We start from the raw sequence: 144,179 nt of genomic DNA, 5'->3' as shown, positions 1-144,179 counted from the left end.
AATCCAGAAAGGCATTTCTGGGTCATACCAGGACTGCTCCGTGGGAAGACGATGCCTCTGGCCCATCCCAGAGTCACAGTGCTTGGCCGGGAACACACCAGGCCTTTTCCAGTTTACGTGAGAATGTACTCACTTCCTTCCCCACCCAACCAATGTATTGTTTTCTATGTGTCAGTCACGGTGTTGGGTCTTTCACGTGGATAAGTTAATCCTCACAAGGACTCTATGGGTTATTCACCCATTAAAGATGATAAAACAGGTCCAAAGAGGTTAAGACATTTGTCTATATACAACGGGAAAGTGGCTGGGTTGAGGTATTCAGCTAAGCAGCCTAGTTCCACACACCATCCATCCTCCTAAATTGAACAGGTCTGGGATTGGGAAGCAAGGCAGCTCAATGGGACTTCTTTCTTCTGGAAGACATTCCATCCCGCACTGTCACTGCATTTCCATCCTGTGATCTAGCTGGAGTCTTTCCCTTCTTTGCACATTTATTCAAAGAACTAAAATAAAAGCTAAGTAGGAAGTCCAGCAGGATGCAGGGGAGCTGGAGCAGTTGCATGCAGAGCTGGATGAGCCTGCCTGCCTGCCTGCCATGAAGTTTGCCCTTTGCCTTGCACACCAAGCTGACCTCAGGGAACACAGGCAGCCCCTTGCCACGGCCAACCAGGGCAAGGGTCAGCGGCGACACAAGCTCAGACCACCTCATGTTGGTTTATTGGTTTTGTTGGCTATGTTGGTTTTGGCAGGATCTGACCTGTTTTATCCTGTATGTAACATTTGTCCACATCTCCAAGTCAAAAAAGGGAGGAAGCAGAAATGAAGGATCGGCAGAAAAGACAACAGAAATTAGGATTCGGTGCAGACTCTTTAGGACAGACCCAGAGGCTATATATTGATTCTATATAAATTAGTAAATTTATAGATAAGCAAATTATATTATAAAGTAATAACATCATGGGACTTCTTTTCCTACAAAATTCAAGGCACAGAACATTGAGTTTGGATGAGACATACCTGGATTCCCATCCCGCTTCTGCCACTTGTTTGAGCAAGTTACTTAGCCTCTAAGTCTTAGTTTCTCAGATTTTAATTGTGGACAATAATATCTGCTTGAAGGAGTGAGCTGTGAGGATGGGAAATAATGTATGCAGGGGAGGCTCTCAATAAATGGTAGCTAATATTGTGGTAACTACTCTAGAACTCATTTCCCAAATTAATGGAGTGTCTGAAGATGAACCAAATCTTATGAAAGGTGTAGTCTGGTCATCCTGATTTCGAAAATAACAATACAGAGTTTTAATGGGTATATTCTTGCTTCTGTGAGCTCAAAACGCCCTACAAGTAAATAGGAATTTTGCGTCAGTTATTTCATTTGCTCCTCATAGTAGTCCTGTGATGGAAGATAGGTGTTATTTTCTTCATTTTACAAATGGCTATGATAAGGATTAGTGAGATTAAATGGTTTACCCTCAGCCTCACATACCTGTCTTCTGAATTGAAATTCAGAACTTATGCCAGCCGACCACTCTAAAATTTATGTGTTCATCTTTGAAATGCTCAGTGAAAATATATGCTCTCTCCTCTTTCATAATCACTTATTAGGAAATTGTATCCCCGAGATGAAAAGAAAGTTTATTCAGATAATACAGAAAATCAGCAAGAGGAGTAGGATTTTTTTAAAAGGAGACTTTAGTGCACAGCAAGGATGGCCCAAGGAGCTCATGGGAAGGCTTGGGCTCTGCTACTTGGGCAAGTTACTTAACCTTATTAGTTTCCCAAGTTCAGAACTGAGAATAAGAGTCTCGACTTCATGGTGTTGCATGGTGATTAAAATAGATTATAGATGTGTGCCTGGCAAACAGATGCTCTCTAGGCGTGGGTTTCCTCTCCCTCATGTGTTACATTGACAAATGTCTACCTGATGAAATCTGCTAACTAAAGCCTGGAGTTGAGAAGCCTTCTCATGCCCACAAACCGGGTACAGTGGGTACTCGTTACGGGTGGCCAAGCATCTCAGCACTTCTCAGCCTCAGCTGTCCTGAAGCAGAACCGTTCCTGGAAGAGCTCTGAAAATACTTTGGCTTCTGAAAGTAGGTTGATTCCCTGCCTTTGCCGTGTAAGGATAATTGCCAGGAAGGGTGCTAATGAGATCCAAATGTTAGAGTGGTTTGTCTGCTCTGGATGACTCAGATGCTGATAACTAATAGATAGACGAGCACTCAGGTTCAAGCTTAATGTGAACACGTGCTTGCATAAGAACAAGACTGGGGCCATTAGCTCACAGCATGCAGGCTCCCGAGCTTCTGTGAAATGATCACAGCACTCACTTGCTGTTCCCCTCAGGGCAGCAATGAGTCCTGAGTCTCATTACCCGCTGTTGAAGCCTCATTCCTCTGGCCCTATTGGTAGTCTACCTGCACACGGGAGCAATTCTCAAAGGTGGGAGGGGAAAATCCATTTGACTCGAAGGAGGCAAGTCTTTCCTGTTAGTGTTTACTTCTTCTTGACAGACAAGCTGATTGAAGAGACGAAAAAGTTTTAGCTGTCTCTGTGTGTCTATGGGTGCGTGGCTATGTGTGCAAACTCACCGGCTAACAGTAAAAGAATATTGCTTTCATTATCATCTCCTTCTATATGACCATGATAGAGAGCACACCGGGAGGATCCACTTATGTGAGGATTATTAGCAAAGGCCAGGCTGTCCGTGACTCTCAACTTGGACTCATTTACTGCTAGGTCTGTGGGTTTGGCTGTAGCTTTTTGGCTTATAAAGTTTGAGTTCTTGCAATGCTCCACCTACCTGATCCTGAAGGAAAAATATCCAGTTGTTTGTGTTTGTGTTTGATTTTCATATGTTCCAATTCGATATTCATATCTTAGGTAAAAGTGGTAGACATATGATGGCTAAAGTCTGAACTGCCTTAAACCCAGGAAGGACACAGTGGGCCAAGAAGAACCGTGTTCCCTGGTACCTTCTTTGGATTTGGTCTACTTCCCCATCACAGGAGCCATAGCATCTGCCCTCCTTACCAGCCTGTGGCCCCTTTCACCTCCTGAGACCAGCCTAGGAGGTGTCCACAGCTCTGTCTTGATCCTGAGGGTCTCGGTCATGCCTAAACCCCTCTCTCTTATGCACTTTCGGGGGGAGGCTGCTAAATGTCTGAGCCACAGTGTGACTGTTGCTGCTGTGACAAATTCAAACGAACTTAGTGGCTCAAAACAACACAAATGTATTATTTTCCAATTCTGGAGATCAGAAGTCTCACAGAAGTCTCACTGGGCTAAAATCAAGGTTTGGCAAAGCTGCCTTCCTTCTGGAGGTGCTAGGGAAGAATCTGTTTCATGGCTTTTTCCAGCTTTTAGAGGCCACCCACATTCCTTGGCTCATGGTCCCCATCTTCCATCTTCAAAACCAGCAAGGTCTGGCTGAGTCTCTGGCCGTGCTGCCATCTCTCTGGTTCTCTCTCTCCTGCCCCCCTTTTCCATTTATAAAGATGCTTCTGATTACTTTGGGCCCACCTGGTTAGTCCAGGATAATCTTCCCATCTCATGGTCAGCTGATTAGCAACCTTAATTCCCCTTTGCCACATAACGTCACATATTGCCAGGACCTGGGGATTAGATTGTGGACGCCTTTGGGGGCATTTTTCTGCTGACCACACTCCATTCCCCTCTTTCCACAAGGCAGAGGATGCACAGGACCATTGCTAAAAGCAGGCCTGGTCAGGTGCTGGCCTTCCAGCAGCCTCCTGAACTGCCTCCTTCTGGCCATTGGTTAACGTTCATGATCCGGCTCCCTTGGCAGTCTTCCCAGGCGTGTGGTCTGAATCAACTTCCAGGGATCCCAGTGTCCTCTCCCTTCCAGATGACACAAGCTCTGTGTTCTCAGTCATCACCCTGTGACCAGTTCACCAGACTTCATCTTGGATGGGAATTTCACTTTGGGGAAACGTGGCTTGAAATATGCTTCCCAAGGCTAGAAATATGCTTCCAAGCAACATCTGATTGCTAAGAGCTGCTCCAGGTGGAGTGTCAGCCCTTGACTAGGCCTGGAGCTACTGGATCTCTGCAGAGGTTTGCGTTGAGCTTCCTCACCATTCCCTGGGATGGCATGTGGCTTAGGTCCAGCAATGGAAGCATTTAGTCCTCTGGCCGCAGCCCTGACCTAAAGATGGGCATATAACCCAAGCCATATGTAGTAGAGACAGTGATACTTGTTGAACATTCTAAATCCTCTCTCACATTCCTAGTCACCTTGCAAGTTAGGCAGGACCATGGGGCTAGTTCTGGCCAAAGAAAGGAAAAGGACATGATGTTGGTTACTTGTGGGCTGAAGCAGTGGAAAACTCATGTCTAATTCTCTAGTTCCTTCCCTTCTTATTGCTGCAGCAAAGGAAATCTTAAATCCCAGGTTGTGCAGCTACAAAATGGTGGAGTATCCATCATCCTGGGTCCCTGATGACCAATGACATACATGGGACATGTAATGTGAACAAGAAATAAACTTGGGTGTTGAGCCTCAGATTTGGGATTAATTATTACCACAGCATAACCAGCCTATGCTGACTAATACACAGCTGAATAAGAGGGCTTCCTGAGACTTCCCAGAGCTCTCAGGAAAGACTTTGCCTCTCACTTTCTCTGGCTCCACAAGCACATTTTGAGCTTGGAACTTCCTACAGCCATCTTGCTACATGAGCGAGAGCCTATCTGAAAAGGAAGGCAATCAGAAGCAAGCAGAGTCAAGAGATGAAGAAAAAAACTCCTGTCAACCTCTTTTGAATCCTTGAATACGTTTGAACACAAAAGTTGCTTGACCCTTTGAATCTCTCAGTGATGTGAGAAAGACATTCCCAATTTTGCCAAAGCTAATTTGAATTGTGTTTCTGTCCTTTGCAATGGCCAGAGTCCTTACAATCACGGCCCTTTCTTTTGACTGACTCATGTGGCAATCTAGAATTATCTTTTTTCTTCTCAGTGACCCTTCCCACAGGAAGCAAAACTCCAGCGTACCAGAGTGGGCCCTTCAACACAATTTGCTGCCCCAAGAGACTATAATTCTTCTATATTCTATCTGCGTGTCCCCTGTTAAAGTCTAATTACATTCTCCTTTTCCATTTCCTGAGAAGGAAGGGTGTGTTGACAGTCAGGAGCAGGGAGACAATATAATCATCAAATCACTAAAGGGAAAAACTCACCAGTGATCAAAAGATAAAGCAAAGGGAAAGTGAATATTGAGGATCTCAATATTACAGAGGAAACATACAGAGGAAAACAATACAGAGAAAATGGTGTTGCCCTTATTCTACAATAATACTCTCTCTAGGCATTGATTGCCTTCATGTGTTTCCTGACTGTTCATGTGGGCCTTTGGGAAAATATCCAAAAGTTTTGAGGTTTTACCCCAGTAGAAATGATGAATGTGCACAGACTCATGCACAGCCTCTCCTTTGTTCCTTGGATGAGCCAGGAGGGAAGCGTGAAGGAGACCACAGCTTGGAATGAGGTTACACTCTGTGGCCATGGAGTTGTACCAAGATGACAGGTCCACTGAGGGGTCAAACCAACAAAGCTGACCTCCATCCCATCCTTTCACCAGTGGTGCCAAATCCTCACCAGCTGCCTAGGCTGGGCTGGGCTGAGCTGCACTTTGATGTGACCTGAGCTGACCCCCTACTCCCCACAATCCTAACACATGATTCCTCAGAAAGCATCCTGAATTGACCAAATAGAACCTCCAAACTTAGAAATGGCCAGTGGCCTGGAGGCAGAAGACTCAGAATTTCTTCAACCTTAACCACAACTGTGAGTCAGTGGATAAAACTGAGTCTTCACCAAGGGTCCTTCTGGTACTTACTCGGGAATTCAGCAAAATGGATAGGATGGATGGCATTGCACTGAGCATAGGAAGTCAGCTTCCAGTTTTCAAAAACTCCATTGTTAACTGAGAGCGTTGATTTAGCAAGAGAACATATATGCACATTCTTGTGTGAAACATATTCCCGACCTGGAATTATCATTAGAAGATTGGAAATCTCGTGTTCTTAGTCATGATGGCCTCTGGAGGAGAGTCTACAGGAAATTTCCCCCTCCAACTGACCAAAGCCAGAGTACATTAACACATATTTCAAAAGGACTTATTTCTCCATTGGAATTATTACTACTTGGGGGTCATGTCTAAATAGTACTTGATGTGAATGAAAAGAAGTTGGCTGCAACTGACAGTATTCCCTTAAATTATACTTCTCATCACTCTTGATAATTATAATGTTAAAGATACAGCATTTTTATTATTGCCAGAGTGTGATGGCTCCTACGAACTTTTACTTAGAGAATTATAGAGTTTCATATATGAAGGGATTATCTAGCCTACATGCTCTGCAACATTCCCCAGGCACAGTCCTTCACCCCCGAATGTCACTGCTTCCAGAGGCAGTCTTGTAAATAACGCTGGAGCCCCGTCACATCAGCTCGGCCCACCTCTGATTTAAGCCGCGGCCCAAACCAGACTCGCTTTGAGCTGATTGGTGCCCCCGCATATTTCCACATCTGCTCATGACCTTCTCTCAGCCCACTTACTGCTTAAGTGCAGCCCAGAAGTAGAGTGGTCGCCCTCGGGGTGACCTTCAATCAATGGGGGAGGGGGTGGCCCTGGGTCCGTGCTGCAGCCTACCCTCCTTTAGGTGGATGATCCTGGGACTTTTTGCCAAGATTCTCAGAGGTCTTTGGATGATGCTCATTTATATTGGCTTCTCTTCCTTTCCAATCTCACTACCCCCACCTCCTTCTCTTTTTTGTGTGTGACCTGGAATCATCTCCCAAATAAATGGCCTGCATTCAAGCCCTTGCCTCAGGCTCTAATTTTGAGGGAACCCAAACTAAAATACAATTTATTCCATTGAAGTGGGTAAGAATATGGGCTTTAGAAATAACAACGCCTGTCACTAGCTATGTGACACTGGGTGAGTTTCTTAAATTCTGTGCCTTAGTTTTTATCATCTGTAAAATGGGGATCATAATATTACCGATATTCTAGGATTATTAGGAGTATTAAATATTTTTAAAGGACTTAACAGAGTGTCCATTCCATGTTAAGTATTCATGGAATGAATGAATGTATAAGCATTCTTTCCATATATAGGTTCCTGCATACGTAAAAGAACAGTCTTTGTTTAAGAGCTTTTCTAGGGTGAGGTGAAATCTGTCACCCTCTAAATTTCATCCTATAGACAAAAACGGCCAAAAGTTTCAGGTCACAGCAGCTCAGTGGGTTAGAAATGAGGAGAATGGGAAAGGAATTAAGTTTACTGGGGATTCCTAAATCACTTGGTAAATCATGTCTCTGGGTCTGGCTTTGTCCTAGGCACTAAAGCCATTAAAAACAAGAAAGTCTACAGTGATGAGGCAAATACTATAGATTATTTTAACAAGTCTATAAATGAATAGCAGTTAATTGTTACAAAAATACTAATGGAAATGCTACTTAGCAAATTATTTTTACCTTTTCTTTTTAGAAGCGGGGTCATAAATATCAGCATACAGTATCTAGCCTCCGACAACCTGAGTTTATTACTGTAAATGTTCTTCTGCTGATAACACCCACCCCCCCCCTTTGATACAGAGCCCAACATTATGTTTAGATTTACTTTGCAAGTATAGAAAATAAGTTTCAAGGAAACGATAAAAATCAGAGATTGAGAGGCCACAATGGGTGTTGCTGGGGTCAGAGTGGCAGATTGTGTGTGTGTGTGTGTGTGTGACAAGGAACACAGGGAAAAATACTAAACTGTAATTGCAGGCTCCCACCAGTCCTTTCCTCTACTCCTCCTTCACTCAGTTTCCAAGCTCTCTTTCCTCCAAGTATGGTCCAGGGGCCAGTAGCACCAAGGGAGCTCTGTAGACCAAAGGAATCTCAGGCCCCACCTAGTCTTACTGAATCAGAATTTGCCTTTCAGCAAGATCCCCAAGTGCCTCCTAGTACATTAAAGTTTGAGAAGCTCTGTCTAAGGAAGCCAGTTACCAGCTCCCAAGTTATTCTGATTGGGATGAATGCCCACATCTTCACACGTTCTGCCCCAGAAAGACTGAGGCAGAAATTGAGAATAGATCAGGTGGCTCTTTCATGTGGGAAGGAGGGAAAAGGACAGAATTGGCATATTAGAAGGCAGCAGGACAGAGAGGGAGAGGGGAGAGGAGGCTGGCAGGTGGGACTTCAGATGACGGTGTATACGGAGCATCTCTGAAAAGTTGTACCTGTGATGTGTGTTTCATCCCTTTTAAGCTTCCTCAAGAGACGTTCAGTAAAACCTCAATTTTTTTCCCTTAATTTTGAAAAAATAACAGAAAGCTTCAAGAGATAATATTGCCAAAATTTATGAACAATTTGTAAGTGTTAATAACTTTACCATGTTCATTGTAGATTTAAGAAAAGTGTCCCCAACAAAGTTGAAGTCCCCTTTGTCCTCCCTGGTCCCATTTCCCTCCCTTCTCCCTAGGATCAACCACTGTCATGATCTGGTGTCAATTCAGTCTATTTATGCACTTTTACTACATGCATATTTCTAAATAACCTAAACCATTGTTTTGTGGTTTTTAATTTATGTAATTGTACAAACTATAAATAATATTCTACTATATCAGCCGAGTAAGAACATTTTGGTCAAAAAATGATGAAAACTGATTTTCTGATGTGGCCCTAGAGCAAAGTAATCACCCATTCTAGTTGCCCAAGACTGAGTTTTCCCTGGTTAACTTAATTATTAATAGTACCCACTGTCACTCTCAAAGTGCCCCACTTTGGGTGATAAATTATGATATCCTGTCCTGAAGACAGTTCCAAAAAGGAAGAAGCAAATGTGTAAGCAGTGGCAGGATTTGGAGATTGAGGAGGACCCAACTTCCTAATGTGACTACTTTTAAGAACACGTTGATATAAATGACCAAGTTCTGATACGTTTGCTTTAAAACCAGACAGTAACAAATACACCACCCTCTACATTTTTCTTGGCTTTTTGCTAAAATCACGAGCATGCAGAAAGCAGGCGAATAGAGTTGTGATGTGACAATGATTGACAGCAAACCTCCTTCATCCCCTTTCACACACCATCAGGATGAATTTGTATGACTTTTCCTCCTGCAGATCGTCCTTGATGTTATTCACTGTAACTGGAATTTATCTCAATAATAACAATAGGAGAAGATGAAGGCATTCATGTAATATAATGGGTCCTGGGTCCTGCAATCCCACAGGAGTGGCCTTGGACACGTGATTTTCTTTTGGGGGCCAGGATAAAACCAGGAGTGGGCCGATTCATGACATTGTAATGAGGGAGTTGTGAGAACTTTTGCTCTAATGAGGGCAACTTATTCCTGTGCGTTGCCAACAACTTAATTCCATACATATTCTATCTTCCTTCTCATATTGGGGAAAGATATACTGGCATCACTTCATAAATGTGACCTTACTCATTATCATAATACGCTTTCCCAAAAGCTAGAGAGGGCAAAACTACCTCACTGGGACTTGTGACTATTGATGTAACATTATCACATTCTATTAGAAACATGAAGACATTATACTGACACTTCATACTATTTTGGGCTGAGGAATGTAAATAGACAATGTTTCAAATAGAAACTTTCTGATATCAAAAATAACTTTACAACAGGCCATATATCTGGGGGTTCTGGTAACAAAGGATTTCAGAGTGGAATCTCAAACCACAGTGATGAAACATGGAGTCAAAATAACAGAGTTTCAGCTATTTTTGGTATATTTTATCCCAAGGAGGTCAACGTAATGAAGACCTTTGGTCATCTTCCCAAGCTGGGCTGTCTTTGAGAAGGTAGTGTAGGCAGGCCTGGGTCAGAGAATGGGTGGGAAAATCAACAATTAATTGATGAGCAAATATTTATTGAGGGACTCTTGTGTGTAGGGCATAGCATAGTGGCTAAGTACATAAGGTATTGGGTCTACCGGCTCCACCACTTACTAACCTCCTTTACCTCTTTCTGTCCCAGTTCCCTAATTTAATGTGGGGCTAATAATAGAACCTGCCTCATATGTTTGCTATAAAAATTAGCAATTAATTTTAGACATTAATTAAGTTAATTAGACATTTATAAAGTAAGTGGCACAAAGCAAACACCCGAAAGTTATAGTAAGGGGAAATAACATATCTGCACATAAAAATACAACTGCCAATAGAAGGCAGCATATAATAAATATAGAATGGTAACTACAGCAAATTGAGAGAGGGAAGATCTCTGTGAATTAGAATGGAGGAATTCCTCCTGGAGGACGTAGGGTTTTACTGGAGTCTTGACACATATGTAGGAGAGGAGGTCATGGGGTGTATCTCTGCAAGACCAAGATACAAGTGTCCTGTATTCAGGGGAGAAGAGGATGCAATAAATAGGCCATTCTGGCTGGAGCAGGGGGTTCATGCAGGGGAGACATGGGAGGAAAAGTGGTAGAGGTGGTTCAGGGTTAGTTTAGAAGAAGCTTAGGTTTGGGCCAATAAAGGCTTTTATTGCCTTGGTGCAAGTGGTGCTGTTAGAAACATCATGGGACAGGGGCTGGCTTGCTGGCATGGAGGATGGGAATCCACTAACCTGAGGCTTTTGCAGTACAACAGTGGTCAAGTGTGAGGGTCTGAAGTAGGGTAAGGCAGCCGAAAAAGTAACTCTCCTGTGGATTCCGTCAGATATGAGGGGCCTCTGCTTAATTGGTGCTAACTGACCCCAAGGGCCTTCTGGTGCTCAGGGCAGGACAAAAGCCAATGTCCAGCCTGTGTTGCTAGAAAGAAGAGGTCTTAATGAAATGACTGGTGCTCGTACTTTCTTTTTTGTATTGGATGAGAATATCCTCAGAATGACAATTCTTATTCATCATAAAACAACAATTTGATACCTACTTGTGCTGGAGACTTTCAGAAAAAAACACAAAACCAGTTCTCTAAGATCCCTAAGGATCTCACAAGCAGGAAGGGAAAGGAGGTGTTTGGAGAGAATTTGTTCAGAAGTCCAACACATGGCCTCAGTGGCCTCTGGTTGTTCGATTAAGTACCAAGTGAGTAATGTAGATAAAGATGCTACAGAAGGTCAAGAGGTTCCCACAGGCTGCAGTAGTTATAGAAGGCTGATTTGATTATTTGTTTATAAATCAAGATATTTCTATTTTCACAGGGGAAAAAACAAGCTTGTAGTTGGTTAAAGTGGAGACCAAATGAGAAAAAATTAAAACTTGACAGTGTTATCCATCCTTTTGCTTTTATGCAAAATTCCATCTGGGTCAGAAACTTGAGCAAAAAGATTTAATAATAAGAGCTAATGTTTATTGAATACTTACTTTGTGTCAGGTACTATGCTACACCATTTATGTATTAGCTCATTAAATCCTTACTAACTTTATTAAATATAATACTGTTATTATCATGACTTTATAAATGGGGAAAGGGAGGCTTGGAAAGCCTCTTTCTTTCTCTAGTGATTGTTAGGCACTTAGTCTACCACCCATCCAAGGACTGAAAAACAACATCCCCTCAAGAGGGAGGAGATATATGTATACATATAGCTGATTCACTTTGTTCTACAGCAAAAACTAACACAACATTGTAAAGCAATTATACTCCAATAAGAAAGAAAGAAAGAAAGAAAAACAGCATCCCACCAGGATCAAAGTGGACTTGCAGGTGGACAAAAGCTAGCCTGAGCCTTTAGGCTTGACAAAATTATCCCAATTCCTAGGCCTTCAAGACATCAATTGACCACAGAGGTAATAATGAACTGGCTTTGTGGGACATTTATTGAGTCAAGAGCATTGATCATCTTATGATCCAACCTTGCCTGATACCAACTCTGTAAGACAGCCAGTGATGAAGAGACATGGGGCTTAACAAGAGCAGGATAACAATAGCCCATTCCCTTCTTAAAACTCATCCCCTTAATAACAAGAATCACAGGAAACAGCAACACTGCCTTCCATGATACTAGAAGCCAAATGAAACCCTGAAACATGAGATATGGAGATAAAATCAGATGGAAGTTTGGTAAATGACTTAGCAAAACAGTTCAAGGTCAAAACTCAGGGTCTATAAAGGAAGAACTAAATTTAGCCAATTTACCTGCAGGACTCTGGAAAGGCATCAAAATTGGAGACACCAAATATTGCAAAATATGGGAAGAGATTGGGTGGGGGAGACTGAAAAAGATGAAGGGGGTGATTAAAAGCTACATAAAAGTTATTTGGACTATGCTGCCACTTTTTCAGGAAACTATGGAAGGATATACTGACCATAACAGGGTATAAACTAATAAAGAGGAAGACGGGGGTTTTAGGAAACAGGAGATCCATGCAGGAAAGAGGTAAAGGGAATTCCCTGGATGATGATAAAGGGAAGTTCCCGAACCACAGCTGTGTGGCAAGAATACAGAACACCAGCCCAAAGGGGAAAAGGAGAAAAGAGGATGCTGGGAAAAATGCCTCCAGAGAGATGTCAAAACTTAGTCATCTGATGGGCTTGAAGATGAGAAAAATTGTATTAAAAGCCATGGTACATAGCTATAGGAAGATATGGAAAGATTTTTGCCATTGATTAAAAAAAAAAACCCCTAAGCAAATAAAAAATTAGGTAATAATTAACTACAGGAAAAACAAAAAGTTATACAACATAAGGAATGTAAATAGTGTATATTGCTTGGCTTAGAAGTGAACAGTAGTCAAAAATAAAACACTGAATATGGATTTAACCAAAAACTATAATTATAATTATATTGAAAATATAAAAGAGCTAAAATGCTCATCTGCCATAATAAGAATTAAATAGATTATAGCAAAATTATAAACCAAGAGATGTAAGTATATGAATATTATTTAGAACTACAGTGGTAGTTTTGGGTATACCCAAAGATACACCACAAAGTGTTCAAAGTAGATGCCTCTCAGGAATGGGACCGTGAGAGTTGCGTGTGTGTGTGTGTGTGTGTGTGTGTGTGTGTGTGTGTGTGTTTTAGGAATCTGGTGCTTTTAGTTTTGAAGACTCTAAACTTTTATTATAAACCTTCTTGAAGCAGAATACCATAATGTTAAATGTGTTGATTCTAGAGAAAAACTGTCAGAGTTCAAATTTTAATGCCACTACTTAGTAGCATCATGACCTTGGGAAAGTTACTGATGATACACCAACTTCAGTTTTAACATCAGTATAATGGGGATGACATAGTCATGGGGTGTGTTGAGAATTAAATGAGATAATCCTTGTAAAAGACCTAATATGGTGTCTGGCCTATCGGAAGTCTTCAATAAATCTCATCCATTATCATTTCATTTTAAAACTTATATTCATGTATTACTTTGATAAGAAAATAATAATACTTTTTTAAAAAGCAGGTAGGACAAACAAATCCCTATCAAGGGAAATTTTGAGAGGCTTTCTATCCACACCAACCAGGAACCACATCCTAGGTCCTCATTCCCCTAAAAGGAGAAAGAGAGAGAGAGAGAGGGAGAGAGAGAATATGATGCTTCCTGGTTAATGTATCTATTAAAAATAGGTGTTTTCTACAAATATTTTGTCATTAGCCTTCCTCTCTAAGTCTTCAAGGTGTAGAAATAGCCCCCCTCCTAGGTCTGTTTCTTAGAACATAGGAAAGAGAATAGTCTGGAGATTTCTCCTGATGAAATAGCTCAGGCCCTGGCTCAGCCCTGCTATTTCCTTGTGATGGGGGTGCCTAATTCATAGGCTTGGGACGGTGGGGATTCATGCAGCCCTGCCTCTCCACTTGCCTGGCAGGGGAAAATGACAAGTTAAGATGGGAGCTCCGGGTTGTTTTCCTGAGTGCTGCTACATCACAACAGCTAACTGGTACCTTTTCCAGCTCACTCTAGGTGCAATTGGCTGAAAATCAACAATAATAGCTGATAGGGCTGGAACTTGATTTTGTTTCTCCTGGAGAGGTCTGTCTGTAGGGCTCTTATTAGGAGTAAATAGTGTCTGCTGACTCACTCTACTCTGAAGCTTTTCAGACCAGTGCCCCCCTAAAGGCTGTTCTCCCTGGGGACCTATTGAACTGCAGGTATCTGGAGAAGAGCTTCTCTTACTCATTACCCCCTGCAAAGAGGTTCATTGACGTCCATGAAACCCATGAAAGCTCTTCCCAGCACTGACCACTGGAATGTAGTGACTTCTCACTTCTTCCTGCCTGGACTTGGACCTCATGGGCCCTCCCCACCTCCCTCCCCACCCCAGTCACTCCTCCCCCTTTGTGCACTTACCCTTGACCTAAATGGGTAAATTCTTCCTTGTCTATTCACCATCTCCGGTTTAGGTTAAGTGGCTATCTTGTCCATGTCTTAACTCATGAACACCCAAGGGTCAAGGAGTGCGTCTCTTTGCTGTTCTCTTGGTTCAGCATTTGATACAGCAGGTAAGGGCTTCCATAGCTGCTTTTGTAACTGAGGAAGAATTCTAAAGTTCAAAGCATGTTTAGAAGAGTAAGAGAAAGACCAGGATTTGGGATAAGAGAACAAGAAGACCAAGTTCAGGGATCAGGAGGCATTTTTGCAGCTCATCCCTTTGCAGTGTGAAGGGCATGTTGAGAGTACCTCGTTAGAGAAGGAGTCAGGCCAGAGCTGCTGCGCCCCTTGGGAGGATGAGGGAGGCCCAGCCACTTACTTGCTGGCCCTCAGTGAGTCACCCATGCCATGGTCCTCAGTATTCTCAGTGAAGATTGACAAGAATAAGAGTAAGTTACAGAGCGGTGAGATGAGGCTGAGGAATGCTTCTGAGAGCCCCCAAGAACTGAGGATTTAAACTTCAGTAGTATCATTTTTGGTAAGTCTGAGTGAGAGGGGAAAGAGGAGGTAATTGACTCAAAGGTCATTAGAAGTGGGGTGGCATTTACTGGTTCAGCCAGGGAAGCTGGAACACCAAACTGGAGGGAAGGTTAGAGGGAGTGTAAGTCAAACCTTCTCCTTTCAACCATGGAGAGCCAGAGGCAGGAGCACAGCATGAGGCATCATTGCTTGTCAAAGCAAACAGCAAACACTCCCATGTGACTCGTGGCCTTTAAAGGGAAGTGGAAGTAGCCTTCTGATCACTACTGTATTAGTTTCCCATTGCTGCTATAACAAATTATAAAAATACTAATGTATTATCTTGCAGATCTAGAGGTCAAAAGTCCAAAACATGCTGTAAAGGCTGCAATCAAGGTGGAGCTGCATTCCTTCAAGAAGCTCTGGGGAAGAATCCACTTCCTTGCCTTTTCCAGTCTCTAGAGACACCCTGCATCTTTGGCTTGTGGTCCCTATCGCTCATCAACTGAAACTCTGTTTTTGTCATCATATCTCCTCTCTGACGTGATCCTTCTTTCTCTCTCTTATAAGGACTATTGTGACTACATTGCCCTCTCCACCAAATAATCCAGGATAATCTTTCCATCTCAAGATTCTTAATTTAATCACATCTGTAAAATCCCTTTTACCGGGGAAGGTAACATATTCAGAGGTCTTCAGGATTAGGGAGTGGACATCTCTGGGAGCCGTTATTCAGCCTATCACAACTATGCAGTGAAGTTCATTCCCTTTGCTAAAGGCTATTTTTTCCCCAGTGGTAAAGCCATAACCCTCTACAGATACAAAATAAAATCAACACGTCAAAGATTTTATTTAACACACCAATTAATTAAGGAACTGGTAAAATGGCACAACTGTTTCAAAGGTTAATTAAAAACCCACATACATACATAGGCCATCGGGAATGCTGAAATGAATTTATAGATGGATATAAAATTGGTCCATATCTCTAGGACAAAACTTGAGTACATCTCCACATAATTTGCATTTCTATGAAAAAATGGTTTCTATTACTTTCTATCAATATTCTACAACTTACGGAGTTGTGGTTTCATTTGAAAGACAAAGATAACCCAAGGGGCTATCCTAGGCACCCAGTAACCTTTGTTGCCCATTTCAGCCTCTCACAATGTTTCCTGACACCTCTTACAATTGAAAAATTCCCTTTGATCATCAAAGAAACACTAGGCAACTCCAAAGTCTTGTAACAAACACAGTCAGGCATCAGCACTTCCAGCTTCCTGACTCTAGTTCTTCTAGAGTCTTTCCTCCCTTCTTAATGCCTCAAGTTCTCTCTGCCCTTATATCACTAGACCAGTGACCTCATTGATATACATTTACAATGATCGGGTGCTTAAGATGCATATACAGGCATACCCTGTTTTATTGCATTTAAGTTTTATTGCACTTTGCAAATATTGTATTTTTTACAAATTGAAGGTTTGTGGCAACGTTGCATTGAGCAAGTCTATCAGCACCATTTTTCCAACAGCATTTGCTCACTTCATGTGTCTGTGTAACATTTTGGTAATTCTCACAATAGTTCATACTTTTTCATTATTATTATATTTGTGATCCTTGATATTACTGCAAAAAGATTACAACTTGCTGAAGGCTCAGGTGATGGTTAGCATTTTTTAGCAATAAAGTTTTTTTGTTGTTGAGGTATAGTTGATTTTCAATGTTATATAAGTTTTAGGTATACAGTATAGTGATTTACAATTTTTAAAGGTTATATTCCGTTTATAGTTATTATAAAATATTGGCTATATTCCCTGTGTTGTCCTTGTAGCTTATTTATTTAATACATAGTAGATAGTACCTCTTGATTCCCTACCCCTATCTTGCTCCTCCCCCCCACTCTTTCCCCACTGAGCCACCAGTTTGTTCTCTATATCTGTGAGCCTGTTTCTCTTTTGTTATATTCACTAGTTTGTTTTATTTTTTTAGATTCCACATATACATGATATCATACAGTATTTGTTTTTCTCTGACTTATTTCACTTAGCATAATACCCTCCAAGTGTTGTTGCAAATGGCAAATTTTCATTCTTTTTTATGACTGAGTAGTATTCCATTGTGTGTGTGTGTGTGTGTGTGTGTGTGTGTGTGTGTGTGTGTATACACACACACCACATCTTCTTTATCCATTCATCTGGTGATGGATGCTTAGGTTGTTTCCAAATCTTGGCAATTGTAAATAATGCTGCTATGAACATTGGGGTGCAGGTATCTTTTCAAATTAGTGTTTTTTGGGTAAATACCCAGCAGTGAAATTGCTGGATCATACAGAAGTCCTATTTTTAGCTTTTTGAGAAACCTCCGTATTGTTTTCCACAGTGGCTGCACCAATTTACATTCCCATCAACAGTGTACAAGGGTTCCCTTTCCTCTGCATCCTCACCAACATTTGTTATTTCTGGTCTTTTTGATGATAGCCATTCTGACACGTGTGAGGTGATATCTCATTGTAGTTTAATTTGCATTTCTCTGATGATTAATGATGTTGGGCATCTTTTCATGTACTTGGCCATCTGTATGTCTTCTTTAGAAAAAATGTCTATTTAGTTCTTCTGCCCATGTTTTAATTGGGTTGTTTGTTTTTTTGATGTTGACAGGTATGAGCTGTTTATATATTTTGGATCTTAACCCCTTATCAATCATATCATTTATTTTCTCCCGTTCTGTAAGTTGTCTTTTTGTGCTTTTGATGGTTTCCTTTGAGCAATAAAGTGTTTTTAAATTAATGTATGTAAGCTGTTTTCTTAAACATGATGCTATTTTACACTTAATAGACTACAGTATCATGTAAACATAACCTTTACATGCACTGGAAAACCAAAAAATTCGTGTGACTCACTTTATTTCATTATTTGCTTTATTGTAGTGGTCTGGAACTGAACCCACAATATCTCGGAGGTCTGCCTGTGCTCCTCAGTGAGTATTACACAAACAGGAATCAAAGTATTTTTAACTGAATGCAATAAAGTCGAAAGTGTAGGCAGCAGTTTTCACCCTGGTGAGAGGAACCTGGGGAGGTTTATAAAAAATGCCGGGGCTGGGATACAACCTTAAACCATTTGAATTAGCATATCTGGGGGTGGGGCTCAAGCATTGATAGTCTAAAAAATCCCCTCAGTTGATTCTCATGTGAATTCTTATGTGAATCACTGATGTGGAGCTTTGCTACTCAAAGTGTGGTCTGGAGACCAGAACATAAGCAACACCTGGAGCTCAGTAGATGTGTGGAGTACCAAGACTTGCTAAATCAAATCCTGAAGATTAACACAATCTTAAGTGCTTTGTGTGTACATTAACATTTAAGGAGCAGTGGTGTGGAGCAGTGATTCTCAAATTTTGCCAAGCATCAGGATCACGCGGGTGGCTTGTTATAAATTGCTGAATTCCTGATTTGGTAGGTCTCAGTAGGGTCCAAGAATTTTACTTTCTTACAAGTTCCCAGGGAATCACACTTTGAGAACCACTTATATAGAACATTGGAGAGCGTAAGGAAATTCTAAGGAAGCACCATTTCTTTCAGGCAAACCGCACCATCCTACAGGCTTACCTATTCCACTGAGCTGATTGGTCCTCCAAGCAAATAAATAGACTCACATACCCTAAACTCTTCAGGGCAACCCTAAAAATAGTTACAAAGCCAGACAGGGGAATTATCTTGAGAGCAAGAATGTGCAGAATTCACCTTGGGCAGAATCAAATCACCTTTCCCTCTAAAGTCCCTCAGGAGCCCCTCACTCTTTGGAAAGCTTTCTTGGGAAGAGAAAGCCAATGTCTTCTTTCTCCTGAGGCTTGAGAGTGGGAATGAAGCCTGCTTATATGTGGAATTACCCTAGCCTTTAAAAAATTTCCCTCTGTTTCTCTCCCTCTTTCTCTCTCCCCTTTCTCCTCCCATCCACCTCTTTGTCTCTTTCTCCTCTCTTTTTCTTCTTTTGTCCATCAGAGAGATTCATCAGATGAATCAGGATGGCTTGCAATTAGCTGACACCTGTCACCCCGAGGCAATTTCCTTTAACAGTTCACTGATCCATACCCCCTCCCTGGGATAACAGCAGGGGAGATTCCAATTGACTTCATTTTATGGATGTGGCATCTGCAGCTAAGTTACCTACCCAAAGTTTCTTAGCAAGTTGGTGCTAAGATCTGGTCACTACCCACAAATACCCCTAGGGCTTTCCAACAAATAAGCCATACGTTCAGGCTTGCTTGCTCCTCTGTCCTCCTGGAAGAAGATGCTACTGAAGTGAGTGGAAGTGGGCAAGCCTGGAGTGTGACTCACAGGACGGGTGAGGAAGAATGGGTCTCTGCGTCCTCCCAGGCCAAGCCACAGCTGCACCTGGGGGTCATCCAGCAGCCTTGTGGAAGGGGGTGTGGTGAATGCTAAGGCCCAGGGAGAAGTGAGTGGGGAATCCCAGGGCCTGAGCACGTGAGGCTGTACTCAGCCCTAGGCCTGCTTTACCGAGAGCCTGGTAAGAGGCGGGAAGCCCAGATTTCACTGCCGTCGCTCTTGTGTGTTTCCTTCATCCCTTCCTGGTTTCTCGGACAGCTGACCTAGCGCCACCTTCTCAGAATGGTTAGGAGGATAAAGGCTTTTCTCAGCTGCACAGGAGAGATAACTGGACCTGGCTCTCCCTTTCTCCCCCCCACCCCCACCCTTTCATTGTGTCTACATCCATTCTCCCATATGCTGGCTGCTTCCCCAGATCCTCCCCTTACCGTGACCTCTATTTCCCCCCTTGGCCTGATCTGGCCTTTTTGTAATATTGTGTGGCCAGAACAACTTTTGATAGTGCTCCACTTCTGACTGAAGGAACCCACTTCCTCCATGGTGAGTCTTTACTACTCCATAGAGATGTCTTGTTTCTGTGATTGTTTCTTTCTGCTGGCTAACATTTATTGGGAGTTTTCTGCATGCCAGGCACTGAGCGAAGTTCTTTACGTAGTTTTTTTCCCTCATTTAATTCTCCCAACATCCTACGAAACAAATATTATTCTTGTACCCATTTTGTAGATGAAGAAACTGAGTCACAGAGAGGTTAAGTGAAAGTTTGTAGTATATGTGTTACGTGAAGGCCATAGCTGATTCCCATTGAGGAGATCCCAAGGGTAGGTTACTCCCAAACCCGTGATATAGTCAATTCCTAAACTGTGAGCTTCAGGTACAGGGATGGCAGAAGAAGAACTCTTCTGAATTATCTCTTAGCAAGGTGAGTAGGTTATGGGTGAGGCTGAGCAATGTGTGATGAAGGAGTGCAAGACATAGAGCTGCAGTCCTGACCATGGTTAACCCCAGGTGCCTCTCATTATCCTTTCACCCTTCATCTCTTAGCCTATAAAATGCAATGGTTGAGCTATATTACTTCCAAGAACATTTCCAACCATGAGAGCCTATAATTATACAAAAGCAATGTGTTTTAGAAAACAGAAGTCCCATGTGACCCTAGACATCTGCTCCCTATCTGTGTTTGTAAACACGGAGCCAAGCCTTCCTGTTGGACAAGTGGACCCATGGGGGATGTGATCTGGGGTAGCCCAGAGGCTTTGGCTGGACCTTCCCAGCCATGATGGGAGAACTCAACTGCAGGAAGGAAAATTTTAGCTGAAATGGTTTGCTCACACCCATATGCCCAAATTTCTGTTTTATTTTCCTGCAGACAGGGATTGCTTAAAACTCATATTTCCATGCTCCTTCTCTCTTTGTTGTGGTCTGTGTTGGGATAACATGTTCTACATCTGAAGCCTTGAGAGCTGCCCTCCAACCAGGGATTTCTAAATTGTGGGCCTGACTCAGTGGCCAAGTGCTATTTCCTACATCCTGACACCAGAGATCTTCTGGAAATGGAGGTGGTATTGGAAAGAAGCTATGATGGGGAGAATATGGAAGGAGAAGTCATGGAAGGGATGGGGGTTACTTCTCTACCCAAAACTTCACTTCAAATAGTTGGGAAGCTCTTGACTCTTGTGAGAATGACATGCCACTAATATAACTGTGAGCTGAGACCAAGCGTCTACAGTCAAGATCTTCCCATCATAACTTCAAAACCTTCTTTGGAGAGAAACAAAGATGGCCAGAGGAAGACTGAGGCCTAAAAAGGGAGGAGGAAAAGAAATTAAATCTGGAGAGACCATGTGCATTTCCTCATGTACCTCACCCAGCACAGGTAGCAAGGCTCCTGAGCTTGGGAAGCCCATGGCAGTAAGGTGACTATCTTTGATCCCAGTGAGAGGTTGGAGCTCTAAGCTGGTGTCAACTTGATTACAACTCAGGCTAGTAGTTCTGCTATGATGCATTACTCTGGGACAGGGAATGAAATGAGGACTCTCTTGTCACTTTCCTGAAACCCCACTGGTATAGCAGAGGGCTGAGGTAGGAAATATCCCACACTAGACATCGGACGATCAGGGTCCTTGGCCAGGCCCCAACATGTATCAGCAATGTGAGACTGGACACACTGCTCCATCTTGCTGAGCCTGTGCCCTCTCATCTGTGAAATGGAGATTGTTATACCTGTTCTTCCTTCTCTTATATAGGGTGGTTACGTGAATCAAATGAGAGTTAAATACTGAGAGAACGAATATATTAGTTTTAAAATTAGTGGCTTCCCAAAACAATAAACATTTATTATGTCACACAGTTGCAGTAGGGTCAGAAATTTGGGGGCAGTTCAGCAGAGTGGCTCAGGTTTGAGGATGCCCATGAAGTTGCAGTCAAAATAGCTGCCAGGACTGCGTCATCTGAAGGTGTGACTGGGGCTTGAGGCTCTGTTTCTCAGATGATACATTCACATGGCTGGCAAGTTGATGTTGACTTTTGGCAGGAGGCCTTTAGTTCTTTACCACGTGGACCTCTTGGTAGGACTGCTTGAGTGTTCTCATGACATCCAGCAGGCTTCCCTCAGCACAGGCGTTCTCTTGGTTATATAGGTCAGCTCTATTCAATGGGGAAGGGACTACATAGAAACACGAATACCAGGGGTCAAGACTCACTGGAGCCATCCTAGAAGCCATTTGATAAGCTGGATACTGCAGATGTCATCAGATGTATTGTTCCATCTGAGAATATTGCTGTAAGTTGGAACTACTTCTAGCTTAAGTGATGACCTTGGCTAAAATTCAGGCTTCCTCTCAGCCCAGCACCTCCTTCTGTTCTCTGAACTTTAGACTCCAAAATGCACTTTTTCTTCCCAAAGACCATTTGGGAGAGCAGGCTGGCTAGGGAGGTAGTGCAGATGATCGGAAAGAGAAGGCAAGGAAGTGTCATGGGTACATAAAAAGAGCAGTGAATAAGGGTGGGTTGAGAGGCTCAGAAAAGCTTCAGGAACACTGAGCCTTGTCTTGCTCAGCTCTCGTTGTGCCTGTTGCAGGACAGAAGAGTAACAGAGTCAACTTTAACCAATAGTTTCAAATTTCCACCCCAGCAGAACTTTCATCCATCCTGCCAACAAAAAGCAAATATAAGCTTGACTTCCTGTGCTGTTTCCTGCTCAGCCTCTGTAAGGGGGTTGGCCTGCACAGAAATGGTCAGAAAAGGGGCCAAAACAGAAAGCATTAGGTTCAGCTACCTCCCTTCTGCTCTGAGCATTGCATTTTTTTTTCACAACGATGAAATACAATCAAATCTTCACAGAATTGCTCAAAGGTTTTCTTTCTCTTTTGTGCGTCTTGATCTAGATTCTATGAAATTTAAAAAAGAATACTCCTCGTATTTCTAGGTATGCATTTTATACTTAATAAATTCAATTTTACATGTATTTATATAATACCAACAGTGTGCCCCAGAACTTTGCAAGATAATGGTGAGAGTGGGGAGGGGACACAGTGAAAAAAGAACTAATTTTAAAAACTCTGCCCTCAAGAATCTTATGGTCCTTTTGGAGTGACAAAGCATTAAAGAAAAAGAGCTGAAAGAAACTACAAAGCCACAGTGGCAGGCGCCATTGACTGGCTCACCCAGCAGCCATTTCAGTACCTTCTCCTTGCCCCCCTTGCACAGTAGATGGAGAAGTGAGGTACTTGCTTTCCTGGACTTGCTTTCCTGGAAGCTAGGAGTGGCCACATAGCCCAATCCTGGCCAAAGAGGCATAAGGTCTGCTGGAGGCATTTGGGAAAATTTTCTTTCCTTATAAAAGAGACAGGTGTGAGGAGAGGTCTCATTAGCACTGCCCCTTCATCTCCTTCTTGCCTTGAATGTGAATGTGATGGCTAGAGTAGGGCAGTTATCTTGTGACCATGAAGCAACAAACATGAGGCCAGAAAACCCATATGCAGAGCAAAGCATGAAGGGAAAATTGGTCATGGATGGCACTGTTGTCTTTCCAAACTTCCACCAACTCCCTACCTCCAGACTTCTAGTAATATTCATTAAAGCCACTTGTGGGTGGCTATTCTCTTGTTTTCAGATTCTTTCTAAGTGATATGAAAGAGAGAAGTCCAAATGAGAGTGTTAGAAAGTAAATGCACTGAAAGATCAGTGAGAGGTGAATTCAGTGAGAGCTGGGAGGTAAGAGAGGCCTGGTTGGAGGAATCAGGGTCACTGGGACATGCTTGGATAGATGGAATGTAGCAGATGAAAGGAAGAATGGCATTCTACAGGGGATGCACCAAGAATCTCCATTTGTGGTTGTCACTGAATCCGTATCTCTAAATTCAAGATTGTGTTGGTCCCTGTTCCCTAAGATGTGACAAGGCTAGGGACATCTTGTGTCATTGGAGGCAGTACAGTGTATGTGTCTAAGCAAGGGTTGTGGCATTAGGCAGACCTGAGTTTGAGCCCCAGCTCCACCTCAAATTAGCTGCATGACTCAGCACGTTACATAACTTTGTTAAACTTCGGCTTCCTCATCTGTACACTCAGAGCAGTAAAAATTAACCAAATAATGTATGTAAAGCACATAGATAGTACTCAGTACATAGTAAACACTCAATAACATGAGTGGTAGTTATTATTATCATCATTATTGTGATCAGATATTATTTTGTACATCTTTACAAGCCACCATAGGGATGCTTGCTTAACCCCCTAGAACCCAATTGTTCCATCTATCATATGGGAATGTCATTTCTCAAAGGTGTTTTAAGCGTTAATGAAGGTTCTTATGAAATCATATTTCTTTGAAGCAAATTTGCCTTGAGTATATAAATAGCATATTCATTTTATTATTTTTAAGCCTTTTAAATAGACTTTTAAGCTAAAATTCACCATGTGATTTTTTTCCCCAGCAGAAGATACAAGAACTATGTAAGGCAAGAAGATCAAAACTTTCAATAGTGACCTTTAGATTCTGTGATGGTTTCAGAGTTGCCATAGTCTGGAGTAAACTGGCTGAGACTAATAATGGACTTTAATAAAACTGAAACATCTACAAAAGATACCTGAAGTAACTGCTAAATCAAACTGCTGATATATTATTTCTTGACTTATTTTTAATTTTAAATGGAACATTAAGCAATTCAGAAGGATAAACTTCAGTTTTAAAGATTTTTCTCCAGCTTTATTGAGGCATAAGCGACACATTGTATAAATTTAAGGTGTACAACGAGATAGTTTGATGTATGTATAGCAAAACCATTACCACAATTAGGTCAGTTAACACACCCATTACCTCACACACTTACCTATTTTTTCCCCTTGTGGTAAGAACTTGTAAGATCTACTTTCTTAGTATACAATATGGTATCGTTAACTATAGTCACCGTGCTGTACATTATATCCCCAGAACTTACTCATCTTATAATTGGGAATTTGTACCCTTTGACCACCTTCACCCATTTCCCCCAACTGCTCATCCCTGGAAACTTCCAATCTGCTTTCCTTTTATATGAGTTTGGGTAGATTCCACATATAAGTGATATCAGATTATATAACTTTTTAATTGCTGATGGTTTCCTTCTGATCTATACTATACTTTTATTCAACAAATTATTGTTCATTCAGATGAATTACAATATTTACCATTAAAAGGAATACATCAATAAGCATCCTTACTCATATATAAATACACACTTGTTCAGTTATCCATTCCCTCCCCCAACTCTCAGGATTATTGGAACAATTTCAACTTTTACATCCATATTGTTCTTTTTCATCTTAATTTACCTTTACATTACATATGTTCCTTATTCAATAATTATTTTGTCATTTTCATTATTTTTCAGAGATGTGTTAACAACAATTTGAATAATAGTGTTTTTATTGCTGTCACTGTTGTCTACCATTTTTTAAAGACAATTTTCCATGTAGTGTTCTTTCTCTTGATTTTCTTTTCATTTGGCTAGAGGGTTTTTTGAGTAATTTTTTTTCAGAAAAGGTAAACAGTGGTCACTCTTGGGCATTATTTGTCTTGAATTTCTCCTGCCTTCAAACATGAACAATCATTTGGTGGTCATATGGCTATTATGTCACAATCCTTTCGCCTCAAACACTGTAGATATTCTTCCACTGTTTTCTGTCATTAAGTGGTAGAAGGAAAGTCATTATTAACCTTATTTTAAAAAATATTTTATTAGCATAGTCTGTCGTTTTTGTTTGGCTACTTGTAAAATTTTTTTTTTTTTTTTTCTTCTCGAGTCTTAAAAAGAACTACCAGCAGTTTGAGGCTCGTAATTATTTTATGCTACTCAGTGGGTCCTTTATATGTGTAGGCTCAATCCTTATTCAACTCAAAGAAATTTCCTTCTTTCTTTCATTAGTACTTCTCTGCCTGCCCTGCTCTCCTGAAATTCCTAGTACAGTTGACCCTTGAACAAGGTGGGGGTTAGGAGTGCCAACCCTTCATGCAGTGGAAAATCCTCATATAACCTATAGTCAGCCCTCTATATAGGTGATTCTTCTAGTATGCGTGATTCCACATCCTCGAATTCAACCAACCATGGTCTGTGTAGTACTGTAGTATTTACTATTGAAAAAAAAATCCACTTATAAGTGAACCCACACAGTTCAAACCCATGCTGTTCAAGGGTCAACTGTATAAATGTATTAGATCTCCTCAGTCTAGTCACTAGGTCTTCTCTCTTTTCACTTACCTTGATCATCTCTTTTCTCTCTTTCTCTGTATTTCTGAGAGGATACCTTGAATTATTCCTCTAATTCACTAGTATAAGTTTCTGTTGCATCCAATGTGTTTTCTACTGACAGCCCTCCATTTTATACTTTGCTAATAGTGTTTTTCATCTGATAGCAGTTAGACCTGATCTCAAATTATTTCCTTTTCACATAATGCAATGTTTTATCAAATTTCACTGAGAAAATAATTTGATTTTTTTGTTTTGTTTCCTATAGTCAATTTTTCTACATGGAAGATGTTTGCTCTAACCCTCCGGAAATATCCCCTTTGTTTTAATTACTAAAACTTTTCATGGGCCCAGAGATTGGCTGTGAAATTTCTGCAGCAGGAAGACTGGGTGGCTTATCACTGAGAACACATATGGATTCTGCCTGAAATTGTGGGGGATAGAGGGAGTTACCTACATGTTTTTGAACATTTTAAAGCTTTTAATTAAAAAAAATAATTATAAAAATTTTAATAATCTAAAAATTTCTATTTTTCTAGACTAGGGGATCATTGTTTTGTGACGAAATAAGGCAGAACTCCTGAATAAAAACAGTCATTGCTCCAATTTGTTTTCCATGTTATTGTAAACATATTGTATTGTAGCCCTAAAGTAGCCAGGACACAGTTCAGTCTACCTAACTGATATTGTTAGGAACCTGCTATGGGGATCCTTCTGCTTTTCTTAGCAACCATCCTTCCAAGCAGAAGCTGAACCTGAGGTCCACAGCCAATTGGTGTATGTAGGCACCTGATGCATCGCCCAAAGTACCCTTAAATTTAAGATCAGTCCCTTCCTACTGCGAGGGGTGTGCTGGAGCTGACACAGAAATCCACTGGCTATGTTTTCTGGTATTTTACAACTTGGTTGTTATACACAGCTATTATTAAAAAGTAAACGATACTAACTGAAAATCACACAAATTATAATTACAGGTATCATTACAAGTTAAATCATATAAACTTACCATCAGATATACATTCAAAACTCATCACTTCCTAATTGTTTTACAACATTTTGTTATCTGTGCTCTTGAGGGTATTGTTCACCTATTGTATCCATATGGTGGCAATGCTATGTATCAGTGTGCTCCTCTGTGTCACGTCCCAACTCCACATTCAGTGACATGAGGGAGAGCTGATGGTTGACCATTTTCTACCACACGCCTGCTGGTCCACCCTTACCTCTAGCATCAATTTCTCTGAACTGAGGGGAGAGGGAGGTGTGCTATGGAGTTCTGCTGAAGATTTACAGCTCCTTACTTCCCAGAGATGCCTATCCTTCTAATGCCTTTAATCATAGGCTGATCAGAACTTCCTTCCATCTTGTCCTGTGCTCACAAATGTTTGCAGAAATTTTTCAAAAGTTCTATGTGTTGATGAAAACTCCTTCTCTCAGGAAAAGTCCAGAAAACTTGGACTCGCAAAGATTCATGGGTGTTATTTTAGCTGAAATGTATCGTTGAAATTGAACTTTGAGAGATGAAGTTAAAAAGAAAATGAACAGTAAAAATGAACTGAACTAGTATATCCTGTGAGAGGATGATGAACAGGATGTAGTGCCACATGAAGTTGGGCTCCAGACCAGATCAAGCTGATGTGCAGGTAAGAGATGGAAGCGTCTGGTTCCCCACACCTTTGAGATCTGGCACTGCCAGAGATGTCATAAGGACTTCTTGAAAAGTTGCATTAGCATTCATCTTGCATTAACTTTTATTATCCATGTGCCAAAATGAACATTAAGTGGCAAGAGAGATTTACCACTGAGCTTCTGGCCTGGAACAGTCTAGCATATAAGTTGTGGTCTGCAATTTTGTTGGCCTTTCCTCTGAAGAACTTGCAGATCAGCTTTATCAGGCATGCTGAAGCGAGTGCAGCCCATGGAAGGCTAGGAAATGGACATGTTGCACCATGGCTTTAGAGCTAAGCCACAGAACCCCCTTTTGAGAACAATATTTAGCTTCTGCCACAGGGTGAATAAGAAAGTACTATACAGGGAATATCTATGAAACAGTTTTTTAACATCAAGAACATTGTGTAAGAGGCACTATCATTTACAAAGTCCACTCTGACAGATTCCTCTCAAGTATCAGGGCAAGGGAAATGTTTATCTCACAATGAACTAACAAGTTCCTCCTATTGGAGAGTTAGGACTATGAAACCATTGTGTGGTCCTTTTTTTGCCTGACTAATAGGAAGCTCCATTTTCCTTCAATTATTGGAAATTTCCTTAGACTTAATTTTATTTTCAATAACTTTTCCCTTCCCCTTGCCCTTCACTACTTGTTTTGTATCTATTTTATGCTGGTCCTTTTTTATTTTCCTCTTGTCATACTCGTAATTAATAAAATGTTATACAATATGTTTATCAGAATAAATGCCTAAATAGAACAGCCAACCATATGTGGATCAGTGACTTTAGTGTGTTAGGTTATGAGTAATCCAACGCTGTGTACCACTGATCCAGTATAAGTATAACGATGAAATATTTTCTGAAGTTGGTAAAGGTATAAATATTTTAGAAGTTAAGTAAATACATTTCGAGTGGTCTACCAAATGTTCAGTCCTATGCTAAAAACTACATGAAATCAAAAGTTATAGTTTCTTGAGAACCTAATCTTATTGGATAGGGAAATCTTTCCAACAACCATAATTACTGCTTCCATTTATTAGATGGCAGCCATGTTACAGGTGCATTCTGTATATTATCTTACTTAATCCTCACCCCCTCGACACCAATTCAGTGGGTCAGGTTTCCTATTAAATTGCTACCCAGGTGATTCTAACATGCAGCCTGGGCTGAGAATTCCTAATTCAGAATAAAAGGAATAGGTGCGACTGCAGGCAGTTCACGTCCAATGCCGAGGCAGAGCCAAGTGACACCCTGGCATCTGGCCATGCATGGGGAGGACAGCAGCCTGCCTGGAGCAGAGGGTGTGATGTCAGCTGTTGAAACCACCTGCAGCACAGGAACCACAGATGCAGACGTTCAATTCTGGAGAACTTGCAATGGAGGTAATGCCTATGACAGTACTTAAAAGAAAAAGTAAAAACAAACTACGTCTGAAAAGTGATTGTATTCAAGAGGTGCAGTGGCCTAGCCTTGACAGTAGTAGCTCTCATGAAGGCTGCGGAGGAGAGCTATCAGAGTAATGTTTCTTTTCCTCCAAATTCATCTGCTGAAGGCCTATCCCCCAGTGTGATGGTATTTGGAGGTGAGGCCTTTGGGAGGTAATTAAGGTTAGATGAAGTAACGAGTGTGGGACCCTCACGATGGGATTAATGACCTTCTAAGAAGACACACCTGAGTGCCTGCCCCGCCCACATGCACGCATGCGCTGCACGCAAGCACAGAGGGCACGTGAGCAGTCAGCTGCAGCCTATATGCCGAAAGAGGAAGCCTTAGAGTGAAGCCTGCGTTACCAGCGTCTTGCTCCTCGACTTCCCAGCCTCCAGAATGGTAAGAAATACGTTTCTGTTTTTCCTTGTCTATAAGCTACGGTGTTTTCGTGATGGTAGTCCAAGCTAAGACAGGGAGCAGCCAGGAGGAGGGTTGGTTTCTCTAAACTAGGTAACATTTTAAGATATCTCCTCTCTGAAGCTTTACCTAACTCGTTCTCCCTCTGGCCTCCTGAGGCTTACTGTTCATTCCTCTCTGCTATATCTCTTATCACGATAGATGGCGGTTGTTTAAGAGTTTGCCTTACCCAGAGGACCGAGGTCTTTGAAGGCAGCCACCTGTCTTCTTTATCATTGGACTGCCTGAGGGACGCGTAATATCGCGCACCTAATAGTTGCTTAATAAGGCTTCGTCGAATGAATCAATAAGCCATTATAGACATCTCATCCTCACTGGTCTGGGGGAAACAGAGCATTCCCTCTGTCAAGGAAACTATTTAAAGTCTCAGATCATGTGGCACAGGGCCTCTCTTAAGATGACAGTAAACTATGAATTAAAGTGACCAGCACGTTTTCTCCATTGTGGTGAAGTTATCCATATTTTTTGGTTTGTCAGGGCTTGGACTATAAATCACTGAGCTCTGAAATGAGAGCTCCATAAATAAATTGATTCCAGTAGGTTAGTCATAGAACGTATGGTGTATTTCCCAGTCAAAACCATAATTCTAATGTGCAGTCTTGGTGATGAATGGACCTATCCTGTAACTTTGCTCTTAATGTGATAAATGGTGGTGGTTGGAGGTTGACTGTCCTAGTCTTGTCTTACAGACCAAACCTTTACACATGTCAAGCCAGGTACAGCTTTAGAAGTTTTTATTTAAGAGAAAGTTAAACCTGAGGTCATGCTTCAGACAGCTGTGATTGAGTGCTACACAGAGCAGGGAATTTCTGAATTTCCTTCTGGAAAGTAAATGCAGATAAGCATGTTGGTGGTTCCTGGTTTATCCCCTGCCCCTCCCTTTTACTTTCTCCCAAAAGCATCTCAGCAGTTTTCTGTTGAGCTGATTTATGACATCAGTACCAAGCTGGAGGTAGAAAAACTGCTATCTTTTGAGAAGATTATCTGAAGCTTGGGTGGTTAACAATCAATTATATATCTATTTAAGATAGCACAACAGGATTCTTGCTATTTTTTCTAATTTTATTGAGATATAATTGACTTACAGCAGTGTATAAGTTTACAGTATACAGCATAATAATTTGACATATATATTGTGAAATAATTACCACAGTAAGTTAACATCCATCATCTCATATAGATACAAAAAGAAAAAGAAAAAAATGGTTTTTGTGATGACAGTGCTTAGGGTTTACTCTGTTAACAGCTTTCAAATATACCACACAGCGTTAGCTATAACCATCATGTTGTACATTACATCCCTCATCCTTACTTGCCCTATAACTGGAAGCTTGTACCATTGACCGCCTTTAATCCCCACCACCCCCTTTCTTGTAACCACAAATATGATCTCTTGTTCTATGAGTTTTGCTTTTTCTTTTGTTTTTTGTTTATTGTTTGTTTAGATTCCATATATACATGAGCTCATACAGGGTTTATCTCTCTCTGAATTATTTCACTTAGCATCATGCCCTCAAAGTCCATCCATGTTATGACAGATGGCAGGATTTCCTTCTTTTTTTATGGCTGAATAATATTCCAGTGTGTGTGTGTATGTGTGTACTGTGACAGTGGGGTTGCAGATATCTCTTTGACACAGTGTTTTTGTTTCCTCTGGATGTATTCCCAGAAGTACGACTGCTAGACCATATGGTAGTTCTATTTTGAATTTTTTGAAGAACTTCCATACTGCTCTCTGTAGTGGCTGCACCAGTTTTCATTCCCACCAACAATGCACCAGGCTTCCCTTTTCTCCTCATCCTCCCCAGCTTTTGTTATTTCTTACCTTTTTGATAATGGCCATTTTTTTCCTATAAATTTATTTATTTATTTCATTTTTGGCTGCATTGGGTCTTCGTTGCTGTGTGCGGGCTTTCTCTAGTTGCAGCGAGCGGGGGCTACTCCTCATTGTGGTGTGTGGGCTTCTCATTCTGGTTGCTTCTCTTGTTGTGGAGCATGGGCCATAGGCACACGGGCTTCAGTAGTTGTGGCATGTGGGCTCAGTAGTTGTGGCTCGTGGGCTCTAGAGCGCAGGCTCAGTAGTTGTGGCGCACCACAGCATGTGGGATCTTCCCAGACCAGGGCTCGAACCCATGCCCCCTGAATTGGCAGGTGGATTCTTAACCACTGCGCCACCAGGGAAGCTCAGTAATGGCCATTCTTTTTTCCCCCAGTTTTATCAAGATGTAACAGACATACCTCACTGTATAAGTTTAAAGTGTACAGCATAATGGCCTGACTTACATATAATGTGAAATGATTACTGCAATAAGTTTAGTTAGTATCCATCATCACATATAGATAAAATAAAAAGGAAATGAAAAAAAATTTTTTCCCAGGTGATGAGAACTCTTGGGATTTATGCTCTTAACTTTCATACATATCATACAGCAGTGTTAACTATAGTCATCATGTTGTACATTAATCATCTTTTTCATCTATTACTGGAAGTTTGTACATTTTGACCACCTTCCTCCAATTCTACCTACCCCTACCCTTCACCTCTGGTAACCACAAATATGATCTTTTTCTGTGAGTTTGTTTTTTTCTTTTTTTACTATTAGATTCCACATATAAGTGAGATCATACAGGATTTGTCTCTCTCTGTCTGACTTGCTTCACTTAGTATAATGCCCTCCAGGTCCATCCCTGTTGTCACAAATGCCAGGATTTCCTTTTTTTTTTTTTTTTTTTTTAATGGATGAAAATATTCCATTGTGTGTGTGTGTGTCTGTCTGTGTGTGCAACTTCTTTATCCATTCATCCATCAATGCCATCAATGGGCACAGGTGGTTTCTCTGTCTTGGCTATTGTGAATAATGCTGCTATGAAGTGTGGGTGCAGATATCTTTTTGAGTTCGTGTTTTCATTTAGTTTGGATATATTCCCAGAACTGGAATTGCTGGATCATGTGGTAGTTCTAGTTTTAATTTTTTGAGGATCCTACATCCTGTTTTCCATAGTGGCTGCACCAGTTTATAATCCCACCAACAGTGCATGTTCTTGACAGCATTTGTTCTCACTTTTCTTTTTGAGGATGGCTGTTCTAATAGGTACGAAGTGATATCTCATTTGTGTTTTTTAAATTTCCTGTGGAAGTATAGTTGATTTACAATGCTGTGTTAGTTTCAGGTATATAGCAAAATGATTCAATTATACATACATATATATCCATTTTTTTCAGATTCTTTTCCCTTAAGTTATTAAAAAATATTGAGTAGAGTTCCCTGTGCTACACAGTAGGTCCTTGTTGGTTATCTATTTTAAATATAGTAGTGTGTATGTGTTAATCTCAAACTCCTAATTTAGCCCCCCCCTCCTTTCCTCTTTCGTAGCAATAAGTTTGTTTTCTATGTCTGTGGGTCTATTTCTGTTTTGTAGATAAGTTCATTTGTATAATTTTTTTTAGATTCCACACATAAGCGATATCATATGATATTTGTCATTTCCTGTCTGGCTTACTTCACTTAGTATGGTAATCAGTAGGTCCATCCATGTTGCTGCAAATGGCATTATTTCATTCTTTTTAATGGCTGAAAATATTTCATAGTGTATATGTACCAAATCTTCTTTATCCATTCCTCTGTTGATGGACATCTAGGTTGCTTCCATGTTTTGGCTATTGTAAATAGTGCTGCAATGAACATTGGGGTGCATGTCCTTTCAAACCCTGGTTTTCTCCAGATATAGGCCCAGGAGTGGGATTGTTGGATCATATGGTAGCTCTATTTTTACTTGTTAAGGAAGCTCCATACTGTTCTTCACAATAGTTGTACCAATTTACATTCCCACCAACGTTGTAGGAGGGTTCTCTTTTCTCCACAGCCTCTGCAGCACTTATTGTTTGTAGATTTTTGATGATGGCCGTCCTGACTGGTGTGAGGTGATACCTCATTGTAGATTTGATTTGCATTTCTCTAATAATTAGTGATGTTGAGCATATTTTCATATGCTTTTTGGCCATCTGTATGTCTTCCTTGCAGAAATGTCTATATAGATCTTTTGCCCATATTTTGTTTGGGTTGTTTGTCTCTGACATTGAGCTGTATGAGCTGTTTGTATATTTTGGAGATTAATCCCTTGTTGGTCACTTCAAAACTATGGACTTTCAAAACTATGTTGAATAAAAGTGGCGAGAGTGGGGCTTCCCTGGTGGCGCAGTGGTTGAGAATCTGCCTGCCAATGCAGGGGACACGGGTTCGAGCCCTGGTCTGGGAGGATCCCACATGCCACGGAGCAACTGGGCCCGTGAGCCACAATTGCTGAGCCTGCACGTCTGGAGCCTGTGCTCCGCAACAAGGGAGGCCGCGATGGTGAGAGGCCCGCGCACCGCGATGAAGAGTGGTCCCCACTTGCCGCAACTAGAGAAAGCCCTCGCACAGAAACGAAGACTCAACACAGTCATAAATAAATAAATAAATAAATAAATAAATAAATAAATAAATAAAAGAACGTGAATTTCTTAAAAAAAAAAAAAAAAAAAAGTGGCGAGAGTGGACATCCTTGTCTTGTTCCTGAACTTAGAGGAAATGCTTTCAGCTTTTCACCGTTGAATATGATGTTAGCTGTAGGTTTGTCATATATGGTGTTTATTATGTTGAGTTATGTTCCCTCTATGCCCACTTTCTGGAGAGTTCTTATCATAAATGGGTGTTGAATTTTATCAAAGCTTTTTCTGCATCTATTGAGGTCATATGGTTTTTATTCTTCAATTTGTTAATATGATATATCACATTGATTGATTTGCATATATTGAAGAATCCTTGCATCCCTTGCTAATATTTTGTTGAGGATTTTTGAATCTATGTTCATCAGTGATATTGGCCTGTAATTTTCTTTTTTTGTGGTATCTTTGTCTGGTTTTGGTACCAGGGTGATGGTGGCCTCATAGAATGAGTGGGAGTGTTCCTTTCTCTGCAATGTTTTGGAATAGTTTCAGAAGGATAGGCGTTAACTCTTCTCTAAATGTTTGATAGAATTTGCTTAGGAAGCCATCTGGTCCTGGATTTTGTTTGTTGGGAATTTTTAAATCACAGTTTCAATTTCAGTACTTGTGATTGATCTGTTCATATTTTCTATTTCTTCCTGGTTCAGTCTTAGGAGATTGTACCTATCTAAGAATTTGTCCATTTCTTCTAGGTTGTCCATTTTATTGGCATATAGTTGCTTGTAGTAGTCTCTTATGATCCTTTGTATTTCTACAGTGTCAGTTGTAACTTCTCCTTTTTCATTTCTAATTTTATTGATTTGAGTCCTTTCCCTTTTTTTTCTTGATGTGTCTGACCAAAGGTTTATCAATTTTGCTTATCTTTTCAAAGAAACAGCTTTTAGTTTTATTGATCTTTTTTATTGTTTTCATCTCTGTTTCATTTATTTCTGCTCTGATCTTTATGATTTCTTTCCTTCTGCTCACTTTGGGTTTTGTTTGTTCTTCTTTCTCTGATTGCTTTAGGTGTAATATTAGGTTGTTGAGATTTTTCTTGTTTCCTGAGGTAAGATTGTATTGCTATAAACTTCCCTCTTAGAACTGCTTGTATTAATTTTCTGTCTGCATGGTCTGTTTATTGATGAAAGTGGGGTGTTAAAGTCCCCCACTATTATTGTGTTACTGTTAATTTCTCCTTTTATGGCTGTTAGTATTTGTCTTATGTATTGAGGTGCTCCTATGTTGGGTGCATATACATTTACAACTGTCATATCTTCTTCTTGGATTGATCTCTTGATCATTACGTAGTGTCCTTCTTTGTCGCTTCTAACAGTTTCTGTTTTAAAGTCTATTATGTCTGATGTAAGTATTGCTACTCCAGCTTTCTTTTGACTTCCATTTGCATGGAATGCCTTTTTCCATCCCCTCGCTTTCAGTCTGTATGTGTTTCTAGATCTGAAGTGGGTCTCTTGTAGACAGCATATATATGGGTATTGTTTTTGTATCCATTCAGCCCGTCTATGTCTTTTGGTTGGAGCATTTAGTCCAGTTATATTTATTGTAATTATCGATATGTATGTTCTGATTGCCATTTTGTTAATTGTTTTGGGTTTGTTTTTGTACATCTTTTTTCTCCCCTTCCTCTTTTGTTCTCTTGTGACTTGACGACTAAATTTAATGTTGGTGTTTGAATTCCTTCTTCTTTTTTGTGTGTGTATCTACTGTGGATTTTCTGTTTGCAGTTACCATGAGGTTTTGATATAGCAGTCTGTATATATACAAGATTGTTTTAAGTTGCTGGTTTTTAAATTTCAAATGCATTTCCAATATCCTGAATTTGTACTCTCTTCTCACAATTTCTCATTTTCATATTATATTTGTGTGTGGATGATTTCCTGTGTTTATTGTATGTTTGCCTTTACTGGTGAGCTTCTCCATTTGTAATTTTCTTGTTTCTAGTTGTGGCCTTTTCTTTTCCTAGAGAAGTTCCTTTAGCATTTGTTGCAAAGCTGGTCTGGTGGTGCTGAATTCTCTTAGCTTTTGCTTGTCTGTAAAGCTTTTGATTTCCCTGTCAAATCTGAATGAGAGACTTGCTGGGTAGAGTACTGTTGGTTGTAGCTTCTTCCCTTTCATCACTTTAAATATATTGTGCCACTGCCTTCTGGCTTGCAGAGTTTCTGCTGAGAAATCAGGTGATAACCTTATGGGAGTTCCCTTGTATGTTTTTGTTGCTTTTTCCTTGTTGCTTTTTAAAAAATAATTAATTAATTTTTATGGCTATGTTGGGTCTTCGTTGCTGCATGCAGGCTTTCTCTAGTTGTGGTGAGTTGGGGCTAGCTGCTCTTCATCGTGGTGAATGAGCTTCTCATTGCAGTGGCTTCTCTTGTTGTGGAGCATGGGCTCTAGGCATGAGGGCTTCAGTAATTGTGGCACGTGGGCTCTAGAGCGCAGGCTCAGTAGTTGTGGCATACGGGTTTAGTTGCTCTGTGGCATGTGGGATCTTCCCGGACCAGGGCTCAAACCTGTGTCCCCTGCACTGGCAGGTGGATTCTTAACCACTGCACCACCAGGGAAGTCCCTTCCTTGTTGCTTTTAATATCTTCTCTGTCTTTAATTTTTGTCAGTTTAACTACTGGGTGTCTAGGTGTGCTCCTCCTTGGGTTTGTCCTTCCTGGGACTCTTTGTGCTTCCTGGAGTTGGGTGACTGTTTTCTTTCCCATGTTAGGGAATTTTTCAGTTATTGTCTCTTCAAATATTTTCTCAGGTCCTTTCTCTTTCTCTTCTCCTTCTGGGACCCCTATAATGCAAATGGTGGTGTATTTAATGTTGTCCCAGAAGTCTCTTAGACTGTCCTCATTTATTTTTCATTCTTTTTTCTCTATTCTGTTCCTCGGCAGTGATTTCTAACATTCTGTCTTCCAACTCGCTTATCTATTCTTCTGTCTCAGTTAGTCTGCTATTGATTCCTTCTAGTTTGTTTTTCATTTCAGTTATTTATTGTTCATCTCTGTTTGTTTGCTCTTTAGATCTTCTAGCTCTTTGTTAAATATTTCTTGTTTCTTCTTGCTCTGTGCCTCCATTCTTTTTCTGAGCTCTTGGATCATCTTTATTCTCATTACTCTGAAATCTTTTTTGGGCAGATTGCCTATCTCCACTTCATTTAGTTGTTCTTCTGGGGTTTTATCTTGTTCCTTCATCTGAGGCATGTTCCTCTGCCATCTCATTTTGTCTAACTTTCTGTGATTGTGGTTTTCATTCTGCAAGTAGCTGCGTTGTAGTTCTTGCTTCTGCTGTCTACCCACTGATGGATGAGGCTGGTCTAAGGGCTTGTGCAGGCTTCCTGGTGGGAGGGACTGGTTTCTGCTTACTGGTGGGTGGAGCTGGGTCTTGTCCCTCTGGTGGGTAGCGCCATGCTCTGAGGTCTCCTTCTCCTGATGCCAGACCCCTATGCTGGGGAGCCTGATGTGGGGCTCAGAACTTTCACTCCTGTGGGAGAACGTCTGTGATATAATTATTTTCCAGTTTGTGGGTTGCCTACCCGGTGGGTATGGGATTTGATTTTATTGCAATTGCATCCCTCCTACCATCTCATTGTGGCTTCTTCTTTGTCTTTGGATGTAGGATATCTTTTTTAGTAGGTTCCAGTGTTTTTTGGTCAATGTTTGTTCAGCAATTAGTTGTGATTTTGGTGTTTTCATGCAAGGAGGTGAGCTTACATCTTTGTACTCTGCCATGTTGTCTCCCAATCCTGTTTTTATTATGTTAATTAGCATTCTTCTATCCACTCAAAGAACTCCCTTTATCATTTCTTGGAAGTCAGGTCTGGTGGTAATGAACTCCCTTAACTTTTGTCTGTTTGGGAAAGTCTTTATTCCTCCTTTGTTTCTGAAGGATGGCTTCACCAGGTGTAGAATTCTTGGTTGACAGTTATTTTCTTTCAGTGTGTTGGATATGTTATCCCATTTTCTCCTGGCCTGAAAAGTTTCTGTTGATAACACTGTTGATAGTCTTATGGGGATTCCCTTTTATGTAATTTCTCTCTTTTCTCTTGCTGCTCATAAAATTCTTTGTCTTTTGATAATTTAATTATAATGTGTCTCTGTGCAGTCCTGTGCAGGTTCAATGTATTCAGGGTCCTTTGGGCCTTTTGGATCTGGATATCTATTTCTGTTTTGGGAACTTTTCAGCCATTATTGCTTTAGTTTTACTTTGTCCCTTTCTCTTTCTCTTCTCCTTCTGGAATTCCCACAATATGAATATTGTTTCTTTTTATTGTGTCCCATAAGTCCTGTAGGCTTTCTTCTCTGTCTTTTTTTTTTTTTTTTTTTTGTCTTTTTGCTCCTCTGACTGGTTAATTTCAAACATCTTATCTCCTAGGTCACTGATTTTTTCTTCTGTGGGGTTGAGTTTATTTTTGAAGCTCTCTGTTGAATTCTCAGTTCAGTTATTTTATGTTTCAGCTCTAGGATGTCTGTTTTTTTTTTTTTTTTTTTTTATGGTTTCTGTTTCTTTATTGAACTTCATGTTTTGGTCATGCAGATGTCCTAATTTCATTTAGCTGTTTGGCTTTGTGTTCTTGTAGTTCACTAAACTTCTTTAAGAGGATTATTCTGAAATTTTTGACAGTTCATAGATTTCCATTTCTTTAGGGTTAGCTATTAGCACTTTATTAGTTTCCTTTGGTGGTATGATATTTACCTGATGTTTTTGTGATCCTTGATTCCTTAAATTGGTATCTGTGCATTTGAGTATGTGGTCTCCTCTTCCAGACTTTGCATGTTTACTTTGGCAGAGACAGTTCTTCACCAGTTAGTTCAGTTTGGGTTTCTGGACATGTCTCCTAGTAATGTCCTTGGGCAGGTTGAGCCTGCTATTAGGGTTTATTTTGGGGTGAGGCAGCTGTTCAAGCTGAGGTCAGGGGTGGGGGTGTATGCCACTAGCTGAGAACAGCTGGAAAGGACTGCTGGCTTGGTTCCTTGCCCATGTGAGGCTATAGGATGGGCTCCACAGTTGCCTTGATTCTCTGGTCAGGCTTACTAGATGGCAGGGACTGGGTAATATACTCAAGAGTAGGTGGGGCTATGAATTAGCTTCCCTGCCATGTTAGGACAGCAGGATGGGACCCAGAGCCTGCACAACTCATTGTTTGGGAACCTGAATCAGGCAACAGTGTGCACTGAATATTCTGGTCAGGTGAGGCCACCAGTTTTGCTCTGCAGACAGGGAAAGCATGGGCTATGCTCTGTTGAAGTTCCAGTGTAAGCAGGACTGTTGGATGGGCTGTGCAGCTTCCTGTGTGCTCTGGTTAGGTTCCCTGGTCAGGCAGGCTGAAGGCTGTATTCAGCAATGAGCGGGGCTATGAATTCATTTCCCTGCCTGGGCACAGTGAGAAAAACAGCTCCAAAACCACTAAGGCTCTTTGTGGTCCTGACTCAAGTAGACCCATGCCCCAAGTTCCCTGGCTGAACAGGGCCACTCGCTTTACTCTGGGGGCGATCAGCTCTGTCCACCTGCCTCTCAGCTCAAGTGTTGCTGGGTTACACAGCTTCCAGATGTTCTCACCAGCCCTTCCTGTCAGATGGGGATGGGAGCCATGTTCTGCAGCTGGTAGGGCTGTGACTCAGCTTTTCTGCCTGGGAGTGGTCAGACCAGGCTCCAGGACCAGCAAAAACTCCTCCACTGGGGACTTGAATCAGATAGACCTGTACCCTGCCAAGTACCCTAGTCAGACTGGGCCATCGACTTGGTTCTACAGATGAGCAAAGCCGCTGGTTGGGACTACTACTGAAGCACAGGGGGATGCTTTAGCCTCACTCCCTTGTTCTAGGATTCTCTTAGTTGTGTCTTGTCCATGAATTGTTGTTAATTGTTCCTCTTGTGAAGGGGACTGAAGTCAGGAATGACCTATGTCACCATTTGGGACATGTCACTTATCAATAATAGCCATTCTGTGGTGTTAGCTCATTTTGCATTTCCCTGATGATTAGTGATGTTGAGCATCTTTTTCATGTACCTGTTGGCCTTTTCAGTATCTTTAAAAAGAAAGCCTATTCAGGTCCTTTGCTCATTTTGGATTGTGTGTTTTTTGCTATTGAGTTTCATGAGTGTTTTATATATTTTGGGTATTAACCCTTTATCAAATATGTGGTTTGCAAATATTTTTTCCCCATTCTGTTCATTGTATTATCATTTTGTAGATTGTTTCTTTTGCTGTGCAGAAGCTGTTTAGTTCGATTCAGTCCCTCCTGTTTATTTTTGATTTTGTTGCTTGTGCTTCAGGTGTCATATCCAAAAAATCATAGCCAAGACCTATATAAGGAGCTTTTTCCCTATGTTTTCTTCTAGGAGTTTCATGGTTTCAGTTCTTACATTTAAGTTTTTACAGGATTCTTATTTTTAGATATATTTTTTTAAGGGACAAGTTCAGAAAAAAATCATTGAGTTGACACAGTATCAAGCAGTATCAAGTCTTTTTTAAATTAATTAATTAATTTTTGGCTGCGTTGGGTCTTTGTTCCTGCACACAGGCTTTCTCTAGTTGCAGCAAGCAGGGGCTACTCTTTGTTGCAGTGTGCGGACTTCTCTTTGCAGTGGTTTCTCTTGTTGCGGAGCACGGGCTCTAGGCATGCGGGCTTCAGTAGTTGTGGCACGCGGGCTCAGTAGCTGTGGCTCATAGGCTCTAGAGTGCAGGCTCAGTAGTTGTGGCGCACAGGCTTAGTTGCTCTGTGGCATGTGGGATCTTCCTGGACCAGGGCTCAAACCCGTGTCCCTTGCATTGGCAGGAGGATTCTTAACCACTGCACCACCAGGGAAGTCCCTAAAGTCTTAATGTACTATACTTACCTCACTCCCACCATGTCCCAGAGGATTTGGTAGGCCAAGTTCTCTGACTCCGTGCCTTGTGCTTTAGATAGGTGGACAAAGTGTCATTTCCAACGTACTCCACATTATCGAGAACTTGGCTTACCATTTTGATTCTCCTGAAGTGTACCTTTAAGACATCAGCAAGATAAGGGGACTCTAATTTGGCTAATGCTTCTTGGCCATTGTCACTGATAAAGGGCCGGTACTACAACTTCAGTGGTCTGTAGTCACAAGTCACATTGTGGGTTATCATTTTGGCCAAATTAGAAGTGGAGAACTGGGGGATTGAGTTGTTTCATTCAGTACACCAGACCACAGTATATGCTCTAGGAGTCCTGAAGACTTTCTGGACTCATAACCTTACTTCACAGGTACGGAGTTGGAGGTCTAGACAGGTAAACGGAGTTGGTCTAATTCCCATCGCTGGTTAAAGAAAGAGCTAAGACCCAGCTAGACCTTCCTAAGCTGTAAATGGGTCTATTATCTTTCCTGTATAGAATCTATACTGTGAGCACAAATTATATCATAAAGTAAAATACATATCACTCATTAATAGTAGTGGCTTTTAATTAAAATACTAGAAGTAATATTTCAACAATCTGGTGATATTAGTGATTCTCAAATTTTAGTATACATTTAAAATCGCCCAGAGAACTTGCTGCAACAGATGGTGTCACTCTGAGTTAGTAGATGGGGCCCTCGAGTAGGCCTTTATAACAGGTTTCCAAGTGGTCCTGATGGTAATGCTGTTAGCCTGGAGACTACACTTTGGGAACCTAGGTGGTCTAAAGCAAACCCATACCGTTTCCTGCTATTTGTTATGTGCCACTTGTATACTGTCCACCAATTGAGAGCCACGTGGTTAGATCCCCCAGCAGGAAGAGCAACTAGTGAACTTTTCTCTGACCTTCCTAGTGCCTTTTCCAGCACTTGCTTAGGGGTGGAGAGCTCTGGCTTGAGTCAAACGGCCTAGGTGCTCTATTCTGTGTTCTAATGGCTGCATGATCTTGGATAAGTCGCTTAGCCTCAGTGCTTCAGTTTCCCCATTTGTAGAACGGAGATATTGTCTTCTAACTCATAATTGTGGAAGGATTAAATCAGATAACACATACAAAGAGTTTAAATGAACAATAATCACTTGGTCTATCAATCAGAGACCAGTCAGGAAAAAAGAAATGACTCTAGATCTTAAAGAAAGACCTGAATAAAGAGGATTGGTTACTCAGGTGATGGAAGGACTCAGAAACCAAACTGGGGGTGGTGAGAGAAACCAGAGGTTTAGCAACAGCAGAAAGCTGCAACTACCCTTTGGCTTAGGATAAAAATGGGAGGAGGCACTGTTGCCAGAGGAACAGAGAGGGAGAGAGGAGCATAGTAGGGCTGCTCAGATTCCAAAGAGTCTTTCTGGCAGGAACTGGAGCCACAGGGGAGATTCACTACCTAGAAGCCAGAGGGCAAGAGACCCTGAGTATATAGTTCTCTGTGATACAGAACAGAGCAGGGGAAAAGCAGTAAATGAATCTCAAGAGTTACTGCTATACACGGTATATTAGTCATTGATGCCATGACTAATTACTTATGTGCCCCTCTCATCGCCATCACTAGACCATGCCTTCATGTCTAGGACCCTCACTGTGCTTAGGTGTTGAGTGCCATGTACATGCAAAGTGGCCTCATTATAAATTCATTCAGCAATCAAAACAAATGGGAAAGTTATTTTAGATTAAGAATGGTTTGCATATATGACTAGATGCTAGAGTGTGAAACCAGAATCTGTAGTGAATCTTTGTTCCCTGTCTAGAACCCCATGTCACACCTCTGCCTGCTGCACAGTGCCTCACAGTGTCCCTGCACTGTGCCTGTTTCAGACACGCAGCCTGTAGAACAGAGAGACAAAGCCAGATACATTCACTAACCATAGTTTGTAGAGAACAATTCTGAAGGTTTGGGGATGGATGGTGAAGGGGAGGGATTGAGGGACAGTGGATATCACATTTTCTTGGAGCAAGAACATGCCTTGCAATGACATCACCTAGAGCTACTTCTTTTCATCATTAAGGATATAGTGAAATGATGTAAATGACACTGAACCATCATTCATGTGTTCTTCTCACTTGACAAAAATGAGATAATGTAATGACAGTGAAAGGGGGTGGGTGGGAGACTACAGAAGGAGAAGCAACATTATTAACCAAAAGAGCAAGAGAACATATGTCTTCAGTGATCACTGAAATTTCAAACCATAACCTAAGTTTCAAAACAAACTTTATTCTGTTTGAAGACCTAATACAATGCATTAAAGCAACTTAAAACAACAAGACATAGCTCCATTGAATCTATAGCTTGAACAAATGTCAAGGAGGCACAGTCCCCCCGCCCCCCGCCCCAGGTGCCTTGTAAAGGCAAAATTACAACTGACCATGACATCCTCCCTCTCGTCAAAAGACCAACTTTATTTTAACAATGTCATAGAAACAGATTTGTAAAAACATCGAAGAGATTGTAGCTTTAAAAAATACACACATATAAATGTTTTTTTTGTTTGTTTTGCCTTTTTTTTTTTTTTCTTTTTTTAAATAGCAGCATCCTGGGCAGCTAATGCTATCTCATGGTGACAAGTTCAATGTTAAGTTGGTTAGTGTTTCCAATGAACCCAATTTTGTTCATAATACTAGTAATTTATACTAGTAATTTATATAACGAGATTTCTAAAAAATAAGAATTTGGCATTTCAGAACTTTGTCCCATGTGAGGCATTGTGCTATAAACTGCCCCTTTCTTAAATGACCCTGAACTCAAATTTCAGGGTCTGCTCTCCAACTGACTTGGATACCATGCATAGCAAAAGCACAGTTGTTAGAACCAGCAGAATTTTTCTCCCAAAAAGGAACATCAGTAGGACTTCCCAAACACGTTACTAGTTCATAACCAGCTATATGACAAAGCAATTGGTTCCCCACAGTGACAGCTCACATAAACACATTTTGACTTGACACACTGAAAACGAGGATTTCCAAGTTCAGCGAGTCACATAGACCAGCTACCCAAAAGGAGTAACTTTTAAACAACAGAAACAAGCCAAAGAATTATGAACTTCTTCTCACTTCACTTGCAAACACTTTTCACCTTTATAAGACAAAACAAAGCAACTTCAAAGGAAAAAAAAAACCCATACACACAAGAATTGTACTAGACATTGGCTTGTTGTGTACTTGAACTCAACGACTGTGGATCTGTTTTGGCTGAAAGGTGTACTGGAAACACAGTCCATGCACATATACATATATACACATACCAAGGGCCGTGAAGTCGTCCGTCAGATGTTGCAGACACAGGCTTTTTGCCTTTTTAACATGGTTATGATTTTTCCCTCATGTATTATATCAGATCCCAGTGCTCCCAATTCTAGAGCCCCATCACAGCCTCTCTGCAGCTTAGCTTCTGGCTTTTATCTTCAGGATGCTGCATTGGGTGGGGAAAATCAATGCATGGATGTAAGCACGTATCAGGAGGGGCTCTGCTGTATCCATCCCTAATCATAAGCCGCTCAGTGTGGTTAGGAGATGAATGATTGGACTCAGAGCCCTGCTGGTCAAACATCTACAAGGACAGATGTGATGGCATGCCACACGCTGTCAGAAGGGTACTGGGCACAGGCGAAGCCTCATAGGTAAGTTGTGACTCATGGTGACAGGAAACAATGAATCCTGCCTTTGCTGGTCAAAGAAAAACCTATTGCGTTTCTGCTCGTGAGATAAAGAAATAAGGCAAGTGCCTAAATACCATGCCATCTTGTGAAGTGTTGAAGCAAAAACATGAACAGAATGGTAGCTTTTTAATGCAATATTCCATCTCAGATCTTATATTTTAGAAATTAAAGTTCCTTAATAGCATACATGGATGTGCTACTAAAAAAACCACCAAACCTAGTTGATAAACTACTATTAACTAATGGTTGGGCTTCTGTATGACATGGAAGGATAGTTGTAAAGGAGACACTCAGAGAATAAAACCAGGGGAATCATCAATTGTCTGGAGATGCGAGGGAGATGGTCAGGTCAGTACAGTCAAGTTTGAGGGCTGACAGTCCGGCTGTAAGACTGACTATTGCTATTGACATGAGTAGCTTCATGTAAAAAGGAAAAAAAAAAAAAATACATTCTACAGTTGATTAAGTCAGCCACTAGACTGATTCTTTCAAAAGAATTTTAAAAGGAACATTAAAGAACAAAACAAAACCCCCTTACCCCCCCCAGTAGTTGAAGGAAAGAGAAATAAAGCTGTGGTGAATGTAATATTGAGCAAGGAAAACTGAAGTTGTTAAGTGTCCATTTTAATCTCCCCTTTATTCCTCCCACCACAGGTACAGTTCCCACTGAACCCAAAGTCTTTTGCATATGTAAATTGGGGAGAGAGATCTCTTGCTGTTGCCTTCAGTTGGAAAGAATACTCTAACAACTCCTTCCTTTTCCCCACAGTGAAGTGTAACACATACAATTATTTGGGTGAATGAATGAGGACTGTTACTATGATTCCTACAATGGCCATGACTTGAACAAACTCCCCACAATCAGGGCAGGAACGATTATGGCCATGTCTATTTGCTTTCTGATCTAAGTTGAATGGAAGGCTAGGAAAATAGCAGATATCCAGATAAAAATAACTTTTCAGATCATGCTTTTTCTACAATGGATGTTGGTTGGTTTTTAACGGGTAGTCTAATGTTAAAGAGAGACAGGTTTTTCTAAATGCAGCAATGATACTTTGAAATCAGTGTTTCCAACAAGGGTGAACACTGCTCCAGGACCCTGCCTGCCTGCCTTCCTTCCTAAGACCTAGCATTCCGGTAGGTTTGTAATTGTCATGAGGGTATAGTAAGTAAAGTAGCAGATCAAAGTGGGAAAAGACTTCACTTTGCAGTGATCCACTTCTCTGTAATCAATCACAAGAAAGAGAAAGTGCATGCCATCCTGCCACCCCTCCCCCCCCACCTGTACATCCCTTTGCTACATTCCCCTCCCTAGATTCAAGAAGTTCACAATTCTTTATGAAACAAACATTGCCAGGTACCGTATCGTAAGTCTTGAAACAACATTGTTGAACTCAGCCATACTTTGTCATATTCATATATCTTTCTCTTTTTTTATTGAATAAAGCAGCTTTGAAGCTTATCAGGCACTGCCCAACAAAACATTTAGTCCAAAAAAATCTGTTATGAACTTTTTAACCTTGGGCTAACAGCCAAGTACTCTGTACAAGAAAAACTGTAAAATATTTCATAGTTTTAAATCTGAAGCCATTTTTTTTTTCTTTAAACTGGCATCCTGTACATTTCTTCTTTTAAAAAAAAAGGTAACGAGTAACAAAATGAATATTAACAAAAAAAATCGGGACAGTATTTTCAAGCAACAAAAATTGGGGCAGGGGAAGCTTATTCTGAAGGTACGTTTAAAACAGGTAACAATGATGAAAATTAAGAATTGCATAGCACTGTGAATTTAGCCTTCAGCACAACAAAACAGAAGCTATTTGGTATTGATACAAATCCATCTATTTGATAGTTAGTCAGTCATTCAATATTATGTACATATTTTATATACTAAATGTCATTTTGAAGTCCTATTTTCCAAGCTCCATTTTTCTGTTGGTGGGTTTTCTTGGTTTGTAGAGTTTTAATGAAACAAACACTTTCTGGCACTTTGCTGCAACAGAATTTCCTCTGAACGTACACGAGCGGACGTTCCCCAAAGTGTCCCCTGTGAGCTGAAGTGCCTTTCTGCTACATATCGGTTCATTTCGTTAGAAAATGAAATAATCCACAGTGCGATGTGTCTGGGGCCACCGTGCACGGCACCACCCAGGCTGGACCGAGCGACCCCAGGCCAGGGCTCGTCAGCCCGTCCCCGCTCCGGTCTCCAAGGTCCCAACTCTTGAGCTGGTAAAGCTTCTGAAAGCACGAACAAGCACCATGGTTAAAGGCCTCTTTGTCCCTGCACGCAGAGATTTTTGCATTTCTTTTTCTCTTGGTGTCGTGTGTGGTTGTGACTTCTTTAAATTAATCCAAAAAACAAAACCAAAAAGAAAGAAAGAGGAAAGAAAGGAAGGCTAATTAAGCACTCCAGACGAGGAATGGTGGTGGTCGTCGCCCCGTGCGAGCCCGCCGCGTGTGTGTCTTCCCCTACTGCCGTGTGACCGAAAGCCCGAGTCACATCTGAAGACAGGCGGCTGGGTGTCCGCAGCTCAGTTCCCAGCTCAGGCTGCGGGGGAGCCCTGTGCTTGCTGGAGGCCTCGGGGAGCTGAAGGTGAGGAGCAGGCGGGAGGGCGGCCCTTCATCGCCGCTGCTGCGCGTACACCGGGTAGGCTAGTGTGACGTTGAGGGAGTCGTTGTGCTGCACGAGGGACGTGTGTTGGTAGTGGAGCACCAGTTCCTTCAGGGAGCTGTACAGGTTGTAGGGCTCGGCGAAGCCGTAGCCCGTGGCCGTCTTGTTGATGACGCAGTGCTTGACCTCACCGTCCACCCTGCACACGGAGAGAGAGCACAAGGGCCTGGGTGAGCTGGGCCAGGATGAGGCGCTTTTGGTAAAAGCATCGTGAAAATCCCCGATGCAGGCCAGCCTCCACATGGGGACTAGTCCTGGGGGAACCCTAGGCTCGTGGAGTTGTCCCTTGTCACTTACTGGCTGAGTAACTTCGGGAGGTAACCCAGCTTCACTGAGCCACTGGATTGTCATCTATAGCATGGATTAAAAGGGAGACAGTAGTAACCTATCTGTAAGAGGGGAGCTTTGGGAAATGAGGCGATGTATGGGAGGGGCTTGCTGGATGCCTAGAACGCGGTGAGCAGGTAACGGGTGGTGACTTCAGCCATTACCATGAGTGCTGCTGCCCAGAGTGGTACTGGTACCATTACAATTACAATAATAATAATCGTACAAGCCTGTTACAATTATTAACAGGATTCCTCCTTTCAGGCAGGCCTGGAATCGTCCACATACCTCTCCATCTACTCTCTATTCCCTTGTCCTCACTCCTTTCCTGTAGCAATATTTCTCTGCTTAAATGGACGGAGATGACGGGCTATAAAATACTTGGAGACCCTTTCTCTCCTAGAGGACATTCCGTCTCTGAAATAATGTCAGTGATCCAACCTCACTCTTCAAAGTACCCCCAAATTATTACATAAACAAAGGAAAATAGGCCATAGGATGGAAATGTCTTCTCTTGGGTGTACTTAGCTCAGGGACAGTGACCAGGGTCCTTTCTCTTACTGTTTTGACCTGTCCCTGATGGGGACTTTACCTGTGGGTGGTGCTTCCATGTGAATCACCTCAGATTCTAACTATACGGAAGCCCCCCCCCCCAAAAAGCAGCAAGTGTGGCTATTTATTTCCATTTAAAAGATGAAAATGAAAAACAAGACTTCTCCCAAGCCCTAGTCTTCCACCTAAACAGCAGGTTTCTTTCTACTCGACAGCTATTCCTGCCTAGAATTGAAAATATTAGGTTTGATTTCCTCTTCTCCACTGTTGTACTACTGTAACACTCTTAAAGAAAGATTACTTTTCCAAATCCTTGCCCGCACGGTTGGCTGGCTGAATGAATGAAACACCTCCTTGAGATGTCTGACGAGACAAGTAATTGGCTGGAGGTACGTACACTACGGAGCACGCGTAGCAGCCCTGTTTACTGCTTTCCCGGACAAGAAAAGTGCCATCTCGTTTCCCTCGCAACAGGTTTTCGGCTTTGTTTCGGTTGCTGCTTCCAACATTCCACGTCTTCTCGTCATGGTGGGGCAAATCCTCATCATCTTCCACCAGCGAATATTGGCTAAAAAGGTAGAAGAGAAGGTTTCTAAATGAAGTACATGGCAGCCAGCAGCCTGCCCCTCTGAGAAAGGGCCCTCTCCTCACTTCGATCTAGTTCCTGCCCCTCCTCCAAGCAAGTCAGGCCAGTGATTGCGGGTCTGACTCAACCAGCTTCTCTGGCCTGAGTTTCCTCATTGAGTTTAGCCTTCAACCCCCGCCCCGAACAAAGAGTTTTAGTAGCACTAAGTGATACTCTTCCTGTTTTCAAGTCAGCACCTACGCTCAGCTACCTGCGGCAGAGAGCAAGGTATTAAACAATCCCGTTTGTCCAGTTTAGATCAGGAAATTGATTGACTAGGAGGAACACCAGTTTTCAAATAATTGAAACAAAACATATACTTAAGCTTTAAAATATGCTAAACAGGGTTGTCTCCCCCAACACCCCTCCTCCCCCCGCCCCCATTGGTCCCAAAACATGTTGGGATTTTTCTAGACGGTTCCAGGACATCATCACGGACACAATGTCACTTCAAAGCCCTACGGGGGAAAAGGAAATCCGCATTCTCCTTTGCTAAACTTTCCTTTTTTAAAATGCTGGGTAATGAGACGACTGATAATATTTTCTCCTACGAGACGTTCCATTCCTCACTTGCTCTGCAAACGAAGCAAGTTGTGCATTTTCCTTAAATCAGAAAAACACCCTTGCTACCTCCCATCTGTGCTAACTACTTACTCTTCAGTGTTTTCATTGCCCAGCCACTCGTTCAGCTTCTTCTGCCGAACACCTTTCTGAGTCAACCACCTGGAAAAGAGGTTTAAAAGGAAAATGCATTAAGAACCTATCCTTGATTTTTGCAATTACCGATCATGCACGTGCAGGGTTCCATTTCCAGTACGTACATCAAGTATTGGTCTCTTGTCTTTCTCAGCTGAATGAGGTCTGGTTTAATGCTGTTCATCCGCTTGTCAATCTCACGATACTCGGCAGCCTGCTTCTTCAAGTCCTCCTCCAGTCTCCTTCTGCTGTCGACAATTTCACTGATTCGAGACTTTAACTTTTCATAATTATGCATAATCCTGCAGGCAAGAGAAGCGCATCCACAATTACCTGGAGCATCATGAAAGTGCCCCCAAGGTTGCAGTATTGCTTCCCAGCAGTTTTCCTCAGGTAAAGAATGCTTTCTCTCTCCCTGTCGTTTCACAGAAAGCGAGGTCACCTTTAAACAGTTTAAGAGAATTGTGGTGATCTCTAGCACCATGGGCAATGGAAACCCTCCTGGGTCACCAACCTTTGGATTTCCTTCTCATTGCCTTCACGTTTAAACTTTTCTATGTATTCTTTGCTGTACCGCTCCTGGGTTTGGCACTGTTCTTCAAATATCTTTATGGTTTCATTAAATGCTTCAATAGCTGTTCTTTTCATTTGGATTTCCTGCAACACAATTTTAATAAGACAAGGTCATTCCTTTCACAGAAAAGAAAGACAACTTCTTACGGCAAGACACTACCAGGACATTTGATCGGCGCTACTATCTGGCCCGCAAGTATTTTGTTAGCAAGGTGGGACTCAAATTCATAAAACCCCTTAAAATAGTATCACAGAAGCGCACATTTCCTCTGGAGAATGTTCCCAGTCTATGGAAGATGACTGCTTGACAGTTTTCTACAGTTTTCATCTCTTTTAAAAACCATTCCACTTTATCAGCAGTTTATGCCATCCTCCTGCTCCCTCTGGCGGTCCCAGATACGTGATGGCCCAGAGGAGATTAAAGCCTCTAGGAAAACAAGGCAGTAAATGTAGCCTCAACCTTTCATAGTAAGGGCATATCAGGGTGAAATCCCCATTTCAGAGATTAGACAAGTCTGTGGAACTTCCAGTTATTATTAGCTTTCACTCCAAAAAGAATTCTTCAATCTGCAGTTATGCCAATCCAACTTACTTACTTTATTATGCTGATACTTACAGGCTTCATTTAAAAGGTTTATAGTAAGTAATTATTAGAATAATCCACGATTCACAAATAAATGCTCTCTCTCCCCACTTTATTATTGGCAAAAACTCAACCTTTTAAATTCTTTTTCGGAAGCTGAATATAACATGCATTAGCTTCTAGTATCTAAGAGCTCTACAATTTTAATGTGATTTTTTTTTCAAAGAAAACTCACCTGGGAAGTACGGGTATAATCTTCATATAATCTATCATATTCCCGACTTTTTTCTTGAAATTGAGTGTTATATTCATGTAATTTTTTCCCTACAGCTTCAATATTATCTTCTTTGACAACCTGATCCTGGAAGGATTAGAAGAAAATGGAAAAAATATAAATTCAGTTGATAAGGTACTTATCTGACATGGGAAAATCCTCAAACAATGGTCATTTATTTTGTGAAAGTATTTTATTGAGCCACTATACACTTGTGATCACAAAATTACACAGTTTGAAAGTTTTTCAAGCTTGATTACATGCAATTCATCTGCTTCAAAATATTTTCTAAACATTAAAAGTATCTTTTTAAAATATTAACATGAGTATGTGATTACCTGTTGGTATTTGGATACTGGATAAAGTAATTTCACATCCAGTTTGGGATTATACTGAGCTAGAGATTCATTCCGGTAGTGGTTTATTAGTTCAACCACAGAGTTGAAGGTTAATGGGTCAGAGAAGCCATATTTCCCATCTCGGTGAAATATTTTGATTAATTTGTTATTTCCTCCTTTCCTGCAAATGCAATATAAAAATAATGGCATTAGAATTCTCTTTTAAAAAAAAAAAAAAAAAAAAAAAAGCATGTTCTCCCATCACCTTTAACACGCCAATTTTAGCCACACGCCCTGACTCACCTTAGTGTAAGAGTATAATCACCATGCATTTTAGTAGATGCGTCTCGTACCAAAAAGGTCCCATCAGCTGTATCTCGAAGTTTTTCATTCACTTCTTCCCTGAAGTGAAAAGAACATGAGACAATGCTCACCTAGTGGATTTGGTGATTCTCGTGTTACATTTCCTTAATTGTATTTTCAGACCTTAAGAATTTTAACACACAAGTCACTCTGACAAATCAGCACAGAAAGTCGTGATCCCCAAAAGGTTTCCTCCCAACTCTTCATTCCCCTCAAAAACAAACAAACAAACAAAAAGACTAGAAATGCCACTTTAAGCTGATAGCATTAATTCTTAGAGTTTTTGTCTAATAAAGAGAATGACTTTACGCTCTGCCTTGAGGCAGTGCCACTTCACCCTGCTGCCCCCCTGACAGTTCTGTCAGTAATGAAACTTCTCGGGTATTTAATTTCCTGTGGCATCCAGCACCCACAATTCCCCAGAGCTCAGTGACTTCTGTGGTCGTCTTTGGAAGGGAACCAACTGTGCTTCATGCTTATGTTGGATGATAGCCTAAAAATGGAACTTAGCAAGCTGGTGCGTTTTGCTTTTCTTTCTCTTCATCTAAAACTCCCTAGCTCTGGTGAAAAACTCAAAGAGTCTCTGTAGCCTTACCTCGAAATATCTCCCCAGTACCATTCAGCATCTTGTAAGGACATATTGTTATTCATACCGTTGTTGGCTACAGTAGTGGGTTTTGGTGGTTTAGGAGGCAGTGCTGTAGATGAAAGAGAGAGAAAGAAAAAGTTTTTGCAGTCCCAACTACAAATAAACGTTTAAAAGTCGACCCAAGTTCCTTTAGATAAGTAACATTTTCAACTGTGAAACACAGCAATAATGCACGAGTCCATGAACCTTTTCTTAAAAAAAAAAATATCAGAAATCTTTGACTATAGACCATAATTGAAAAAAAGAGAAGAGCTTAGAGACCAACAAATAAAATGGGCTGGCCATGTGAATGAATTTCAAAGTAAATCCAGAGTCAGTCAGTCAGTCACGACATTTTCTACTTTCAGGTTTGAGTTGAATTAAAGTTTCATATCTGGTCAAATCTATCTGAAGTAAGAGACCACAAAGAGAATAGCAGGAGGAATCACATGGCTTGGTTTTAATTTCCTCCTCTTATTTAATTATAAAAGACAAATTTGGTTTCTGTCCTCCACAAATGCTGCTGCGGTAATAAAAAAGCTCATCTACAGGAATATGTTTTAAGAGGCGGAATTGGGTTTCTCTAATCTTAGTATTTCAGGCACTGTTCTGCCAAAAGCCACTTTAAGAAACTCCTCTGTGACCTCAATCTCTTTAGTATTCATGATAATATTCTATTGGATAACTGTGCTCTATATTATGCCAAGAGTGATTAAAAACCATATCCCTCTTCCTCAATGTCAAATCAGTATTCATGTACCAACTGGTGACAAATAAAGAAAGACTGCAGTGTTTCTGAAGTTCTTAATTGGGAGGAAGGCGAAAATGAGAAAGCCAAATAAGTCTAGGATGTCTAGCTAAATTCTAAGTCATAAGTTTTAAAGCACTGTTTTATTATTTTAAGCAAAAATTATTTCAGGAGTCTAGCAGGTATATTTTATAAAGACCGAGACTCAATTAATGGGAAGCCAACTTCTCTCACTGCAGTATCTTAATAGAAGAGAGAGCAGACAAAGTCTCAACATTTGATTCAGAATAGTTTCAGGGCACCTAGCACTGAGTTGCAATCACTGCTACATTCGATAGCAGCACTGGTACATGCTTTCTAAAGTACCGAGTGTTATCACTGCCAAGTGCCACACTGTCCTCATCCACTGTCAACAGAGAAAGCAGCACCAAGGTTGCATCCTTTTCATTAAAGGAACGACATACAACAATATACCCCAAACAGCAAATGAGCTCGAGTAACAAAACACACCAGTGAAAAATTGGAGTCCAATTTATATCCATTCAACTAAGAAGAAGCATTTACCCCACACAGCCTGACTTGCTTCCACAGGCAGTCAAACCATTTGTTTCATTTTCACGCTATGAGCAAACTCATTAAATTAGAACAAATGAATAAAAACAGACCTCCAAAGAGGAGCCGTTAACCGTAGTTGTCAAAAAAATTAAATGCCACAACATTAACCAGCTTTCCACAAGAATACTGCAGTATTACCTGGTGGATCCATTTCTATATAAAACATCAAGTCTGTGCCACAATTTATATCTGGCTTAGCATATTCTAAATCCAGGTCTTCCATATTCCAAACAGTGTTGTACATTTGTGCGAGAGTTTCCTTGGCTGAGCTCAGTTATAAGAAAAGAGTCCGGCTTTCTTTGTAATGGTGTCTTGGAATTCATTTCAAAACCTATAAGGGGCTGCACTGTAACCTATGACATCACACACCCCAGCCAATCAAGTCAGAAAAATGTCACCAGACCACTCCTGCTTCATCATTTCTCTTCTCTACCAGCCTTAACACAGCCCCAATCTCACGAAGATCCTACATTTAACAGAACTGCAATGTATACACGCTCTTCGTTTCAAAAAGGTGTTTAATCTGACTGTTCTTCTCTAGCCGTGAGTTTTCTAATTCCTTTTTTATTGCTCCGTGCAGCATGGTACGCTCCGCTCTTGGCAGGTTGACAAAAGCTGATACGCTGCGGCACGTAGCTTTTTTTTTTTTTTTTTTTTCCTCCTAGTGCATCTGGGTTTATAGATAGCCCGGTCATTTCTTGGTTTAAAAATCTTACAAAGGCATCCAAATAGTATACTCAAGATATATTTTACAGTCCTAAAATGCCTCCGATATTATATATTAAAAGCAGGAAGGATCAAGAACTCTGGATATTTAATTTCAGTCCTCATAATTCACTGCAAACTCAGAACTTATACACTGTCACAAACGTGCTACATTATAGAAAGCACAATTAAAAAAATGTAGAGGCAAAAACCTCTATTAAACACTGCAGTTAAAACTATAGAATATGGAATGAAAATCCAAAAAAAAAGAGAGGCCATATATCAGAATGCAGAGTACAGGCAGAGCTATCTTTGCTAAGTATTTCTCACTGATGAACCCATCTTCAGATTTACTGGGCTAAATACTGCTTGTGGGGGGGGGGTGATGTAATCACTTGTGTGTGTGTACGGCGTGGGGGGGCTTTTGTCCCCTCCATCTCAAATGCCTCACTTTGGGAAGAAATGTTATTATTCCTTCTTAGCAGTATTTAATGTGAAGAAATCAATTCCCCTATAAATCTAAATTAATGTTAGTTCTCCTACAGTGAGGGGGAGGAAGGGAGAAAAGGCTCCCCCCACCCATGTAAATGTAGTTAATTTAAAAAACTAGAGTGGGCTGTGTGATCTACGTACATGTGCATGTCACATATTTCTGTGACAATTTAAAGAACACAGAAGCCCTTGAAATGTATTCTTAGACGTTCTGTCAAATTTGGCATCATAAAATATATAGAAATAGAGCAAAGGCAAGACAGCCTCTGAGCACTGTTCACGTGCCTCTCTTCCAGTTTAATTCATTTTCCCACTAAGGAGGAAGGCAGATTCAACCTATACCCTCCCACCCTCTCCCACTCACAGGCTCTCTTTGCCTAAAGGTTGAAGTAACCCTAAATGCAAAGAAAAATGGTGGTGGTGGGGATATGTCCTCAGAAAAGATTCAGAAAAAAAAAAAAATCTTAATTTAATACAAATGTTGACCCAAGTCCTCCCAGCAGCTGTGGACAGCGTGACAGCCTGGAGGGGACCCGTCCCCCATGCCTTTGGGAGCACTTGGTGCAAACCGGTCCTGCTGCTGGAACCCATGTGGTAGACCCCGGGAGGAGGGCAGGGAGACAGGTGACTTTCCACGTCTCTCCCAGGCCTGGCCAGGCCCCAACTTCCAGACCAGCACTTGGTAATTTCCTCCTTCCCCATTTCCAACCGAAGCCCCATCTTTCCCTCACATTGTGCCCCTCGAGGAAATGGGGGAGTGTCTCCCCTAATCTCTCATCTGCCCTCCCCAGGCAGCGCTTACTTACTATCTCTCCCTCTCTCCCTGACACACACACAAACACACACACACACACACACACACACACACACACACAAAGACAAACTGCAGAAATGAACCTTTCACAGAAGTCCCCCAAAACAGTGAAACAGCCAAGGGGCAGAGCAGTGCCCAAACGAAAGGCAACTTACTTTGCAGGTTATGCATTTCAACGGTTTCCCTTAGAAATGCCTGTATCCGACAATGGAAAAAAAAAAAAAATCCAAAAAGCGATTCCTCCAGCCTGTGCGGCGCAGGACCCCGAGGCTCGCACGCGCCGCCGGCAGCAGCGCAGCTCAGCGCCCGCCGCCCGTGCAGAAGCCGGAGCCGGCCGCGCGCCGGGGCCGAGGCTGCGCCGGGGAGGGAAGGAGCCCGGGCGCTCGCACGTCCCTCTCAGATAACGATCGCGGCTTCATGATTAACTTGGGCAGGTTCAAATATTTGCTGAGCTAGGGATTTCGGGTGGGGGAGGGGAGCCCAAGTCGAAGTCGAAGTTGTCATCATCGTTAACAAGCGGCCAGTGCCAGCCCGGGTCCTCCTCCTCCTCCTCGCCGAGGAAGTGAGAAGGCCATTGTCAGGGGACCTAAAATAGGCTCTCGAACCGGCTGCGGCGGCGCGCGGCTCGCAGGCTCGCGGGGCTCAAGTGGCCACAGTGCAGCGAGGCACTAGGCGCTGCCAAACACAGGAAGTGGCTGAGCTAGTTCAGCAAAAAATAGAATCAAAGCCTTGCTTGTAAAGGCCTGAACCTCTCAGAGCTGCCCAGAACACCGTGCCTTGCTCGCGTCCACCTCCTCCCACATACCAGCGCAGACAGCCCCGCAGGTGTCACAGGAGAGCCCGGCAGAGCCACCCTGCAGGGAACAGGTTTACAAACGTTTCCCCGGAGGAGGCTCCTAGGGAAGAGTATTGCGCCTCGGCATGGGTACGCTAAGCTCCACTGTATTAAAAATACACTCCAAGATAAAAACTCTACTCTGCAGCTGTTTGTATGAAGTCAATTTCAACTCCTGTTAAAATGGCCATAAAAGGTCTGTCTGTGTGAGGCTGGTGCAGATGGTACATGGAGCAAAGGACGGGAGGGCAAGGAGAATGGCACACCTTTCTAGAGGACTTTTTTTTCCCCTTTATTCGACAGAGTTGCAAGGAACCAAACTTAGGACTGTTGGCTACTATTTAAAGAACTAAAATTTGGCCAAAGAAAATTTCCACTCACATCAGCATAGATGGCTTTACTGTTATCCCAAGAACCTTAACCCAATGTAAAATCACGAAATCACTAGCTTTAAAACCAGAAAAAAAATTTAGAGATCACTTCAATTCCCTCGTGCTACAGACACACACACACACACACACACACACACGCGCGCGCGCGTACGCTTCTCACCCAGAATGAAGTGGTCTGCATAATATTATAGCACTAGGACCAGAACCCAGACTTCCGATGTTTGGTCCTAAACTCCTTTTTCTCCACCCACTTGCCCTGCTCTTTACTTGCCTCTGCCAGAGAAAGTAAAAATTAACAAGTGAAACTGAAGTTAATTTCTTTTAAGCCACATGCAAAAAATTTCACACCTACAACAAAACTGACTTTTTCTGTTTTCTATTTTTAGTTTAATTTTTTTTTTAAAAAAAGCTGCTTTCTAATTATCTTTGAAGAAACACGGGTTCTGTCTATAATACCCTCAGACTCTGTATGACAAGGTGACCCAAAGGTCACATGCAGTGACAAAGGAAGATCTAGGTGCTGACACAGAGTCCACACAGGCAGGAACCAGCTTCAGAGTTATTTGCAATACCTGGGAAGTGCTGCTACGCTCACAATGAAAGCGATTTTACAAGCTCTCCTTTGGTGCAATTGAGGTAATACGAAACACCTACTTTTCCAATTCGGAAAAAATTAGTCTATAAGTGAATAGACTCAGCTCCTGCCAGCTGATCACAGACATAGGGTTAGTTCACAGAATACCCTTGCCTCCTGAGCTGCATAATCTTGCCCTACTTTAAAAAATAGTCTTTCTAAAGCTGGGAACCTTGGAAACATCAGTCACTTAAGCATACCTGTCTGGATTCACAGGATATGTCATGTCAAAACCTTCTCAGATTAAAGTGTTCTCTTCTCTGACAGTCTATTTCCCATTTCAGAAGAAAATTATCTACTGGGAAGTGGCACACTCTCTACTTAGAGAAAGTCTTAAAATAGATTTGAAAACTTTGCTTCAAATTTCTCACAATATGTACAATCATTTACCCTAGAAGTTCTATTATATTACTCAAAGTGTGAGCTGAGTCTTTTCCCAATTTTAGTCAATTTAGTGATCTGCAAAACACATGCTCTTCATTAGCTTAAAAAGGGAGCCCTCTGCTGGTAGAACACAATCAGTAACTTCTGCTCCAGAGAAAACAATCAACTTTCTGCGTATTTCATTTATCTCCCACTATGTCCAGAAGTTCACACAAAATAAACATAATTGCCCAACTGTCACTTAATCTATATGATTCACTAAGAAATCACTAATAGGGGCTTCCCTGGTGGCGCAGTGGTTGAGAATCTGCCTGCCAATGCAGGGGACACGGGTTCGAGCCCTGGTCTGGGAAGATCCCACATGCCGCGGAGCAGCTAGGCCCGTGAGCCACAACTACTGAGCCTGCGCGTCTGGAGCCTGTGCTCCACAACAGGAGAGGCCGCGATAGTGAGAGGCCCGCGCACCGCGATGAAGAGTGACCCCCGCTTGCCGCAACTAGAGAAAGCCCTCGCACAGAAACGAAGACCCAACACACCCAAAAATAAATAATAAATAAATAATAAATAAGAAAAAAAAAAAAAAAAGAAATCACTAATAAATCAAATGCACAAATGTCATAACAATCTTGGAAATATTTTTCACATGCCTGCTAATAAGCTCTTGTAAGAAAACTTGTATTTTAATTTCTGAAACCCAAAGCCTCTACCATACTGGAAAACTTACCTAATTGAAAACTATCTTTACCTTCTAGATTCTTCAAAACACTAAGTCTTACTACTTTCCTCTCTCTCAAAGTTTTGCAAAACTCATTTCAGAAGCAAAAATAGGCCATGTGTCACTTCTCAGCAGGTGTGATCTAGTCAGGAAAATGTCCCTTAATCATTAAAATAGTGTGAAAGTTACAGACTGAACACTGTATCTCATACGTGCCAATCACCATCAAGTAGCAAATGCTCCACGAGCAGCTTTCATCCTGCACAGCTTCTTAAATGGTTTTTTGTCAAGGGCCATGATTTATGAACAAAAGCCCATTTGAGAAAAAAATAAATGAGCCAAAATCTTCTTTTAGGGGTTAAATTAATGCCTCCTTTCATAATTTTAACTTAAGACAACTTAGGCCAGAAGGGCCCTTCAGGATGATGCCAATTCTTTAGTCCACATCCAGGGCTCTTAATGACCCTGCACTAAGAAAAATGTCCATTTGAGTTTATAAATAAACTCAGGTTTACAGATGCATAAAAGTGATACACTCTACAAAGTATCTGAAAAGGTGCGCCCATTGCTTAGCAGAAAAAAGGACCCCTTCTCCACAATTTCCCTCTCAGATGTCCCTTGAGAGAAAGAGAAGGCTGCACTGTGAAAACAAAAGTAAAACTGAACTACACCCTCCAATACATGCTCCTTGTTCAGAGCACAAATAAAACTTCCTATTTTTTGACAAAACCTAGTACACGCCTTGCCTGCTTACTCCTGCCGCTCTAAACACGTGCAGCTTTTTCAAACTTTCACTTCTCACCTTTGAAACAACCTTCTAATGTCAGACCACATTTTAAACCCAATATAAAATAAATCAGAGGAGAGTAAAACTCTTTGAAAGTCATTTCCTTCTACCTTAGTGCTTGCTTTAGTCTTGGTTGCAAACCAAGCCCAGAGCATTTAAAACAAGATTCATGAATCGGGCTCTTCAGGATGAATGTTTTGCAAATGCACCAGCGGTTAAAAATTAACTCTGACAGGTGTAGAAGGGCAGAGGGGAGAAAGAGTCATTTATTTTCCCTCTGGGCTTGAGGGTGCAATATTAGACTTCAATTATGCTACATTAATATTTCTGAATATATCCATGAAATCTGAAATATGTAAATACACTTATAATGGGTTTCATTCAAAGGCGCTCAGTGTTAAATGGCCCGTCTTTACCTTAGTTGCCCTATAGAAATCTACTTTAGCGAGCTAAGGATCAGTAGGGTAAATATAACACGAAGTGATTCAAGAAAACCTGCTGTTCAGCTTTAACCCTTTTAAAGACTTTTAGTAACACAGAGAACAGCAAACTGTCAACCAAGTTCCGAGAACTTACTCTGTGCTTAGCCTTTCAAACCTTAGTTTCCCTCCCTACAGGGGGAGAAGCCTTCCTTCACAGGTGTGCTGGATGCATTAAATGAGCTGGTGTGAGAGTTCTCTGAGATCTCATTTGGATGATTATTATGCTGTGCCCAGTTCTACGCTATGAAGAGCTGAAAAGGAGAAGGCTTTGTCCTTGAGAAATGTAGCTAAGCTGATGAAACTAGCAGAACAACTACAGAACAGTTACGTATAAGAGGACGAGGGGCTTAAGGACATAAATGTAGTGAATGGGTCACAACCCTGCCACCTCAAGCAGGGGAGGAGCTCCCTGGGTGCAGATGAAGAGGATGGCACTGTTCGGGCCACTGGGGACGGCTGTGCACCGTGTGCACTGCGTAAAGGCACCTGGGCAAGGTACGGGGGGCGGGGGGGGGGGCGGCGCTGGGGCTGGTGCTGAGAGCCAGGCGCCTCCCCTCCCTGAGTCGCACACGGAGCAAAGGGCGTCAGACAAAGGCATCCTCCTCCCTCCAGGCAATGCGCCCACGGGGCAGCAGCTACCCACTGAGTGTCCTTTTCAGATCTGCGTTAAGTCCCCTCCAGGCATCCTGAGGCCAGGCTCCGCTGGTCGGGAACATGGGAACGTGGGGCCAGCGGGGAGAACGGCCTGGTAGGATTCAGACGACACTAACCAGGAAGGCGGCTCGAGGAGATGGAGCTCTGAACGAGGCCAGCTCCGGCAGGGCCTTAAACACCAGAGCTGACACAACGACACTAAGGACATACTACAGGGTCGTGAGCTTCAGTACTCCTCACCTCATTTAACGCTCATAACCATCCCAGGAGAGAGGCGTTATTCCCATTTCACAGACTGGAACACCGTCTGGAAAGGCTGAATGACCTGGTGATGAACTCGGCAAGTAAGCAGCAAGAGTTGGGATTCACACCCAGACGTGACTTGCACTGTTCTTCCCGCTGCATGACACACGACGGAGCGACTTTGAGCCTGACCCCCAAAGCTACAACAACTGCACTGGGGCTCTTTACTATATGTGACCCATAGGAGCAAACGTCACCGATCCTTGGTCTGTTGCTTGCTGGAAACTTCGGAGGACTTTTTGACTGGACACTACAGGCAGTCCCGTTGCCCACGAAGTTTCCAGAAGCCCAGGTAGCAGACAGAGCAGCAGCCCTGGTGTCTGGGCCGGGTGCCCCCACCCCCGGCAGACCCATTCCGGCTCACGCTGCTTGGGGTGGCACCAGGTGAAACCGTCAAGCTCTGTGGTCTTCAGTTTCTTCACGTGCCAGCGGAGAGCTGGACAATGCATTCAGCTCTCAAGTGATGCTTTTTATGACGCTGTCACCTAGAATATTTACTGCTTTTTCAAATCCGGTAAAAATATCAAGCTGTTATTTTTGTCCTTTCCAATTTATTCTGAAGAGATCTTTCAAACTCCTTGAACTGAGATGCTATTTCTCCTTCCCCTTTTCAAATTGTACCGGTTCTTCACAGTCCACTTCAAGTCCTTTTCTTTCCTATGAGCTTATCCTGTCTACTAAAAAGTCACCAACCAGATCCCTCGAATTCTTTTTATACTTACAGTACACACCCTCCCGCCCGGAATTTAATGAGACACTGTGTGCTAACGGGCCTTATTGCAACTGACGCGCTGCCTCACACATCATTAGTCCTGCCTATCACCTCAAGTTCTAACTGATAACAACTAGAAAAGGTATCTGTGTGCCCCATCATAGTCTTGCTAGTCCTCCACCCCCCAAATATCATTCAAGCACTCATTTCTATTCATGACAAAGTTACTGCAAATGAATGGTTTACGAGTGTTCCCTGGAGATGCGCGGTGCTGTGCTTCCCAGCCCACTGGGATGAGCACGTGCAGGGGTAATGATGAAAGACTCCATGAAAACATCCCATTCCTACCAGGCCAAAGAAGTCATTGCTCTAACCCAGGGTGCCCTGCCAGTCATCCGCACTGGAGCCGTTCCTGAATACAAAGGTGTTAATGAGGACGTTGTCCTGGGCTGGGTAATCTGTTTTCACCGGTGAGAGACGCTGAAGCAACCTTTTAATTCCAAAAGTCCCATACGATTTGCAGAATAGTTGACAGAGATCACACAAAGGGGGAAATGCCTCCAACTAGGATTTAAAAATTACTTGGATGCAATTGTTTGGAAGAGGCTGCATGTGTTCTGGGATAGTCTAGCAACGTTCAAGGCTTTATGGATCGTTCTTCAACAGAGCTGATGGGACTAATCCATCTGCCTTTGAAACTGATACACCAATTTCTTAGTAGAAGGATGTAGGTAGGGTCTATGACATAGCAAGCAGTCTTAAGTGTGCATTATCAAAACAGTTGCAGATGAAGTTTTTCTTGGGTGGAATTAGGCTGAAACTGAGAAAGACATTTAACCAGTTTACACCAGAAGCAGAAGCATTAAACTCCACCACTGATTCTACTACAACCCGTGTAGAAGAAATTCTCGAAAACTCCATGGGATAAATTCGCTTGTGGGTATGCGTCAAGCCCTGTCTGGCTTTTAGCGTCCATGTCTCCCCTCTCCAGAGAGCTGGCCATTGAGAAGACTGGGAACCTCCCCCGCCTTCCCTGCAAGCAGGGCCCAGCTCTCCCTGTCTCTGAGACCGACCTCCACACGGGTCAGGAGGAAGTGAAAGATCGTAGCTCGATCCTTTGGCCGGGGGTCCTGTTCTGTTCTTGCTGGTCCTCTTCCTTCCCACCCACGTGATCAGTCTAGGAGTGGGCGGTCAATAAATGGCTCCAGTGCCACGTTCACACCTGCCCCCGTCCCCTCCCCACAGGGTACTTCTAATCTATCACTGCATCGTTTCCTACTGAGCCCAAAGGCAGCCTCTGAACACCAACACAGAGCTCCCAAATCCATTATCGAGTGACCCAAGCAGTCACACGATATGACACCTTTTGGTCACCCTCTGGGACTCCAGTCCTGGGCCGTACCCGTTGACAGATTTCTCTGATGCCGTTTACAATCCAGGGTATCCCTGTTACATATCCTGCTTGCTGGGATTTGGAAAATTTGGAATGGACCAGGCTTGCCTTACGTAGTATTTATGCTGCCACTCTTACCTGTGGATCCCGTATTTTGGATCTGTCGACAGAAGCCCTTCCCAATACCTGTATCATGAGTGGTTACCCATCCCATCCTTTATCCCATCCCTACAGGTGGGTTTTAAGTCTAGGCCCTCACCTCTCTGTCTGCCCCTTCCAGATGCAAACAACTAAGCCTAGCTATGGAACAGCTTAAAAAAAAAAGCACAACATAGTCCGCCATTGCATGACTTATATCTGGGTCCCCACGTTTGCTCATACAGAGATGAGTTTGGTAATTTGCATGAGTTACTTATAATAAATAATAAATTCATGATGTTTTAATTAAATTCAAGACATAAATTCAGCCTACAAGCAACACCTTCTACTGGTCCTGAAACTCCACTTCACTTCTAGGGCCCTCATCACTTTCTAAATGACCAGCTCACTTTTAACCAGTATACAGCAAAGTAGGGTTGTTTAGACTTTCCACAGTAGAGGAAAAATACATCAGTTTAAATGAAATCCACTGCTAACTCGGTCTACATTTCCCGCTTTGTTAAACGGCTAATTGAATGCCAGCCTGCTTTCACAGAAGTGTCTGGCTTGCTCGAACTTGTTGCAGTAGACCCCTAGTTTCATACTGCTTGCATTATTAAAAATGTTTATTTTGACAAGACATTTCTCAGCCTATCTGCTTCCAAAAAACACATTCCAAAATACTTTAAATTATATAGTAATTATAAATCCCCTACTTCGTAAGTACGAGAAAGAAAAACAAAAATGTCAGCAACGAAAATCAACGCCATAATTTATGCAACAACCAGAAGCATCAAGTTAAGGGGGTCGGGGAGCTCTCCCAGCAACCCTCACCTGAAACCAAGACCATGTAAAATCCACAAATATCAAAAGCTGGATAATACTGACCATATGCGCTGCTGCCCAGCTATTTTTCCCTCAAGTCATAAGGTAACATGTTATTATGGATCTCAATTCCGCGAGAAACTTATGGCACTTCAGAGGAGACTGAAAGCCACCATTTTTCAGGCTCTAAAAAATAAACAGTGAGGGAATTTTAAATGTTCCGAAGGCATTACCTGGTGCAGGCTGGCGTTCATTCCATTCGGTGGAGATTAAAATTTCTATAACTTTTATGAGGTGTTCAGTATTCTCAGAACTACAAAAAAAAAAAGAGAGATCCATTAGACACCTTTTTCCCTGAACAACAAACTTCTTTTCATTTCTGCATATTCAAGCGAATGTGTCTGATGGAACTATGTACATGCATTTGTGAACTGGTATCTTCAGAAGAAGCTTAATGACCCATAAACTTCGGACTACCCTCATCACCCCAAAATCCAGGTTGCTCTTCTATCACTTACCTGGCTGCTGGGAATCTGAAAAGCAGGGGGCTGAAGAGTTCAGAGAGTACTCTTGCATTCAAAAGATTTTTGCTGGACGTTTGAGAGAGCTTGAAGAAATGTTTTAGCAAATACTGCAGCGTGAGCCAATACTGATGAGGTATGCTGGGCGACCTAATGAGCTTCTTCAACAGCTGGATGTATTCTTCTGAGCTTTGCACTTCTACAGGTTAAAAAAAGAAAGAAAGAAAGCAAAAGGAATAAGAGACCGTTTCTAGCTATTAGTGAATAAACACCTAGAAAATTTCTGTTCTAGCTACAGAGGGATCATTTAAAACGAAGGAGTCAGAAACAGCAGACAATACATTTGCTCTTCTCATTAGAAAAGGCATTATGAGAAAGTCAAAATCTCAAGTCAAATGGAAATGCAAGAAGCTCTTGGTGTACAAAACCACAAGAAGTTCTCTGTGTGCTGCCGTCCATGGAGCGGCTTCAAGTGTGATTGGCTAATTCGGAGGAGCATCAGATAAGTATCACAGGTTTTAACTTTGAAGGTTACGAACCACAATTTCCTGTCCCCAAAGCACTTTAACTGAGCATTAGCTCCTAAAACGGAGAGTCCTCTTCCCTCAACTCATTTTCTAATGGCCACTGGAGGAAGGTGATGGGAACATCCCCAGTCACTGGGTCCTAGTCCGGTTCCCTGAATCCAGTGATGGCACTTGGCACGCTGAGGCATTCGCTGACGTAGTGAACCTTAAAATACTGATAAAAGGTTAACAATTAGCCATTTCAACATGTGGACGGCCTTCCTAAGCAAACTAGAATCTGGCTCTTCTATCGGATGCCCTGGTAAGGGAGGGAATTTGTGCTGATGGGGGTGGGGGCAGACCCCTCCTAACATTTTCTAAGAAATCTCTCTTTATCTGCAGCCCTTGAGTTGACAAGTACATCCACATCTCAATACACGTTCAGGGAGGTTCTCAGAAGACACAACACACCTGGGGCTAAAGAAACCATTTCATTGTAGATGGCTACTGGAATGACAGGATTTGGTAAGTCCAGGAGATAGCGTTTGAAAGCATCTGCTAAGACGTGCACATCGATCATTTCCAAGTCCACGGCGGCAGCATCTATGATAGAAATATGCAAAAAAGTTTTTTCAGACACTTTATGCATTGGTTGGGCCGATATTCTGAATGTGCGACTTCAATGTGACACACGAAAGGAAGAGTATGAGGCCAAATGTAAGATGCTTGCGTATTTATGAGCAGTGTTTCTTGCAGGGGTTGCTCCTGGCATTTCGAATAGAACATTTTTCCCTTGTGTAGGTCTGTCCCCCACCCTGTCAACATTTAGCATGAAGGCCCCTGCCCACGATGCCAGGAACACATTCCCAGACTTCGGGGCAACAAAAAACAGTGCTCCTGCTGTGGGCTGAACCGTTTCCCCTACAATTCGTATGTTGAAGCCCCAACTCCCAGCACCTCGGAATATGAATATATTTGGAGACAGGGCCTTTAAAGTGGTGTTTAAATTAAAATGGGGCCATTAGAGTGGGCCCTAATCAAGTTGGCTGGTATTATAAGAGGAGGAAATTTGGACAAAGAGACACCAAGGGTGCACGTACAGAAGACAGGCCATATGAGGACAGAGGAAGTGGCCATCTGTAAGCCAAGGAGAGAGGCCTCAGAAGAAACCAAACCTGCCTTGATCTGGGACTTCTAGCCTCCAGAACTGTGAGAAAATAGATTTCTGTTTTTTAAGCCACCCAGTCTGTGGGATGTTGTTACGGCAGCCACAGCAAACAAATGCAGCCCCCCACAACGTTTGCAAGTACGTTCTGGACGGTGGTTCTGCCCTGAGTGAGAAGGGTTCTGTTCTAGGGATGGCGAATCACACAGTAAATGCTTCCTAAAATTGCAACAAGAAAACGTGACGTGCAAATCCATAGATGTCCTAAAATTTGAGTTGCTCAGTACTGCATGTCAGAATTAATATAAATTTAACCCAATAAAGTACAGACTGATTGATTAAACAGTAAGCTATTACAGAGTTTTAGCAGTCAGTCTCAAGAACGGCCATAAAAATGATGTGAACATCTTTAGCATGTTTCTCCCTAGTTCTGACAGGGTATTCTGATTAAGGTATTACTAATCTAACTGGTGGGCACTGAACTATCTCGGAAGAAAGATAAGACATGCAGTCTGTCCAGTAAATCCTTCATCTGGAAAAACAGGTCAGGCAATTCAACCCTGGGGTAGCACGAATCACAGCCGCTCTCTGAGTACTTGGGGTAGAATGAGACACACTGCCCGGTGGAAAGAAGGGGTGCTGCGGGCAGGGAGGACCACGGGCACTGCTGAAGGATGCACACTACGGACAGGAAAGATGACTTGAGGGAAATTAGCTGGGGACTCGTGCATGTACTCAGTGGAGAACAGGGGACCTGACGAGCAAAATGCTGCATTTCTAAACAGCTTTATTAATCGTGGCGTTCAAAATAAGTCGGAAAGGAGCGCTGCTGGAAGTACTGATACCACTTGTGGTAATTTGGATTTCAGGACCGTTAGAAACGTGTGAGACATTATCAAGAAGTAACCTAACCAGGAGATTGACAGGACTGGGTTGTGGCCTAGGAGAGGATCAGAGAGAATCAGAGTTTACTCGCAGGTATTCAGCACGAGGAGGAGAAGTGGCATTCTGGATGCCCATGCACCAGGTGTGATATTATAAAGCACTTAGGCTTTGAGTTAACAAAGCTCCTTGGACGCATCGTCATCATCAGCCAAACCTGTCCCACTAACCAGGCAGAACCTATGAAAGATAATCGTACAATACCATAAAGCTCAGCAAAGTCCTGAGCTGGTAGCAAATGTGGATAGGTTAGTTTGAGGAAAAGAAAGAAGCAAGGGCTTAAATCACTTAAATGTCCCACAAAGAACAAACCAGAGGCATATGACATCTCTGATAAGTGTGGGGAAGGGCAAGACTGGGTCTTTGCCTAAAGGGTCCACGTGGAAAGTAATGCAACTACTAGTGTGACTGTCACACAAAACTGTGCGTGCACCTCTGTTGGAGCATTCCATAGCCACCCACTCTACAGCAAGCTGCTGCCCCCTCCCCCCAAATTTGCCCCCTGTATACTTCACTTAATATCACTTTGCCCAGCCAATTCCTATTACTTAATTTGCTCATCCTAAAACACCATTTGGCGATGAGGTATAAACATTAAGATGCTAAAGGTTCCACACGTCCCCCCTGCGGGCAGGAGTCATCTCTCTACGACACCTGACACTTCCCACTATGGTAACTGCGAGTTTCTCTCCTAGAACTGACAGTCCCTCCAGGGCACGGAATGTGGCTCCCACCTGCTCTTCTCACATCCCTCTGTGCTCAGCAGAGAATGTGCTGGTTGAATGTTTGTGAGCTGAGCTACACAAAGTCCTGAGAGTAATGTTCATTCACTGAAGCCCTTCTCCAACACAGGAGGTGTATTCCAAAGAGCCTTTATAACCTTTGAATGAAATAACCTTATTTCAAGTCTTTGGATCAGCTCACCTTATGTCAACTTCCACTAGAGCCGATGTAGTATGTTCTATTTATTTATAGACAACTTCCAAAGCTCCTTGGGGTTTCTGACTTCCATTCTAGCAGTCTCCTTTTCTGCATTAAAGCTATGCTAATGTGCTCTGCCAAGAGCTAGACACATCTATCATGTGATGACAGTGGAAGTTAGTTCAGAGAGAGCCACCCAATCTTTAGGTCTGGGTTGGGGCGTTTACACCCTCTTCTACCCTGCTTTTCTGAGTCTACTCCTGACGGGCGACCAGTAGACTCTCCAACACTTCACCCCTTCTCCCTCTGGAATGGAGTCCCCCTCCCCGTCTGATCTCTATCTAAGTAAAGGGTTCTCCACTGGGGTCCTCAATTTTGCTGCCCCACCTCCACCCTTAGGAGACATCTCTCAACACCTGGAGACATTTCCGATTGTCACAACCGGGGGAAAATCTCACTGGCATCTGGTGGGTGGAGGCCAGGAGTGCTGCTGAAACCCTAAAACGCACAGAACAGTCCCTTGACGACAAAGAATTATCCATCCTAAAATGTCCACAGTGCTGAGGCTGCAAAAGGCTGATTTTTAAAATTGAGGTATCTTGGGACTTCCCTGGCGGTCCAGTGGTGAAGACTCTGTGCTTCCAGTGCAGAGGGGTGTGGGATCGATCCCTGGTCGGGGAACTAAGATCCCACATGCCGTGTGGCACGGCCAAAAAAAAAAAAAAAAAAAAAATCTCTACCGTTTCTTTAAAAAAAAATAAAAATAAATTAAAATTGAGGTATCTTGACATACAGCATTATAGCAGTTTCAGGGGTACCACAGAATGATTTGATGTTTGCATAGACCATTGTTAAACCATCACCACAGTAAGTCTAGTTAATATCCATCACCACACAGAGTCACACACATAGGTGTTTCTTGTAATGAGAACTTTTAAAGGAAAAGCCTGATTCAGGTAAAGAGAAACCAAAAGAGAGAGAGAAAGAGAGAAAGAAAATAATTCACACCATTACAATTAAAAAAAAAAAAACAAGAAAGAAATATTTTATTTTAGGGCAATATAGTGGGGGAAAAACAAGAATAAGGGCTTTGAGAGTCAGAACAATTTGGATGCAAGTCACGGCTTTACCATCAGCAGTTACTAATATTTATATCACAAGACTGATGTGTGGATGAAATAAAATAACTTAGTAGGTGCTAATAAATGTAGGCTGTTGTCCTCCACCCCTGTCTGTCCTTTTCAGACATTGGTTAATTCATGGGGTTGGTTAAAAGCCATACGTTTTGTTTTTAGTGTAAGTGACTTCTCTTTGAGCTTCCTCCAGGATATTATGATTTTTTATAGACTGAAAAATCCTCAAGCTGGAAACAGTCCTGGAGGATCCTCACTCCTAAATTGAGATAATGTTTACTCTTTTTGTTTTGCCACAAAATTCACTTTTATAGCACAGAGTCCAAGGGAAACCAGTTTTCTATGTGTGTTTTGATCTCAAATGGGGAAAGAAAGCTGTCTGTCAAAATATCTTGTTGAAGTGAATTTGGGTTATTTATTCCATCTCACAGGTGGTGTGAAGATTTTTTTAAAGCCCAACTGCATCATTTTGTTTTTGGTCACACTTAAAAACGTAACCGCTCTTTCGCAAATAACTCCCATTTCATCGGTCTCTGAAGTCTAAACATTTCCTGTGACTTTTAACATGTTCGATTTGACCAATTTTCTGACCAAAACATGTATCTCTGTTTCAATTGGCTAGGACAAAATTTGGTGTTTCCTTAACACTCTGGTAAAGCTGTTAGAGATAAAGAAAAACAAGTCTTTTCACCTTGATTTTTCTGCCAGTCAACTTCTAATGACCTACTCTGGATGTGTGTAGGAGGATGTGCCCTGTGTGTGTGTAAGACTGATTTCCATGTACAAAGGAAAAATGAAAGTTAAAAAAAAATTTTTTTTTTTCAGCTTCAAACATTTGGGCGGTGCATTTCAAGTAAAACTATCGAATGATAAAGATCTAATCTCCTTTTTTTTTTTCCCAGAAACATCTTTTCTAGAAATTTTCATAAGCTGCCTCGTTTTGAAGCTGCCTCACACTTCAAATTTTTTCGTTTATTAAATGTCATGTGGGCATTCTTTGCATAACTGCACATCTGAAAGTGCTTCTTCCAAAACTGGGTTTCACTCCTTTTGGTTCAAACACCCAAATTCAGTTAAAATAGTGTGAGGCAAAAAATTATTAATAAAAAGAAAAGTACTGGGAGGGAATGAAGGATCTGAGAGATTCTAGAAGTTGATGTAGAAGATGACTTGCTAGAATGATGGCCAGTAAATTTACATTTGTACAGTTTTATTCTGTATGGCAAAGGAGGGAAGGGACAAATAATAAAGCCACCACTTGGTTAAATTAATTGATGTCATTTAACCAATGGTGTGCTTGAGCCGACTTGTACTGGCTCACAATTCTTCCCAAGAGTTCAGTGATAATGCATTGGTAGCTTGAAATTAACCACGGTGAGAAGATTTACACCACAGAAGTGGGTAAATGCTACAAACCAGGGCTTTTTTTTTCCCCCCAGAGAGTTGGTTTACCAGCACATTACAGAAGATAACAATATCATGATGTTACTTGATGTAAATATGGCATGAAAAGGCAAGCAAGCAAGGAAGGAAGGCAGAAAGAAAGGGAAAAGAAAAGGAAAAAGAGAGAGAAAGGGAAAAAGGGAAAGGTCAGAAGAGACCTTTGTTAAATGACATAGACTTATAAATAATTTTTTAACTGGTCCAGATGAATTAGATGTAGCCAATGGCAGGGTCAGAGAAAGATGGTAGATAAGCAGAGGCAGAGAAATCCCAAGATGATTCTCTCCCCTGCAGTTTCTACAGCACCCAGAGGCTCATGGCTGTGATGACAGCCAAGTACCTGCAGGCAGGCAGGCACACACACCCCAACCCAACTCAGGAGACAAACATCAGAGGTCTGCCCTCTTACCATAACAGGGCAGAGGGAAGTGTGCATATTTCTGAGCTCCCTTCAAACTGAGAATGTTGCACAGTTAAGCTCACGTTTTGTGCTTTACCTGAAACAGAAAGGTGAGAATCGTCTTTCCCATGTGTATTTCTAGCTCTGTGACACTCACCACAATCAAGGAGCTGTCGTAATTCTGCTGGGTTGCTGGAGCTCTGTGTTCTGTATAGAGTTGGACATTCCAGACCTAGGACACAAAACAGACCGAGTATGCAAAACACAGCTCTCTGGAGAATGTGTGAGCCTGCGGCCAGAGAGACATTCCAGTTTCCATCCAGTGTCTATTCTAGATGTGTACCAAATATTCCTGGAAGTCAACTCCTACTATTCATCTTATCTGGCATGTCAATAACTTTGGCAACATCACCTGGCCACTGAGGAGCAAGTTAATTCTCTTTATTAAAACAGGGAGAAGTTAACGGTTTCCATACAGTAACTACATGTTAGTGTAGAGTCAGAAGTCAGACCAAGATTATCTCCCCAGGTCACTGCAACAAACAGCTTGTGGGTCCAGCACAGGTGGCAAGGAGTGTATTTAATGAATGTCCACCAGACAAATACAAATGATAACACCCACGAAATCAGGCCATAACCCGTTAACCGATCCCCTCTACCAGCTGGATTACCTTTCTTTTCAATGGCTTCCACTAGCTTGATAAGAAGCGGTGGAGCAACGTCAGGAGGGGCGAACTGCTCTGCAAGGTCTGGAAGAGTCGAAGCTGCAAATAAGCACAATTGCGCGGTTATGTTTAATCGGGGGTAATCCAACGCAGTAAACGTCAGTGAAGATGACTGGAACACAAGGTCATGCAGTTCTACTGGGATGGCAGCAACCTCAGGCCGGAACGAGAGAGAGCCCGTACTGGGCCCTGTGTTTAGAAGGCTCCTTGCGGGCCGCCCCCCAGCTGTGCGTCTTCCCACAGTGTGATGAGTGTGGGGGGCCAAGGGGACACGCCCACTGCTTCTCTCCTAGGACACACTCAGAACACTTCCCAGAAGCTTGGAATCCCTTGCCCCAGTGGCCTCTCGGGCCTCTTCCCCAGGTCCATCCTCCCCAGGGCAGACCTCCCTGCAGGGGTGCCCCTTTGGACCTGGGGAGTGGGGCTCAGGATGGAACGGAGTCTGGACGTGCAAAGGTCCTGGCAGCGCAGGACCAAGCCAGGGGTGGGCTGGGAACCAGCTCTCCCCGTATCACCACACTCTCGGGCAGAACTGAGAACCTAAGAACTCTAAATCCAAATCTGGCTTCCTGGTCATTGTGAAGAAATAACTGTCCAGGTAGGAGAATGGAACATATCTTATTGAACAGTCTGTTAACAATCAATATATGATTTATAACTTTAAAATATTTAGACACAGGCTGCTTGGGCTTCCTTTTGTACTTTTGCCCCAAGCCCCACAAATGGCGGGGTGGGCTTAATGTCAGATCCGAAGCCAGGACAAATGATCCCTGGCCACTTGAGACTCAAATTAAATCCCCATGGACCTACTCTTGAAAAGCCTTTCTTTGCTTACATATGTTTTGGTCAGTTAATATCTTAAGAAATGTGATGCTTTCATGAACTTGTTTCCACGCTTTTATTTACATGTTTTACCAAATGATACAAAGGAAAAAAAAAAAGTCTAATTGGATGACACAAATAATGCCCTTCAACATAACATTGATAACTGTATTTTCACTCCAAAAATATATGAAAGTAAAGTACAGATATTTTTCTCATAATATACCAGAAGAGGGAGCTAAATATACTCATCTCAAATTTCTCAAAGTGCAAAATATAGGTGAAATGACAGTCTTCATGAAAATACCTACATGTGCAGTCTGTTTGTCAGCCATCAATAAATAATTTGTAGACACTTAAGGTTCAGTGCTGTGTATATACTCTCACCTAGGAACAGTTAATATAATCTAGTAAGAAAGACTAAATATTGACAATTTTGTTTCAATGAGATTTTCGTGGTGTGATTTTTATTGTAAGCCATATATCATGTTAGGCACATTTCTAATGAAGCCCATCTTTCTAACAGAGTCAGCATGGAAAAACAACAGATTCACAAGACGATAGTCAAGTGAGATTATGTTAAATTTTGACCTTAGAGAATTAAGTATGATTTACGGCATTTCGGAAACCCAGGCCCTGTAGTAGAAGACCCTTTTAGGTGGCACTATTTCCTGAGATAGACAGTAACGTGATCTTGCCACCTAACGCTATTAGCCATTCCAAGTACCCAGGATAAAAGGAGAAGAGCTAAGTTATGGAAGAAAATCCTATAGCAGCCCTCTCCAGAAGAACTTTCTGTGATGATGGAAATGTTCTATTAGCTGTGCTACCCAACAAGTGCTCCTGAGCACTTGAAATGTAGCTATTGCAACGGAGGAAGTGAATTTTTAATTTTCATTGATTTAAAATGAGACAGCTGTATGTAGCTAGTGACCACACTATTGAAGAGTGCAGTCCTATAGCCTGAGCAAGGGCAAGTTTTGTCAACAACAGATGAAAGATTCCTGAGTTGACTTCGTGCTACAAAGACCCCACTAAAAGCTGTCCTGGAGGACATGGCATCTGGACACGGGGCTTACCAACATCTGAACGCAGGGCACGGAAAATTTATCACTCAGTTTCCTGGGCCACTTTGTCCTACTGCAACAGCACTTGGACACATTTCGCACTTCATGAAAGCAGGACAGATATGCCGCGGACTTGCCAGGCAGTCACGATGCAGACAGCTGAATGGACACTTCATCTCACTGGTCCCCCCACCACTGGCCTGTGCCTATGGATCACCTGGAGAACTTGCTAGGAAGACAGAATGCTGGGTACGACTACAAACCCCCAGAATCAGAATATCCAGGAATGGAGCTAGTCGTCTGTTTTGGGTTAGTAATAACTTTTAGGACATACTATATATGATAAGCAAATCCATGCGGGTGACCCCCACCCCCTGCCTGAAAAAATCCAGCAATGACGTCGCCCAAATCTGTTAAAATAGGAGTATACCCGAAAAGCACTTAAAAATACAAATATCTTGGGGTGGGGGGAGGGATAAATTAGGAGGTTGGGATTGACATATGCACACTACTTTATATAAAATAGATAACCAACAAGGACCTACTGTACAGCACAGGGAACTAGACTCAATATTCTGTAATAACCTATAAGGGAAGAGAATCTGAAGAATATATATACGAAACTGAATCGCTGTGCTGTATACCTGAAACTAACACAGTACTGTAAATCAACTATACTTTAATAAAAAACACAAATATCTTGAAAGTTTCATAGTTTTTTTTAGTTAAAAGCACTGTAAAATAAAAAAAGAAATACTATAAAATGAAAGAGCATAGCATCTCATTCCTCTGATAAATTATAAACTACTTCCCTTTGCCTTAGATTATCAGCTCACAAAAATAGCCTCCCTCACAGATGCCCTTCTACACTGAGCAAAATGAAATATCATCCTATCAGCACATGTAACAGAAGGAAAACATAAAGGCAGAGATATGGCGTAGAGAAATATTATTAATTAGGACTCACTGGAGCGTCTCTTCTTAGCCCTCTCAAACTTACAGATCTCAGCACAGCCAAATGCAAAAAGCTAAAGATTAAACAGTACATGCATGAACCCACATATCCACACGACACTCATCCAACTAACATGCCTCGTTCCTCTTTTCCTTCCCTCATAAATTACACAGGCGTTTTTTTAAATTAAAAAAAGAAAAAAAACCCCTTAAAGTTGGCAACTAAAAATGGAATTACTTAATAAAGGGTTATCTCCTTTCAGAATCTTATCAACGCGATCATTTCTGCAGGCAGATGTGAAAGTTAAATTAAGTGATAATTAAAGATTTCACCTAATTGTGATTGAAATACGCACCCAAGAGTTGTTATATTACTGGGTTGGCAAATACGACATATAAAATTGTTTCTGCCACTTCAGCTTGAAGAAGGAGGAAAAAAAAAGCCTGTCCTTAGTCCTTTCAATGTTTCTTTGGCAAAACATGGTAGCTTACTTTCCATGCAGCATATCCTGAGCTGCAAAGTATCATTTGTTTCACTCATACAAGTACTACATGAAGTTTCTAAAAAGCATTGTGATGGCTATCAGGTATCTATAACAACATTTTTCTCAAAGTACACCCCAGAATACTTTAAAAAGATAAAAACTAGACGTATATATTAGGAAGTGCAGGTACTCCTTTGTAACATATCGAGTGAATTTACCACTGAATTTTGTTAATATTGAAAAAAGCTTATTACCCAAATGTATAAAGCATCATAACTGATCAAAGTTTTTCAATGGGAGTTTTAAAAGGTAAATTTTACAAAGAGACAAGGTTTTTTAAAATAACAATTCAAGGATTTCCTATTCTCTAGTACAATATCTATGATTCAATCCATTTCCCCTTTAAAATATTTAAACATATGGGATGTGGAAGCTTCACCCAGTAAGCTTTTAAAGTTCACATTTTCTACTTCGGGCAATAGGATCAATTAACAGTGAAAGTGTAAAAAGCATTCTAAAGCAAAATATTAATTATTTCAACAATCCTAAAATCAACTATTCCTTTCATTTTATTAAATACACAAGGTCAATATTTATGCTTCCGTTAGATCCCATTTTAAAAAATTCCAACAGGAAATGACAATGGCTAGGAAGTACCAAGTTTGGCAAGTTGTTCTTTGAAAAGTCCATGATAAAGTACCACATCATACAGTTCAATACACTAAAACATAACGGAACTAAATATATATATATATATATAGACACACACACACACACACACACACACACACAAAATGTAGAGATTGTACCTTGTGGCTATTAAACAAAACACAAATTAGCAGAGCATGATACTTATCAAGTTTACATGTAAATTCTCATTTGATTTCACCTTTCAGGCAGATTTCTATATCTGAATGAGGATTGTTTTTTGGTTTTTGAATCCTGCTGTAGCCAGATGTACACATCTGGAGAGCCAAGTCCACTCTTAAAACTGGGTGAATTTTAGATTCCTCTATGACAAGCCAACACCAGTTTTTCACTTAGCTGAATCACTTTTCATCAAAAGAAATCAGTATTACTTAAGGAGAAAGAAGATAAGAAAGAACAGCAAAGGGTCTAAAAGCGGTGGTGAAGCCAAGACGTGTATCATTTCAAAAGAAGAGAGGAATCAGTCTTTAACAGGAACACCAATGAAGTAGGTGTCCCAGGTTGTAGAAAGAATTTTTGATGACACATCATCAGTGCTGCGTTTTCCACTAGTTCTATTTTCCCCCTTTGCCCTGGTGACAAGGAGTCACACAGAAGAGAGCCTTCTCTCCTGACTTAGGCCCTTCCCAAATCACTAACAGGGACAGGCCTGAACAGTCCCTGGGCACCAGTGGTGTGTGGGAGATAGTGGCATTCCTCACGTTAAATGGTGCCAACGCCGCTACAAAGTGCAAGATGAAACCAGCACACAGCTGCACCTTTTGGAGGCCTTCTCCATAAAAAAGGATATTTTAGAGTTAGTGCCTGGAAGGGACGAATGGAAAGTTTAAGCTGAAATTCTGGGACTCCAGAGACTGCCCAAGCCAAGTATTCCATTACTGATGGAAGCAGCTTGGACGTACATAAAAAGCTGCCACTTACCTTTTAAAATGTAATACAAATACACAGAAAAGAAAGTATATGCAAAGTGTGCATCAATATTAAATCAAGATGCCTGTCTATTAAATTGTAGCTGAATCAAAACTTTAGTCCTGCCTAAAACAGTCTCTCTCATTCTTTCAAATGAGAAATGTACATTCTGGTGGGCAAAAATCTAACAAATCCCTATACTTTTCTTAAATAAACCTTACAAGCATGTTCATACTTTATGCTTATAATGGTTAATACTCTGAAGGTTTAAACTTCTCAAGTTCTATGGGCAAAGCCAAAACAAATGCTGGCTAAGATAATGCAGCTAAAAACTGAAACAAAGCAAAAAAAAAAAAAAAGAAAAAAAAAAAGAAGAAAACCACCACCACCAATTATGAGTTCCTTAATTTTGGAACACACCTGTTTAATCAGCAGTAGAGAAATTATTTAAAACACAGGTTTAAAGCCAAAGAGACCTGGGTTTTAATCTTGGTTTTGCCACTTACTGAGTGTAATCTTGGGTATGCTAATTAACTTGAATCCCAGTTTCTTCATCTGTAAAATGGGAATAATTTTAAGTGTAACAAGGATTAAATGAATACTGTATAAACAAACACGGGTAAGCACAGTGCCTAGAATGTAGCAAGCACAAACTAATGGGTAGCTATTATTAATTGAGAATTATTCATGTAATCTTTTTCTTTATTATTCACAGATTTTTAAAATACCCAATTGCAATGGCAAATTTTAACACCAGAAATTATTATAAGACTGAAAGAATTCTCAATACTTTTTTAAGGTGGCAAACAGGAAACATTTAATTAGGGTAGACATCTGCATTTTGCCTTTCTACATATAAAAACACTCAATATCTTTTCAGAAGTCATATCTAAATTATCACATGATTTTCAATACATTGCACTTTCTCCTATAAGGATTATCTATTTGAGTTATTATACTCCAGGTTTCTGAATGTAAAGGAAAGATGAAGTTGGAAGGATATTGAACTTGGTGGAAACAAAGATTTTTCTTTTGCAGAAGGAAGGAAAAAAAATAGGGGCAACTGAAAATGGGAGTAGAAAGAGTAGATGTGAAAGTAAATCTTCAGCCATAACTACACTATTTTCAGGGATAACTAGTCAGAGGGAATTAATAAGAGTTGTCAACAGATTTAAACAAGAAGTTTGCAAATCTTTTCAGATACCCTAAACTAATTAGTCTTTAATATCTTTAAGTTTATCTTCTCCCATTTATCTCTTCTGCTTCACAGCTTAAAAACAAATAAAAGGAATCTGAGATCCTCTGCCCATTTAATTTATTTCTAGACAAGAGACTATACAGGAAACAAACAGCAGGCAAAGACTTTATTAAACATAAGCAGACATTACAGCTTCACTTCTGATGACCTCGGTTAAAGCCTCTGCGTGGAGATTGAAATGCAAGATTACACTTAATCTTTGACAGGCTAGCCTAATTGTGATTCTTATCACCTAAATTGGAGTCTGATTTAAAGATTACAATTTACAGCATACAGCAAATTAAGATTCTGGGCAGGAGATAAATGGGGAAGAGAAGGGGACACCCCCCTCTCCCCACCAGGAAAATAATTTATAGTTGAGTCCCCGGGATTTCGGAGGCTAATGGTTTATAAGGCAAGTTGATCCTTTGGTCTGTTGGCTTAGAAAGATTTTGTATGAAGTGTGACTGAGAGGCCCCAAAAGGGAAAGAAAGAAGGGAAAATCATGTGACACATACCCAATGGGCCCTTGAGTTTCTTGGGTGAATGACTATTACTGAACATCAATTAGGACTCACACCTCCACACTCAGTATTTTACAGACATGCTTTCACTTATTTTTCATAGCAGTTCCTTATCACCCTCAATTTAAAGGTGGGGAGACTGAGATAAATTAAGTCATTTGGTCACAAAACTCATGAATAGTGTCCCTGAGTTCAGCCTGGACCTGTTTCTCTCCACCAGAGTCTACAAGTCCCAGTCAAGGAGAGAAACCTGTGATAAGTTTCCCCGAATTTCCCACCAAGGCTAATTTAAGGGTAACTGGCAAGGGTGTCACATGACACACAGATACCGGATGCGCCATCCTACAAGTGGGCAGCCATAGTACTTTCTGGTGTGTTCAAGTAAAATGACCCTAATAACACGAGCTTTTGAGCTTCCCCCCAAATAAACAAGTCAGTACATTGCCCCTCACTAGAAAACATCTTGAACTGCAGATAATTAAGGTCATAAAGAGAAGACAATGGGAGCCCCATGAACAACAAGAGGGAGGTTGGGGCCCCAGGTGAGCCATGCTCTCCCTAGGGGCAGAACATGGCACTCACTTCTCTCCCACTTTTATCTGACAACAGATTTCACGGCCAAAGGCAGAAAATAGTAGAAATGCTTAAAAACAATACAGCAGGCTCTTCCAATGTAACTTGTGAAACCTCAATCTCACAAGAATTGAAGGATCCTCTGATCAGGAGAGGGCGGAGGTAAGACAGAAACTGGACAGAAGGACACTAGTGGGGAAACCAGAGACCAGAAAGAAGCATTTCAGTGGAGGCTGGAACCTCACTAACTAACAGCGAAGAAGCAGGACATTGGCTGACCAAGGAGAGAGGGCAGAGGGGGGCACTGCCGAAGAGGCAAAGCTGTCCAGTGAGGCAGTTTTAAGAAAGCCCAGGTGGAAATCAGAGAAAAGAACCACCAGATTCTGTTCCAGTAACTAAAGAAAGAGCAGGGCTTTTTCTCTGGCAATTGTAAACATACTAGAAAGAACTGTACAGTGAATGTCCATATATCCTCATCCTAGACTCTATAATTAACATTTACTATATTTAAATATTTACTATATTTATTACATATCTTTCCATCAGCCCATCTTACTTTTTTGGATGCATCTCAAAGTAAGGTGTAGAAATCAGGTGCCGTGGACTGAACTGCATCCCTCAAAATTCACATGTTGAAGCCTTAACTCCCAATGTGAGGGTATTTGGAGATGCGACCTTTGGGAGGTAATTAAGTAGAGATGACATCATGAGGGTGGGGGCCATCACGATGGGATCAGTGGCCTTATAAGAAGAGACACCAGAGAGCTTCCTCTTTCTCTCTCTGCCACATGAGAACACAAAATGAGGCACTGTCTGCAAGCCAGGTAAGGGCCCCCACCAGAACTCAACTATGCTGGCACCTGGATCTCAGACCTTCAGTCACATGAACTGAACTGAGAAACCAATTTTTGTTGTTTAAGCCACCCAGGATATGGTATTTTGTCACGGCAATCCGAGCTACCTAACACATCAACATGTTATACCCAAAGAGAGGAAAGAAGCTGTAAATCTAGAAAAAAATTAATGCCAAATACAAATTCTACCAGTATTTAGTAAACATCCTCTGTGTCAGACAGAAGACTCCCAAGGGCAGCCGTTTAGGGCAGTGCTTCCTAAACTTTAATGTGGATTAATAACCTGATTCAGTAGATCAGGGTGAGGTTCAGGATTCTGCATTTGCAGCAAGCTCCCAGGTGATGCCCAGGCTGCTGGTCCTCAGACCACACTTTGAGTAGCAAGGATTAAGAATGAATCCACCAATCAGAGAGAGGAAATCCAGATCTCTGTGGGAGACAGACTCCCAACGATTAACCTCCACACTGATAACTTGTTGCCTAAATGTCCTGGCTTCATGGGCTGATCTTATACCAGATCCCATGGCCCAACATCTAAACATGTGTCAGGCAAGTGAGGCTGCCTAACTCAGAGGGTCTGGATATCAAATCTAATTAGATCTGCTATTATACCCAATTAGATACCAAAAGAGAAAGATTAGCATTTTTCTTCTCTTCCAAGGTTCTGGCTGATAGAAGGCTTCATTTAAAGATCACCAGCAAAATGTAGACCAAGGTGTGACCTTATTACTACTGCTCTGTGCATCTGTGTACCATTGTGTGGGGTGAGATCGTGTGGGTCACAACTTGCCCAAGGTCCCACAGAAGTTCAAGCCAAGGGCTAGAACTCAGTTCTGATGTCCACATCAGAGCTTTTCCTACCTTGCCACAGTCAAGAAAACTCAGGTCTTTAAATTTAGGGGCTAGGGGGATGGTGGTGGGAAGGCAAGGATATATTAGAAAGGCTGACCTAACACATTACTACTAGTACTACTACTACTGATAGTTCCCATCTACTAGTAGTATTAGTCCCCAATACTACTGATAGTATTGAACAATAAGTGTTGGAAACTGCTCAACACTTTATGTGCTTTATCTCATTTCGTGTGCAGAACCTTGTGTGGTATTATAATTGTCCCCATTTTACAGAGGAGGAAACTGAGGCTAAGTTCAGCAAGCTGGTCAAAGACATGCCAGCAGTCAGTGGTAAAGCTAGGATTTTAAAGAACAGATCAACTTCCAAGCTGGCCATAAAACCATTCCATGAACCTCATTTCCTCCTTAGGCAGACCTGCTGCATGACGCCATTCTGGAGCCATGAGAAGGGGGTGGAAAATCTTTGCAGGATACTGATGGTGAAGCACTTGGCAACAGGAGACACCCACAGCTACAACCCTTAGTGACAAGAGGTGCGTTTGTTCAACCTGAGCTTGGACTGGAGGGCCAGCTTCTCGCCATCACCTCGGCTTTATCAGGATTAAACTCTTGCCAGTCCACTCAGCCAGGCTAAATATTTTCAGGACAGCATTTATTAAATATTTTCTCATAAGGCTAAACTAAGCACATTCTTCCCCAAGGATGTAATGGGTTTTGTTTAGCTAAATATAGCTGGCTAACATCACTTTCAGCAAGGTACAAATGGACTTATTTTCGTTAATCATCGATGCGGAAAGGGCCCAGAAAAAAATTTACCAAAAAAAATTATATATATATATATATATATATATATATATATATATATATATATATATATATTAACTTATATTTCAAAGATTCCAAAATAAAATATTAATATGATATGCTCAATAAGTATATGAAGGGAGTTAAAATGCTCATGATCAAAGAGGCAGAGAAAAGGAAAAAGATGACGTGTCTATAGGATTGGAAAGAAAAAGAAAATAAAGGCAAGAAAGACAAGGGGCCTGAAAATAACTGAATAGAAAATTCCCTATCAGCTAGCAAAGAAAATTAAGAAGGGAAGATAGTATTTAATCATACTTTTTGATTAAATGTTTTTAAAAGAATCACTGATAGAAAACTAACCTATCCACATATACAATAAAGGGTAGCAATTGTGAGATAAAAGTAAACACAACCATTAACAATTGTGTGAGGAATCAGAGTTTTTAAAAAACAGAGCCATACTTTCACTACCTCAGACAAATGTGAGTAATTCTGGTGGGCTAATAAATTCTCTCATCTCACAATGTACAAAAATCAATAGTGAAATGAATAAGAGGCTATTCACCTCTCAGCTAAAGAAATCCATGGACTTGTTCTGGATATGATTTTCTTTTTAAGGATAACAATTTTAGATGGGTCAATTTGGGCAGCAGTTGGATCATATCATTACATTCTCAAAAAAAGGCACAGGGTAATAAATAGCACTATGCTATAAGACTTATTTGTACCACACTAATCTACCCTTTTTTTTTTAAAACTGTGATAGACAGGAGGTCCTACAGATAGACCAGAAGCAAAGTATAAAACATATTGATTTTAGAAAGGTATCTGACTATGTTCCCAAAAAGATGATCAGAAGTGAGCTAAAAAATATAGATAGGTGACATGTGAGGAGTGGGTGTATTTTTATAATTGCTTAAAAGTCAGCAGGGCTGACTATATCATAGTGGCTATGTCAAATATAACAAGTGGTCAAAGAAAAGGAATGAAGAAAAAAGTTAAGCTTGCCCCAGATACAGAAGTATTCAATGAGTCATTTTCATCAGCCCTTTAGATTCTTGATAGAAAATACGTTGGTAACAATTTGTAGGTCGCACCCTGTTCAAACTTCCAGTGAAAAGTGGGAATGGTCAGAAAAACGCTGGTTTCCTACAATGGAAATATTACAATACCTGTGATGTTGTTAATGAAAAAAGGACCCAGTCGCCTCTTTTTTAACCACCAGAACAACCTATACTTCACTTTGTTGCACCACTTCTGTCTTCAGTTAAAAGGGAAGTGATAGGGCCTGAACCACGGGAGCTAGTTTTGTACATTTTGTTCTGTTAGATTAGGCCTCAGTAACTTTATGAATTATGAGCTGTCAACTACTTTTTCATCTGCTATAGAATATGCTTCTTAGAAATTGTGGCTATAAATAAGTCAACAGATGTTTTTTGCTGGCTTTAACAGGAGCTTGGGTAATTTTTTAAAAGGGGCTAGGCAAAGTTAAGCAAATTAATCCAAAAGGCTGTATTAGCTTTCCCCCCATTGGTCACTTTTTGCATTAGCCTTTTAAAGACTGAAGACTTCCATTTTAGTCTGTAAAATACTTTTTGGCTATTACTTGAACGTAATCTATTGGAGAAACTAAAAATCAGGGTCTTTTAACACATTGCATCCTTTCTGTGACTTCTGTTTTAAAAAAAAGCGCCATGAAATGCCATACCTATGCAGGATTATTATTGTATCATATGAAAAACAATTGAAAAGCCACTGTGTCATAGTAGAAAAAGAAATAGACGATAGGTAAGGACATGAGTTCTAGATCTGGCAGTAACAGATTGGGGAACTTTGGGGAAAACATTTAATATCTCTGGGTCTTGAAGTGGTAAAGTTTAGATAAGTTCTAAAATAATTTCTAGTTCTTAAAATTCCATGATTTGAAGATTAAAGTCAAGGAGATCACATGGCCAATATAAAATACTAAATTGCATTTAATCATGAATTACTCTAAAAATAACTCTATATTCCCTTTAGCCACCATATTGTTGCAAAGCTGGCAAAAATCACAGGCACCTGGGGATGGCTGGTGTTAGCATCAAGCAAAAACTTAGTTCAAATATGGGGGGGGTGGTTTAAATTAAATAAATTAAGTAAGTGGGAAAACGGCAAAGTTTAGTTATATTTCATTAAGATAGTTTAACCTATAATTTCTAACAGGGAAGGGGAAACTTTTTTGAAAGCGTTTTTCAGTGAGATACAAACTTTCACTTTGCCAGAATGAACAGTAAATTCAAAAGAACTAAAAACCTTTCTCACATTTCTGTACGTGGATCTAACGGAAGACAAGTAACCACATGTTCTTAAATGTACTCCAAAGCCATGGCTGCTACAAGTCAGGGAATGTAACACTAACTGGCTTCTATATACCATGATTTAGGGGGGCGGGCGGGAGGGCAGATCAGGAAATAGAGAGTGAGGATGAGGCCAAGTGAGGAAGGCGGGAGGGCTGAGCAGTCACTGGCCTAGATACTGCTCTAGTCCCTTAGGTCATTCCCTCGAGTCACGGTAACAGCCTTGCAAAGTCCATCAGTCTCATTGTGTACCTTGGAAAGACTCGGGAGAGGTTAGATGGCTACGGCGAGATCGCTTGACTAGTGTTTGCCAGGGCAGATACCACGACCCACATCTGTGTGAATCCAAGGGCCCTGCTCTTTCTACTTCACCTGTGATTTCTCCTACAGGGAGTTTTCTCCTGTTCACCCTCTTCTGAGTTTCTGAATCAAGTTGCTTGTAAATGCAGTTCCTTTCAACATCGTGAGATTTCCGCCCAATGCACGGCTGGGTTCTAAGAGATGGGCGGGTCCGTGCAAGATGAGCTGGTGATCTATGCTATGCAGTCAGTGAGTACAAATATCAGTGATGAAAGAGGTAAAGGGGTGAATTAGATACTCAGAGGAAACTGCTCTGTTCCCCAAACCCTAGATCTTTGGGTTTGGGGAGCTGAGCAGTCCCAAGTCCAGTACAACCTCTGGACTTGGGACTGGGACTGGCCATTCAGTCACTTGAAAAATAATTCATTCTCAAAAATGTGGCAGTAGGAATAATCCCAAATCACACAAGACCAGGAATAAAACATTCAAGACTGCCCTTAGTAGCTGAGGCTCTCATTACCACCATAGTAATAATAATAGCGGGTAACATTTGTGATGTGTCAGGTACTGTGCTAAATTGCTTTGCTGAAATTATTGGATTATGAGGAAGGTTCTATCAGCATCCCCATTTCACACAGGAGAAAACTGAGGCTCAGAGAGGTTAAGTGCTTTGTCCAGGCTCACACAGCTGCTCCAGTCAGAGCCAGGACTTAACTGGGAGGGGTTTAGAGAACAAAACGGCACCTTCCTTGCGAGGGATCCTTCTGGACTCATTGTGTGTCATTCCCTCTGAGTGCCATAGGGCACGTGTTTTCTTTAAAGACTGCACCTTTCCTTGGTGCAGCCCGGTGCACTGCTCTGGAAACTGGGATGGCCAAGAGCCAGACCACAGAGTTAGGAAAAAAAACAAAGCTGACTAGAGCTCTCCAGTCAAAGGACAGACCTGGAAAGCAGAGAGCTCAAGAACAGCACTCCCTAAGGACTTTCCTGGTGGTCCAGTGGTTAAGACTCTGCGCTCCCAATGCAGGGGACCCAGGTTCAATCCCTAGTGAGCCACATGCCACAACTAAGACCCAGCGTAGCCAAATAAATAAATATTAAAAAAAGAAAGAGAGAGAGAGAACAGCACTCCCTGACTGGCCCATGTCCCTATTAACCACATTTTTTGAATTCTGTGATATTCTACAGGATGTTGAGCATATGTGCTCCGTCCCACATAGGAGAGAACACCCCAGGCATGGCGAACGCTAACCCTCTCCATCGCTGAAAATCACAGTATGAGATGGACCATTTCCAAGGTCCTGTCTTTGACCAGGTAACGGTTCATTTTGGAAGAAAATACACAGATATACATGAAAAGAAATCCAACAGAATATGCAAAATAGTTGAGTTTATACCAGAAATTCAGAGAAAGAGGGCTTTCAGTACCTTTAGTGGTGGGGTCCAAATGTAAGCCATATACATTAAAATTTTCTAGTAGCCACGTTACCAGCAAAAAGAAACAGAGGAAAGTTTAATCTTTTATTTAATAATATATATCCAAAATACTATCATTTCAAAATATGATCAGTATAAAAGTTATTAATGAGCTATTTGACATTTGTCATTTCTTTTTTACACTCACAGCACATCTCAATTTAGACCAGCCACATTTCCCACATGTGACTGTGACATGTGGCTGGTGGACCCTGTACTGGGCAGCACAGCCCTAGAAGGACAGCCTTCAGTTTGTCTCAGTGTGAATTTGGTTATCTGCAGAAGACGTTAGCTTTGGGATCAAAACTAAAAAGACATACAAAAAAGAAACATATTCCTTATATCCCAAAAGATCAAATAAGAGTTCTGAGTTCTTTACTTTTAGTGTGTAATGAGTACAACCAGCTTTAACCCTACTGTGAAGGCACTGAGTCCAGGTTGACTGGGAGCTGGGGCACCTGCAGGGTTCATTATACACTAAGAGCCTTCTGGAAGACTAGGCAGCAGAGGCCTGGTGTCCATCACAGTGCCTGGCCTGGGGTCAGGACATTAGGCAGACCTATAAGTCGGTTCTTCAGAAATGCCATGATTAGTAAAATTGCTTCATCTGGTGGCTCTCCATCTGTTACTGGTTACCCTTAAAATTTGCATTCAATGTGTCTGGGTACCTCCTGTTAGAGACAGGCCGCTGACTGCAGCTGACAGAAGCTTCCATTATCAAGGAAAGGCTGCTACAGTCCGGCTGTTAAGTCAGAAAATATGAGGTCTGCTTAGGTTCACATCCTGACAGCGTGAGCTGCAATAATTTCATTTATAAAATTTGGGATCGTTAACATGCCTGATATTTGCTGCAGGATAAATGAATAGAAGTCAGAATAAAAGCGCAGAGGTCAAAATGTCTACCTACTCTCACAGGCACAGGCAGGCACCTTAGGGAGAGTTCTTTCTGATAAGATGGTCCGATGTGGGTATTTTTTACAGCCCAGCATCTTTATGTTCAAAGTTTCTAATACAACCACTCTTTCCAGAACATATAATTTAATGTATCCATTCTTATAAAACCTTGGAGACTATTTGTCAGCTGTGTGGGTTTTAACAGTAAGTGTGTTCTGGACTTCAAACTTCTGCTAAAACACAGGGCTGTGGACAAGGGTGGAGAAACCTAAGAGGAAGCTTGTGCTGTCAAAGGCTGTCTCTCCTGAAGCAGGGGCCCATGCTGCTTGCTTCTAGTCCTAAATCTAGTCCTAAAACTTGACTTTGTCCAAGTACATGGAACATGACGCTTCAATCCAGCTCCAGATACTTCTTAAAAAAAAAAAAAAAAGTTTCACAGCTCAGATATCTGCTTTCAGTTTGATCCCAGAAGAGAAGCTGTTTCCTCTAAAAAGTCAAGCTGCTATTGTTTTCTCCAAATGTGAAATGTTTTACGGGTGGCAGAGGCTGGAAGTGGCAAGCAGCTCCTAACTCAGATGATGTGATAACATTAGAAAGAGCTAAAAGGCACTGAATCAAAACTTCTTATTCAGGAAAGGGGACGAGAAAAGAACAGAAATTTGCAGTGAGCGTCCCGCTGAGACCTCTGGGCTCCTTCTGGGATAAGGCCTCCAGGCCTGAAGGCAGTGAGGGGCACCAGGCCTGAACTTCTAAGGAGAGGTTTGCAAGAGTTTGCCCTTTGTAAGGCAGTTGACACAGAGAGTTTATCAAGGTAGCATGGCTTTTGCGGTGTCAATGTGAATGGTTTTAGGGTTTGACTCTGCAGGTGAAACTGGCTCTGAGGAGGAAGTGTGCGGTTTGTAAAATTGGGTCCATACAGCCAGAGGAGCTTCACTTCAGATGTAAACCCATATTTCAAGGAAGTGGCTAAAGATCACCAAGAGAATATAGGCTTTGGGAGGTCACTCCTGGAATGTGCCCCAAACTCATTGTACCAGGACACAGAGGATGTGATCAACTGACTGAATGCATTTATAAAGGGGTCCATTTCACCCCAAATGTTCAAGAATTTTTGTTCTAAGAGGACAACTGGAAGATGAAACTTAGGACAGATTACGATCCATTTGAGGTGCTTAATTAAGAGAACTTAGGCAGTTTACTTAATGTCAATGAAAGAGCAATCACTTTAGAATTAGCTTGACTCAGGTTCAAATGACACCTCTGCCTCTTTTCCACTGGGTGGTGTCTCTAGGCAGGGATCTAGAGCAAGGATGTCAATCACTGGACCCTGTGATTTGTCAACTGCCTGACACATAAAACCTTTTAATGAATGAATGTTGGACTTCTCTAAGTTGACTCTTTCTGGACCTCAGTTTTCTTAGACATAAACTATACAGAGTGGCTTAAGATCTTTTCTAAGATCTTTTCAAGTGCTCTCTGAACAATGTTATGAACTGAACTTGCTGTTTGAAAATAACTGAGCAAACTGTGCTATCTATTTCTGTTAACAATACTGAATATAAACCCTAAAGTAACGTATCACCACGATTTTTAGCAACCGTAAGTAATAGATCTTTCCTTACCCAGCACCTGAAGATGGTATATAAATAACTCAGAGATTACTGATGAACAATAAAAAGATGTTATGATGTTAGAAAAAATAAAAAACAAACCAAACAAACAAGCAAAACCCTAAGTAACACCATATACAGTGAATGTTTGAAAATGTCAATTAATCTGTTCTGCAAAAATAGTCTAACAAAGGAAGGAGAATACTGTTTTGCAGGATGCAAGTAAAAGTATCATAACTTCACAGAGCAGTGAAAGCCCCCTTCCCCATCCTACCCAACTGTCAAGACTACATTGCTCCCTTTTAGGGTCTTTCACAGACAGTAAGCCAAAGGCATGAAAGGACCAACATTAAATTACTAAAGGTCAGGCCTGTATTATTGGGTTACTCCTTCATGGTAATGTCTGCATGGTAGATGAGAGGGGGTGAAACGTGCAGGTAGACGGAACTTTGGGGACAGCTTCTACTGTCATCTATCACATTTCCTTGAGTTATGAACCCCTTTACTTGCTCTTATAATTCAAAATACTGAAGAGGGGAAAGATGAGACAGGATGTGGAGGTGAGCCGGGCTTGGCTGGGCCCTGCAGCCCGCTGGGCCCTGCAGCCCTCATCTCTTTCTGGGGCTCACACCTCAGACTGTGAACTATGCAGTGGCCTACGTCCCTGGTGGTACGTATCACAGTGCCACATCTGCTTCTCCCTGGTGTATCCACGCCCTGAGGAGGTCGCTCTCTACCACAGGACAAGTGCAACCCCAACCTGGCCGGTCATCAAGCTACAAGTGGCCGGGTGGATGCACTGACCTTCTTCAACAGGGCAAGGCCTCGACACAGCTGAAAACCAGGAGGCTTGTCCTGAATGTCTCCATCTTCCCTTCCTAAACCTTCTTCCCAACTTGGCAATATTTTTCTTCCTCCATTTTCCCACTCTCTTGTTAAGCCTCCTCCCCAAGCCATGAGACCACTCAGTGCCCCGTGGTCTCTCTTGTCGTCCACCCCCTTCAACCCCCCTTCACTCCCCCACTCCCCCCCACCCCTCCCACCCCCGCTCAGAAACCAGTCTCTTATAAGGGAAGGGTCTGATAAACAATCACACTGAAATGGAAATGACAAAGATTTGTGTGTCACATCAGAGGGACACGGCTGATTTTAAAAGGGTCTGCTTGCAAAATTCTTCTATAGAATTCCAGGCATAATCTTCTCTGAAAACATACACCCACATATATGGTCCTTTAGTACTTTGCTATGAATGGATCATGAGAATGGGTCTAATTAAGATCATTAAAATCCTCCAGTTCATGGTGGATTTTGCAAAGCTGAGACCAGATGATCATTTAATACACCCAACCATGCCCGTTGTTAGTGCTTCAACAACAATCCACATCACACCACAACAGTAAAAGAAGTGTGACAATAATGCCTTCAATTTCTAGACCCCTTAAAAGATTACAAAATCATTTTATATGTTTTTTCTTTTTTTTCTTTGATCCTTGAGAGAGAAACTAGATAAAGAGAAAAGCAGAGGGGAGAGGTCAAGGAAGGCAGAGAAAGACCGGGTTAATAAATAAGTTCAGGGTGTTCATTTAAGACCAGAAAAACATCCAGTTGGGGTCATCAAAGTTGTTTTGAACGATGTGCTATATGGAATAAACAGCTACTTGGTTTAAAGATTTCAGTGACTACGTCCCTATGAGTTCAGTGTCCCACTACTTGCAACCAGGTACTTCATAAAAAAGAATAAAACCACACCACAAAGGCACTCAGTTACCAAGCCTGCAAAGCCCACGTCTTGTGGTTTTTGAAGGCGTTACCTGCATTTTAATGCGAAATGTCATGTAGACCAAAGTCCCAAGCACCACTCTTGGGAATTCTGCAAAGCATAAATAATGTTCCAGTCGACATAAGAACTCTGATGAACATGTGTATTATAATCTCTCCATTATAAGAGTGATTAAAGACCACAGACACCAATGCTAGAAGGGGAGCAGCTGCTTCACACTGACAGCCAGCATGTTCCTCTCTTGCCCTCAGTTTCCAAGTTATAAGAAGCAGTGCAGTGTGGACAAGTCAGGCTGGGATCCTAAAAGAACACTATGAAAGCAGTGAGGCTGAGAATCAAAATGAAGATACATACAATCATTATAAGCAAGCTTAGGTGTTTTCCCCAAACCCTACTATCATTATAAAATCACTAACCCATTTCCCCCCAAGGACTATTTCATGGAGCATGGCTTCAAATTAATGCTTGATTCGTTAGGGTCAGGAAGAAGTAGCTAAAAAGTGACATTTGTTTACTCCATTGCTGAAGTAGATGATGAGGCTGAATCAGAGGCTGACCCGGATAAAGATGCTATTCGCATATAGCTGGGTCAAGAATGAATACCTCCAAAGACTCTGGAAAAGCCCTGAATTCACTGTTTGTTCCCGTCCAACACTAGCTTCCCTTTATCAGCAAGAGTGGGCTATTCCTTCCACATCTGTGGCACGGAAAAAGCTTTTATCCGACAAAAATTTTGAGAGTACTATAAAGTGAGTACTTTGCAAGTCAGAGGCCGATACCATTCTCCTTTGGTAATTTTAGAAAATTAGATGCTGCTAAATTTCACCCCCCTTTAGAAGCTCAGAAGTTAAGCTCTAAAATGCTTCTGGAGCCACCCAGCGACTAACATTCCATTCTAGATTTATTGCCCTTGAAGGATTTCTCTCCCCAGCAAGTACAGCCTCAGAGCAGCATCATATCCATTCGTGGTACAAATCGTGGCCTGACTCGTGTCAACTAGGGACAGAGGCAAGAGAAGGATTTGGAGGTTACCCAGTGGAAAATTTAGGAGTAAGATTCCGGAACCTCAGGAAACCCTGATTTAATTTAAGATACTGCTTCATTTGCCTCGTTGAAAAACAAAGACTGTACTTATGCAATCTACTTTTCTCTATTATATAAAGTTTTAAGACCAAAAAGAAACATGATTGATTATAGGTATGAACCATAGCTAAGTACTTCCAAGGGTGTCTTCCCTTGAATCACATTAAAATTGTACAAAGTAAGTTACAGATGGTGATTAACTCAAACAATTATCAGTCTACTCAGACCAGCACCAAGGTAAGAATGACTTAAATATTAAACTCATGTTCAGGAAACATACCCATAACCCTGTCCTTAGAATTCCTGACCCAGGGTCATTTTTTTAATTGAAGACTTCACTAAAGCAAAGTCTTTGTAAAGATACCCTTTTGGATACAGGTCTAAGATGAAAACACCTTATGATGATGCCTGCTTTATGAAGAGATTCCAGTATCCCAACATGACATCTTTCATCCTCTTTGGATTTTTTTTTTTTTTTCCAATTTGGGCTAGATGATCACTATGGTCCTTTTCAAATCTAAAATTCCACTCAAAATTCTCTTCAGTAAACTTTCCATTTTCCACCCTACTTAAAAGGGGGAGAGGACAAGAGAAGGGAACTGACCATACCAAACACTGCAACATCTAAACAGTGTACGTTTAGAGTTAGGATGCAGATCATTCTTTTGTCAAGAGCAAATCTCTCCTGGTCCACTTCCTACTTGCTGACGGTGCCAGAAGAAAGGGCATTCACAGAGCCATCCTCAGAAGCTCGCCCCAACGCTGGTGGGTCAACTGCTTTGTATCACATCCAAGTGTGCAGGCTCCCATTTACTTGCCACATTTATGACCAAATGGCAAACGTCTCAAAATCACTCAAGATTCTAGAAAGTTTACGAAAACAAACCAAAAAAGGGATTCGTGGGGAAATAAAAAGAAGACATTAATAGCTCTTTCTTGGAATGGCTATCGATGGGTTTATACTTCATTGTTTTCAGTCATTCCTCTGACTAAATAAACCTTCCACCTGCTTAGTCAACTGCTGAGAGAATCTGACTACACTACAAGTAAGTATGAAGCACGCGCTTCGTTTACCATAAAGAGCTCGGACAAGGCAAATGCGTGCAGTTGGAACTAACTTCTGCCACATTTCGTCCATCCCCCAACTCCTGAAGATCTCTGAAAACACCTCCATAAGTCCCAGCTGTTTTCAGTGAAGTGCTGATGTTGAGAGCATCTCGCCTAATTTACTGAACTATCATTTTATTTAAGACAGGATTCTGAATCTTTTTTTTTTTTTTTTTTTAAGTAAGGACTAGATCCATTTATTTTCAAGTCAGATAAATGACCCAAAGATAAATTTAACTCTTTTAAAAACAGTAATATTCCACATTGAATGTGCTCCTGAGGCCAGGGGAAATGTTCTTTCCTTTCCGAAAATTTCTCTCCAAGTACTAACAAACCCAGTTTCTTCCCAAGAATATTTGTTTTCTATCTCTCTGAGTCGAGTTTTAAAAGGGCTGGAACCTTTCACAAGACAGAATAATTCCATTTGCTAGTTGGCTCTTTCTCCGAGTCCAGCTTGAATCCTATGGGACACATAAAACTTTGTCTGAAATGTAGGATAAGTGTCATGAAACATACTTGGGAACTGGGAAACCACAGCTCAAAGCATAAACACAAAGATATAAGTGAAGACCCACTTTGAATTAAAACTATAACAAGCAGAAATACCACCAGCCATAATTCTTTAGCCAAGGAAACAAAAACATTCAAGGAAAAAGTATGCACATTATCAGTAACTTGGGGAGGAAAAACAGCAATGCAGATAAATAATTAGTATTGCTAGGAAGAAGGGACGAGGTAAGTAAATGCACAGTCACCCTGAATTACTGAAGCGAGACATATAGTCAAGTTTTCCCATCGAATACTGTGTCGGGTATTATCTGGGGGAAAAACCCCAAACCAGAAGCAGCAGAAAGATGGACGCTCAGGAAGGGAGAGCAAAACGAGGTAGATTTTACAGCTACCGTGCTGTCTGGCAGCTGCCACTGGATGGCAGCGTGATGTCACATAGGTAAGAACTGCTAAGAGTTAGGATGGGTCATTCAACACTCCTAACACGCTCTGCCCCATAACCCAAGGCTTCAGGAAATAAAAAGTACCTCCTCTCCACAAAAAGGCTGGGGACCTCCGTCCTAGGAATTGTTAACCTTTGTTCTCATCATCAGCAAGTCCTGCAAAAAAGACTGACTCACTATAGTATAGAATTGGGGACTGAAACAGATTAAACCTTCTAAATAACTTCTAGGATTTTGAAATTCAGAAAACACTCTCTGTCTCTCTCTCTCTCCCCCTACAGTTTACTAGTGAAACATTATCATCCCAAGCCCAGTACAACAAATTGAAACCACATTTTATTCTACTTTTTCTTGTTAACTTGGTGGCTTCACCACACTTTTAAATGCTACACACTCCCCTCCCTCTCCCTTGGCATTTGATCCCACTTTTTTTTTTTTTTTTTTTTTTTGTCAGTAATCTCACCAGCGACAAGCTTTGCTTTCAATAAGTCTATCTGCCAACTTAAACAGCATCTCCTAAGGCAACGGAATAATGAAAGACACATGTAGGTACTTGCCTGTCATCAGACACCAACTCCTCAAGTCGGCCTGAAATTGGGCCTGTAATTCTGAGGATCCTCAGGTTCAGGACAGTGGCCAAGAGTGGTCTAACAAGGTCTAGGTCTTAAGTCTAAACAGCAAATGAGAGATGCAAGGGGCCGACCTTTTTCATCTCTGCTGGACTTACTGTGGGACAAGGCACAGCTCTTCCCATCCACGGGAGATGTGAGGCATTGCTCAAACACTTGGCAAACTTTAAGGTCTTAAGACACCACATCGTGAATTCTGCCTCATTCCTGCCGGTGAACTTGAGGCAGGGCTTTCCAAGCCCAAACGCATGATCCAACCGGAACATCTCCATGGTCAGCCATTCCTTCTGCACACAGCCAAGGCTCCACCAACCCCCCCAGCAGGGTGGGCCCCTGCAGACCTCTGGATCTCAGGCCCTCCTTGGAGGACACCGAGTTTCCTCCTCTCTCTCTATCAATGCTGTCAACTTCGTGCCTTTCTCTGGAGAGAAAAGACTCGATTTTCAAACTTGCAAAGTCTGAAAAACAGACTAATGAAAAGGCTGGAAGATTTGAAAGAAAGTTGTTCTAGCCCATAAGAAAGGCCTCCTACTTTTGGCAGCTGGTTCTGCCATCCAAAATCAGCGAATGGATGAATCCAGGGCTCCCGGAACTCGCCTCTCCACACACCCCAACCTCAACCTACAGACTGACTCTGATGCACTTCCTGTGAATGTTAGTCAACGGCTCACGAATATCCAGCCCACTAAGTTCAGCCAAATAAGTAAAAATTTCGAGGACCAGTAGGGCTCAGAAAGACATATTCATTATAAAAAAATTTTTTTTAAACATAGCAGGATACCTTGAAAAAACAACTCAGAAACACTGTTTACACCTTTCATCTGCTGAACCAAGAACCTCTGGGTCATCTCATGCATAGCAGGGCTACCAAAAAGGTTTTATCAAGAATACATTTCCACCATACATTATTAAATAGCTATTTTAAAATCAAATCTAGAATCCAGGAATTTTAACCTACCTTAAAGAATCACCTACCTTAAAGAATCTCCCTGGCAAAAAACCTAACCAAACAAACAATACAAACCCTAGGACAGTTTAAATGGGATCCTTATCTGAAAGCAATAGCAGTAACCCATTGTATGCCGAGAGGTTTTGAAGATAAATCTTTAATACCCAAGAGGTGATTATTGTGTCAGGAAATTAATCATTCCCCTCGCTTCCCTAGTCCCTTGGAGAGTCACAGGCAACAAGGTGATGGAACAGCAGGTATATACATAAAAGGTAAACACACACACTTCTGATTTAAAAGGACCTTTTCGGATATGCATTAGGTTTCCTTTAGCTCGGTGGCACCGGTAAGCAGGTTTTGAATTGCGTAACCTCAAGAATCCCAGAGAGTCAATTCAAAATCCCCAGCACCATTGCTTTTAGGAACAGAAGGCTGGGGACACACAAGCACTGGCAAAACCAAACTCTCCCAGCGCGGCTGAATGTCAATACAGGAAGTCTCCGACTTACATATGGATTGTGTTTCCCAAGCTCATTTGTAAGTTGCTTGTGCGAAACTTGGAACACATTTTCCCCCAGAAATGTTATAAAAGGTGGTTAGGTCCCCAGATTAGACCACCAAAGTCTATTTCACAAGTTATTTTCAATAGCTACATTGGTGATCACTACAAATGAGCATATTTCAGTGGCATCATGGGTAACTGAAATTTTAGTAAATAAACATGGAAACCTCACCCACTTATAATAATTTCTATATCTAAGTATTTCAAGAGCAATAGGAATAATCCAGTCCTCCCCTCTTTGTCAATGTTGTCAGAGGCGCGGGCGGAGACGGAGCAGGGGGAATTACGACAGGTGGGAAGCAAGAGTCAGAGGAGACCTGGCAACGCCAGGAAGCAATACGTGGGTTCTTCCCATGCTGGGGACTGTCACTGAGACCCCAGACTCTGTGAGAGGCTACCCACTCCCTTCTCTTGCTTGGACAATCTGAGGAGGGGGCACTGCAGCCCAAGCAACCTATATCCCAGAGAGAAGGGCAGTGATGCAGGAGAGAAGCTTGTGGCAGAGGTGAAGGAAGGCACCTCCTTCCATTTCCGAGGTTCACTGTTCACACAGCGGGGGTGGCACTCAGCTCATGCTTTTTGCTTCCCTCTACTAGGTTGTGGAGCTTCACTGCAGGCGGTGAGGATGCTTTATTCATTATGGTGACCGCAGCATTCAGCCCAGTACTCGGCATAAAATAAGCGTATAATAAATGACTGTGAACAGAGGCACCCAGGGAATCACCTCCAGTTCTCTAGGGGAACAACTGAAAGTCACTGGCCTGAGCTGGGTATTCATTTACCCATCTGAGTAATAAATATTATTAATTGGTAAACAAATACCATCTGAATATAAATGACTATATTCATTTACTCACCAAATCGTCTACCAACTGCCTTCTATGTAGAATGTTCAAATGGTGGCCTGATTGAGAAAGTATCTGTGTTAACTTTTTTCCCCAGTAGTTTCCATTCAAAGAATAGTTGAAACGCTTGGTAAGTGATGTCTATAAACACCTATTAAAATGCAGCTTTATGGGAGGTTAAATCATTATCGTAGTAGTGCAGTAACAGGAGCTACTGGGGAAGCAGAATTCCTAGAATGGCCTGTTGGACTAACATGTCCTTTGGAGAAAGAAACTTTAGTCATGAAGTCCAACTGCCTAATACAATATTCTTTATAAATGAATTGGAATTTAATTAGTTTGATTGTGTGTGTTTAAGTACTGGATTCTGTGACAGGACCTCTTAGTGCCAAGGCAGATCATTTGGGCAGCATTGAAAAAGCCCAGTACATCTGCTTTCATGGGAATAAACTACAAAAAAGACCAAGGAGAGGTAACCACTATACAGAATTGATGGTTGAAAGAGTAGAATTTTAAAAGGGATAAAAGTTGGATAGTTGGAAAGAGCACAAGTTCAGGAGGGAAGAGTTTCATGTGTACCTAATTCCACTCTTCTTTAATGGTAGGAACCCCACCAACTGGAACAGGAAAATGACTCTGAATTTTAAATAATGAGTAAGCATATATTCCTTTTCCTAAAGGAAGGGACAAAAATAGAAGAGAAAGAAGGTATCATTACTGGTAAATGGGCAGGTCTTTACAGAAGGAAATTACACAAACTGACTGTAACAATGCATTTCAACTTTCCTACATAAAAACACTCAGGTCTTAAATTCTTTGACAATGTTCACAAAGCTACCTTTTCTCCTCTATCTCAGCTTTTCAAATTATACAGCAACACCAGGTATAAGCCTACTACTGATGTCCATAGGAATCAGCTGGAAAATATAAATATGTTTTACCTCCTTCAAAAAACATTCCTTGATTTATTATGGCCTCACTCCAACCACTCTTCTGTTTGGTTTTTGTTTTTATTGTGCCTACTCATTTAAATTCATCAATATGTTGCTTTATAACAGTTTATATATATATTTCACACATATATAGGTGTACTATGTACAAATTAAAGCAAATAACATATGGTTCTCCCAATTTCCCTTGTACCACCTCTTCTTTAGCTGTTAGAGTACTTAGTTCCCAGGCGTGTTGGGGGGAGGCGGGAGGGCGGTGTTGGTGGTAAACAGGCTTTGTCAAATTAATTAACCAAATATATAATGCCAACAAAGGGCATCAAATGATTATTTGGGAAGTACCTAAGATAAAAACGCTTAAAATTTCAAATACAAACAGACACATGAGCAAAAAATAAAGAGAGAACACAGGAGCAGTGATGGCCTTAATCTTGAATTTGTTAGGATATATACCTACATATACACATGTACACACACAATCACTGATAAAACACTTACCTATGTCAATTTTAATAATCTCAAGATGTGAAGGATGTGTAGATATTGAGGACACACAGAGAGAAGGTGGATTTAAGATGGTATACTATTAACAATAAAAAATTGCTGTACTGTTGTTTTATCATTAAATACAAGTATTCCTAAAAATTGAATTTATATACACATAATATTGGGGAAAAATTATTAAAACGAACGTTTTCCCAGTGTGCAACCACTTGAGACTTTTCAACAACAAAATATGAACTTTTTTTTTTTATTATTATCAAATGTACCTTAAAAGGATGTTTGATGACACTGGAGAGAGAGCATCCTCTATATAGCGCTCGTCATCTGGGAAAAACAGATCTTGGCACCAAGAGGCACGAAAGGCCCATGTCACCAAGCCCATCCCATTTCGGTTGGACAGGAAATGCTGGATTTCAAAGCCTGGACTGAAGGGAAGTCCAAACTAACAATAGAGTTAGAAAAATGTTTTCAAAATCAAGCTTCCAACATCTGTCCAATTAAAAATGCACTTATCCACTTAATATTCTATTACAATGGAATTCTGACGGTCTCAAAAAATATGCTTTCAAAAGGGATCCTGACAGCAGCATACCTCCTCTCCTGAAATATCTGCTACAATTTAATGCTACTGGTGATGCGAAGTTCTAAGCACAGAATAAAGACTCTCATCAAATCACACACTTTCAAATACCTCAACCCAGAGCACCATCGAAATAATTCTGTTTTGATCACACTCACTACCTGTAAGAGTGGCAAACCTTTTTTTAGTTTTAGTTCTTTTCTTTAACCAATAGGTGGCAATCTTTATTGCTAAGACTACTTAGGCAAGATTCAGTTGAGAAAGATTGTTTTCCCTTCCTCCTGTCAAGGCTCAGAATTTTTTTGGTTTCTTTTTTTAACTAATGAGCTATTTGTTAAATGATCAGCAATTATAAAAGTGAAAGAGTTGTAATTTACTAAGGTACTGTAATTTTGGCTTCATAAGAGAAAAAGACGACCTGAAAACTTCCTCACAAAGAAACACCAAAAACACAAGACTTTTTTTTTTTTTTTTTTTTTTTTTGACCCAGCATGGTTTTGGCAGTATTATTACCTCCAAGTACAGCAAAGAGAAAGTACACAGTATACCCAGATGGCATATTAAAGACTGAAACAGCTCTCAACCAAACGGTACAGGTAATGAAGACATACAAATGTAGAAAGAATGAAGGAGTTAACTAGAAAACATCTTCAAAGCACTATTCCAGTGTTTTTGTGGTTTTTTTTTTTTTCTTTTTGAGGCAACACGTACACAGCTCTTTGGCAAATTCACTGCCCTTTTCATTGAAACTGAAGCGAATTCAAGTTTATGTCTTACAAAGAATTGGTAGCACTACTGTTGCTATCTAACTTATGTAATTCTGCTGTAATTGAACCTCATTTCTTCTTTGGATAGCCTCAGAGAAGCTAAAAAAGAGTTCATTACTATGGAGACAAAACACTTCTTCAAATAATTTTCAACTGTTTAAATCGGCCCCAGGTCTTTATTTCCTGCAGCTAAACAATCTCAATTCCTTTCATTTCCTTCAGGTCTAAACACATCACTTAAGTCTAAGAAACAATTTTGTATGTGTGTGTGGCAAATGTGTTTTTTATGTTTTTGACTGGCATCAATGAGTATTTGGTTTTCACCGAGAATATTTCCTTATTAATAATCTAATTAGTATTTTAGGGGCTTGCTTGTGATGATGATGCCTCACTGAAATCCTTGGCTTGGTAGAGTGTCATTAACTGTTTTACAGATGATAAAACCAAAGTTAAGTATGTTACTGTCTTCAGGTCACACAGCAAATTAGTCACAGCAATTAGGACTAACGGTTGGCCAAGGGCATTGTTCAAAGCCCCGAGATGCCCAGCCTGTACACAAGGGCTCCACGTAAGCAAGAACAATGAAAAAGGACCCTGAACAAAAGTGTGATGGTTGCTTTGGTGCTCCTGTAACATCACTGACTAACTCATTCTCCTGTGCATCTTACACACACCCACAAAGGCCAAAACTTAGCAGATGCAAAATTCAACCACCTTAAAATTTAAAAAAAAAGAAAAATTATTAGAATTCCTAAACTTACCAAGAATTCCTAAACTAGCACTGTTAAATACATTCATCTACAATGCAATAAATAATGATGAAATATAATAAGGATTTGCACTACAGTAGTTCAAAATTTTCCTCCAACCCAGAGGCTACTTTGATCAGAAAACAAGAGATAGTTAACAAGACCCGTCACATATTGCACGCTATGTTCTTTTCGGATGCTGCAATGTATTTCTTCCTTTTGAAGACAGCAGCTGAGTCTCTGAGAATCTACCCGAAGCAGAGTGACTTGGATGCCTGATTTAATCCGGCAATTAACTGTGAGTCACTTCACCCCTGTTTTGTCCACTCAATAACAAAAATAATTCCTTGTGCTACAGGGATGCAGGGTGGTTAATAAAACTGCACACTACTTTGAATTCTTAGAAATTGTAAGACACATGGGATGTGTCATGCAATGGAATATTACAGAATTTTAGATGATGTTCAGTTAAAGCTATTATTTCTTACCTCTAGTCCCACTGATTGCCAGGTTAGACGTTCTGAACAAGAGCATTTTTCTAAAACATACAGTCTTAAGACTATTCTTAGAAAACAAGAAAGAAAACTTAAAATTAACAATGGATCCAACTAGTCAACTACTCAGCGAAAAGTAGCATTGACATATTCAGCATGAGCTACAATTACGGTTACAGCAAAAAACTCTTCTTTGTACCACAGAAATTTATGATTTGACATAAAATATGCAGTTAGAAGGAAAGTTTTCATAAGGACTGCTGAGTGAGCTTCATGTTCTAATTCAAAAAAATAAATCCTAAAGTCTGTAATTATGACCCGTTTAGGTGAGAAACTTTCAACACATGCTTCCTGCTAAGTCCCATTGACTGAAGAACAGTTTTCCATCCCTCAATCCTGCACCCATGCAAACACTCCTCACAACTGTGCTCCGTGCCGATTCTTTTGTTTTTCTACCTAACTAGAAGAAAAAAAATCTAGGCGAATTATTCCAGTGTTATAGGTTTTTATGTAGAAATAAAAGATCATCAAGGCTCAGTGGTTAACAGGATCTGGGTTTGCCCTGGATAAGCCACACCGCTGCTTATACGCTTCTGCCAAATCCACAGGAATGCAATCTTAGTAAAGGTATAATTAATGCAGCCACAGAACACTCCAAATTAATGCTTGAAGTTAAGCTACAGCTGTTTAATCTTCTCATTGTAAGAGACCAGAATACCTTCTAGAAGAGCAGGAAGTAAACAAGAGTAAAGAGAGGAAACTGAAGTTACTCAATTGTCCATGAAGTTTAAGGAACCATTTTATGAAGTTTCAATTAAACAGTCTCTTGTCACTGGTCCGTGAGGTTGTTCAATGGCAGACTCCTTAGAATCTGGATCCCCAAACTAACTTGCTTCTCTCCCTGAGCCACCAAAATTAATTGAGCACTTGCTTTATGCTAAAGCCCTGGGCTGGGAGCTAGTCTTAATGTAGCTTCTTTTTGGTCAGCAGATCAAACTGCCCCTAAAGCAAAAGAAAGGCTGCACAATGGGATACATGTGTTTACCACAGCTGGTTGTAGAGTCCCACTGAATGAAAGAATAGAATTTTCCATCCCTCAGTCCTGCACCCAAGCAAATACACACTTTTTAATCGTGCTTTGAGCTGATTCATTTATCTTCTACCTAACTAAAAGAAAAAAGAAAAAATCAAGTCGACTTGATTTCCATTTCAAAAGGTTTTTATGTAGAAATAAAAGATCACTGAGGATCAGTGGTTAACAGAATGTTCCCCAGTGAACATTCTGGGGAAGAAAGAAAGGTACAACTATTAATATGAATCCCTAGTGGGGCCCCAGACCACCTCTCTCCTCCATGATAAACTGTAATCAGTGACCTCTGTTGACAATTGGCTATAAATTACAGAACTGCCCAGGCTCCAGAGTGAAATGATTTATTTAGCTACAGCTATGGTAGAACAGAACTTTCTGCTTCCTAACCCCGCCCTCTTTTAATTCACTGAAACTTCCCTTCAAAAATGTTCTAGGTTACGACCTTCGTGGATGGTGTTCCCAGAGCTGAATTTTCTCTGAGGAAAATCCTCTCATCTAGTTGGAGCTCATAAGAGAGGATACATTTAAAAAAAAAACAGGAAACAGAACATCAAAACCTTTCAAAGTTTTATGTGTCTAGTTAGAGCAGAGGGACAAATCTTTTCTTAATCAAAATTATACTTTACGAGTTAAGAGGACCTAGTAGGTTTACAAGCCTATCAGAGAAGTTCAAAAATTACAATTCTTCTGATACCAAGAACAGAAATAAAAGTTACGTTTCACATAACACAGAGGCAAAGGGCTCAAAATGGGCCTTCCTCTTTCATCGTGGCCTTTTGTAAATATTGCGACAGTGGACCAGTGGGAATTCTGGCAGGGAAAAAATGTCCCATCAGAGACTGGCTTTTTGTTTAAAAAAAAAAAAAAGCCTTGCTCATGCAGAAAATTCTTGCTTTTTCCATTATGTGGTGTCTGGAGGAGGGTGGGAAGAGGAAGGCTTCTTTCTATATCTGTAGAGCACTGTAATTTAAAATGAGTCATGTAAAACATAAATGAAAATGTTAACCTCTGAGAACAGGGGTCAGTAAATTTTATTCCCGCTTAGATCCAGTTTTCTCTGGCAAGCTTGACTAAACCCAAACCAGGGGCTTTCCCTACAGATGTATTGCAACTTACCCAGAAACTGAGGGTTAAGTCTGAAAGAAGACAAGCTCGAGAAAGAGGCCTTGTGAATTTGAGAAATCCTTGGCTATAGCTCAGCTTTGGGCTATCTGGTCAACCCAGCATACCTCCCATTTCATGGGAGTGAATTTTCCCCAATCACAGCTACAGACGATACCCTCACTTCTAAGAGGGGAGGATTTTTCTGCCTTAGGGCTAAGCCATATTGCAGTAGTGGACACTGGGAAAGGATTTGAGGGCCTGTCTACCATTGGAAGACCTCTCTTTGAGTCCCCAGCTGTGGTTCACTGGAAGTAATGCTTCAAATAAAATCATTAAATCTATCCTGATGACTTAACAAAACCACCTAGCACCAAGGACTTTCCCTTTGGCTTCCTACACCATGGCGGACATGAACTGAAGTTTGACCGCTATGTTCCCTGAGCAAGACTCAACCAGAGGCCAAATGGAAACGTTCAGCCCCCTGATCCATGTTCTAACTTCAAATGCTCTCAGTCAGAGCTGCTTTCTTCTCTGAGTAAAGATTAAACTTTCATTTAAATGATGCATTAAAACGCAAACATTCTTCTGGACTGGCACTGCTATCGAGGAGCCCAACTCTAGGTTCAAACACTGATACTGCTCTGCTAGCACAATACTTTTGCATGAATGGTATGAGGTCACTGTTTTAACTTATACATTACATATTCTTCCCTCTTTATTGCAAGAAAACAGAGAGGTTGATGATTTCATACAAATTGTCTAATATAAGTCTCTGGTTTGACATATGGTTCAAGCACATGATCTTAAAAGAAACAAAATATTGGTCAATCAAGCATTTTTAATATCTCTAAGATTTTTCAATTAGTTTGAGGGTAACTGAATTATAGGGCAAAAATTACAAAGAGGTGAGACTGTATTTAAAAAGCCTACAATTTATAGGCCACTACTTCCTAATATTTATTTAATTGCTTTCAGAACCTGTGGTGGCTTTAATATGACATGACCTCTGGAGAGGTTAATCCTACTAGAGGTTCCGTCCTCCCCCATTTCACTTTGAGGGTGGTACAGTGTGGTGTTGGCAAGCACATGTCCTCAAGTCAGAGAGTCTGCATGCAAGTCTCAGCTGTCCACCGTCTACTAGTATTTGCCCCTGGGCAGGTTGCTTTTTCTAAGCCTCAACCTATAAATAGCACTAAATAAGATAATGGAGGTAAAGCACAGAGCAAATGCTCATGTGTGCCAGCAAACATATCAATAAAGAATAAACTTCAAAATTTTCATCTCAGAGGTAAAACATTTCATCTGACATGTATTTAAGAAAAGAAAAAGGCAGCGTTCAGATGCAATGAACTAAAAACAGTAATATTTTAAAAATTGCAAATACAACCTTTTTGGCAAATCAAAAGTTCGTGTAATCATTCAGCTACATGCCCATAAATAAAAGGTCCAGAATAAGGTAACAAAATTCATCAGAGCCTACACCACCTTTGCCTAAAACACTCAATATCAACTCCGTGAGATGGATTTCTGGGAAAAGGCTAACATCAATCAGTAATGGTCTCTTCATCTCCTATAAACAAAAGATTGTTTTCCCCTTCATTTTAAAAAGGTTTAATTACTCTAACTATTAACCCCCACCCTCTCCATTTCCTTTTCTTAGGAAATTATACATGAATGTGAGACAACATAATCTGAAGACTACTATATTTGCTAGGATATAAAATTTAGAACATTTCAAAATGTGAAATAAACACAGCATCTGACACTGGCAAAAGATGGTCCCTTAGGGATCCAGTGAATCAAGAGACGCTGAAGCAAAAGCATTGGCTATATTTTAAATTGTTCTAGAAAATAGATTGAGCAGGGGTTGCCTGAGAGGTGGGAGTGACAGTGGTCTTGTATTTTGGAAAAAGATCATTGTGAAACTGACCCCATCCTTCTCTTCTAGAGTATATGAAAGGCAACTAGCCTCACAGCTAGACTATAACTAACCACCCCCCGCAAAATAAACTCACAAATATTTTCACTCTTATAGTTAAAGGATATAAATTACTGAAAATATTAAAGGGACGTAATAACTAGGTGGGAATTCACCAAAAGCAGTTCAGGGGATGAGAATAGTTAACTGGTGATAATTGGCTTATGTGACCACACTGCCTTTAGATAAGAAGAGGTCTCAGTCCACTGCAAAGGCTCAGGAAGCTGGTAAAGAAAACAAGAGTAAATATTTTGTGCATCTTGTGAAACTCTTCCTTAATTCAGGCCAAAGTTAGACGATTCTAATCACAGAAGAGCTGGATAGATGTGGTCTGACAAGAAACGGAGTTTTAACCTAAACAACTGTAAATTTTATGTTCCAATATGTTTAAACTTCCTCTAAATGTTAAAGCCAACCAGGTTTCTCAAGTTTCCCTTCAGGGGAAGATTAGACCACAAATAACAGTTACAATATAACTGTGTATGTATCTACAAACAATGTTGGCTAGTAAAGGAGCAAGTTAGAGCTAGCTTTCAATCCTTTCAAGCCTCCTTTAGTGAAGTAGCAAATCAATTATATTTCCACAATTAACTCAATGATGACTTTTCTATATTGCCTTATATACTGTACTAGCAGATAGATGTTTACATAAACATTATCTATATAAATGTTATTATATACAAACATATTTATATAAATTATATAACTTTATATAATAATGTATTTAATATATAATCATTTATATCTTATATAAATGATTTTATATTAATGTCATACCGTGTTATAAATTTATGTTTTCATATATATATATATATATATATATATATATATATAAGCATTTTGAGAAGCACTAGCCAAGTGAGGGCTAACTTGAAGGTTAATATTTTAACCATTTAATAAGTCCCATAGCTTCCAACCTGCCAAGGGAAGGAACTGTCCCTTAAAACTAATCACCTCTTCCCAGCCTGTTCTGATGAGGTTCTTTTGCTGGAAGCAAGAATAACTCACGCATCTGTTTCGTTCTCTTTAGATTTTCTTGGGTCTATTGCCTGAGAGTGGGAAAATCTGGTTGTTTAACTCATTTTTTTGCATATCAGGCCGCTTCATAGGTCACTGGCAAGCCAGGGGATGATCTGCCCTCCTGGCTAACAGACTGTGGCCAGAAATACAGTAGTGTCGCACAGCACGAACATGACCACCCAAGGGCCCTTCCACTGTATCACACTGTTGCTTAAGAATGCTGGGTCAAAAGTCACATGGTTGAGGTCAAACCCCAACTCCTGCCTGAGTTGTGTGACCATGGGCCATCATCTAACTAAGCTTTAATCTCTTTATCTTTACAACAAATATAATAATAGTAAGGCCAATGTCATACAGTTCTAATGAAAAGTAACAAGTTAATGTTGCAAAATGTTAGCATAGCATCTGACACAAAACTAGTATTTGTTGAACGCACAAATATAGGTAGGTATAAATTCAGTTTTATATTTATTTATGTATATATATGTTCATATATGTATTTCTGTAAATTTTCATACATAGTAATAGTATTGACATTCCCCACGTCAATAATAATTTTACCCTTTGTTGTCTGTTTTTTGGAATATGCCTTGTATTTCTAGGTATTTGGAAAATATATAACTTACAGTTTTATTCTATTCTTTAAGTTAATCAAAATGAATTCATTTTTAACCTATGCCTTTCTAATTACAAAGCTTAACAATGAAACGGCAATTTTGAAGTTCACCCATGTGACATGAGAAGTTGAATATATCTCACTGAGCTCTTGCTTATCAGAGAACGCCTCTCAATTCCTTCCACATGATATATAAGGAAGCAACACATTAAGGTCTTGAGTCACCTTCTTTCTTCCTCAAAACTCTGCATCCACCATCTTTTGGCATTTACTGCTACAAAAGAGAAGGAAGCCTGAATTTTGTTCCTTGATAGTTAACCAGATATTTTGGAAAGATGTTTAATAGCATTCTTATAATTTAAAAAAAAAAATTTCCAAAACATATCTAGAGGTGGCCTTTCATTGATTTCATCTAAACAATGTGGACAACGCTTTCAAATCTGCACAAAATGCATGCATGCTTATTTTTAAAATGTTTGTTCTTTTTCATTTGATATGACTTATTACTCATTTATCAACACTGAAAATCCCCATGTTATACCTTCTTACTATGTATCTACAATCTTCTCTTTCATTTTTATCTCTTTTCTCTTTCGATTCTGGAAGAGCTTTGAGTTTCTCCTCCACAACATTAATTTTATTTTCAGCTGTGTTAATTCTACTCTTTATTGCCTCTCCTATGGATTTTAATGTGCTATACTGCATTCTTAATTTCTTTACAATCTTTTTTTTTTTTTTTTTAATGGTTCCACTCCCATTTCATCCCATCCAGTTCTTTTCAGCTCATAATCATCTACTTTCTGCCCCTCTTTCATTTGGGCCATTGCTGGAGGTCTATTCTTCCTTCAAATCTTTGATACAATCTCTCCTTTCCTTTACAGAGCAATGTTTTTCAGTAGGCACAGCTATTTTTTTTTTTTTCCCCCTGTTTATTGATCACTATACAGGGAGATGTCTGCCCGGACCTGGTGTTTGCTCTGAGCTACTCTTGATCCACGTGGGTGCTGGCTTCAGACCAAGAGTTGGTAGGCAGGTTGAGATGAACAGTTCTCAGGCCAATTTCCAATGTGATTTTCATTTCAATACAGTTTTGCTGAAAGCAAACCTTCTCCTACCTTTACTGCCAGGCTCTGAATGATGGAGGACTCAAACAATATTGAAACCCTCAGGAAACACAGGTCTAACTCTACCCCACCTCCAACACTTTGCTTTTGTGGAGTAAGATTCTCAAGAGGTAACAGTATTAATAAAGCTCCTACCCCACCCTCCCAGCTCTGCCTGGTTATTTTCTGAGTTATGACCTTCCACTGAATAAAAAGGCACTGTTGGGGAGATTAGAAAGAGGAAGGGAAGAGCATTCTGGGGACAGCTGCTAGGCTCTTTCTGAATTACAGGCAGAGTTGGGGAGGACGTGTCTCTGCCTACCTATTTTTAGGTGGTCAAAACTTATTCTGCCTGTGTTTTTAAACCCAGGTCCATTTGGTTTACAGTAGACATTTCTCCTGCTAGTTCTAGTTTTTATAACTGTTTAGAATGTAAGGACTTTTCTCTACCTTCTTAGAGACTCTAGTGAGAAGTGTGTCAGGGCTACCAGGCAGAGACCTTTTTAAATCAGGAAACTTTTAAATAAGTTTCTTTTTTAACTGGGGGGAAAAAAAAAAAACAACGATAAAAAATAAAAGTATCCAAGAATTTTTACTGGCACTCGTGTCCTTGGAGAGACTCTCTCTGTGCAATGTCACAGTGTCCTTTTAAGTTAAACACCTAGGATTAAATTCACCTGTGCCTTTCACTTGCCCTCATCCACCCTCTTGTCCTTGGAATTCAGGTAACAGAAACACAATGTTTATGTTATAAACTTGGCAGTGACTAACTTTCCTGAGAAATAAAGTTTGACATTCAATGGAATTCAGTCATTTAGCCAAACTTTAAAAATGGCGTTTACTGCTAATTTTGACAGAACTCAGGTACAAGACTTCAAATTCATTTGAGTCCACCTCAGATTTCTTATACTTAGGGATTTTAAGCAGCTGCTGTCCACGTGCCAAAACACATAATTTTTATGCTGGATATCCTCAGCTTTTGGCTTTTAAGAATCAAGGAATAACCTGCTCAATTTTAATCAAAATGATTTAATTATGAATCAGAAGTAAGAAAATATGAAGCTCTGGGAAACATTTGAAGCAGACATTTAACTTCTTCAAAAATAACAGAAATGGAAGGAAAATCACTTATCAATGGTACATAACTTTTGAGTATTTGATCAAGGTGTATTTGAGAAAAACTGCACATACACACATATAACCCCAAACTTTGTCTCAGGTTCATGGCCTTATCAGTCTCTTTGTAACTCAACTCTTTCATATATTTAGCAGACATAAGAAAATGCTATAAGTTGTAGGTAAAACAAGATAATTTGTGTGATGGTATGAATGTAACAGCCAATGAAACTTAACAGATAAAACAGACATAATTACAGACCACCCAAAAAGCAGAAGATAGCTGGTTCCTTCAGTTACTGATAACTTCACAAAGGACTGCTTAACAAGACCCACACGACTGCCTGCTGGAGTGTTCCTGAACACTCTGAATGCTCCTCCTAGGGAGCCCCCTCCTTTTTAAATATTTACACAATCGTTTGAGCTTTAGTTTCTTAATCTGGAAAATGGTTATAATGCCATATTTGCAGGGTGGCTGTAAGGATCAAATGAAAAATGTCTTTAAAATGCTGAGCAGAATGCTTGGCAAATAGTAAGTCAGCAAATTTTTAGGGTATATTTGGAAAAAGCCATTTTCAATATTTAAATAGACCCATGGGGAAACATGGGAAAATGACTCTAATATATACTTTGATATGTTCTAACCAAATTCATTACATCTCGTTCCTTGGTACTTTGTAGATAATCACGATTATTTAGCAATAAAGTCACATCTTCCTCAAACTTCTTTGAACCTGTCTCCTTTGAAAATGGAAAATTTACTTTTTGCTCCCTGAAAAAACATGGTAAGACCTAAGTAAGCAATGTTGTAAAATACTCGGAAATTATAAATTAATAATGATACAAATATTCAACTACGTTTCTATAGTTAAGAACAGGAATAGAAAGATATTTCAAATGAACTATTTACTGATAAAGAAGCAACATTCTTAAACATTAGAAAATTTTTAAACAGGATAAAAAATAAAGCCAGCAGTGTTTAATGCGGATTCACAATAGATTATCTTATGAACAACCTCAAGTCATTTTGCAAATTGCATTTTCCAAAACCCAGTAGCAAGCTGGAACCAACGCTGACTGTCTCTCGCTGTCACGGTGGTACCTCGTGCAGTCTGAAGGCACTATGGCAGTTTTGCTCCTTAGGGTAAAGTTTGGAATATAACACTGACCACCCAACAGTCCCTCTGGCTTTACAATGCAGACTCACATAATGCCTATGCTAATGTGTTATCTCTTGGGTACATATTTTAACACTGCTATCACATAAATTTGAAGAGGTCTGAATAAACAAATCTTTATAAACTGAATAGGCAAATGTTAAAAACATCACCTTCTATCTGCCTTGGAAAATTTAAGAAAAAAACCACTAGAAAAATCCCTAGGAACTCTGAGCACATATCATGTCAACAAATGTAGCTATGCCACACGGACACAGTCCAAGGGAGGCATTCCATCAATGTCTTTGAATTCGCTGATAAACTGCAATGTGTAAAATGGGAAGAATCTCAAATCAATTTTGATGTCAGCAACTGCTGAGTGCCCACCAACAGAGTTAGAGCATAAATTCTCACACTTGGTGAAACAGATCTTAAAATCATACAGTATGTAGATTTGCAAAAACTTGGTACCAATTTGGCGCTTTCATTAGCAACAATCCTGTATCATCCCAAGGACCAACCTCCAATCAGATCTTACAGTGAGGTCATGTGAGCACATCTGCCCAACCATCCTTGCTTATTTCTCTGAGTTCCTTCCTTATTTTCCCTTCTAGCTTCTGGGTTGCACTACTGGGGAAACACTACTAGTGAGAACTTATACTTTCTGGGTTTTGTTTCTCCAACAATTCTTATGAGTAGGAATGGAGAAACTTTTTACTGATCGAGTGTCAGTAAAAGGTTAAAATGAAAATACAGCCAGAATTCAGAAGACACAGCGTCTACTTCTTGTTTTCAAAGTAGAGAACACTGGGATTAGAAGGGTTATGAAATTTACAGAAAGCAAAGCAGAGTGGAATTTCTGATTCAAATAATATACCACAGGGATTTATATTTCACTTATGCCTACATCTTTACCATCTTGGATATCAGATTTGATCATCAAATTACAAATAGTCTTCTATAATACAGTGTAATAAACTCACAGTGGGAACTTCAATATGCATCAAATTGTGATAGGACAGGAGAATCTATAGGCATTGCACAATACAAGCTATCAACTGAGAAGAGATAAATAGATGAATACAAACACCCCCAAGCAAGAAACAGAACAGAGAAGTTATTCCTGAAAATGACAGCCATACTTTAGGTGGCATAAAGCCACTAGGACAAAGTTCTCCATGCAAAATTAAACAGAAAGATCTGCTGCTCGTTTGTTTTGTTTTTAATCGCAAGTTATATTTCATCAGAACATTTTTTAAATGTACAGTGTATGGAATTATTGTAGCAGAAGCAAAATATCACGGTCTTTTACATAAATTAGTAAGTAGGAATGATGCATTTATAAAGTATTCTGACAACATTTCGTTAAACTTGATATTTTAGGGAAACTGTACCCAAGTAATTAAAATACAGTCAATTTCTAATTCGCTTTGACCTCCTCTATTTAGATTAGTTTATTGAAACTGAAAACACTGTTTTGATACTGAATGCTATAAACTCAATCAAGACCTCAAAAATTAAGATATAATCCATCATGCAATTATCCTTCTCATTTCTAGTTAAAATACCAAGTTATTTTCTCCTATTTTAGCCTTCAAACCAATTTTACGTCCTTCCTCATGGAAATTTGTTAGCGACAAAGACACAAATATGCAACAGCCAGCTGTACTGCTAACATCTGCTTTCTTTTACTAAGAAAAACATGGATATGTAAATGGCATCTAATACTTGGTATTCTTATTTGCCAGAGGTACCAGATTCTCCCCTTTTTGGAAGCTACTTAGCATATAAGGCGCCATTTGTTGTTGGATTTCAGAATTTTGAACATTTATTTTCTCAAACCCTGACTTAGTGGAGAAGTGTTTGTTAATCAGAATTTTGCCTGTTTTAGACAAAGATGCATTCACCTACAAACAAGGGAAGACCGACTTCAAAGTTATCAAAGGATCTATTGACAACTAAGCTAAAAAGTTAAAAATAGAAACACTTTTAACATACAGAATTCTACTTTCATGACAAAGAAAACTGTATTAGAACATCAACATTACCTTGGTTGCTAGTAAACAAAATAGGATCACTCCACTTACACAGCTCCTGCTCGAATCAGAAGTGTGAGGGCTTTATTTAGGTTATACAGATAGGGACATTGGACCCTTTACCCATTTTGGAAAAAAGAACACAGAATGAAATCTCTAGAGCCAGCAGCTTTAATGAAAGCCTCTGAACATATATCTCACTTAAGTAAAAAAATATATATAATTTGCATACTACAGCTGTGATCCTAAATGACACATGCCATGGTAGCCTGGCAGAAAAGCTTTTCCTCAAATAATGTCTTATCTGTAACCCTGAACTTAGCTGTCACTGCAGCTCCAGGAAAGAGAGAATCAAATCCTTCCTGTCTAATAACAGACTGGAGGAGGGAGGGAGGAGTCCTCTCCTCTCTGGGAGACAAGGGGACCTTCCTGCCCATCCCACCTCTGGGCACCCTGTAAATTTCTAACATGGCTGGGCCAGCTCAGGGCAGAACCTTCCTGCTAAAAAGCAGCAAAGGCGAGAATACTTTCTCTTCTTGTCAATTACCTCTTCAAATAACTGTGGATATGGGAATTGTTTATTAGGGTTACTTTCTCCTTCACATTTCTGGGGAAACAAAATAATTAAATTTAAAATTAACATGGAAAACGTCTTAAAAATCAAGAATTTAGTAAGAAGAATAGAAACGCTGGTGCTCCTGAGAGGGAGAACTCTGGTATAATATGTAACCAAATGCCTGAGTGATACAGTCTGTCATAAGAGAACTGGTTAGGCTCACCTGATTTTATCAAAAATGATTACCACATTTGTTTTTTTCAGGCCTGCTCTTTCATCAATTATATTGATGACATCTTTCAGATGTCACTTCCTACTAAAACACAAAGGGCAAACACTTACATGCTGGGAATTTCCTGGCAGTCCAGTGGTTAGGACTCAGCTCTTTCACTGCAGGGGCCCGGGTTCAATCCCTGGTCGGGGAACTAAGACCCTGAAAGCCTCGCTGTGTGGCCCAAAAGAAAAACAAACAAACAAAACTCCCAAAACAAACAAACAAAAAACAGGTATATGTTTAAAATCTCTACTGTTCTGATTAATTTTTCTGGTGGGTCAGAAATTAAAGACAGTAGTCCAAGGCCCTGATCTTCAAATATCCTGCAACCAGGCCTGCTTGCTCCCCAAAACACAGTGATCGATGAAAAACAGGGAGTCAGCACCAAAGTCAGAGGTCTCACCCCATCACTGGGGGCGGTTAACCACAGTCCTCCCACTTCACAGCAAAGTCTCACTTAAGCAGGAGAAAAGGTGAGGAAAGTTATGACACGGCAGCTTCTGAACTAAAACAGAATTCATAAAGGCAGGAATTCGTGAAGCAAAGCAAACTACTTTCACAGGTACTATTTCTGTGAGTCACAGCAGTACTTTCCGACCAGGGGGCTCAGCAAAGGTGTACAATTTGGGATCGGGTCACCATCCTCTGCGACCTCTGTACAGTGTAGTCAATTTACGTGATTTATTACAGCCTTGCTTTCTAGACAGGGGGCGACAACCGTGGAGGGACACTCAAATGCTGAGTGTGAGAAATGGAAAAATCACGTGGCTGGGGAGACCGTGAAAGCAAACACAAGCTGCAAGCTTTTCTCTTTTTCTGTTTAGAAGGAATTTTGATCAAAGTTTAAAACAGCCCACACCAAATGTGTGCTTTATGTTTTATATGTAGGACCAGCTGGGACCCACTGTCAGGGTCCAGAGTGGGAGCTGGGGGAGGGGTGTGCAGATGGGGGATGGAAGCGGGGATGAACTCAGATTCCTAAGTGATCTCTCAAGCTAGCAGATTTCAACATCCTATACAAACTGACGTGGTCATGGAATCTCACTAGTCTAAATATTCTGGATTAGTGTGACTTTAATCAAAGGATCTCAAAATACTGTCTCAAGAAATAGCCCCACTGGACAGCTTACTTATAAAAGGAATACAGTTTGATTCTCTTATCCCTAAATCCCCACTTCCATCAGCTCATTTCCCTGTGTCAGGGGAAATATGGAAGCACCGCTGAATGCAGAAAGAGCAGGAGGATGGCCTTTCAAGAGCTCGCCTCCCCTAAGGAGCATGTACCACCCATTGTGCACCCCCATCACACCGTTCACCTGCACCAGACGGGGAAGAGGTTCTCTCCAAAGAAGGTAAAACGGGGCTTTACTGGGTTGTGGGAAAATGAAATGTGATGCTCATATCTGTGATTTTAGCTTCCATGCAAAGAGGAGATAAAAGAGGGGGAGGGACAGCATAAAATCTGTGCCCGAGGACACGTGCTGATCTTGACACGTGTTCTATTAACTTTGCTTAAGTGGCTGACAGAGTACACTCTCAGCTCAACATGCTTTCCCACCCGCAGAACTACCAGTCCTAGGAAATGGGGTAAAAAATAACAGCTTTGGAGACACAGCATGCGACGGTCAAGGCCAGGTCGAGATTCCTCAGACGTGAATGATGTGAATAACAATAAACCATGATGTTTAAAAACAGAATCGGCTGTTACAGCCGTGTGCCTGCACATGACATACCAAGCACGTGGCTCACTTCCACAGTCACGTGGGATGTGAAACAGCTGGATGATGCGTTTCCACAGCAAGCATCTGTCCACTTGCTAAGCACCTATGATGCTGTTCTAGGTACTCGGGATAACGGAGAGACATCCAAGACCCCTGCCCTCACAGGGCTTACAATCTACCAGAGGGAACAGATAATAAACGAACGATGTGGTACGTAAATTCTAGAGTAGGTTAGATAATAAATGCTTTGCAAAAGCAGAAGGGCAGGCTGTACGTGAAACGAGATGAGCAGAGCCAGCCTCCTTGAGAAGAAAGCTTTAAGCAAAGAGTGGAGAGTGGGTCAGCTAAGAGGATGGCTGAGGAAGAACTGTCCAAGCAGAGGCCCGAGGTGGGAGTGGAGCCGGAAAGGGCATCAGAGGGCACGCCGTCTCTCTCGGGTCCTGACTTCATCTTTCATCCCTGCTTTCTAGCACAAGATAGGGGCTCAGTTCATATTTACTGAATGATTTAAACTCCAAGAAATACAAGATTATCCAATATACAAATTCAATCCAAACTAGGCCAGGGCTTCATAAGAAAACTGTACACAAACTGGATTGGTGGAAGGTACATTTTCCTGAGAGGAGCTGGGGGATCAGATCTTCAAACGGGTTTTTGACTCTCTTTTCCCCAAAATGTGAGACATCACAGCTTTCTTTCCAGGAACATGCAAGAAAAGCAAAAAGTGGGTTCTGTCATCAGGGGGAACTCCTCACACAGATGCTACTTGTGGGCAGAGTTTAAAGACAACGTTCTTTTAAATACAAAGAGGGAAGGTGGTGAGAAGGGCGTAAAGGTAGGTTTATCCCACGCTCATCTCAGGGGCATGCCCACTGTCCCCATAACACTCCCTCCGCAAAAGAGACCTGCATGTCACCGGGGTAACCTTCTCAATAAAATACAGTCAAACATGAAAAACAGGCTAAGTAAGGTGAGGGAGTAACAAGGAAAAAAAGGCGAAAGAATTCAATTTCAGTAAGAAGAGAAAAGTACTATCCTTTCTCACCTTCACATAATTTGTCCCTGCAAACACTTTTCAAATAAACACACCCTCAGGCAAAAGAAATTAAAGCCCCACAGGTTCCAACAAATAAGTCTGTCCTTACAACTACTTTCCATATCAATTTGACATGCAACTAGCAGGAGCTGTTGAATTCTCATTTCATAGGAATCATATTAAAATGAGAATGCAAGATTAACATTTCTAGAAAATCTAGTATTTAGTACCTCAACTCCCCACCCAACCCCCCATACTGTCTTTTCAACCTTTCAATTGCTCCTAATTTCTCATTTATATTCAGGCCTGCTCTAATACTTTAATGCACATTACCGCGGGTCTCTTTCTTAAACTCTGCTAAAATATTTCATTTTACTCTTTCTATGTATTAAAAAAAAAAAAGAAAAAGATGTTAAAAATCTCAGTTGTTACCACATTACGTGAGAAAGAAAGCGTTATAAAATAGCTTAGATCCTACAAAGAGAAAATCATTTTTAAGGAAACACTTGCTTTTCCGTATACTATACCCAAATGAAAATATCAAATGCAATTTTTGTTTAGAAGCTATTTTTACAAAATCTGTTTGTCCCTAATCTTGACAAGGTACCCCTTTTAAATAATCTTTTCTAACCTGACTCAGATATTTTTATAAGTCTGTAATCTTTTGTATGCCAGGAGAAATTATATCATTTTTCCTTTTGAATTAGCCTACATATTAGGAAGTGTATCTAACTTAAAAAATCAAAAGTCAAATTAAAAATATGTAGTTTGGTAGGAAAAAACAATTATGTATATACCTCCCCTCGGCTAAGTGAAACTATGCAAGAAACACAATGGTTGACAAAATTATATAATTTTATATATATATACATATATATAAAATGACAAAATTGTATATATATTACATATATACAAAAAACTTTCAGAGTCAAGTTTTTTTGATTCATCTAGAAAAAAAACTAACTTTTGCTTTTGAACTGTCAAGTAAAACATATCACTTGAATATTATTTCTAAAGTACGGTATAATGTTTATAAAACAAGTATCCCTTTTGGGTTGGGATGGGAAGAGAAAAGCTCTTGCCTTCAAGTATCCTTAGTGAGTTCTTCGACATTTATAAAATATTCCCAATTCCATTTACCCTTGCATTCTGCTTCTTCATTCCCAGTACCTCATTCATTTGTGCTAAAATAAGCCAACATTAAAGAAGACACAATAGTAACAGGATCTCTTCCAGAAATACACTGTGATGCCCACAGTCAGTTTTACTTGACACATACCACCGCAGTTGAGTCCACCCATTTGAAACACATCTTTCCATGCCTTTCTCATTCTCTGGGGAAAAGATTATACAGGGGGAACAATGCTTGAGATTTACCAGTGAAGAAATGAATGATTTGACAAGGCTGTTAACAGCAAAGCGGAGTAAAAGGCTTGCCTCTGTGTGAAACTGAACAGAAGAAATACCTTAAGGAACAGCTGTGCTCAGAGCTGAAGTGGGGACCATCTCCAATGAACAATGAGTGGGTTTTGGATCAAGGTGTTTTCCATTTGAGAAAAATATTCAGTGGTTTTTTTCTTTTCTTTTTTCTCATGAAGGCCAAGCACACTATTGGCATTAATGATACAGATGACACTACCCAGGCAGGAAGAGGACTCCCTGTGCGTCTACACTAACTACAGGATAGAGTTTCAGCGTCAGCCAGTATTCCTGGAGAGGAAACCAAGAGGTAGACACCAGATTATAAAAACAATGGTTTCTTCTCCGTTGAGTTCTGTGGTCATTTTATTACTCTCTCCATTTTCCATGCAGATCATATTAATGTTAAATATACTTACATCAGACTTACCCTCGACTTTCCCAAAATGATTACTTAGGTATATAATACCAGTTACAAGAATAAGAATGCAAAAGGTGTTTAATTCCATGGCAACTCTAATAACAGTGTTGAGAGACACTAGCTGAAAAGGTTCTCAGATATCATCACCCTAGTTTTATAACAACTCTCCACCCCACAAACACAAATTTCTAGCCATGTAATGATTGACCAAACTTTCATGCACCATACATAAATTCAGGTAAAGTTGCCAAAACAACTTCTGCCCAGAGCGTTTCAGCCCAGCTCAACCAACGTGAGACTTTTCCTTTAAAAAAAAAAAAAAAAAGAGTCATGAAGCAATCACTCATCAATACTGACCTTGTTGCTCACTGTCTGCTTCAGTTTTTGAAGAACCTGGTGCAACAGGAAGGGGTCGAGGTGGCCGGGGCTTTGGTGTGGGCGGTGAGATCTTTTTCCTTCCAATGTATTCTACGTAAGTTCCCGGAAAGTCCCCCCTCTCCCCCGTGGTCTCGTTATAGCCATTTAACCAGCCGATTTCTTCAGGCCTGGCTTCTTGTCCATCACTGAATCCAAGAGCTACTAAGGACCCTTTATTCACAGTCAGTACGTCCCCCAAATGCAAGTCAATGTCTTCTTCCCGCTCCTTTTTATAGTCGTACAGCGCCCTGTACTGGTACCCCTCGGCACTCATGGCTGCAGACCTGCGACCATGCGACAGCTGAGGCCGGCTGCACACTGCAGTCTAACCTGACGTTTCTATGGAAAGTGAATTCAGAGAGTGTGTTAAGATTCCTAATACACGTCCAGCAGGGGATAAAGGATAACTCTCCAAAGGTTTAAGAGGAGAGGTGATTGGCCATCCGGCCGTCCATCTGTCCTCCATCAAGGGTGTGACTGAAGTCAGGGCTCACTTCCTCTGTGGCCGCAGTCTTCCCACCGGCTTCCTTTTCAGCAACTCGTCAACACATTGACTCGGGGCTGACTCTCCCTTCGAGGCCCGATCCTTTCTGACACTCTTGTCACACTGTCCATCTGTCATCTGATTTGACTATGGCACACACCACATGCGAGCTGCACCTAGCAAAGGGAAAACAAGACTTATGAATCAACGGCACACTTGGCCATCTGTGTGAATCTGAATTTCGACTTCCGTTCAACAAGTACTTAATCAACCTGGCAGACATACACAGGCCAGTATGCTTTTGCTAGACATGGTATACACAACAAAGATTAGTGAGGCAGGCAGTCCCCGCCTTCTAAGAACACTCGGCAGGGTGGGAGGGATGCTGGCATGTGGCAACATCTCAGAGATAAGACAGGACACAAGGAACTATAACACTAGGTAAATGTCATAAGAGAGCAGAGACTGAACGCTAGGGAGTTCAAACAAGGGAGAGACCACATCTCACTGCAGGCATCTGAAGACAGAAGAGAACGTGTGGCATGATCTTAGGTACAGGTGTGATGAAGCACATGTCATATTCTGGGAAGATGTAGAACAGGCAGACCAGTATGTGTGAAGCCAAAGAGGGAACATCACATCCGGGTTAGAAAGATAAGCAGGGGTTGTATAACAAACATCAAACACGCCCGTGTCGAGTTTATGAGTGATGTAATCTACAATGGGGAGCTGGAAAAAGGCTTGGAGAGAGGGGAACAACAAGACCAGAGCGGCGCTTGAAGAACCTCAATCCAATCCTGGTGCGTGGAAGGGACTGGCGTAGGGACAGAAGAGGAAAGCCATGAAAGGTGTTTTGCAGTCATCTGGGCAAGTGGCCATGAAGGCGTGAACCAAAGTGGCAGCAGAAGGTACGGAAAGGGGAGGACTGAAGTAAGGGAGAAAGAAGCATGTGTGGGACGTGGCAATGCTGAAAAATGGATCAGGAAAGAGAGAAGCACATGGTACTGGGTACTGGATCCTGGTTGGGGAGATGGACAGACTGCAGCGTATGAGAAACAGAGGATGGCAGAGAAGCCAAGAGGAAGGGGCTCTTCCCAGGCTGGAGGGCTGAGCCAAGGTTCAAGGTACTAGCTGACTGCTGGACCTTAAAGATCATCCACTCAGCCAGCTATTTTAGAATTCATTTCTGCATGACCTGAGATAATCAAAGAGATACATTGACCTGTGTGTCTGTTTAGCAACATATTAGTATTTTTAAGCCAAAGAAATAAAGACACAAAACTCAGTACATAATAGCAGAGCATAGGTCATTTTGTTGGTACCTTCCTAGCAAAAAAGTAAAATAGGAAGTATAAATTGTACAGAAAATACAAGTACAAAATAAAAAGGAAAAACTTCTCTCTCTCTCGCACTTTCTCCTTTATCCCAAAGTTGATTACTATTTTAATTTTATATTGATTCCTTTCTTAAAAAGCAATAAAAATGATATATATTTTTAAAAAAAAGAAGAAGAAAAAGAAAGAAAGAGAGAAGCAAAAGGTGCCTGATCCTGAGTTCACAAGAAGAATGTAGCTACCAATATCAGGCAAAGGGAAGCCAGGAGGCCTGATGGGCTAATGGTGATGCTGGGCATCCAAATGCAAGCGTGGGTCGTTGAAAACCTGGTCTGTGATTCAGGAGAGGAAACACACCTGAGGTTTGGTAATCAGCCGCAAATAAGGCAAGGCCAAGCTCAATGGAATGAAGGAACTCAGAGGAAAAATATTAAAAGTAAAAAAAAAAAAAAAAAAAAAAAAAAAAAGATCCAAGGACCAAACATCGAGGTTCAAGGAATGCCACTGAGAAGGGAAAGTCAAGGTCTGAAGACAATGCAATGTCCTGGAAACAAGGGATAAGAGGGTTCAGGTAGGAAGAGGTGATCTCTAAGACTAAATCCTGCAGAGGCCTCTGGAAGTGGGAAACAGGCAGGGCTAGGTCATCTGGGGCTTTTGTCCATAGTGGAATCATCACGGGCTTGAAAAAGCCCACTCTAGTCTAGTAGTATTGGGGATAGTAACCAGAGTTTAAGGAGCTAAGGAATAAAGAGAAAGTAGAGATCGCTGCTGCAGATCACTCTATGAAGATAGCTCAGTGGAGGGGGAAGCGGAAATGCAAGTTTTTTCTTTTTTTTTTTTAACTAGTAGAGGCAGAGGGCTTAGAGAGTCAGAGGCTCTTTAAGTTAGAGAGGCAGTAAGGCAGCTTGGATAGCCGCTAGAACAGTAGAGAACAATGTGCACACGGACACACTATGCGCTCCGTTCATTTCTCCACGTTATCTTTGTTAGAAAGAGGAAAAGCAAACTAAAGGTTTCAGTTAAGCTGGCTGAACAATAAAGCAATAAAAACAATAGCCTCACAATTTCGGTGTGCTATGTCAAAGAGAGCTTTTATAAGTTTTCAAGAATGGAGCCCTTTAGAAGTTTATTATTATAGGCACTCTGCGGTGTAGGCATCTTAAGAAGCAAATCTAATCACAGATTAATTGTTATGCTGGCATTCAGAAGTGTAAAGTATTCAACTTTACATGGCTAAAGCCTCTTAGCTGTAATACAATAACGCTCTTAGAAGAGTTACATATTAAAAGAAGGAAAAACAAACACTGGAGATCTTTGTGTAGCAAGAATATTAATTTGCAGTAGTATTCTACTTTGTATTTCAGTTGGCAGAGAAAAAAAATTAAAGCAGCCAGTAGAGCATATGAGAAAAATAAACTATGTTATGTTTGAAGACAGCCTCTCCTTTTGCTAGATCCAGAATCAAATTAAATATTCACTGCATAAATTCACAAGAAAATGTAGAACTAGCAAATCCCATTTTTAGTACTAATGTACTGTTACAAATGAGACACAGAACATGAAAATTTACATATCCCTAAATGCCTGGAAACCAGGCAATATGCCTGAGAATAATTTAATTCCTCCAAATCTGCCTTGAAATTTTTGTTAGCTTTTCCTGGCAATGTATGTTTTTTTGGAAAAAAAAAATCCTCAACTAGTAGGCTGGGTAGATCTTTCCGGCAGCTGCTGTCTATGGCTTCCTCTATTTCAACAACCCAGGAGGCCAGTTTGGTGAGATTCTTAACAGAATAGGGAGTATAATAATTCCTCTCTCTCCCTCCTACTCTGTCCCCCTCAATTCCTCCTCTCCCCGCTACACGGCTCTCAGCATCTGCCAAGCCCTGCTCATGGCACACCTATGTAGCTATGCATGTCCCTCACCAGGGGACGCTGCAGTAAGAAAAGATCCAGGTCTGCTCAAGGTTTTACAAACCTAAGAACTGTGTTTACATTGGCCTGAGGCTAAATCCCTGCAAGGAGACAAAGAACCCTGAGGAACCCGAAGACTTTAGCAAGACCAGACTTTAGAGTAACAATTCCCGCCATAGATGCCGGAGATCTACCTGTCTCTACAAAGTCCCCCTCCCTCACCGTTTGTAAGAACCACCTTACTTTCTGTGCAGAAGAATCCTGTGCAGAACTCTGGGCCCTCAACTGACCAAGAGAACCCCAGATCTTCTATGACTCTTGGACCATAAGCAGCACACACCACTCTTATCTTCCGGGACTCCACCGTCAAGGCCGGGAAGACCAATCCAAACAGTCCAACGTCAGCCATGATTCGGTGCCAATTAAGAGGGAGCGCTGACTAGCCATGGGGTGGTGGGTGGAGCGCATCCCATGGGGAGGTCCAGAGAGGCCTCGGCTACAGGGAGGAGGAGGGCGGCCCTCCCCTGCTGCACACTGTACACTTTCTCCTGACGGCCATGCCCATTTTAATGGCTGCCACTGTTGTCGTCACCAAATACTGGAAGCTATAGGTGTATTAACCCATTCAATCATCACCATCGAATATTCAGTGGGAGCTATAGGTGTATTAATGTGTTCAATACTCAAGGTAACCAAGAGATGGGTACTATCAACATTCTCACTTTACATAGGAGGAAAACGAGGTGTGGAGAATTCAGCGTCTTGGCTGTGATATCTTGGCCGTGATAACACTCACCAAGGGCGAGGCGTAACTAGAGTTCAGATCCAGGCAGTCTGGCTCCAGAGCCACCACTTTTAACACCTTAGAACCTACTGCCCAAACTCAGCTTGCTCGGATGCCCCAGGGCGGCCCAGATATGTCCATGGGGTCAATGGTGCAGATTCCTTGCTCGCACACTCTGACCTCTCAGATTTATCTTGAAGGTCTGCTTGTTGCTCTCTGTGACAGTGGCCTTACCGACAGTGCTTGTGGCTCTTTCACAAAAACACCTGCACAAAAAGAAGCCATTATAACTCAGCAGGCGTGCCCTCAGTCTGAGACTTAGCAACTTGGACCATGCAGATTTTCTTCCAAAGAGACTTCATTAAGATGCATCCTTGCTGGGGCTTTCCTGGTGGCACAGTGGTTGAGAGTCTGCCTGCCAATGCAGGGCACACGGGTTCGAGCCCTGGTCTGGGAGGCTCCCACATGCTGCGGAGCAACTGGGCCCGTGAGCCACAACTACTGAACCTGCGTGTCTGGAGCCTGTGCTCCGCAACAAGAGAGGCCGCGACAGTGAGAGGCCTGCGCACCGTGATGAAGAGTGGCCCCCGCTCGCCGCAACTGTAGAACGCCTTCGCATAGAAGCGAAGACCCAACACAGCCAAATATAAATAAATAAATAAATAAATAAATAAACTTCTTAAAAAAAAAAAAAAAAAAAGATGCATCCTTGCCAAAGAAGTCCATGAACCAGTGAATCAAAGAATACTGGGCACATCACTTCTGGAAGGCCGCCCTCTTCTGGAATCCTGCCCATTTCTGCTCTACAAGCTTCAGCTTCTGTCACCTACATGCTTCTTGGCATCTATGCCCCCTGCTGCTACCCCAGGCCCCTCACCGCACAATTTCTAACAGCTCAGCTCCTCCCTGGGGGTGTAAGTGAAGCATCGTCCACAGTCACCAGGGCTATCACGTTTAGAGGACTGGCAAGTTCTCTTTTGTCTCACCCTCAAATTTCTCTCTCACCCACAGAGCAGAAGACTCAGCAGACCGGGGCACTGGTAGTGCCTAGATCACTCTCCTGTGATCAGTGCGGAGCCGAAACTACATGGTGCCCAGATTCACAAGCTTACCCCTCCAACCTCTTTGGCTACATACACCTGTTCATTGAAATGTTTCCAGCCAGCTTCAACAGAATTATTTCCACAGTTAAGATTTTTATATGTGGATAATCTAATGTTTTCAAATAACCAAGGCAGTTTTATGACGTATGCTCCAAGACAGTACATAACCTAAGTTACTGTAACAAAAGGTATAAAGGAGTCCTAGGAACAAATAACAAATTAACTTACTCATACAGAACATCATATGCAACAGTTCAAAAGTTCCTTCACAGGAATTATTTTGCTCCTGTCTTTCAAGCCTTTCAAAGACTGCCTGCAATACCATTACTCGGAAGACAGATTTTTCTCTCTCTGCTAAAACACCGACCAATTCCCATTCTGTTCCTCAGAATAAAGTTGTTTCTGATGCCCGACAAGGAGCAATCCATGACTTTTTAATGTACAACTGCTTGAAAGTAAATTTTCAATTTAAACCCTCTAACCCGCAGGCGTTTGGGCAAAGAACCAAACAAAATTCTTTGAAAAGTCCTCTGACTTTGTTGACTTACTCCTTCCCCTTTCACAAAGGACGGGGATTTAGCAAACTTGGTGGGGAGGCAGGAATAAAGGATACTTTCAAATCACTTTAAATAAATCAAGAATATAACCTGATCGTGTGATTCTATCCTGCCATGAAGTCAGCAGTTTGGCCCTGGGTCCCAGCACAAAACGGACTTTCAATCCAGCTGCAAAGCTACAGAGAGGTTCCTGGGCCCCCAGACCTATAATTCACCTCTCCATCTTCAGTGTGGTAGCTCTGAGTAGGGCAAGCTCCCTAACTAAATTCACACAGCCTTTTTAAAAAACAAAATGCACAATTCATTATTTAAAACTCTTTTTACCTTTCAAAATAGTGTCCTGGAAATCATGAAAATCAAACTGAACAGTTAACATTTCCTACTAACATAATGAATTTCAAGCTAAAATGATGGGCTCAGGGTAAAATTTTATGGGATGTAAATTTTACCTCAATTAAAACAAAATAAAATGATGGGCTCGGAGGAAGCCCCAAGCCACAGTCCTCAAGTATCTCCATTCATTTTTCAAACCAACCAGAACGTGTCCCAGGCTGCCGCGCTCAGGGCTGGGTCTGCACTCTGGGGAAGCAGGGCACCTAGGGCACAACTCCTGCCCGCAAGCCCTCTGGGGGTTGGGGATATGGGGGTGGGGGGACAGGACAAGCCCCGGTCAAACAACAAGGACACAGGGCTCTCCAGAAAGCAAGGTGATGGGATAGCGGAGCACTGCCGAGGGGCAGAGACTCAGACCCAGCTGGAGGCAGTTCTCAAGCTCAGTGGTCACCACAGGGTGGCTGTGGCTTCCAGCGCCTGAGAAACATATTCCATCACCCAGAAAAGGCCATGGGATGGACCATTCTAGTTCTCTGCATCATCCCGGGGAAGAAGCCCTGAGGAGGCGGCCATGGAATGGCAGGACTAAAGCAGATAATCTAGAGTCCCCCCTCTTGTGAAAATACAATGCTACTGTGTAAAATTCTTAGCAAGAAGGTGAGTATAGCACTGGGTTTCACACTCAAAGATGCTTGTCCCCATTGGTGCCTAAATTTTTAAACTTGGGCAAGTTACTTAAACCTCTCTGTGCCACGATTTATTACAAAGATTAAAGGAAGTTATTTATACAAAGACTGTGCTCCATGCTTGATCATTAGAGCTTAATTAACACCAACATAGTGCTTATTAGGGGCCAGGCACACTTCTTCCAGTTTTGCATATGTCAACTCATTTAATCCTTAAAACCATCCCGGGTATGATTCTCATCTCCATTTTACAGATGGGAAAATAAGCACAGAGAAGTTAAATAATTTGCTTAAGTCACATGCCTAGTAAACCACAGCTATAGTAGGATTATTGTTACTACTATCATTACTATTAATATTGATTGCCACTTACTACCACTTATAGAATTCATTTTAAAACCAGAACATTTGCCAAGAATTTTCTTTTGCACTGCTTCTAAATGCTGCAAACTCTACTGAAAGAATCCTCAAGCTAGCCAAAATAAACCTCTCCACTGTTTCTTTAACTCCTTTTCAGAGTAAATAGATAGACAGATAAGGGCTGCTCGTGGACTTTGCCCATCTAGTCCTGAGGCAGAGGGTGGCTCTATAGAGGTCAGGGCAAAGGAGACCTGGGAGGGGCCAGGGCTGCGTGAGAGGGTGGTATGAGGCAGGGGGTGGAGTTAGGGGACAACACTCCTCTCCAGCAGGGTTTGGTGGCTGGTCCCTAGCTGCCCTCAAAGAGAAAAGGTGACAGCGCTCATGCAGTCCTCCAGGGACTGAAGGCAGCAGCGTCCTCCTGTTACAGCCCTAGATCCTGGGGCTGGGCGCCGGGGCCAGACCACTGGGGGTCCAGCGCAAAAGGAGAGGGGCAAAGCACTCCAGCCCGGCCCAGGCACCTTGCTTTCTTCACTCTCTCCACCCACTGCTGGAGTCTCCTCACTTTTGCTGGACTCCTGTGATCGCAGTACTCGCAGTACTCTCTGGGTGATGGTTAACATGAAAACTATTTTGATTGCAGGTGCCTGGGGGTACGTATTGGATTTACTTTAAGGAAAACAATGTTGGGAGGATACAATCTCCAAAGATGTTTTTATAGTAGATTTTTTTTTTTTTAAAGCAAAAGGTACACTACACTCATTCTATCCTTTCAAATAAATAAATAGACAACCCCTAACATCACCCAAACAGACAAGTTTAGGAGTAATTACATAGTCTATTTTCAGCTGCTTTGGCATAACGTACATGAAATGGCCTTTAATTGCCACTCTCTTAAGCAAGTAATTCCAATAAGAGAGTTGGCAGAACCATGGCAGGTAATCACATTAGGGTGTAGGTGGAGGAGACGGGGAAAAAAATCAATAAATAGGATGAATATTTTTTAAATTAATTACAACCTAAGTTTTTTATTAAAAGCTGTTATATAATTGATATTATGCCTTCTAAGGTAAAAATGAAGTGATAATCCCTTCCTTCCATTGATAAGTAACTTCTTGTTTTCTGAGGGCTTCAGTAAGATGCTCCATTCTCTTGCCTTCACTGGCAAATCCCTGTATCCTCCAAAAGACAGAAGAGCTGTGGGGGGCCCGTCTAAATGTATAATATACTGAAAAAGGCACTTCCCTTTTTCTTCTGCATTGTGTATGCCCCAGTTGTGGGAGAATTAAAAGCAAAACACCAAATGCAAACATGATCTCAGCTTTCTATATTCTACCTGACCATGAAATCATTTTATTTTCAATGTGCTCACTGACCATCTCTCTATTCACTAAAACTCATTTTGCATATGACAAAATGCAAACTCAATGAGAGCTGAACTAGAATTTTTTCTGTTTTAATGAGTATGTGGACAATCTTTCAGAGTGGATGCCTTTTTAGAATACTCCCTTGAACTACCTAAGAAAAAAAGAAGATTCTGACGAACATATTAGCCTAAGAATACGGGGCATTCATGGAAAATTTTAATTAAATATATGGGCAACACTCTTAATAACACAAAATTTGAGTAAGTGGAGCAGGCTTGCACTGAAGATACCAAAACCCTTCAAAAACTAGCTTAGGTGCACTTAACACTTCCAGCAAATAAATGCGTACTACCATCATCACTGTCAATAACCAAAATACGTATCACCTATGACTTATTGTACCACTTCTGTTTCCCAAAACCAACTTAATGTTGTGGGGATTTACTGTTCTTAATAAAGTGAAATTTAAAGAAACAGCTATGGAAAGACAATATAATTAATCAATGGGAAGTGAAATGCTTTTTCACCTTGGCTATCAGCATCACAGAGGTGAAAAGACACAGTGATACCATCATTTTACAAAAACAGATAAAACAGCAGATAGTAGTGTGTACAATGCAAATTATCTGCTATGCAACTGACAAGAACAGGTCCCAAATCAAGATGAAAGTTAAAAAGCAAATGCACATCACACTTTGAAAGCCAGTATCAGATATATAAAACTTTCTTCCAACCACAAAAATCTATACACTTCTATGGAAAAAGTACAACTCTCTAGTTGCAATTGTCATATAAAAGCTGAAGAGGCCAGCAGTGACATAACCCAACACTTCTGCAAGGCAGGGAGCCTCCTCCACCAGCCTTTCCAGTTTAAGCCTGATTCTGAACCAAACACACCTTCCCAAACTGAAGAGGGATCCCCCGAAAAAATCGCTCAGGGTATTTTCTTTGTAATGACCAAAACACTTGCTTCCCAAAGTTTAAGAACTTTTGTTTCTAAGAAAACTATCATCTACGCTTTTTAAAAGCTGTTTATTTCAAGACAGTGTAATCTATCAAAAAATTATGGCTAGGAGGGTGCTTTTTTTTTCTCTTCCAACAATAAAAGATGTTTGTGGCCTTCTGTGCAGAAGTCACCAAATTCCTGATGATTTGCCCCATTACTGATAGCCTGTCTCAGAAATAAACTTGTCTTCCTACTCTGACCTTTTCTAGCTAATACCTAACCATCTTTTAAAGCTGCCAAACGCAAGACAAGCTAATGAAATATTAAAAAACAAACAAACAAAAACCATTCCACATAACCCCTGGGTCACTTACTTTGTGAATGTCCCGCCTAACAACTAAAACTCCAGCCCCATCACACTGAAATGACAATCTTATGCTGCATTCAAAACCCGGAACTGCTTTATCCATTCGTACTTCGCACTGACAAAGAGGAAAAGAACTGAAAAAAAAAAAAAAGCCCCCCAAACCCCTATCACTTCTAAAGTCACAAAACCCCCAAACAGAGTAAACTCATACTCAGATACCAACAGTGCTGCAGCTCCACCAGGGATTAACGGTATAAGTGAGACCTTTCTGATCTTAATTGCGCCCAGAGAAGCAGAAGAATTTCCCCACATCCAGTCCACACACATTCTGCATTCAACATGTAACAGCCATTCCGTTCACACCCTTACATTTCATGATCGAATTCTGGTTACCAAAGTACATTTCTGCACTGGAGCGGTTGGCCTGAGCTTTCCTGTTCTCTTTGTCTTGTGATCTGCGGGGCAGTTTCTGCCCTTGGGAAGTGAGTGTGAGAGCTGTGGATTCCAGACAATTCCCCACGATCTTTCAGCTCGGGTTTGCACGCTCTCTCGCTCTCTCTAGCCGGCTCCATATTGCTGGGCCGGTCCCTCCAGCCTCGCCCCGCGTTACAAAAAACCTGGATTTCCGGGCTGTTCCAAGACCCCATTAAGTCTGCCTCCAACAACCTGCCCAGGCCCGGTCGGCACCACACGCCGAGTTAGGGTCCCAATGACCGGCCGCCCCGAGGCGCACTTCCCCCACCCCGGAAGAGGAGGGAGGCGAACTTCGGAGGGCGGGGGCTGGGGGCTAACTCCGGGGACACCCGCCGCCCCGCTCGCCCCGGAGAAGGGCCCGGGCAGCGACCCGGGTGCAGCCGGAGGGCGCGGGGGAAGGCATAGCTCCTTCCTGCTAACGCAAAGGCAGCGGTCAGGGCGCTCTCCTCTGCTGAAAGGCGCCGGAAAACTGCAGCAAGGCGACAGTGGGGACCCACAGAAGCGTGAGGTGACGGAGGGGTGGCGGAAGCCCGAGTTCGCCTGCAACTCCAGGGACGAATGCGCCCGGCGGCGCGCACAACCCGCTCGGAAGAGGACTAGGGAAACGGGAGCCGCGAGGTGGCCGGGGGCACGCAGGACGCTGGCCGCGAGGAGGGCCCGCGGCTGCCCGGCGGGCGGGAGATGCCGGCGGCAGGGAGGACGGCGGCCGGCTCGCTTCCCCCGGCTCGGCTCTGCAGAAGGAGAAGCGGCTGCTGGTGACAGGAAGAGAGCGGCGGTGGCCGCGCGCGCACGCACCGCCTCCCCCTCCCGAGCACACACCCGGACCCGCTGCTGCCGCCTACCTCCCCCGCCGGCCGGCTTCCTTCCTCTGCGGGGCCCAGGCTGCAGCGGCAGCCTCTTGCGCGCACGGCTCCGATGCGCCCCTGACCAGGCTCCGACCCGCCGGCCGTTCCCGACCCAAGCTCGCCGTCTCCCCACCCGCTCCCCGCCGCCCCGGCCGCGGCCGCCGCTTCCTCCAACTCCGCTCCAGATGCTCGCGACTCCTTTCCGTGCGCCGGCAGCTCCAGCGCCCGGCGGCCGGCCCCGCCTCCGGCCCCGCCCCGCGCGCCCCGCCCCCGAGCCCGCGCCAACCGGCGCCCGCGTCTCCGCCCCTCTCCGCTGGCCCCGCGCCCTCCGCCTCTGCCGTTCACTTTGCGGGCCCCCGAGCCCGGCGGCCAGCGGGGTGGAGCTCCAGCCTGCGAACCTTTCCTGCTGCCGGGCTCGCCTTCCGCCCCCAGCCGCGGGGATGCCCTGGGCTGCCGGGCCGAGCGCTCTGGCTTTGCGCCCTCCGGGCCGGCCAGGCTGCTGCCCGCCTGCGGCCGAGCCGGCTGCCGGGCGTCTTCGAGACCAGAGGCGGCGGGTCAGGGGAAGATCGAGGACAAATTCCGACTTAGAAGCTGCGTCTCTAATCGCAGTGTCCTGAAACAAACCCCAGCCTCTTTCGAGCCCCCAGCGCCCCAGCGGAGTGGCTGGGACGGGGAGGATTCGGATTCCAGGCTCGCCAAAGCCGCGAGGCCCTGCCATTCATGGCCTCGCCAGCGCGGCCGCGGGAGTGGGCGGAAAATCCTCGCCACCCCGCGTAGCGCCTGGGGGTGAAGGAGGGGTGAAAGGGTGAACCGGAGGGACAAGCGCCCGCAGCCTGCCTAGAACTCCAGGAGCCTGGCTGGCACTGCCGCCACCGGGAGCCGGCCCGGCCCGCCAGAAGGGCAGAGTTTTATGAGGAGGGCGCACGCTGGCTGATCCCTCGCAGTCCTGAGATGACAGAGCAAATGTAGGTCGCTCAGGCAGACCGTGGTCCCTTGGTTGCTCATGGGGTCGGTGGAGGAAGCTCATGTGAATTGTACGGTTCCTTAAATTTGTTAATTTTCAAATGCACACTCTTCAGCTAGTCGTCATTATTTTAGTTGCTCAAGAAAAATCTGACGTTGATTCAAACCTTCCTCTGACAGTAGGATGGGATACCAGCACCCTCTGTTTCTCTTTCGCCCGTGAAAACATGTTGAGTCCGCTTTTTAAAAAGCTCTTCCCAGATTCCTCTTTCTGCGGTTTTGAGACCTGCACCCGCCCAGCCTACTTGCCCTAGAGCCCTTTTCCCAATTTCCTTGCAAGAATATTACTTTTTTTTTTTTTTTTAACCAAGCACTTAGACTTTTGTCAAACTTTGAATTTGGTGGTTTATTCCTCTGGGCGTTGGAAGTAAAGAATATCCTGAAATTTATTGACTGTCCTAAGGAAATATAATCATTCTTAAAGGTGACTCACATTCTAACGGACAAGTTAGTTCTACTTTAGGGTCTTCAGGCCCTGGCATTTTTGTTATTACAGCATATTTCTTGAAGTGGAGATACAAAAGCAGACAGATACTTGTGTTGTTTAAGAATCCACTTCATCTAAAAGTAAATATGAAGTTTACTAAGCTACATGATTCCCACCCATCCTGTGAAATGAAGGACCTCATATATTGTTTGCCTGAGATTTATAAATGAAATGAGGGGGTCTCACCCTGAGATAGAGTTACTTTGATCCAGTCCAATAAGCTGAGATGTAACTGCTGTGACGTTTGCTGTATTTCCTTTAGGCTTGCGTCTGAAGAAACCTCACCAGCTGTCTCCTTTTATACACGATGAATTCCTGGAAAGACATTTATATACTGCTATAATGGGGTTCTATTCCCCCCAAACCTAAAAATAGCATGAAATCCTTAATCAAGCTTCCTTTTCTAGATAGACTTCAACAACTTATTTCCAGTATATGTTGTTTTTTCTTTAATATTTTTCTGTCATATTTGAACACATAGCGTTAAGTCCAAAGAGTGTTCCATGATAGGACAATATGGTTCTCTTTCCATAATTGAATAAGTTTAGTCTTTGTTTCATCTTTATTAAACTGATACCTCCCCGCCATATCACTAATATTCAAATTTTTATTTATTTTTATTTTCTATTAATTTCTATGAAATAATTAAAGCAAAAGTCACCAAAACAGCAGTATTCAAAATTTAAAAAAATAACCTTTTCCTTTAATCAAATCTTATCTGGACTCCAAAAATGTAACTGTTATGAGAAGCCATGTGGTGACACCAAGGGCGCCTCTAGGTCTTTGGACCAGCCATGGCATTCCCTCTTGGGAATTTGTTGGAAATGCAAATTCTCTCCTCAATGAATCAGACATACTGGGGATGGAGCCTATGGATCTGTTTTAATACACCTTCCAAGTGGCATGCTAGGGTTTGAGAACCATTGCTCCAGGCCTAAGGCATCTGGGAACACAAACTGAAACCACTGCAATAAAATGCTCAAATAAACGCACAAACACTACCGTGCAATCAGTAACAGCGGAACTGGTGGATGACAGCGGTGCCACCATCAAAGAACTCAAAATGTCAAAGGAGGTACAGTTTGCCAAAGGGAGAGAGGGTTGTCATGTATAATTGGTGACAGCAAAGGTGGTTTGGAAGGCAGACCTATGGGAGTCAAGGACCCCCAACACCAAAAGGTTTTCAGTGGCCACAGCAAGCTGAGATGTACCCTCCCAAGGAGGACCAGTAGTACATTCTCATTTGCCACCATCACTCCAGCTACTTCAATAATGTGAGTGCTAGAATAAGCTTCCATTAGACTCGAAACCTAAGTCTGTAGTTTAGGGTTCAAAATCAAAATAAAAAAGACAAATGCCTTCGAGCCTTACTTCTCATACCCCAGCAGCACTGACACCATCTAGGAGCTTGCTGCATATGCAGAATCCCAGACATGCGTGCTGAATCACAATCTGCAGTTTAATAAGGTCCCCAGGTGATTCATATGCAAGTTAAACTTTGAGATGCTCTTACACAGGTGTCCTCAATTTTGGAATTGCCTGGGGAGCTTATAAAAAATCCCAGCGCCTGGATTACACAACAGATGGATTATATCAAAATCTTTGGGGGTTGCAACAGAGGCATCAGTAGCTTTAAAAGTTCCTCACGTGATTCCTGACAGTTTGAAGCCAGGTTCAAGAACCACCATCTTGAAGAATCCAGGTAGGAAAGGTGCCATCAGGAAAGCCAGCTGGGGAGAGACTGGAGCCCAAATGTCTGGTCTTAAAGGCAGCAGCTGTTACTGGAGTTTAGCTGACTGTGGCCACGCAGGAATGTGAGCCCAGATTTGCCAGGCCTTCCAATTCTCAGAGAGAAGCTGGAAATCCAGATTTTTAATGGGCAATTTCCCAATTATTAAATGATGGCAATTCATTCAACATTTTTTGAAACCTGGGTTAGGCCACGTAAGCGTTATGACCACCAGTAGTTTATAGTTTTAGGATGCTGTACATCATAAAATTAAGTGGGCCAAAAAATAAAAAAATAAAAGGAAGCACACCCAAGAAGAGAACGGGCTTGTTGGAAGGTCAAACTGTTGATCTCAAGGCTCATGTATTTTGAGTCTTCTGTTCTCTACAACATCAAACATTGCAGGCCTTCAATGGCTGAGAATTGGTAATGGGTGAGATACCAGTGCTAGCAACCCTGGGGCAAAATACTCTGGAATTTTGTCCAATATTTTTATTTTCCCTATCTCCTGCCCTGATAACTGAAATGGGAGAAAAATCAATCTTTGTATTACTTAGCTTAAAATTTTCCCCTCTTTGTGAGCTAACCAGGTTAAACACATATTAAGAGAAGCATGAAAAAAATTATTGGCTGGAATAGTGCTTCCTAGCGGAGGGAGAATTCAGAAGGCCAACAGTTTTAGAATTCTCATTCTGTTATTTCTGAGCTTGTACATGCTGTTAACCATGTGGAGGTATTAGAAGGAGAGGCAACTTCCTGACTGTACCCCCAGAGAACACGTCAGATCATAATCACCTGTACTCAGAGTTCTCTGGTCATAATCTGTGGTCTGGGCATTCTTGTCTCTTTCAGCTCTTCAGTCCTCATACTTTGGGAATAAAACTAAATAAATCAACCAGCAAGCGATGGAAGTAAATGAACCACCTTAGTGATAGTTTGAGTTAATTCTACTCTGTATCTGCTCTCAAAATCCCCTGTAATAAGAAGCTGGATTTAAAAAAAAAAAAAAAATTACAACACAGTAATCTCAGTTGATAAAATATGAGACACACAAACAAAATTTTGTGTAGTTATTTTCTTGAATGCCAGGGCCACCTTTATTTTTGTATAACTCCGGCAAATAATAGACTTCCTGGTACATAGTGGGCACTCAGTAAAGGAGAATGGTCTGGAGGGTTAAAAGAAACTCAACGTGAAATTCTTATATGTGCAACTGTTAAAGCAGTAGAATGCAAGTGTTGTTCAGATAGAACCTCTGAGGGCCTAAGTCAGAGCCAGACTTGAGGACGGAGCAACAGGGTCACAAATGCTGCCAGTCTACGTGTGCTGCTAAAACATCACCAGGCTGGGAGCAACTGGAAAGCTACGTGCAAGGAAAAATGAACCTTCATGCTGGTATCCTACCATATAAAAAATTTGACTGGAAATGGATCATAGACCTACATTTAAAAGCTAAAACTATAAAACTGCTAAAAGAGAATATAGGTTTAGAAAAGATTTCTTAAATATTAGGACACAAAAACATGAACTATACAAGGAAGAAAACCAGTAAATTGAATTTCATCAAAATCAGAAACGTTTGCTCCTCAAAAGCCACTGTTGTGAGAATAAAAAGCCACATCTTAGAGAGAATATTTGCAAAATATATATCCAACAAAGGACTTGTATTTAGAATACGTCAGGAAGCCTCACAACACAATATTTTCTTAAAAAGCAAACAGAACAGTTTTTAAAAATAGACAAAAGATTTGAACACTTTACCCAAGAATATAAACGGGTGGCAAATAAGCTCATGTATAGAAGAAGCTCAGCAACTTTAGTTATTAGGGAAATGCAAATTAAAACCACAGTAAGAAGGGATTCAAATAGATACTTGTATGCAATGTTCATGACAGCATTGTTCACAATAGCCCAAAGCTGGAAACTACACAAGTATTCATGAACAGATAAATGGATGAACAAAATGTGGTACTGACATGCAATGGAATATTATTTGGCCTTAAAAAGGAATGGAGTTCTGACACATGGAGTTCTACCCTCAGAAACATCCAGAGTACATGGTGGTGGGGAGGCTTGAGGGATGTTTCATCCTGGCTTTGGAAAACCTTACTGAAGTGTCCCAGGCACCCGCTGGAATGTGCTCCTCCCTAGTGAGCTGTGTTTATAAGTCCCACCTCACAAACGTTGCCCCTGGTTCTATTTCACTCTTACTCTCTGACTCCCCTTTGTATAGGCTCCGTGAAGCTTCCTCATTTTGATTAAAAATCTTTTACAAAGCTTATAGTATGCTTAGTTAGCTCTCAGCTTCCTGAGCTAACATCATATTCCAGTCCTTCCAGTTTTAGAGGCTAAAATTTAATCACCTCATTTACACTTGGGTGATACAAGATTTTCTCCATCACCATTGACAGGCTCTCCCTCTCAGACTGGTTTATCATATGTTCATTGTTAATATGGATTTCTCTTTCAGAGGGTCACCTTTTCCCAAAGTTCTGGAGCCACCTTTCTCCAACAAAATCAACCTACTTAGGTCCATAAGCCTGTATCAGTTAAGCTAAGGAAGCAATTCTGAATCATTCTACTATTTTTTTTTTAATTTAAAATGGGCTTGCATTTAAAAAATGACAAAAAGTGTAAATATGATGAAAAGCAAGCTGATAAATTATATTTCTTGGTGATTCAATTAATTGGAAATTTCGCCCATAGTTGATGATATTCTACACCCAAGCTTTGAGCACTGGTACAAATTGTTAGGGTGCTGTTACAGCTGTCTGGGTAAAAGGATTGGCTTAAATATGCTCATGTTGGCACTGCCAACATAAAAATTAAGGGCAAAGTCACACCGATAGATAATGAGCCCTTTATCAAGGAAACTGTGTTGGACAATCTCACTGCTCAGAAAGAATTTTTCAAAAGAAACCCCAGCCTTTGTTCCCTCCACTGGAGGGGATCCAGAACTGTCAGTGCTTCTGACAGAACTGAGCCCCGAGTATTCAGACAGCCTCGCAGAATAAAGGAAACCCATTGCCATCAGCCTCTCCAGACTAGCCCCTACCACACTGCCTTTTCTCTGGGTCTTGCCAAGCTGTGTATGCAAAGAAAACGCTTTAGATCAGGTAAGGTTATCTTCTGACAGTACCAATTTTCTAAGATTCTTAGAATCTTTTGTTGGGTGACTGTATCACAATGTTAACAAGGATTTCTTTTCTTCAGTTATGAACAAAATGCATTGTGAAGGAATGACTACTCCTCACTTAGGATGTTTTGTAGGGCATGAGTTTCTTTAACCATGAATATGTTTGAAAAATACATCTTAGGTTTTCTGTTGTAAGAAGGGAGCCGTGCTTATGATGGCTTTTGTATCGGATTTTAATGCTTCAAGAGGACTTGGACATGAATTCTTTTATTTGATGCATCATTCCTGGGTCGTAGGCAGAGCCTGCATCCTGATTTCCATTTTACAGATGAAGAAACAGACTCGGGAAGGCTATGTGATTTGACCCGGGTTTCATAGACTGAGAGCAGTGGAATAAAATCTCTGCTGGGGCTTTCTGACTCTAGGACTGCAGCATGTGCTGTCTCATTGTTCAGTGATACCTCCCTTCCGGTTAATGTGCTCCTTACCCTGAATCTGTGATCGGCCACTTCTAGGCAACTTTCAGTCTAACGATTGCAATTATCAGCTAATCTATCATCACTACAAATCCAGGAGAAACTTCGAAAGGGCCCAAAAGGATCTAGGCTGATCAACAGAGAACTTCAGACCTCTGAGACCACCTCCTCTCCCTCCTTGGGTAACCCTAAATCACAGAGTTGGCAAGTGCCTGCCTCATCTAGTTTAACTCTCTCTTTTTCAGAGAAGGAAACCCAGTCTCAGAGAAGTTAGATAACTGTCTCTATGATACAGAGTTAGGTGATGCTCCAAGTCACCCAGGCAGTTAGTGACAGAATCATGAAAAGAACCTACGTCTCCTTAATCTGGCCGTAGGCCTCACTGGTCTAGCACGTGGCATCACGGTACGATTCTGGTTTAGCTAGTGCCTGGTAAGCACTTGCCAAATATAACAGGCACCGCTGACTTATGGAAGACAAGATTTATGACTCGTATACATGATTACGGGTCTGTCAACAATGGCTTTGTAAAAGATTAATAATCTTGTACGCAATTCAGGCACTGTGCCACGTGAAAAACAGGAGGAACCGTACAGGCTGATGATGTACTCTAAGGACAAAACTTCTTTAAACCTGAAATGCTATAAAAGACTCTAACACCCAGTTCCATGGCAAAGAGATGGCAATTCCTGCTATTTTCTCAGTCACTGAATTCCAGGGGAAAAAATAATATGTACCTGTTTCCCAAACCATTTACCTGGCCATGAATGTCAGCACACACATCCCCCTACCAACACCATCTCCTTTCTGCAAGCCATGTTGGAACGCATTAAAAGCATGCCCTGATATTCCCCTTATGCGGGGAACATTCCCTCACCAATCCCTGTGTGATACTAAAAACCTAGTATTCTACCCATCATGAGGCTCAGTACTTTGACAGAGGTGGCTTTGCCAAGCTTTTCCTTATTCATCCTTTCTTGGAAGGGGGTTCAGAAACTTCTTGGCTTACCAACAGGCTACCTTGCAGAAGCCTACAAGGCCATTTGTCTTAGAGTCAAAGTAGTATCTGACAAGGGAGCACAAGAGCCATTAGTTTGAGGCAGGCCAAGTTCCTATGCTTTTGCTCTAGTAAAAGAAGCTTTGGAGAGATTGATGACTGTTCACCAGTAGAAAGTTCAGAAGACAGAAGTTTCTCTACGGGGACAGGTCCTCACCTGGCAGGCGAGTGCCTCTTGCCTTAGTACCATCTCCCTGCAGAAAAAGTTGTTGTGCCATACTCATCAACAGAAAAACAGTGTGCAGAAACACAAAATGAAGTTGAAAAGAGGGAGAAGAATAATAGTTAACCACACTAATTACCTAATCAAGCACTGGTCCAAGTGCTGCACATATATGACTTCATTTAGTCTCCATAGTGCCGTTCCTCCCACTTTACAGATAAGGAAACTGGCACCAAAAGGCTAGGTAGCTGGTAGAGCTGACCTTTGAACTGAAGCAACTTGGTCCCAGACAGCCTCTTCTAAACCAGGGGTTTACAAACTCTACCTTAGAGGCCAACTCCAGCCCATTACCTATTTTCATAAATAACTCCCATTATCTGTGTGGCTTTCACACTCGCTTGGCAGAGTTAGTAGTTGCAACAGGGACCGCGTGGCCCACAGAGCCTAAAATATTTACTGGCTCTTTACAGAAAGAGTTTGTTGACCCTTGCTCTGAATTATACTGGGGAAGGAGAGACACTGTCCCTCTCACACCTTTTAGAAGTACAAACAGATCTGAAGGCTGTTGTTATATACACTAACAATTTAATATCTGGGAGATAGTTTAGCATCTATCTAATTCTTTCCCATTTGTCTTAAAGGAGAGGGAACTGAGGTCTGGGGACATGAGAAAAATGACCCCTAGATGACACTGATAACAGCAGATGCAGGTCCAGAATACAAATCCCCAACCCACTGTCCTGCTGTGTTTGAGACAGCCCCTCAATTTTCACTTAGTGCCTTAGCAGGAATTAGTTGAAGATGAGTTGAGAGCAAGACTGGCACAAATCAGAGGGACCATCCAGCAGATGGAGAAGGAAGTTAAAGGTAAGTACAGAGAGGCCAACAGGGAGAAAACCCAGTCTGTGCTGATAAAGGTGTACAGAGGCAGGTACTTCACAATTTTGTTGAGAGCCAGCCAGGGCAGGGCCACTCAAGCCTGCCTGGATTCCCAGCCCTTGACCTCTCTCTAAACTAGTGTAGACTGTCTACTGGACACTCAAAAATAGATGATTTTATAAACATTATTAACCATGTATTCATTTAGTCCTAACTGAATTGTAAATGGCTTGAGGGAAATTCCAAAGGTCATGAATACATGAGGTATAGAGTCTGCAAAGAGGGCCCCACCCTGAGAAGTTAGAATGGAAATATCGACCTGATTATTTCCTAGTATTTTTCAAGGCCCATCCATAAGAAAGCTCAGCTGAGATCTTTATTTCTGTTCATTTTCATCACCAGTCATTTGCAAAGCCCTCATTTTATCTTAGAGCTTCAAAAGAATACTGTCAAAACCAGCTTCTTCATGACTTGTCACTTAACATGTTCTCCTTCATTTCCGAGGGAACAAAGTACATATTTTCCCAAAAGCAATTGAAATCACAACCCCTGCTCCTTCTTTTAGGGCTTTGGGGAGTCAGTGTTAATCAAATACTAATGAGAATCAAAAGAGCTAGAAATCGTTATATAACTTTCTATCTACAGAAATGAAAATGACATTTAAAATCAGCATAATTTCACAACTAGTGTGTTGCTTTGTTGATCCGTTCAAAACTTCATAGTCCAAATCATACACAAATGCAAATTTATTGGCATACATCACTATCTAATATGAAATTCTAGAAATCTTGGAAACTTCAGATGCCATAGTAACACCAGGCCAGAGAGAGGAAATATTTTGTAAAATTATCAACCTTCTTGAGACTGTTTTCAGTTAGAGCTGATGGCTCACACATGTTAATTTACTCATTGGGATGTATTGGTAAACTTGCACTATTTGCCTAGCCCCTGCTTCTCCAGGATTTGCAACCAGGTCCCAACGCAATTCCCAAGGGTTATCATAGGAGCATCCATTTAGGCCACGGTTCAGTGGGGCATATGAATCAATGTGGGATGACCATCCCTTTTTCCTCAAGTCTTACTTTCTGGCCATGGCTGATTGGTCCAAAGGAGGACATGTGGCTCAGCTGAGCCAATGAGTTCCTTCCTCAGGATTTTGGATTTTTGTGTTGAAAGAGTTAGTCTGAGCTCTAACACTTAAACCTCAAAAGCTGTCAGTTGCCATGTTTCCTTTTATATTGACAAGAAACGTCATGAGGAGAGAGAAAGAGGAACAAAGCAGATGTGCAGAGAGAGGAACTGAGGAGAGCTACCATGAAGTCCTGAGTTCCTGATTTCAGCTTTTCCTGCAGATTCATCTTTGTATCCATGAGATACCTTTATATCCTTATAATAAAATGTTCTTTCTGCTTAAGCTTATTGGAGTGGGCTTCTGTCACTTGGCAGGCACTAAATGTCTTAAGAAATACACAGCATTAAAAATTTTTAAGAAGATGAAATAGAATTTTGCTAGGAAAATATGTGTATTTACTAGGAAAGCTTATTTATTCATTAGTAAGCTTCTTCGAGTTACACTTGAAAGCAGATTAATCAGGCCAATGACTTGAACTTAGTTAGTGCTCAATAGTTTTTTGTTGTGGTTTCTGTTGTTTGTTTTAATGAATAATAAATAGCAAGGACTAGTGAGTGACATATTGCTGACCTGGAGAAAAGAGAAGTAAAGCATGCGATGAAGGAAAGCATACTCCACAGGCTAAAATTGAAGCCCCACCCTCACTCTAACCTTGTCTCAACAAATAGCCAATTATCCAGTCTGTTGTGTAAGCCAAACCCAGGTAATCATCCTCTCTCTCTTCTCCTGTACCAAGTCCATCATTTCACCATTCCACCAGTCCCAGTGGTTTAACCAAGTAGAAATCTCTCATCTTTATCCATTTCATTTCCACTGCTGCTACCCTAATCCAAAGTTGCATCATTTAGTTGTCACTTAATTGGTCTCCTTTCTGAAACCTCTTAACTCCTAGCATCCCTAACTCCACAGTTCTGGGCAAAGGATGCTTTTTGAAATGTAAATTTGATGATGACATCCATCTCCCCCCAAACACACACGATACACATATCCTCTTTTAAACATTTTATGGTTTCCTCATTGCTGTAGGGCAATGATTCTCATTCCTGGCTTCACAGTAAAATCACCTGGAAGCTTTACAACAAACAAACATACAAACAAATAAACAAACTTATGCCTGGATCTCACTTCCAGAAATCCAGATTTAATTGTTCTGGAGTGGGATCCTTTTATCAGCATTTCTAAAATGCTCCCCAGGTGAGTCTAATGAAAAGCCAGAGCTGCAAGAACTGGTCAAGGTATATAAGCCAAAATCCTTCACATGGGCCGGCCATGGTCTTGTCTCTGCTTCCTTCTCTGCCCTCATCATCTACCACTTCCCCATACTCTGTTTTCCAGCCATGCTGGTCTTTTCTTGGTTCCTCAAAATCCCCACATTCCTTCCTGCCTGGGTCTAGGGCCTCTGAGCAGCTTCTACCTGTGACACACTCTCCTTTTTCTCCAGGTCTGCTCTTTGTATCACCTTCTTAGGGAAGACTTGCTTGACCTCCCCAAGTAGGTCAACTTCCCATTCTGGGCCCATCGAACTCTGAACCCTTCCTTGATAGCACTCATCACAGTAGGCTTTACATTTATGTGTAATTCTTTGAATCATGTTTGTGTTCCCCATTAGACTATAAACTCTGTGAGCAAGGGCCATGTTTGCTTTGCTCACCACTGCATCTCCAGTCCCCAGTCTACCTCTGGAAGAGAACTCCCTCCCTCTTTGTTATGAGGACCAAGGGAGGAGAGGGTGATATTTCCTGAGGGCAGCCCTACTGCTACAGAGGTTAAAATTCAGCACCAAGATTTTCGTTACAAAACTAACAAAAACTTCAGAGGGAAACCCAAGTCTTGAGTGCAATGGGCAGTACAAAACTTTAAGGGGCATGTGGTTGATGGCAGATGGAGGGAGTGGGGTGTAAAAGACTCAGGACAGGTGAAGGGTCTGGAGGAAAGGTCTCTGACCACACCGGGTCTGGTCTTCCATTTCATCCCCATAAACTTCTGCCTGTGGCTTAAGTGGCATGGCCTGAAAGCAAAAAAGGAGAACGTGTGCCCAATAATCCCTGTGGGGCTTGGCAGGACAAGGCAGCAACCATGTGGGGTCACTAGGGCAGACTGTGGGTTTGTTTGAGTTACAAGGAGAGGACCCATCCAACCACAGGACATCTAGTTTGGTGATTAGACTTGGAGCCAGACTCTTTCTTTTCAATCCCCTACAGGGAGCTCTGCTACTTACTTGCTATGTGACCTTAGGACAAGTTACTTATTTCTCTATGTTTCTGTTTTCAGACTGTACCATGGGGAGGATGAGAGTGTGTCCCTCACAACGGGTATATAACATTATATAGATATAATCTCTTTAGAGATTCATTACAAAGACAACAGATTCTAGCTAACACAAGCACAAATTCTAGCTAACACAAGCCTTCTTCAGCTATTGTTTTTATAATTTTATTCCTACTCTAAAACTCTGCAAGGTTCCCCATTTTTGCTTCTGTGTTGATGGATCTGCAGTAGGTGCCCTGGTAGTTGCATGCTCTGAACCACTGCAACCCACACCCCCAGCCGCTACAGTGCAAACTTTCTGCTATCCAATGAGAAAAGTCTTCTGGTTTCTGAATGAGACCAAAGTGAAGCACATTTACAACGTCTGCATCTTAGATCAATCATAATTGTGCAGATGATTTGCCTTCCAACTACATGCACTAAAATGTCATTTCTGTCCATGAATGTCTGTGAAGTGTGCTATAATCTCCATGCCCTGTAACACCTCTCAAGACAAGTCTCTCACCTTCTGAAGGGAAGATGGAGAGCTTGCATCGGCATCCCTTCCTGGGACAGTGATAGAGGCAACTCTTTACATAGGACATCCTCCTCCATCTGGCCTTGCATTATCCCTGTAAATATGTTCCCAGGGACAGGGATTGGAGGGGGGGGCATCCCATTTATTCACATGCCCTGGAATGAAATGTTCTGAGCACACAGTAACACCTGACGGCACAGAGAATTGGATACATTACACATCCTTGGCAACACATCCATTTTAACTGGAAAGTCATTTGTGTTTCAACCATACAAATTTCATCTCTAAGTTCAGTTTGGCTAGCACTCCTTGGAAGAGGAATGTGATGGTTCATTTCATAAGTCAACTGGACTGGGCCATGGGGTACCCAGACATTTGGTCAAACATTATTTTGGATGTGTCAGTGAGGGTGTTTCTAAATGAGATTAACATGTGTGTAGGTAGACTGAGTAAAGCAGATTGCCCTCCCTAATGTGGGTGAACCTCATCCAATCATTTGAGGACCTGAATAGAATAAAAAGGCTGACCCTCCCACAGATGAGAGGGTATTTCCTCTTTGAGCTGGGACTTCTTCTCCTCCTTTGGGACTCAAACTAAAACATTAGCTTTTCCTGAGTCAAAAGCCTGCTGGCCTTTAGACTGGAACTACACTATTGGTTCTCCCGCTCTTAGGCTTTTGGATTCAGATTGGAACTAAACCATCAGCTTTCCTGGGTCTCCAGCTTGTTGACTGCAGATCTTGGGACTTGTCAGCCTCCATAATCACCAATTCTTTCCCTATGTACACACACACACACACACACACATATATATATATATATATTTTTTTTTTATTGGTTCTCTGGGGAACCCTAATACAAGGAGCTCAGAAGATTTTTCTGCCTTAGTAAGGTCAGAAGGCCAAATATTATTGACATTTCATTGCTAACAAAGATTCAGAAGATTTTAGAGAAACACGAACACTGTGAACATGAGTCAGGCACTGGACGGTCCTGAGGGGGTGGAAAAGGGGGGTTAGCATGTACTGAGCGCTCGCTATGAGCCAGTCTCTTTCACAAACATCAATGTAATGAATTAAAGGAATATTGACTGACCCATGAAATTAGTTTAAGAACAAGTCTGAGACACCAGTTCTATTGTTTGCCTTTCCCTATACCTATGGAATTTATTAAATTGAACAAGCCTCGAACATGGCCCTGACAGAGCCTAAGGCAGGAGCCTTTTCCTGCTAAGGGGAGCTGCAGACGCTTCAAAGGAGAAGATGTGATTTCCTGAGTTGTGTGAATTAACTGGGTGGTCATTCTAAAAATACTGTTCTTCCTGACAAAACTGCATCTTTGTGATGCAAAATAAGTGTCTTGACTTTCTACCTCCGAAGACCCCAAACAGCGAGGACAGTGTCTCACACTATCACAGTTCGCTGTGTGGTCGCTACCTAGAAGAAATACAGTCGGTCCCTGTGACAGGTTTTAGGCAGTCTCAGGGACATCTCAGTTACCTCACAGCTTTTTGTAAATTGTAGGAAGCCTTCCAGACTCAGCACTTCCCCAGATATAGAAACTACAAGATTTTATTGCAAGACAGGAGGAAAGTGTCAGGAAGTTAGGTTTTCTGACCTGCGTCTGAAGAGAGTCACTTGGAGTCCCGGGGCCTCCCAGTGAAATCTTTCTGGGTCTTCTCTTTATCTGCCCGATGGAATGGATAGAAAGGTCCAGGAGGAAAGGGACTCAGGCTGAGGTCAACAGGTGGGCAGAGTCTCAGTCTCATTCACCTTCATATGTAAAAAAGATCTAAACCTCAGGGACCCTGCAGTTTGATAAAGTCATAACCCCAAACAGTGACTGACAAAAAGTATTATAATGGAAAAGAAGCAATGACTAGAACTTATGGCTAGAGACTCAATCTCTCTCAGTTACATCACTTAACTTCTCTGGGCTTCAGCTGGAAAAAACTGGGGTGGGGTGAGGAGGGCTGGGAGGGAGGAGGGTGGGACCATGGGATCTCTGAGACTCCTTTACCTTTAAAACCCCCAGCTTTTCTGTTATCTCTATATAGAGTGGTTTTATCAGCATAATAAGCCTTGCAGCTTACCAAAGGTAAAAATTTGGCAGCCATGAAGTCCTTGGTTTGGATTGGGGGGTCTTTAGCTTGTCAGCCTTCTGTTTAGTTTAACAAGTACTTTGGAGCTTTCACTACAACACAGTGCCTGAGCTAGGTTCCAGAAGTACAAAATGAACTCACAGACTTGTGGGGTCTTGAGGAGGATCCAGGTTGCTAGGTTAAGATAATACACTCTAGGTTGTTATTTTTAAAGAAAAGCACAAAAACACACATCTGGCAGTTTAAGAAGGTGTCTTTGATATTCCTCCCAACAGGAGGGGCCCAATCTTAGTGACTCGCTTGTAACCAGCTGAGTCTTGTGATAGTGATGTTGTGTGATGTCGGAGGTTAGGTTGGCAAAGGCTTCTGCCTGGTTCTCTTGGGACGCTGGCTGTGGGGAAAGCTGTGCGCCATCTAGGAAGTCTGAGTACCGCAAGACTGCCATGCTGGTGTAGGTGCTCTGTTAACTAACCATGCTGAGCTCCCAGGGGGATGCTGTAACCACGGACTCAGGAGAGAGCACAGTGCAGCCTTTGATGGTAGGAGCCCCAGCCAACACCTGACTGCAACAGAATGAAAAATCCACAGCAAGACCTGCCTAGGCTGAGCTCTTTCTGAATTCCCAGCCCACAACTGTGACCAAAATAAAATGGTGGTTTTAAGCTACTGGTTTCAGGGCAATGTGTTAATGCAGCAATAGCAACCAGAACATCATCACCAAAAC

General features: G+C 41.6%; 1 protein-coding gene across 3 annotated transcripts; it reads right to left on the bottom strand.

Moving 5' to 3' along the window:
• Positions 1 to 43,342: 43,342 nt before the first annotated feature.
• PIK3R1 (phosphoinositide-3-kinase regulatory subunit 1) lies at positions 43,343 to 128,621 on the bottom strand. 3 transcript variants are annotated; one of them, XM_036845348.1, is made up of 16 exons: positions 128,486 to 128,621; positions 116,881 to 117,600; positions 71,460 to 71,552; positions 70,946 to 71,020; positions 65,256 to 65,387; positions 64,276 to 64,477; positions 63,991 to 64,070; positions 52,097 to 52,199; positions 51,442 to 51,540; positions 51,139 to 51,319; positions 50,762 to 50,887; positions 49,885 to 50,027; positions 49,496 to 49,672; positions 49,329 to 49,397; positions 48,447 to 48,617; positions 43,358 to 47,309 (listed from the first exon to the last, which is right to left on the bottom strand). In XM_036845348.1, exons 2-16 carry the CDS (start codon positions 117,212 to 117,214, stop codon positions 47,120 to 47,122), a joined length of 2,175 nt encoding a protein of 724 aa, XP_036701243.1. In that variant the 5' UTR covers positions 117,215 to 117,600; positions 128,486 to 128,621; the 3' UTR covers positions 43,358 to 47,119. The 3 variants fall into 3 exon arrangements, with proteins under 3 accessions (XP_036701245.1, XP_036701244.1, XP_036701243.1); XM_036845350.1 differs by lacking the exons at positions 63,991 to 64,070; positions 64,276 to 64,477; positions 65,256 to 65,387; ... (2 more) ...; positions 116,881 to 117,600; positions 128,486 to 128,621 and adding an exon at positions 55,659 to 56,083 and having other exon boundaries at positions 43,343 to 47,309; XM_036845349.1 differs by lacking the exons at positions 63,991 to 64,070; positions 64,276 to 64,477; positions 65,256 to 65,387; ... (2 more) ...; positions 116,881 to 117,600; positions 128,486 to 128,621 and adding an exon at positions 53,631 to 53,918 and having other exon boundaries at positions 43,343 to 47,309.
• Between the last annotated feature and the right edge of the window lie 15,558 nt (positions 128,622 to 144,179).

This window comes from Balaenoptera musculus, chromosome 3 (assembly GCF_009873245.2).
Source record: "Balaenoptera musculus isolate JJ_BM4_2016_0621 chromosome 3, mBalMus1.pri.v3, whole genome shotgun sequence".
In the NCBI taxonomy this organism is placed as follows: domain Eukaryota; kingdom Metazoa; phylum Chordata; class Mammalia; order Artiodactyla; family Balaenopteridae; genus Balaenoptera; species Balaenoptera musculus.
This window is presented reverse-complemented; position numbering and strand designations above follow the sequence as displayed.

Excerpts from the sequence above, each read along its gene's own strand:
- PIK3R1 (XM_036845348.1), bottom strand. The coding sequence starts at position 117,214 with ATGAGTGCCGAGGGGTACCAGTACAGGGCGCTGTACGACTATAAAAAG. Across the intron at positions 71,021-71,459 it reads GGAAGCCATTGAAAAGAAAG|GTCTGGAATGTCCAACTCTA; the intron begins GTAATCCAGCTG and ends TTTGTGTCCTAG. Across the intron at positions 51,320-51,441 it reads GATTATACTCTTACACTAAG|GAAAGGAGGAAATAACAAAT; the intron begins GTGAGTCAGGGC and ends TTGCATTTGCAG.